This window comes from Euprymna scolopes, chromosome 22 (genome assembly GCF_053919585.1).
Source record: "Euprymna scolopes isolate OS-2025 chromosome 22, ASM5391958v1, whole genome shotgun sequence".
Taxonomy (NCBI): domain Eukaryota; kingdom Metazoa; phylum Mollusca; class Cephalopoda; order Sepiida; family Sepiolidae; genus Euprymna; species Euprymna scolopes.
Genome location: NC_136503.1, coordinates 80,214,217 through 80,358,395, shown reverse-complemented (window position 1 = coordinate 80,358,395; position 144,179 = coordinate 80,214,217). Strand labels below are relative to the sequence as shown.

Genomic DNA, 144,179 nt, shown 5'->3' with positions numbered 1-144,179 from the left:
CATCAAAGATTTCTCTTTGAGAACAATTTATGGTGTTCTCTGGAGTTTTAATGGCAGGTCTCCCCAAGATTTCCTATACTTTCCACTTCTTTCGATACTATTTGCAGATAAATTTGCGTTATCGCAACAGCCGCTTAACATTGATTTTTTGTTGGAAGGAACTATTGGTCTTCACTGGAATTTGGGTTTCAGTAAGCCTCTTTCCATCCTCTTTGACCCTCACTTATTCCGTGTAGCGTTATTTTATGGTGACATATACAAAAAAATATGGGGACAGGGGGCGGAAGGCAAGGGCGCAGGAGGGGGGTTAATTTACAGTTCTACAGTTTCAGTTTTCATGATTCCATATGATGTTCCCTTGTGTTTTACATATGCAGCAGTTTCTATATGTCCGACTTGTGTCTATTATTATTATTATTATTATTATTATTATTATTATTATTATTATTATTATTATTATTATTACCGAGACCTGTGGAAATTCCACAGCGTAATTCCACAGATGTAATGCTGGGCATTCTATGGACGTTCAGCATGAATGGAGACCCCGCGATATCATTGTAGCCCTTTTGTTAAAAGTGTAAGAGTATTTATCTAAATAATCTGGTTAATGTGGTGCCAGACTATATCTGGTTATTACGGTTTATCTCCAGTATCTTCATAGGAGTTTGTGACATATTTCCATTGTATGGACGCCCGACACAAACAGAAACCCTACGATATCATTATATCACTTTTAGACAAAACAGGTACTACTTTTGACTCCAAGCCAGAAGACCAAGAAGGTATATTTTAGTATCAGGTACGGTCCGAAAGAGACATTTTTTACTTAATTTTTTTTTTATCATTTTACATTGCGGTGATCGGGAGATCTTATTTATTAAAAAAAAAAGTGGATAATTGTTAACATACTAGGAATATTAAATTAGTACGCTAATTTAATGTTCATAGTATGTTATCACGTTCTATCCTCCTTTTTAATGAATAGGATCTCCAATCGAATAATTTATAATCTGGAAACACATAAGTACGTTCGTTAAAGATACTACCGTATTAATATATAGACTGGAAATTCCACAGGGGGACGCATTCATATGTAATATATTGATGTTGGCATTCTGTAGATGTTCAGTGTAAATAGAAACGCTCTGATATTATTGTAGCTTTTTGTTAAAACTGCAAAAGTATTTATCTAAGCTAACACGAACCCTGGCAAAGCCCGGTCGTCAAGTATGCTTAAATATATTTTAATTCTCGCAGATTTCGTATATATTATTACAGAGTTAATGTTCTATCGGTTTGTATATATTATAAAGTTGCGATTTCAAAATTACAAAATATATATCCATATGACTTGGGTGCATTAGCTTGAATCGAAACCGAAATAAAAACTTATATATATATATATATATATATATATATATATATATATATATATATATATATATATATATATATACAGGGTGTCCGTAAAGTTACTATACAGTCTTACAAGTTACTATACAGACACCCTGTAATATATTAACTATTAATACAAATATAATACAATAAAACAATAAGACTGTATAGTAACTTTACGGGCGCCCTGTATATATAACTTGAGTGCCATCAGTTATAATCGAAACCGACACCAAAACTTATGAAGAATTCTTGATAAAATTGTTTATAAAAAAAATAGATGACTTCAGCGCCATCAGCTATTATCGAAATCGAAACCAAAACATATGAAGAATTCTTGGTAAAATTATTTATCACAAGAAATGGAGGTATTTAACAATTAAACGACCCGGATGTAAGCGTAACACAGAAAATAACACACACGCTATCGTATTAATATATAGATGATGATGATGATGATGATGATGATGATGATGATGATGATGATGATGATGATCAACAACAACAACAACAACAACAACAACAACAACAACAACACTAATGTTTTCCCACCAACAGAAGGCGGCTGTGGTATTTACTTGAGCAACATTATTGGCATTAGTGTTGTTGTGCGTATAATCAGATATCAGATGTGAATGTTTTTGTTTTGAATTTGACATTAGATGCTAGTTTCACTGTTTCTTGTTTGTTTTCGTTTGTTAGAGATAGTGAAGAAGGGTGAGGAGGTGGAGAGAGGGGGAGGAGAGAGAGAGAGAGAGGAAGTGAGAGCGATCGAGCGTGTGAACGCTGTATGCTTGTTTTACTACCATCAAGTTAGAAACTAATTTCAATAAACTTGGTCTACAAACCATAACAAAAGCAAGTTGTATGTTACCACGCAAAGAATGTGACAACGCATACGCATAGGGTAGACGCCATTTAAACGCATACACAACAAACATAAAAGAGCGAATGAGAAAAAGGTAACGCATCAACCGTGACTTAAAAACCAAACACACTTTTCACTTTAAAGACATAGAAATTATCATATAAGAAAAAAACATATCGTATTCACGCATTATATAATTCCATTAAAAAGAGAGAAGGTTCGTGTAACATATATTTTACCATAACATCTATCCTAATACGCAACAAAACAAGAAAGAGATTTTTTATAGAAATCGCTTCAGACAAGATATGAAGCCACCTGATGTGTGAAACTATAAAAAATGTCTGCAAATCAAAAACTACCCAACAATAAGTGTTAGATGAATACATTCCAACCCGGAAAGCAGCAATTCTTCTCCCTTTGTCAGAAACATCGTTCATAGAACGTGAGGATTAAAGGAAAAAATAAGGGAAACGAAATAAGGGATTTACAACTGAACTTGATTTCACAATTACTGAAAGTTTCCCATTTCCCAGGTACATCCAAGGATGGAGTATTGTTGCCACATCTGGGCAGGAGCTGCTAGAAAGATCTTATCCTGCCTTAACAGAGTTCAAAGTAGACTTCGTAGCCTAGTAAGGGGTGCCCTTTTCTCTTCCCTAGAACTTTTTTCTGACAGAAGAGACGTTTCGAGCCTGTCTCTGCTTTATCGTTATTTTCATGGCAAGTGCTCGTTTGAGCACCAATCTACGCCCCCCCCCTCGCCAAACATCAACGAGAAACACTGATCGAGTTGAAAAACCTATCAATAATTTCCCCCACTTTTTATCTGTGCCTAAACCTAAACGTAGATTTCATGAACAAAGCTGCTTTCTTAGAACTGCACACCTGTGGAACTATCTTCCGTTTTCCTACTTTCCAGCTGATTAAAATATGGTCATCTTCAAGTTCAACGTAAACAAATTCTTAAGTAATCCAATTTACCAAATTTACACGTCTAACCATTACTATGATATTGTCCCATTGACTTCTGTACACTCTTTAACCCTTATCCTCGAGTGGCTTCTGGGCCTTGATAAGTGGTGACTTCTTTGAAAAAAGAAAATTTTCAAACTACCATCACACTAAATATATTTCACCATTTTCTTATATTTATCATTTCTCTGCCTATTTAGCATGCTTTGTTTGCTAATGAGCCAGGAAGCCGGAGTTCAATCGTCAGTCGAATCATATCAAATGTTAAATATTGACCGGACAACGCCGAAGGGATGCTGGTCGATAATTATTATGATTATTCAAACCAAAAGGGTTTTCAGCTAAAACATGTTTTAGAATAATCAAAATATTTAGATATTTATTTACATTTAATAGTTACCAGGAATGTTAACTTTAAAAAGGTATTATAACAGTTTAATCGACAACTTAGAAATAATGACATGTAAAAACATCAGGTGATTATCTTAGTAAAGTATAATAATGACGTCATTTAGATGGGGAGATGGTCTTTTTGAGATACGTGGAAATTAGTTTTTAGAGCTTGTAGGAGATGGACAGAGAGTTGAGGGGCCGATCGGTTGTGATGACTCGAAGCACCTGGAGAAGCGGGTAGTCTAACGCCTATCAAATATAGGAATCTAGGACCAGCGTGGCAACTTTCCAAAAGAGGAGAAAAAACACTGGAATAAAAAGTGACCAAAAGTAAACCCCGAGGCTCCGTCGTTCTTGGGGAGAAATTCCATCGCAGCTTTTCCATCAAAACAAGACCAAAGATGATATAGATACGTTCCCGATTGACCAGATGTTGAAACCCCAAATAAGTATTATTCGTTTGTTTTGTTTTTTGTTTTTGTTTTTTGTTTTGTTTTTTTTTTGTTTTTTTTGTTTTTGTTTTTTTCTTTGGTGTGTGTGTTTTAAAGGTATTTATGTATATTCTTGTCCGTCATGAATCGTATTTAAATGTACATACACATACAACGAACTTTAGATAGACAGTCATAGATACACGTATATACACACGTATATACACACGTATATAGGCTCGCATAAAATCACATCATTAAACGTTTATAGAAACTCGTAAATATATGAACCGTTTACCTTCCTCCATGTTTTACGGACTCCCACAATACAAAGACTCGTAAATGATGTATGTTATCGCCTTGCTAAACAATAAGTATTATAAGGGTAAGTGGAGTTGTTCTGGAAAATGAGCGGTGCTTTCCTTTATATCTCAGTATAGTAGTCAATGAAAAGGGAACCTTCGGGTTGCCTTCAATCATGGCCGACCACTTTACTTACACAATAAATATATTATATATCTACAATATAATACAATAGTCTAAATACTAACATCACACTGATCTCTATTTATATAACATTAATTATGTGTATAGATTTATAGCTATATACTTATTAAGTTGAGGCTTTTCTCGCTCTGACATTGACATTAAAAACCTATTTTCTATTGTTATTTATTATTAAATTGCTTCCCTACGAGAGCAATATGTGACACAAAGTCGTTTTTATGTGGGAGTAAACCAGCCACGCAAAAAGGAGTAATCTAGCAGTATGAAAAAATAAAGATCGCATTGGTATCGAAGGGTTTCCCCTCCATTAACTAAGGACAAAATAAATTAAATGTAACATCAGAACATTTATTTCTGAAATATACAAAAACAGCCCGAAGGCCAGATCTACTTTTCTATATAAAAAATATTAAAACAACCTTCGTAATATACTGTCATGCATATGCGAGTGATTACATGAAGGTTAACTAATTTGCATATTCCTTTGAAAAAACAAGCGTTAATTAATTATCCATTTTTATGGTTTCATATTAGATGAGTCGTTTATTACACTATTAGGCTGAATTCTATGTATGCATAGTTTCCAGATTCTGCAGGATTGCGTGAAATGTAAAATGAAAACGTTCTAACACACTGAAATATTTTCATATATATATCTACACACCCACCCCCACACACACACACACACACACACACACACACACACACCGACAAGGTCACTTATATATATGTGTGTGTGTGTGTGTGTGTGTAGATATATATATGAAAATATTTCAGTGTGTTAGAACGTTTTCATTTTACATTTCATTTTACATAAAGGGCACACACACACACACACACACACACACACACACCGACAAGGTCACTTATATATATGTGTGTGTGTGTGTGTGTGTGTGTGTGTGTGTGTGTGTGTGTGTGTGTGTGTGTGTGTGTGTGTGTGTGTGTGCCAAAAGTTTCTACCAAACTTCTCTCTGAATATTTGGCTTACTTAGTTGAAATTTGATATATAATGTATTTGGACCTGTAGTACACTTCCGATTTGGTTTTTAGCTAGCAAAAATTGAAAACCAAACAGTTGACCTTGGCAGGGTAGATCGAATAAAACATTGTTCCTGCTGTTACGCTTGCGCATTTGCAAAATAAAATATCCATAGTCAACGCTTCTTAATGTTTAACCTTTGTTGATATAGCAGACGTTAACGAGGCTGGGGAGATAAATAACGACTAAGGCTGGAGCGCTAAACTTTCTAGTTTCAATTCTAGAGGATGGTATCCAAGTCATTTTTTAAATTAAATCGTTACTATATAAATCGTTACTATATATTGGATAACAATCAATATAGAATTAATCTGCATGAATTAAAATATATTTATGTGTATTTTACGACCGGTCAATGCCGAGCGGCCTGCTTTTATATATATATATATATATATATATATATATATATATATATATATATATATATATATATATATATATATATATATATATAAAGCTGAACGTCTGTGTGCCTGTTTGATCACACGTGACGTTGCCTTCGGGTCGGGATCAAAGTGTAGTATCTGTTCCGGCAGATGCTGCAGGCTATGACTAGCTATGACTAGCAAAGACCAGATGTGGGGGCAACCCCACATGCCTGACCTTTAACCAGCTCCCAGTTCCCACCTCTCGGGAGCTGGTCCCCTTTTCTCCTTCCCCCTCCCTTCACTCCTCACATTAAAAATCGGCCTTGTGCCTAATTTGCTCGGTGGGGGAGCAAATAAATACCATCTGTTCCGGCAGATACTGCAAGCAAAGACCATATGTGGGGTTACCCCCACATATAAGACCTTGGTCAATGTAGGGGAAACCCTTCATACAAATTGTCACTATCCAGCTCCCCTACTCCCCGGGGAGTTGGTCCCCATTTCCCCTTCACTCCTCACTTGTGCCTAATTTGCTCGGTGGGGGAGCAAATAAATACCGTGTGTGTTTGGTCACGAATAGGCTCCTATATGGTTGACTATTATAGAAAACTGATCACATATAATGATAGAAGATGTACCGAGACACAGGAATGGGTATGTTTGATCTGGCATAATTATGATTCATTAAAATTGTGGGGTCTACGTATACGCCTGGTCCACAAAGTATGGAAATAAAAAATTTAAAAATTTAAAAAATAAAACGTTTTCAAGTGTTTTTGATATAGATGTACATAATAATACTTTGATATGTTTTAACTTAAATAGGGATGGTACAATAAAATTGTGGGGTCTGCGTTTGCGCCTGGCCTCTATAGAATGGAAATAGGCACAAACTTTAATAAAGATTGTTCATATCTATCTGCGTAAGTATAATTTGATAATTATGTTTCAGTTTGAAGAAATATGGTCGGACCTCCATAGAATAGAAATATGTCACAAAGTTTAACAAGTTTTTTAATATAGATCCACAGAATATTTTAACTTATTTCCAAATTCATATTGACCGGTTAATTAGTTTTGGAGTGACTCTTGTACATACAAATATATCGTCATATATATATATATATATATATATATATATATATATATATATATATATATATATATATATAATGTATACTAGCAGCCTACAGAAAATGGACTCTGATTTATGAAAGTATTATAGGTTATGAAAAGGAAGGGTTGTAAAGAGATAGCTTCGAATTCGGGGGTATCAAAACCAAAGCAAAATATCATGAAAGTAAAAACAAAATAGAAAAACCCCATAATTTATTATACCATACCTGTTCACACTGAAACACTTATCACAATATTCTGTGAATCTATATTAAAAAAACCTTGTTAAACTTTGTGACATATTTCCATTCTATGGAGGTGCGGCGCGAACGTACACCACATAATTTTATTATACCATATTTCTTCAAACTGAAACATAATTATCAAAGTATACTTACGCAGATAGATATGAAAAGCCTTTATTAAAGTTTGTGCCTATTTCCATTCTATGGAGGCCAGGCGCGAACGCAAACCCCACAATTTTATTATAACATCCCTATTTAAGTTAAAACATACATATCAAAGTATTATTATGTACATCTATATCAAAAACACTTGTAAAGGTTTTTTTTTTTTTTTTTTTAATTTTTAATTTTTTTATTTCCATGCTTTGTGGACCAGGCGTATACGCAGAATTTTAATGAATCATCATTCTGCCAGATCAAACATACCCATTCCTGCGTCTTGATACATCTTCTATCATTATATGTGATCAGTTTTCTATAATAGTCAACCATATAGGAGCCTATTCGTGACCACACACACACACACACACACAGCTTTATATATATATATATATATATATATATATATTAATGAGGTGATGACTCTAATAGTTTTCCCGATTTCAATACAATTACCGATTCTGTACAAAAGTTTCCAATTCTATTCCGATTCTTTATAAACCTGCAAATATATTTTTTTTTATGGTTATTTTGTTCACAATTAACGTAAACAAAAAACACGTTAAATGCGCAGATATTTTCTCAAACGTAAAAACACACTTGTGGATGTGATTTTAGTTTTACTGCTAGTTTTAGATCAATAACTTTATCATTATTACCAATAGAGGAAGATTTTATTTTAAACAAAACCAAAGGAAAAGAAAAAATAATTAAAGGACTCGTTTTGGCATCGGAAAATAGGCACAATTTTTTCCGATTCCGATACTGATTCCAATACTCCAAAAGTTCCGATTTTTTCCGATTCCCGACTCTGATTCCGATTAATCGTCCCAACACTATGTTTTTAAATCATGGTATCCGCTAGAAGTTTTTTTTTGTGTGTGTGGGGGGGGGGGAGATTGCTGAGCCGATTTGGCTGAAATTTTATATGGACCTTTGTTATGATAAAGTGTAATGAACTAAGTATTATGGTATCTAGTCGATGCACAGTTATGAATTAATATGGATTAGTATTTAACGCAAAAATGGACACAAGTTTAATCATACTCAACAAACAATTTGGCATGAAGCATCACGTCAACGAGCTATAACTTTGTTCGTTCTTAATGGGCTAAAAAAGTCTGGCCTATATATAATCGTATAATTTTCTACATTAATACAAACATTGTTAGCTACATACGTGCATATATGTTTCAGCTGTGATTGCTTTCGAAATCCAACTTCATCAGTCCACTAGGCTGGACTGTTTTCAAATGCGAATGTAAGAGTTCATTTTTCAATTTTTTCTTTTCCTTTTTCTTTTTTTAAGACGAAAAGTATAGCAAAAAAGGAAAATGAGAATACTATGCTCGTCTATCTATCTATTCTTATCTATATCCATGTATGTATGTATGTATGTATGTATGTATGTATGTATGTATGTATCTATCTATGTATGTATGTATGTATGTATGTATGTATGTATGTATGTATCTATCTATCTATCTATCTATCTATCTACCTATCTATTCTTATCTATATCTATGTATCTATTCCTAATCATATGTATTCATTTTTAAATTTCAACGATATTTCTCGTGATTAAAGTTGGCTGCGTGGGTTTGCTCCTCGCTAATAGAGTCAGAGATGGCTTTGTGGCCGGGCGGTAATCGTGACATCATGTACTGATGATTCTCGAAAGGATGAAACACTAGTGTCTGTAAAAATTAGTATAGTAATAATTACCTATCTATCTATCTATCTATCTATATATATATATATATATATATATATATATATATATATATATATATATATATATATATAACTGTAGAAATATATTTTCTTATTATATATCAATCCTTATATAAAAAGCTCAATGTAATTACAGAGTAATATAGAGAATAAATGACAAAAAGTTATATTCCAAAATTCATGATGTTGACCATCTTATGATTTATTCCTTTAATTCAGTTGACTTCTACAATTCTTGACAGTGTCTGTTTTCAAATCAATCACTTAATTATTATATTAATTAGTGTATCTATTATGCCCTTAACTCATCAGAAGAAATACCAACAATCAATCCGACAAAAGAATTGAAATGTGTTTTGACATGGTAAAAATCCGAAAATTGGAAGAGAAGCTACCGTTACCTTTATATTTTCCATTACGCCATATTGAATTTTCACACGTATATATATATGTGTGTGTGTGTGTGTGTGTGTGTGTGTGTGTGTGTGTGTGGATCTATGGACATTGTTAATAAATGAATATACGTAACTGTTTGTGTGAGAAGGGATATAAAAGTAAGAATATAATTTTACAGTTTACAATCGATTTTTTTTTTACACAGTTTACTTTATTCTTGGTCCATTCACACTGCCTAAAAATAATTTAGAAATTATTCTTGGACTGTAGGTGTGCACGCGCGACGACGTTTATGATTTTTATTGTTGCCTTACCAAATTATAATGATGATGCTTATCATCATCATCATCATCATCATCATCATTTTTCTGTTTTCTCTTCTGTTTATTTTCTTTGTTTTCATCATGTCTTTTTTCTCGTTATTCTTCCTCTTATTCTTTATCTAATTCTATGATGTAAGCTTTTTTCTCTTATACGTCATCTCCTTCTTCGGCTTCATTCTCTTTCTTCTTCTTCTTCTTCTTCTTCTTCTTCTTCTTCTTCTTTATCATATTCATAGCAACCAACAAATATTATAAAACAAAATGAACCAATATAGTCCCCCTCTCCTCCGATGTGCATATTATCTTCGAACGATCTCTACACGAAGTCCCTTTAATAAAAAATGTCACCAAGGTACTGCAGTACTGCAGTACTGCACACCTATATGAAGTGCGCACATATAACACGCATGTCGCACTTGCTGCGATCAGTTTAAATGAAGCCACCCATTCACGACCTCCTCCACCTCATTGAATCTGTTCACAATTGGTCACGCTATCAAGTTTGTAAGTTGACTCTGCTAACTACTCACTGTGTGGGTGGACCCAGGGAGAGAGACAAGAATGTTCGCCGTGGTTGTCGGGCCACCACGTCGGTAATGCACGTTCATTTTGTTTTGTTTTGTTGGTTTGTGATGAAGAAGAGGGTCGGTTATCTTTTTGCTGTTTCTGCTAATGGAATTCTATATCGTTTTCTTTTTTAATGTTCCTTTACATTCTGAGTTCAACAACGATGCCAAAAGAAATTTTGCAAAAAGACTCGTGGACCTTGGCCTAGAAGAACAACATGGTGGAGCTATAAATATAAAAAGTCATCAATGGCAAATTGTGAGAGTAAAAGCTGTTTGAAAATAAATTGTTCTCATTTCGCTGTCATTTCGTGACATCCTGTACTGATGATTCTCGAAAGGATGAAACACTAGTATCTGTAAAAATTAGCAAATAATGTCAGCTCTTTTACGAAACTTGTTTCTTATCATTGAGCACTTTCAGTTGTAATAAAGTCGGTCAACTTAGCTAATATGCGTAGATCGTCATTTAATGAGTAGATCACTCTGGCTGACCTTAAAAGCATTTAATAAGAATAAATGTTTAAATTCCATTGTATATCTCGCGGTTGATGGTAGCCTAGCGTTTCGGGTCCTTGCTAATGAAGCCAGACATGACTTCTGTTGCCGGGGTTCGAGTCTCTCGACTGGCGTTAATCGTGACATACTTCACTGATGATTCCCGAAAGGATGAAACACTAGTGTCTTTGTAGGTATTTAATAATTATTATAGCAAATAATAATAATAATAATTATATATATATATATATATATATATATATATATATATATATATATATATATACACGAAAACGGGAGTAGTACTATTGAAATGAGCGACCTTACCTTTTGTGCCCTAGAATTTATTTTTCTACAGTCACCAATGCGCTATTGCCATTTTTGTGTTTTTCTTTTTTTTTTTTTTTTAAGCATTTTAGTTTCATCTCTACAGAACTGTTCATAAGAGTGAAAGAACTTACACACATCTCTCTCTGTATCTATTTGTCTGTCTATCTATCTATCTATCTATCTATCTGTCTGTCTGTCTGTCTATCTATCTATCTATCTATCTCATTAGGCGTTTACTCGTTTTTAATTCTCTTCATTTCCGTGCCAAATGTTTGGTGACAGAAATTGTTACCCCACACTGGTGATTGCGGAAGCATGAAACACTAGTGTTTGCAATTAAAATGAATGATTATCATTTTATTATAATTATCAAGCCTCTTTCAGTTTACTTAAGAGTGGGCACTGCCTGCGGAGTTATAACTCAGGCAATCAACTAGCGTCTATGCAATGTTCACGACTTTCGCTCATACAAACACTGTCATTGTATTCGCCTGAATTCGACGTTTAATAGTTGTTGATTCCCTTCATTCCCCCCCCTACTAATTGATGGTGGCCCTGAGTTAGAGCTCAGCAAAAGGTGGCTTCGTGGCTAGGTTCGAATCTTATGACAGTCCACTGATGCGGACTGTAGGAGAGTTGTACACACGCGCGCGCGCGGACGCTACTACTTTATATAGATAGATAGATAGATAGATAGATAGATAGATAGATAGATAGTACCATTCGACAATGGAAGACAAAAATTAGATTTATAAGACCATGAAATCCAACTTAGATCGCCCTTCCGGGCCCATGACACAGTGGATAGAGACGTTAAGTCTATGGTTCTAGGTGAACATTGTCTGAAAGCAGTTTTTATCCTACCTAAGGATAAGTTGGTTAAAAAGTGGTGAGACAACAACTCTGGAAGGCAGTAATTACCGGGAATACTCAACATTCCTATCCCGTCGCGGTTAATCACCTGAAGGAGGGCAAAAGATGAGTTCGCCGAAACGTTGAGAAATAACAATATGAATATAAGGATAACACTCTGCAAAAAAAAAAAATGAATACACAAATGCGGAACTTTGTTCTGGTGGCCTACTTCCCGGCCAACTACAATATGGTTGTCTTCAAATCCGATGTAAACAAATTCTTGTTGAGTCGTCTCCTTAAACAATCTAGTATCTCTTCTGTGGCTATGCTACCATCCTCCTATTAATCCTCCTTTTTGGGTTGGAGCTAGTGTAGTATCTGAAACCATCTTAGTAATCATTGCCTCCTCCTACGTTCGTTCATCGTGAAACCATATCCCAGGCATTATCTACTTGAGAGGGGAGGCAGTGCAGTATGTGTTTGTTCGTCATGACACTATCGGGGGAGGAGGCCATCTATTTACTAGTTCTAATAAAAAAAAAATGTGTGTAATTGTTGGCGATTTACATTTTTTTTTTCTTTCTGGGAAGCAGAATGGTCAAGATGTGTATCGCCCTGTAGATTATTGGCAGGAATACGCCGATTGCATCGCTATACGTAGGAATGGTACGCAACATTTACGTTGTCCCTTACTTATACACAAGTAACATTTTTCAGCACAGTAAAACAAGAGAGAGGAATGGGTTAGGCGAAAGATAAAGAGAAGGTTACGGAGAAAAACGATAAACGGAGGAGAGGGAAAGAGAGAAAGATACAGAAACCGCTAGAGAGAAAGGGGTATAAAAATTTCAAATTAAGATGTAAAACACATTATTTGATTTCTATTTAATTTTATATTGTCCCGAGCAACGCCGGTATCCCTTTCTAGTCCATTATATAAAAGGCAGCTGTCTATGTGTATGTCTGTATGTCCAGGAAAAAGTAACAAAACAACAATACAAATAGCTATTTAATAATCAGTATTGCCCTGTTGAATAATATTTATAACAAGTTATTTATTTATTTATATATATATATATATATATATATATATATATATATATATATATATATATATATATATATATATATATATACTAGCAGTTCAGCCCAGCTTTACTCGGGCCCTATGTAATGTTCATAACTTGCCCTACATGTGAATACACTTTATGTAAGATTTCAAATATTTAGACCAAAACTTTTCTGACTAATTTCGTAGCGACCAAAGAAGTCAATTTTTTAAACTTCGACCCCAATTTTGACCTCTTTACATTTATTCTTTTGGTCTCAAATGAAAATAAAAAATTTTTTACCCATGTCCAAGTTACCTATATCTAAAATTTCAAGTGTTTAGACCCAAAATTCACGGAGGAATTCGGTAGAATCTGCAAAGGTCAACTCTTTCAACTTTGACCTTTTGGCAGCCAAATTTTCGCCCCAAAACTGATTAAAATGCTTGCTGCATGTCTGAATATCTGTTATGTATAAATTTCAAATGTTTAGACACAAAATTGCTGAGTAGTTTTCTAGACACCGCAAATGTAAAACCTTTTGAACTTTGACTCCTTGGCAGCTCAAATGTTCGATCCAAACAGATTAAAAAGCTTGCCCTATCTCTGAATACCCTTTATGTAAAATTTCAAATGTTTAGACTAGAAATTGGCGGAGTAATTTGGTAGAGACCGCAGAGATAAAAAATTTTAAACTTTGACCCCAATTTTGACCTCTTTACATTTATTTGGGGGAGAGGCTTAAATCCAATTAAAAAGTTTGATCCATGTCCAAGTAACCTACATTTAAAATTTCAAATGTTTAGACTCCAAATTGGTGGAGGAGTTTGGTAGAGTTTTCAAAGGTCAAATCGTTGAAATTTGACCCCTTGACAGCCAAATTTCTGGCCGAAAACCGATTAAAAAATTTTTTCCAAATTTCAATACTCCTTATGTCAAATCTCGAGTCTGTAGACTGAAAATTGACACAGTTATTTGGTAGGGAAATATACACACACAGACACACAGACACATACACACACACAGACACACACACACACAAACAGACATTTTCACTTTTATAGATATATAGATTTATGTGCGGACTATTATCCTCATCTTCATAGTTGTTGTTGCTTTTCCGCGTTTCGGCCAATTCATCCTCTGGACTTCTTCAGGTGATTAACCGCGATGGCATGTGAATGCTGAGTCTCGTAACTGTATCCCCAGTAATTATTGCCTTCCATAACTGTTATTGATAATATAATGTTATAAATTGAATTAAAAAATCCTTAATGCTGCAATATTTTAAGTTATAAATTTCTTATATTTTTTACTAGAATATCTGGTCCTTTTCTTTTCCAGTTTTAACAACTAGTCCTTTACTTTTCCATGTTTAAGCTTAACCATATTACTTTTCATGCTCGCATTTTCCTATTGTAATCAATGATTTTTCCAGGTTTCCAATAAATTCACTTATTCTTTGTTTAATTTTAGTCTTATTTTTTGCCCCCATAAACACATATGTAATAACAATGCACGACACTCGTCTGCTTTCAATGCCGTGCATTGTTATTACAGTCATAAAAAAATGTCGCTCGCTTCCTTACAAATTTCTACGATTTTGAACACATGTAAATTCATTATAACTTTTGTTTTACTGAACGAAAATTAAAATTGTTTTCACAATATAGCTGAGAAGTTAATATATAAACTGTAATATCTGTTTGACATTTGGTCGAAAAATCAGTGAGCGGTGAAACTTTAAAGCAGTTCTAAATGACTAAAATTATCACTTAACCTTAACGGTAGTGTTTGAATGATATTAATGCAATCCTTTATTATAACTATAAGCCTAACCTAAACCCTAACCTGCCCACCTACTTTTGGTTCAACCTGTATATTACACGCCTTCATTTTTAGATGAATCAATGAACACGTTCCGAAGGAGAGGCATGTTTTCTTTCCGATTATAGCTTCCAACTCATTCTGGCTTTGTAACTGGCGCTTCCAGCTTAAGCTTAAGCTTAAGCTTCGTTATGTCCCTTGATTTGGTAGAGCCATTTTTGAAGGACAATAGCGTGTTTGAGCATAGCCACGAAGCATACCAACATTTAATATAAATTGGGATATAAAAGTTGTGTTTTAGCGAAAGAATAAAATAAAATATGTGTGTGTGTGTGTGTGTGTGTGTGTGTGTGTGTGTGTGTGTGTGTGTGTGTGTGTGTGTGTGAATAGCGAAATGGAATAAATGAAACTTTGAGAGAATAGGAGTGCCACCAAAAATGCCATATAAAAACATGAACAGAGTTTTGTAAATGAAAAATTGAGAAAAACAAAATTTTATAACAAAACATTTTTATACAAGAAATAAGAAAAATTACTTTCAGTCATTACGCGAGCACATATTTTATGAACAAAGTTGAGTTAGTCACAAGTCTTAGAAATGTGTAGCTCACTATGCAGTATGTATATGCGTGTGTAAATAATATACGTATGTGAGAATTTGGCAGCGTGGCATTGTGTATGTATGTGCGTTGGTTTACCTTGTTCTGTTAGTGCGTGTGAGTGGGTAATATTTTTTATGTTCGTCTGATCCTTGCAAGTGTGTAGGAACGTGAGATAAATAGGGTTTGTATATAAGTCGTTGCCCGAGGGGGTGAGCAGACTTTTTTGGATTCTTCCAAGTGCGTCGGGTGAAAGAAATTTTTTTTACCAGGTCTTATAGAATTTTGGAAGTTAGCACTGGCTTATTATTTTTGCATAGACGTTTTGGGTTTGGAACAGGTATATATTACAATGTTCACGGAGACAGGGTTGAAGGGTTCTACTTCTAAGTAAGAGTTCTCTGCTATTGCTGTTTTTATTTTATCTACAGAAATGTTTTGTTCTTCAATTCTTGATGAGAACAATGAAAAACCTGTTTTGTTGACTGAGGACTTTAAAGAGGCCGCAATATGGTGGTTGCAGAAAATGCGACCTCGCTGTGTCATGGATAAAAAAAAGGCAGAATATACTATCTTGGCCATTTTTGGAGTACCAGAGATACCAAATATTCTTTATTTTGTTGTATCTTCGTGTGTGTGTGTGTGTGTGGGAGGGAAAGAGAGAGAGTCCATCGCCGGTAAATTCTCAATGCTCTCTGGCCCTAAAGAGTAAAAACAAAGGGAAACAACTCTGTGATGCCTAGAATCGGTCGCTTACAGTCACTCTCACATCGTTTATATCATGGGTGAGCTGTGTCTCGCCAAAGTAGATAGGATTTCCTTTGGCAATTCCCATAGGTAATCGAATGAAGTGGACCCCGTCGCGATCAGTACGAATGTTGAGCATCTAAAAACAATATTTACGGATCCAAAACAAAACCTCCAAACTCTTACATTGTCTCGCGATCAGAGAATGAAGAAGAATAAGACGTCAAGACTCTTTTTCCTGTGAATACGAAAAATCGAAGAAGTTGCAAGCAGAAATAAAAACATTTTCTGAATCGTTAGTACTAGGAACTTGTACTGAAATGCAAGGAAAATATTAAAAACTAGACTTTTAACCTTTAAAAAAAAGGGCAAAAGTTATAACCCGTTGATTTAGAATGGGTGCTTTATGCCAAGTTGATGGTTAAATACGACTAAAGTTGTGCTGATTATTACCTTAAATATTACTCCTTACGAATTACTATTAACTCCTAACTTTGAATGGAACGGATACAATAATACTGAGTTCGCTGCAGCTTATCCTAGTGAAGATCTATACAAAATTTCAGCCAGATCAGCCGAGTAGCTTTTGAGAAAAAGTGAAACGGACAGACAAACAAACAGACTAAGAGAAATGCAATATAGATTTTCAGCAATAATAATTCTTTTGGTCTCAAAAGAAACAAAATTAATCAGGAGAATCCACATTAAGTCAGAGGGAGTTGCAACCTTGGTTGAAGTGAGTGTCCCTAATGATGAAGGTCTGAACAGAGCTGAAAGGGAGACAACAGAGCTGAAAGGGAGACAACAGAGCTGAAAGGGGTGTGAAACAGACAAAATATCAAAGTCTCATGTATGATATGAAAAGAAACTAGAATCTTAGGGAAACATCAATCATACCAGTTATTATGGGTGCCACGGGGTTTATGAAGAAGAACCTGAAGTCCTACCTAACTAATATTCGTAGTGAATCAAGTGCAAAAGAGATCCAAACAATTGCATTTAAGGGGACAGCGAGGATACTAAAAAGAGCTCTCGGTTGGTTTTAATAAAAAGCAGAGCAATATTGGCAGCTGGTTTGGCTGCCCCATACCCAGCTCTACAATCTTCAAAGGAAGAAAATTATTAAAAAAAAGAAAAGAAAGAAAAGATTTTTTGATCATCGACGTTTTAGATGAAATAGTACTATAGTGAAATAGAGAGGGGGTAATAGATAAACAGGGTTAACAAAGAAAAAGAGAGTGATAGAAAGAGAGAGGGCAAGAGATGAGGTCGAACGCTGACGGCCATTTCTACGTACCCCCTCATCACAGAAAAAACGCAGTACAAAATTGTCATGAATCGCTTGAGAGGAAGTAAAGTTCGAGAACGAGATGTACTCTCCAGAACTCGACAGAAGGGCACGGAAGGAACTGGAACCTCAAATTCCAGAGAAAGCCATCTGCCGTTATCAACGAGAATTAAATGGTAAAAAGCTGATGTGAAGGCGCAAAGTCAGTTTTAGTGGTGATAAAAAGGGGCAAAAAGTAATGGAAATCTTGGGAAACTAGCTATCATTAAGATCCCAGGGAACACCACGTGTTTCACTGGTAACTCTTAACGAGTTTACCAATGGATCCCTGGCAGAAAAAGAAGAAGAGGTAAACCAAAGATTAACTAGAAGCAGACAATCAGCAGAAAGATTTGTAGTGAAACGAGAAGAAACTGGAAGGACGCTGTGGATTTGGTTTCAGATCGAAAACGATGGTATACTTTGATTTTCTAATACGTCACAGGGCGGGAGTTCTTAAATCTAAGTCTTAATTTAGCAAGTAATCTATAATATAAATCTCATCTGTCTGTTTAAATGTATGTATGTATGTATATCTCGTAAAAACTTTCGACAGAGGCGACGAATCCTGACAAGATCGGTATCATTTTGAAGCTCGGCGTCTCGGATGACAAATATTGAAAGATTAGCCAAAAACATTAATTCCTTCCCCCTAAATTCGGCCGTTTTGTACAAGGAGGGATCGATTTTTTTCGCCAACATTTTAGCAAGTCATCGTCACCATTGGATTGACTTGGCTTAATTTCAGCGCCTTTGACTTCCGTTCGCATCATGGAGACATCAGCTAAGATGTCAGATTTTCTTTCACTTTCTTTTCCCCCTTCGCGTCACGGGTTCGAGCCTGCCTACCTACTACCACTTTTTTTTAACACCGCTCTTCGTCCTGGCTGCCTACTGTTGTTTTGATTTCCTCCCTACTCTACTACCATTTTTTTAAACCTTTCTCCACATTCACGGGTTCGAGTTTGCATGCCTACTACCGCTTTTTTTTTTTTTTTTTTTTTTTGCTCAACATACACCTCCAAACACCCGGGCAACGCCGGGTACCTATCTAGTAAATAATAAAGCATTGGCTAAGTTTTTATAAAGGTTCTTATTGTATGTGCGGATAATACACTTCATCTTTCCTGTCTTCGATCTATGGAATTTCTATTTTTTTTTCATCCGAGATAATTTTACTGGAGCTGAATATTCCATATATTACAACTGACCTTGCACGAACGCACATTAATAGCACCATTTTTTTAATTATTACTAAGGATCCCCCATTTTTTATACAACACTTTATTAAAATTTTCTATAAAGAATGAGAGGGGGCTCTTAAAACAATGTGGCATGAAGCCAAAAGGGAATGGGGGGGGGGAGTTAGGGGTCATCCACTTTGTCTATTTCCTAAATTAGTTTTTCAATCACCATAATACCTCATTCACTCTGTGGACCTAAGCTATTTAAAATATTCCCACATTAACATTGCCTTCTGGTTGAGACATCGTTTAAAACATACACCCAATAAATCAAAATTCCAAACGTCGATATTTCGATGTGTTCTTAAACTCTATTGTGGTTTTTCTGATGTTTTCTCCGAACCCGCGGGAAAAATATTTTATGTAGGAAAATTGCCGGTGATGGATGAGAAAGGGTGTATTTGCCCCCCCCCCCCACACACACACACCTCTTGAATCTCTACTTGCATTTATGTTTTGCAAAAAACAATGTGCAGATTTCGGCGTGGAAAATTTTCAAGAAGAAGCGTCTAAGCATGCACAATGGTATCGGAATGTTTGCTTTTTCTGCGCATGTCGTCACAACGCATGCGCAAAGTCGAGCTCCTCACCGTTGTTGTTGTTGTTGTTGTTGTTGTTGTTGTTTTCAATGGCCGCCTGCCAGGTTTCAATGATCTTCTCGAATTGCATTTTACTGATGTTATTTTACTTGTTGCTACTGAACGTAAAAGTACTGTGATTCTCGCGGCTTCCAATGTTATGCCTGCTATGCGATTGGATGCCGCCATATCAAGTAATGATTTCTAGTTTTGAGAAGAACAAGCGAGCTTAGCGTTTGGCTTAGGCTTTCAATAATTAAAAACTAATTTACATTGCAATGTACAATGTTTTCTGCTTAAGTGGCTTTTTATTTTGTTCGATTATATTCCATCCATTATCGTATACTCCTTACCCTCTCTCTCTCTCTCTCTCTCTTTCTTTCTTTCTCTCTCTCTCTTTCTCTCTCTCTCTCTATATATATATATATATATATATATATATGTAAGTGAAAATCTATTTGAAAAAGGGAAAAGATACTAGCATACAGTTAATATAAGTTTTATCAACTAACAAAGAATACACGTGCAATAGTTCTCGTAGTGTTTTAATAACGGAATGGCGTCTTCCGGCCAAGGGGAATATCCTATGGTATTTTATTACCGCTAGAGGTTTTTGCAAGAGATAATTAGTATCATCTCTTGCAAAGACCCCTAGCGGGACAGGAGGACAAAGATAATTTAAAACCATAACAATATATATATATATATATATATATATATATATATATATATATATATATATATATATATATATATATATATATATATATATATATATATATATATATATATATATATAGTGCCACGCAAAAGTATTGGCTACATTACATTTTTCTTCATAACTTTAATTAGGGTTCAAGATTTTACCTAAAATTTGATCAGTATATTCCTATTACTATTCTTAATTATATTTGGAGTAGTAATTACAAAATCAAAGTTTAGGAAGTTTATATTTAAGGAAAAATATGAATTAACAAACGCAAAAGTATTGGATATACTTTTAAAAAATTCTTTTTCTGAAATAAATTTAATTGACTTTTGCTTAGAGTGTTGCAATAATGCAAACGAGTTATCACTGACCAATCAGAGAGCTTTATATTAAAATGATTTTATATTTTTCTTGTTTGAGCTCACTCCTTCAAAGTCAACCAGTTCATTTATAAAAATGCCTAAAACTAAAGAGTTGTCAATAGACATTCGTCAAAAAATCATTGATTAGCACAAAGAAGGCAAGAGGTATCGAATAATATCAAGGGAACTTAATCTACCACTTAGTACAGTTGGAAACGTTATTAGAAAGTTTAAAAACCCTGGTGAAGCTGTTACAAATCTTCCAAGATGTGGTCGGCCAAGGAAATTAAACGAAAAAAAATCAAGGTGGGTAAGCAGAAAGGTACAAAAAAAACTTTTCTTACTCGTGGTGAAATTTAAACCGACCTCAGAGAAGCTGGGATTAATGTAAGCAAGGATACAATCAGTAGAGTTCTAAATCGTGCAGGTTTTGTATCAAGGTCCCCAAGAGAAGTTCCATTATTGAAGCTTAAACATGTCAGATCACGTTTGAATTATGTTAAAACATATGGGGAACAACTCCAAGAATTTTGGAACAAGGTAATCTGGTCAGACGAAACGAAAATCGAAATCTTTGGAAGTAACACAGCAACACATGTATGGCGTAAAAATGGCACTGCCTATAACAAAAAGAATATCATTTCTACGGTAAAATTTGGCGGTGGCTCGATTATAGTATGGGGGTGTTTTTCATCCAAAGGTACTGGTGAACTAGAAATCATCAATGGCAGAATGAATGGACGTATGTACAGGGAGATTTTGGAGAAAAACCTCCAGAAATCTGCTGATTTGTTGGGACATAATAGCAATTTCGTGTTTCAGCAGGACAATGATCCCAAGCATACTGCCAAACTAACCAAAGAATGGCTTAGAAATAACGGAATTGACGTTCTTATTTGGCCCAGTCAGTCTCCAGATCTCAACCCAATTGAAAATTTGTGGAAAATATTGAAGATCAATGTTCACAAGAGGAATCCACAAAATATTCAACAACGAGAACAGTTCTGCAAAGAAAAATGGCGCAAAATACCTGCATATCTTTGCAAAAAAACATGTGTGCAACTATAAAAAGCGATTGGAAGCTGTTTAACGTAATAAAGGCTATGCAACCAAATATTAAATCAATGTATCCAATACTTTTGCGTTAGTTGATTTATATTTTTCCTTTAATATAAACTTTCTAAACTTAAATTTTGTAATTACTACCCCAAATATTAGTTAGAATTGTAATAGGAATATATTGACCAAATTTTAGGTAAAATCTTGAACCCTAATTAAAGTTATGAAGAAAAATGTAATGTATCCAATTTTTTTTTTTTTTTTTTTACACGGTGGTCACCACTTATCAAGGCCCGGAAGCCACTCAGGGATAAGGGTTATTGCAAGTACATTAAGTTAGTGTGGAGATTTGATGAAGTGTTTACTTAAGGGGGCGGTTCATTAAGAATTTGTTAACGTTGGACTTGAACACATCCAAGTTGTAGTCAGGTGGGAAGCAGGCAGACGGAACAGAGTTCCACAGGGGTGTAGTTCTAAGAAAGAAGCTTTGTTCATGGAATCTGCGTTTTGATTTAGGCACAGATAAAGAGTGGGGGAAATTTTTTACAGTAGATTCAGCTAGACGGGTGTTTTTCGCGAAAGATTGGCGAGGGGGGACCAGAGATTGGAGTTCAGACGAGCACCTGCCATGGAAATAACGATAAAACAAGGATAGGCTCGCAACGTCTCTTCTGTGGGAGAGAGGTTGCAGGGTAGAGAAAAGGGTATCCCCCACTAAGCCACGAAGTCTATTTTGTACTCTGTCAAGGCAGGATAGGCTGTTTTTAGCAGCTCCTGCCCAGATATGGCAGCAGTATTCCATCTTTGGACGTACTTGGCTTTTATATAGATAGAGAATTGCATCAGTAGTGAGATATCTTCTGGAGCGGTAGAAGGATCCCACCATCTTTCCAGCGACCTTGGCAACAGACTTGATGTACGTGTTCCATTTCAGATCAGGAGTAAAGGTCAAACCCAGAAGCTTGTCAAAACACGGGGCCTCTCCCAGACGAGAGCCATCCATCCCAATTGATGCCAGATGGAGATCAGAGCGTTGATGATGTAAAGATAGGAGTTTGGTTTTAGATGCATTAAAGGTAACCAGCCACGTCTTCCCCCACTGAACCACAATACTTTTGCGTGGCATTGTATGTATATATATATATATATATATATATATATATATATATATATACTCCCAAATACTCTCTCTCATATATATATATATATATATATATATATATATATATATATATATATATATATATATATATATATATGAGAGAGAGATGGGGGAGTATATTTATACTCTATATAAGCTCCAAAATAATTTGTTGGGCTTTGTAGTATCCGATAAATCTGCTCTTAAAGAATCGATATTATTTCTTCTTTTAACTCTCCCATAATGGCAAAATTTTCAAATAATGGAGAAGAAATGGACCATATTCAGATATTTAATCGACTAAAATACGAATAAAATTAGAAGAGGAAAGAAGAAAAAACAAACAAGCGGTAAAATGATATATGATAAATCTATAATTGAGTAAAATAAGTAATGAAACTCAACCTTATCAGAAACTTAATTCATCGGGCACGTCATTTGCTATCCCTCTTATATCGATTCTGAAATTGATAACATTAAAAGGGTTTTTATTATGAATGGATCTCCGCCTCCATTGGTTAACAAAGTTATCAAAAAGAAAATCGAATCCTTTTCTGAACCACCTAAATATGGTCCATCTAGACTTCCGTTATACCTCAGGTTACCTTGGATTGAACCTGAAGGTCAACGTACTGGGAATAAGATTTTATCTCTGGTCGCTTTTTAGTTTTGGTGCTCTATCCCTCCGAATTGCTTTTTCGACAAAGTCCGACTTTTCCTTCCTTTCGCAAGGATGTCTGGCCTATCTCACAGTCGAGTAACATTGTTTACAAATTTCAATGTGGTGTGGCGCTGTTTATATTGAAAAAACTACCTAGTGACTTCAGGTTCGAATCGCCCAACATGTACCTCACCTCGTTTCATCCGGGATAATCAGTCACCAATTGGTGGAATTGGCTATTGGTCAACACCTAGTGGATAAAAGGGACTGTGGTTCTGCATTCTTTCCGGAGTGTTTTTCTGTTTTGCACAGAGGACGCACTAAGTTCCATCTGTCTGTCCTCGAGGCGCTTACCATCAGTTTTAGCCCCCCCCCCCTATTTTGTGCAAGCAGAGAAACCTTCGGTTACAGTTGGAACTATTACGGGGAGGATACATTCCGTTTAAGTTTTTATTTTTTTGTGTGTTTTATTTTTCATTCCTATCCCTTTCGTTAACTAGTATTTCTACAAAATATGTTTTTCCTTTATCCTTGAAAAGTGGTGTAACGAAAAGCGCTTCGGGTTTTATTATATTTCGTGATTCTCTTTCAATCGATTTATTTATTTTATTCAATTATATATCTATTTTATAAAAGGCTATAAACCTGTCTGTCTGTCTGTCTCCATATTTTCAAACTCTATCTCATCTGAAACTAAAAGTTGCAGAGAGGCGCTAGAGGTTTCAAATGATTGGATTTTTTTTTTACGGACCGATTAAAATAGATTTTAAGTGGTCAAAAATAGGTAAAAATAACATTCTTTTTAGTTTTTCGTATGTATGTCACATTGGTACAGTGGTAACGTCACCATATTTGAATGCTACAGTTTCGATTTCGATTCTAGCTAACGGCACCCAAATACTTTTTTTCTTTTTACTTTTGAAATTACAACTCTATAATAATATATACGAAATCTGGCCATATTAAAATTTATTTAAGCGTATTTTACGCCTGAGCAAAGCCGGGAGCCCCCCCCCCCCGTTAGTTTCTAATATATAATTTTGCCATTTGCTTTTTTTTTGCTTTTTTCTCCTCCTGTTATTTTATTCTTATTTTAGTTGCTTAAACATCCGAATATGGTCCATTGCTTCTTCAATATATATATATATATATATATATATATATATATATATATATATATATATATATATAGAGAGAGAGAGAGAGAGAGAGAGAGAGAGAGAGACTTATATGTAATATACTGAGTTTGTGTAATTCAGGAAATTTTCATATACCAATAGGTTTTAAGCCAAAAATGGTTGATTTAAGGATTAAGCTACAAAATTATCACATTTCATAATTGAGCATTAATATACTGTGTGTGCAAAATCAAGACTTCAAGACAATACATACGTACATATATATATATATATATATATATATATATATATATATATATATATATATATATATATATATATATATATATGTATATATATATATATATACAAGTGAAATTGTCTGTCTGTTTGTGTGTGTCTGTGTATGTACATTTCCCTACCAAACTACTCTGTCAATATTCAGTCTACAGACTCTAGATTTGACATAAGCGGTATTGAGATTTGAGAAAATCTTTTTAATTGGTTTTCGGCCAGAAATTTGACTGTCAAAACTTCTAGTAAGAGTTTCAATTTCCCAAGTTTATTTATTTATTAAATTGTTAGATGAAAGTACAGAATAGTTAACAAAGAACCTTCCTCTTCATGTTAAGGGTGGCTTTCTAAATTATAATGTTATTATTTCAGCACGGTCAGTAACTTTTATTTATTTATTTATTATTTATTGCTTTATTGATTTCTACTAGCAGTTGGTTTTATTATTTATTTTTAAATCATTATCGAGACTCGAAAAATACGACCCTAACGTTGCGGTCATTTTTTTCTTATTCTCATATAACGCTCGACACTACTTGTTTTTCGAACTGAATAAACGTTTTAAGTCTATTATAAAACAAACCCAACATTTCGTATTAAAAAACTGTTTTAATTATTTGTAAATGTAAATTTGTAATTCAATCTTGCCAATTTTCAGTATAATAACATGCTTTTTAACAAGTAAAAATCGTTTTGGTGGAAAAAAAAATTAAAAGCAGTGGCCGCCAGCGATTAAATCTTTGAATTAAGTTTCCATTTTCAAAACTTAAAAAATAAATTGAATTTAGGTAAACATGGCAGCCGTAAAATTTTATTTAGACTTTTTTTTTCAGATTATTATGCATAAATATTTATGATAAAATAATTAAATATAATATAATAATATAATTTTTTCGGTGCTTCTACAGAATTTGAACCTAACTAAACCAACTTTTCCAAACTAAAGCTAAGGGGGGATGGGAGCTTAGCCCGCATTTTTCAAACGGTCCTATTTTTCCATTGTCAAAGTGCCATTTTTACCTATTTATTCATTGTTGCCATTTTTACTGTGCCATTTTCCGGTGCCATTTTTACCTGTGCCATTTTTACAGAGCACCATGAAAAACCATGTTTATTATTTTTTAAAATCCAACTTATATTCTAATGCATCTAAAAAACAAAAACACAATTCTCCATTTTTAGGCGATTACATGTAAACAGCTTAAAAAATTTAGTGATAAAAATAAAATAAACATAAAAAAATTGTGAAAGAATTGAAAGGAAATGAGTCGAAATGTGTGAAGTTGAAAAGAGGATAGACAGAAGGACTGCAGAAGTAAATACTGGGAATCCTTCACGACTGTAGCAATTTTGATGAAGAAAACCTCAAATAAAATTTATCCCATTCCTAGATGTAGCATTGACTCTCCAAGCCTAATTTAATTTGTTTTTATTAGTTTTTATGGTAAGCAAAGTGAATATTCTAGAGTTCACTTTCCTATTCAATATCACGGATTTAAAAAAGCTTTTTTCACCTATTTGATAAACGGCCATATGGTGCCTATTAGAGACTTCACATTGTAATATTAAAATATTTAAAATGCTTGGACATTTCTTTCTGGCGCTGTTTGACCTTGGTGTTGTCTGATCACCACATCCTCTAAAATATTTCATGTTTCCTTTTATTTTGTTTGGTTTTTGGCACAAGTGAAAAATATAGATGAAAATTTCAAAAGTTTATCAAAACCTTGGATAGAATATATAAATAGCAAACATTTAGAAGTTTGTAAACTTAAAAAAAAACCTTTTATTTACATTTAAAATATCCCAAAAATATGAGATTCTACTTTTTTAGGCGATTATGCATGAGCACACTAAAACGATATTTCAGGATTTAGAATGGGGATCAGTTGTGCATATAAATATAATTTAAAATGATCCCATTTCCGGTACATTCTAACTTTTTAACCAGTTAGGTAATTTTTACCACTAATTCTATGGCCCGATCAGCAAAACCATAAAATCACATGTAATTGCTTTATTTTTCGTATTACCACCCAAACTTAGGGTTAGTAATAGGAAAGGAGTGTGTCTTTTATGACTTTTACCAATCACATATTTTATACTAAAGTTTAATTTGGAATATTAACATTCCCAAGAGTTAAAACAAATAAAGTTGGTTTCATGTCCTTAAAACATTGTCTGATTAATAAGGTGTGATTATTTTGCATTAAATTTATATACAAAACTTATTGTTTGGTGTTTTATTTTATTTTTGCCACTAAATTTTTCAAGTTGTTTACATGTAGTCGCCTAAAAATTAAGGGTCGTGTTTTTATTTTTAGGTGTATTAGAATATAAGTTAGATCTTTAAAAATAATAAACATGGTTTTTCATATATAAAACTTTATTCATTTTTATTCTTTAGAAAAAATATTTTCCGGTATGCCACACAGAGATTTATCAAAAAAGTTATTTTTGTTTTAGAAGCAAAACATCGACTTCAGCTCCGTTATTGGATTTAAAAAATAATAAACACGGTTTTTCACCTGTACTTTTATGTTTATTAGCTAGATAAAAATGTAAAAATAATTTTTTTTCTGTAGAAATTTGTTTTTATGACGGAATGAAATTTAGTGCACTGGTGTACTTTTCGGCGAACCAAAATGGCGGATTGAAATGTGGAGTGCTGGCATGCAAAAAAAGAATTACCCGACGATTGGTATGCAAAATAAGAAAGCAGTGTAGGAGAGAATAGTTAAAAAAGCTCGTCCCATGGTAAGAATGAATTTCTACATAATAACGTACTATTTAGAAACGCATTCTTGACATTAGGAGGGATTTCTGTTAACTATTCTGTACCTTCCCTCTTGGAAAAAATGTTTATATTTTTTTCTCACAATTATACACATTTGGTCGATTATTAGATTGATTAGTGATACTGTAAAAAAGAAAAACTACTACTACTACTACTAATAATAATAATAATAATAATAATAATAATAATAATAATAACAGCAACAGCATATATATATATATATATATATATATATATATATATATATATATATATATATATATATATATATATATATATATATCCTTAGCTAAATCATTTCCCCAAAATGGGATTCTATATTTTTAAATGATTATGTGGCAGAAAGAAAAAAAAAAAAAAAAAAAAAAAAAACAATTATTTTAAAATTTTGCATAGGTAAACTGTTTCGCACATAAAATTAACATAAAATGATCCTCATTTCCGGGCCCATTCTTGCTTAATCGCTCAAAAATCGAAAATTAAACAAAATACTCGTACAGCATAACATTTTCGATCAATTATTAACATTTATTTATGCGTTTCTTCTAGCGTTTGTTTAATTTTCAATTTTGAGAGATTATCAATGGTTCTTCCATTATTGAGCAGCCATTTTTTTAAATTCTAACTCAAAGAGGAGATACTATGTTTGATTTGAATCAATAACACACTTTAAAAGAAATTTAAGCACAAATAAATTTATTCAGGTATGTAGAAGAGTCTTTCCTTTGGTAACATTTATTTGTTGCATATTTGTTTATCATTTCTTTTCTTTTTCTGTTAATTACAGTAACAAATGTCCTAATGCCATTCTTGTTTTTGGGGGTGCGTGTATAAGTTTAAAAGTAGATATAATTTCCTTTTTAATTAAGAAAATTTTCAGAATGTTTTCTCTTTATGTATCTTATCCAAGATTTTGATAAACTCATTGGAGATTTTCATCTATATTTTTCACTTGTGTCCAAAGAGAACTGCCATAAAACTTTCAGAAGAAGCTGCTGTCAGATACCACCAATGTACAGCTGGTGCCAATGAAATTTAAATACTCCGTTCAGAGCAATTGAAACCTTTAAATAATTAAGTGAATTCCCTTGGATAGGAACATGTAGACATTTAGCAAATAGATGTGAAAAATTTATAAAGGGAGTAAGCAAGTTATATCTCGATATAAATGACCAATAAATAAAATAAATTAAACTCTGTGAATTCATGTTTAATCTGTAAATGAGATTTATAACCACTCCTGTGGCCCTTCTCAGTCTTATGTTGTAAATGAACAACTTCTAATATAAAAAATTGTCAAAAAATTTTTTTAAGAATCGGTTTGGAGTCGGAAATTAGGCTATAATTTTTCCGATTTTGATACCGATTCCGATATTCAAAAAAGTTCCGATTTTTCCAATTCTCAATTCCAATTTCGATTTATTGTCCCAACACTTATTTATATATATATATATATATATATATATATATATATATATATATATATATATATATACACATATATATATATATATATATATATATATGTATATATATATACATATATATATATATATATATATATATATATATATATATATATATATATATATATATATATATATATATTTAAATAAGGGAGTAGTCACCAACAATGTGTATTTTTTAACATTATTTTATTATTCCGTGTCTTGGTTTTTCATTGAGAATTATGTTTGGATCATTGTAATAATGTTTTTAAGTCATTGAAATCGTTTACGCGCGTTTCAGACGGTCTGTGATGCGTCCTCGTCAGAAATTATTTTCAAATGTGTAAAAATGGCGATTTTCGTAGTTAATTTGAAGTTTTTCCAAGGGGTGGAGGCTTGTAAGTGTTTATTATTCATTGGTATGCTGAATTTTTATTGCTTTTTTATACATATATATATATATATATATATATATATATATATATACATGAAACATGCATATACATAAGCATATAAGATGGAATGGATGGAGCATGGTTCAGCACTCTCTGTAAAATTGCAATTCCTCTGTTATAGTTTGACTTAAGAAAACTAGTCTCTCAGCATTTTAATGACATGTCAAAGCGGATATCTCCAAGTTTCCCTCACACAAACATTGAATATAGATGTGTCTGTGAATGCAATGCCTGTTCCTGTCCAAGAGAAGCAAGGACAAGGTGCCAAATGAATTTGAGGTGTTTCACAGTCTGGGGAGGTATTGCTAATCAGTAAAGGATAAGAGGAAAGATGTAAGTGGCTTGCGCCTTAGCTCAACCCTTTAAAGAGAATTTTCTTTAGAAGCTAAGTGTTAACGAACACTTAGCTTCTAAAGAAAATTCTCTTGGACGAACACTTGGACCTTTGACTGTACTTCTGACAAATTCTTATTCGGCTGGTGGCCTGATCAAAACTACATGCCAAAGATTCGGAGTGGGCTCTCTGTCCATAAGAAAGGAGCTTGAAGAATGATGTCACTGCTCCAGGCACTCAACCACTGATTGACTTGTTATGATTAATTTTGACCTCTGTGATCGTTTACTAATGTATGAGCACTCCTCAGCCTAACGTTCACAGGAAACATGAGTTGGAACAATTGCATTGAGAGCATTGCCCGGACCGCTGCGAGGAAGATAGGCTCTCTCTACCATGCTAGAAAGCTACTAACTCCTGAAAGTATCCTGTACCTCTATAAGGTCACCATTCGCCCATGTATGGAGTATTGTTGTCATATTTGGGCTGGTGCCTCTGCTACTAGTCTCTCGCTCCGAGACAAGGTCCAAAAGAGAGTCTCCAACCTGAGAGGTCCTGAACATTCTTTTTCTTGTAACAATGTATAAATGCATGAGGTATATATGCAATATAGAGGTTTGCCAGTTGTGCATGCGTCCTTGTTGAAGTGGTCAGTGGTCAGCAACAGCACTGTCTGTTAGACTGGTGCCTTGTACTTCTGTGATGTGAATCTTCTTTTACACGTTGGGGAAACAATCTCTAGATCATCAAATTGGTCGAATTAGTCGTGTGAGTTATTCAGTGTCAAATCGTATAAGAAGCTCCCAGATCAGCCCTTCAACATGTGAAGGAAAGCATCTCATTGATTGAAAAATACCATTTTAACACCTACATTTTAACACCTACATTTTAACACCTACATTTTAACCGATGTTTTCATGGAACTTTCCAGAGGGTATATATCCTACTTCCAGAAAAAAAAAGGGTTAAATAAAGAGAGAAAGCAAAAACAAAGTAAATAGTAAACGAAAAGCATTTGCACCTGGTTGGTACGTCAGAGCTGTCTGCTCTCACCACTGCTCTACAATTAGATTTTATATATATATATATATATATATATATATATATATATATATATATAAATTTATGTTTTTTTTTGTTTGTTTTTTTACATGGGGGATCACCACTTATTAAGGCGCGGAAGCCACTCGGGGATAAGGGTTATTGTGTGTACAATAATCAATGGGACAATATCGTAGTAATAGTTGGTATTGGAGATTTGATAAAGTGTCTTACTTAAGGGGGCGATTAATCAGAAATTTGTTTATGTTGGACTTGAAGACATCCAAGTTGTAGTCAGGTGGGAAACAGGCAAACGGAAGAGAATTCCACAGGCGTGCACTTATAAGAAAGAAGCTTTGTTCATGGAATCTACGTTTTGATTTGGGCATAGATAAAGCGTGGGGGAAATTACTGACAGTGATTTTAGCTAGACGAGTGTTTATCCTGAAAGATTGGCGAGGGGGGGGGGCAGAGATTGGAGCTCGGACGAGCACTTGTCATGGAAATAATGATAGAACAAAAACAGGCTCGCAACGTCTCTTCTGTGGGAGAGAGGTTGCAGGGAAGAGAAAAGGGCATCCCTCACTAAACCACAAAGTCTATTTTGTACTTTGTCAAGGCAGGATAGGCTGTTTTTAGAAGCTCCAGCCCAGATGTGGCAGCAGTACTCCATCTTTGGACGTATCTGGCTTTTATACACATAGAGAATTGTATCAGTAGTGAGATATCTTCTGGAGAAGAAGATCCCACCATTTTCCCAGTGGCCCGGGCAACAGATGTTCCATTTCAGATCAAGAGTAAAGGTCAAACCCAGGAGCTTGTCAAAACATGAAGCCTCCCCAAGACGAGAGCCATTCATTTTAATTGATGCCAGCTGGGCAACAGAGGGTTGATGATGTAAAGATAGGAGCTTGATTTTAGATGCATTAAAAGTAACCAGCGATCTCTTCCCCCACTGTACCACACGCTCAAGATCAGAGGAGAGAGAATCAGAGAGAGCTTTGTCATTTATGGCCTTTGATGTGTTGCCATAGATGGTCGTGTCATCAGCATAGATGTCAACGAATGATTTAAGTATGTGTTTTGAGAGATCATTGATGTAGATCAGGAAGAGAGTTAGGTGCAGGATGGACCCCTGGGGGACTTCAGCATTAATACTGTGGACCTCTGATTGCTGCCCATCAACCACTACTCTTATGAGCCTATCAGAGAGAAATGATTTAATTATTGAGAAAACATTTCCAGTTATACCATAGCTGGAAATCTTGTGAAGTAGGCCCTTATGGCATACCTTATCGAAGGCCTTTGATATGTCAAGAGCAATTGCCCTAGAAAGGAAGCCTTTGTCAAGAGATTCACTAATCCTATGGGATATAACTGTTAGCACATCAGCTGTAGATCTAACAGAATGGAAACCATATTGCATGTCACTAAGGATGTTATTTATGCTCAGGTGGTTGACTACTTCTTTATTTAATATGGATTCCAGTAACTTACTCATACCACACAAGAGACTTATTGGTCTGTACTGAGAGGGAGATGACTTATCACCTGAGTTCTTAAATACAGGGCATACTGATGAGATTTTCCAGGGTGTTGGAAAGCACTTCTTAAGGCAACGCTTGAACAATTTTGTAAGTATGGGGCAAGTTCTGGTGGACGCTTTTTCAATACTATAATTGGAATGCCGTCTGGGCCAGTTGCTTTACTGGAATCAAGGTTCTTGATTAGTTTGGCGACCTCACGCACAGATATTTGTATGTTGGATAGTGTGTTGTCTGTTGTAGGAGGAAATACGGGGAGTTGATGACCTTCGTCGCAGAGGGTAGAGTTAGCTGCAAAGTTCTTGGTAAATAGTTTGGCCTTGTCTGATGCTGATGAGATGACCTCAGGTCCATTGATGATGGTTGGGATAGAACGCATGCTTCTGTTCAGAATCCTGTTTGCTATTTGCCAAAACTGGTGGGAACCAAGCTGCTTCTCAGCTACTTTGGATTTGACGGTCTGAGCATTTTTATTACACTTTTACAGTGGTTGCTGGCAGTCCTGAAAGCAGCTTTAGTCTTAGTACATCTATTACGTTGGTAGCTATGGAAAAAGTGATTTCTGTGAGCAATGGCAGCAGCACATTCTGGAGAGAACTATGGTTTGCTGTTAGGTTTTTGTTGGAATTTTTTGGATGATATGAATCGGTCTATACCTACAATTAACCATTCGGTCAGGTCTGATACTATAGAGGACACATCCTTTTTAAACATGGAATGCAGAGGTAGATCAGATATGAATGTTCGGGAGCTATCCCAATCAGCTGTAGAGTATCGATATACAGTACAGTGGAAAGATACACCTGAAGACTTATTGTATTTCATTTTTATCTTAACTGATATGACGGAGTGGTCAGAGGAACCCAGGGGAGATAGAACAGAACATGAACATAGCTCAGGGGAAGTTGTGAGAAAAAGGTCTAGAAGGCTTGCATACTGACCGGTAGTATCGGGCACACGGGTGGGTTCATGAACAATCTAAGTGAGGTCATAGGCAATGGCAAAATCATGACAGAACCTTCCCTCATCATCTGTCTTATTTGAGTGGGTCAGCCATCCCACATTATGGGGACATTGAAGTCACCACAAATGTGAATGTTAGCCGAAAGATGAGCAGACAGGATGAGGTCAATTTTCTCAGATATACTCTTAAAGACAGTAACCCCGCTTTTGTGGGGGCGATAGAGGGCAAATATAAATGCGGTGGTGTAAGCAAGTGCAACCCAGAAGCACATATAAGGTCAAATAGGGTCTTCTCTGGATATATTTCTACCACACGGAAAGCCATCTTTAATGTAATGTCTATGGCGATCTTGCAGGTCAGATTTAGATGTTAAGTTAGAGTATCCTTTTATTATGAACTCATCTAGGGAAGTGGTCGGCCCTATGCAAGTTTTGCTTAGAAAGAGTAAGTCAGGTTTCATCTCCTGTAATTGGGTTTCAACCTCTGGAAGGTTGGAACGTAGACCCCTGATGTTGAAGAAGGAGACATGGTAGTAGGGGTCTACATTGGGGATGGGGTTCTAGGTTTATTCATGGGGGGGGGAGATATTTCATGTTGAGTTTTTGGGATTTGTGGAACAGGTCGACAGACTTGGTTAGAGTAGGACAGAGAGGGAAAGTAAGAGAGAGAAAGACAGGAATTTTTTTATTTTTTTGTAGCAGATGATAAGGTAAAGTCGTAACAATTACCCACTAGTATGGCATTGAAAGGTCCCACCAGAAACTACTGCATGGTCCAGAATCCATTCACCCAATGGCAATACAGCAGCCCCGGTACTTTACAGCTGCTGATAGGACAGCCTCCTTAGTGGTTAGTCCAAAGTTCAGGCCCTGACTATCAGGCGGGTAACATCAACCCAGATGAAACGTTTACCTCCAGCACCCTTAGTAGTGACGTGGCCACAAGGAGAGACATAGAAACAGAAAAATTTCCGACATCTCAGGCTACTGTTCACAAAGTATTACCGACCTGGAAAGTAGCTTTTTCTTTCCCCTTTGTCAGAAAAATCACTCATTGGAAATGAGGACTGAGGGACAAAAAAGGAGAAGCAAGAGTTACTGGAGCTGTCAATAACACAGCCACAGTGTATTATCTACTCTCCATTAAAAAAAAAAAAAATTGTAAGGACTTATTAACATCTACTTAGTATAAGTCCGTTACTCCGTTCCCAGTCTAGGAGGATACCTGAAAATAGTCTCCCCGTCCCATAACTATGCGTGGACATCTTTTGGCTCCATCCAACCTGGATAGAGAATGATTCGAGCATTCAAGCTTTAAGTTATAAGATATCGTAATGGAATTTTCAATTTGTGAGGTTGAGGTTTTTTTGTTGTTTTTTTTTTTTTTTGTATTAATTTAGTTTGGAAGAACCCATTTAAAAACTGGTTAAGAGCAATACAATTTGGCTTAGGCACCAAGTTTAGACTGGTCAAGAAACAATGCATACTGCTGAGAAAAAGCATTTTTCAGAGTTTAGTTAATAGTGCAGATATAATTTGGAGAAAAACAACAGAAAAAAAGAGCAAAAAACAAGATAAGTGCAGTTGAAATGTTCAGAAACTTATTTAAATTTTATTTATGTATTTAAATTTTATGATTTGAAAAAGTTAATCTTCAAATATAGAATTTTTTATTGTTTGAAAACAAAGAATACAATTGTGTGTGTGTGTGTGTGTGTGTGTGTGTGTGTGTGTGTGTGTGTGTGTGTGTGTGTGTGTGTGTGTGTGTGGTGCTTTGTAAATGTGAGTATGTGTGAGTTAACATGTCAGCAGGTTCAAAGTCCAGCAGATGGACACCAAGGACACCGGTCTGTGGATTTCGGCTCAACTGGTTTATTGAAGAAAAATCTGGCTTTTTAAGGGTTCGAAAAGACCATTTCGAATACATTCAGAAAGTTCTACGATTGGTCCAAAATATAATTATTTGTGTTTATTCAGGATAGTGTATGTACGCACACCTGCACAACTGAGTTTAGCCATTTTCATTTTGGACGCCAAGGCGACTACAGGTCTATAAGAAGTTGAAAACTAGAGTGGAGTGCCGATCTTATTTCGCTGTGTCTGCCATTTTCTTCAGTTGTGTATTTCAGCAGTCATAGCTTTTACCCCAGAATTGAGAATTTTTTCTCGACAAGCTGTATATAAACATGCATATAATTTGATAAGTGACAATCCCGATCGCATGAAAATTATTCAGCTCTGTCAAACTAAATGGTTGTCAATTACAACTGCAATTGAAGGAATTTGTAGTCAGTGGCTGGCACTTTAGAGCTATTTTGACACAACACGGACAAATGGACGATGCTATGCTATTAGAGTCACTAAAACGTTATTTAATGTAAAATGCTGTTTTTCATATTTTTGACGATCGTTAGTATGAAATTACGAGCATAGTTATCGGTCAAGGGGGAATAACTCTGAGTGGAAGTGAGACAATTATTTCTTGCATCGTATTTGTTCAGTGTGCATTCTCCCATCTTTGGATCATCAGTTTTGTTTAGTAGCGATGGAATATAAAAACTTACCTCACTGGTGACCTTGGAATGCCATGAAATTTTGAGATTTTCAGAGATATACATATTTATATCAGGCGCATGATGAGCATGCCAAAAGTGGAGACAATGCTCAAGGAACTGATGTGCCGAGTATTCGGCAACCTAGTGGTAGGGACATATGTGGTCATCATCATTATCATATGGATCTGAAGATTCTATTGTTGGCATTGGTTTCTCCGGTATTTTTCTAGTCAGAATTATTTGTACAAAAACACGGGATGGACCACATAAAGGCTACCAAAATCCCAAGAGAAAGTGATTTATATATATAAAATTCTGTTTTTTTTTCACTTACTTGTGAATAAAAGTTGTAAATAAAATTGGGCATGAAATCAATATTATGCAATTTTTCTTGAGTTTTTTCTTTGTTTTCTTGGGTTATTTTTACATAGGCATCTCCACTTATCAAGGCCCAGAAGCTACTCGAGAATAAGGGTTAAAGAGTGTACAGTAGTCAATTGGACAATATAGTAACCGTTAGTAATCGAGATTCGGTAAATTTGTTAACTCAAGTGGAACAGCTCATCAAGAACTTGTTTACATTAGACTTGAAGACAACCACATTGTAGTCAGCTGGAAAACAGGAAAACAGAAGACAGTTCCACAGGCGTGCAGTTCTGAGAAGGAAGCTTTGTTCATGGATCTACGTTTAGGTTTAGGCACAGATAAAGAGTGGGGGAAATTATTGATAGTGTTTACAGCTAGACAAGTATTTCTTGTGAAAGTTTGGCAAGGGGGGACCATTGATTGAAGCTCAGTTGAGCACTTGTCATGAAAATAACGATAAAGCAGAGACAAACTCGCAAAATCTCTTCTGTGCGAAAGAAGTTGCAGGGAAGAGAAAAAGACATCTCCTATGAGGCTACGAAGTCTATTTTGAACTCTGTCAAGACAGGATAAGTCCTTTCTAGCAGCTCCTGCTCAGATGTGGCAACAGTACTCTATCCTTGGACGTACCTGGCTCTTATATAGATAGAGAATTGCATCAGCAATGAGATATCTACTGGATCGATAGAAAGATCCCACCATTTTTTCAGCGGCCTTGGCAACAGATTTGATGTACGTGTTCCATTTCAGATCAAGAGTAAAGGTCAAACCCAGAAGCTTGTCAAAACATGAGGCCTCCCCAAGACGAGAGCCATTCATTCGTGAATTTTTTTTTTCTCAGTAATATAATTATTTGAATTACAACAACAAAAAAAAAACAGAATTCTAAAAATAATTATTTTTAAAAAGCTTTAAATGATATTAAATTCAAATATTATGTGGTTTGAAGTTTAAACAGATTTTTTTATAACAGGTTTCCAATAAAAAAAAAATATTCATATAATAGAATATATGACTCTTGAGATAATAAAAATTGCAAAAGAAAAATCGACTAAAAAATGAATCATTTGGATTTGATTCATTAAAATGACAGAGGTGATAATCAAAATTTGCGCCTTTTTTTTTTCCAAAAAAATATAGAGTCCTGTACGGTACGGAGGTCTGTAGCGACATCATCTTTAGACACATCTGTCAATAGAACAGGTTAAACTTAATTTTATCGTATCTATTTGTTTTATAAAAGGTAAGTCTTATATTGTTTTTTTTTTATCCATTTTTTATTGTACATTTTATTTATTCATAAATTCCTGCATAAATCATGTTCCATAGAAATTGACCAAAACTATAGTAAACACACGAAATGATGACGTCATTAATAATTGTGTATAATGATAACGTTCTGCGCAATGGTTTGAATATATCTATAGATTTACCTCTCTTAAAACAATAGGCTAAAATTCGGAATAACCTGCCATTCTATATGAAGAATGAAACTCACCTACCCGAAAGACTATCTTGCAGGCTTTTAATAGTAGCCCTTATTGTAAAAGAAAAGGAGAAAGAAAAAAGAAAAAGTTTTCCGGCTGACTACAATATGGTTGTCTTCAAGTCTAACGTAAATAAGTTCTTGATGAGCCGTTCCATATAAGTTATCAAATTTACCAAAATTTTCATTACTAATGATTACTATATTGTCCAATTTCTACTGTACACTCTTTAACCTTTATCCTTGAGTGGCCTCTTGGCCTTGATAATGTGGTGATGCCTATGTAAAAAAAAAAAAAAAAAAAAAATTCGTCACGTCAGTCAAATTTACATGCATACGGTTAAGGGTACGGTCAAAGGGAGATAATTCTTAGTGCGAGTGCGACAGAGTTATTTGCCCTTCTAGTCTGCTCCATAAGTATTCTTCCATTTTTATCAGTTTACGTCAGTAATACCTGATTATTTAAAGGGATGTAACTCTATTTTACCAAGAGATTCGTTCATTTTTTTCATACGAGAATTTGTGAATTTGAGTATATATATATATATATATATATATATATATATATATATATATATATATATATATATATATATATATATATTATCGTCGCTTTGTCCTTGTTACAATAGAAAACTAGAAAAGAGACGCCAATATATATATATATATATATATATATATATATATATATATAATATATATAAAAAATATATATATATAATAATATATATATATTTTATATATATATATATATATATATATATATATATATATATATATATATATATATATATATATATATATATACTAGAAGGCCATCCAGCATTGCCTGGTCGTAAGATACACTTAAATTTTTAATGTATGCAAATTTCGTATTTATTATTATCGAGCCAATTCTCAATTGATTATTATAGTGGATCCAATATATAGTAGTGAGTTCAAAAGATTGTTAAAAAAATTTGATTTGGGTGCCATATACAACTATTCCAGTATTGAGGACGATTTCCCCAATATAATGACTACAATCTCAGAGAACTATAACTTAAGTTGATGAGTTAAAATGTGTGCTTTTTTTGCAATCTTAAGATGTTGGGGTAGATGAAGTATGTATGCTTCTCTTTTCTAGTCAACAAATCTGGTGGAGATCATCACTTGGTCTTCATTTTCCATCATCAATCGCTATCCAAAGCCTCAGTTCATGTTCAGTTCACTCTCAGGAAAATTGGCCAGTGGTGATAGATTAATAAAACCGATATCTCTAGCACCTTCTATCAAATTTCCTTGGCAAATGTGTTTCTGAAATATTATGACATTTTAACTTGTAGCAGCAGGAGCAACATATACTCACGGTTTTTAGATTTTGAATAGGTCTGCTATAGAAAAGCATTGCTGATTGGTTGTAGCAGTCAACTTCCTTTCTGGCTTGTCCAATCAGACGCCATCTCTCTGGCAAGCTGAACACTTGGCATAGTGCATAAAGGTTCAACCACAGCAACTCTCTCTCTCTCTCTCTCTCTCTCTCTCTCTCTCTCTCTCTCTCACACTCTTTTATTTCTTCCCGGATCATGAACTGACAACAACTCCGAATGGCACAAATCAATTCCCAACAATTCTTTTTGGATACAATACAACTCACCCGGTCCTTTGGGCCTGAGGTTCAACTAAGACAAGAAGACAAAGAATCCATTGAGACTATCACCAAACGATAGCTTCAATCGCACATACATGAACTCACCTTCTCTACAGGACTGTCTAATCTCTTGTCCTCGCCCATACATGAACACACGCTTCTACTAACTTTAACACATATCCATGAACTCTCTTTCAACAGGTCTGTCTAATCTTTCATCAACGTCTCTACACAGAAACTCTTTCGAATACTGGAAACAGCGCTGAGGACCAATCTTCAATTTGTTGGAGAGTCCTTTCCATTTTGTCTTTGGCCAATTTGACATTATCAGCTAACAAATATGCTCAAAGCAGACATCTATCCTTAGGTGGACAGAAGGTTATGTGTTCATATCACATCGGGGTGACCATTTTAGAGATATGCTTGTTTGCATTCCTATAAAATATTATCTGATAATCAAACACGAAGCAAAGAATAAAAAACCAAACCATCTTTAAAAAAAAAACAATGAAAGGTTTATTTCTGCCGTCAAAAGTTTGAAAAAGGAGGCATAGAAAGTTATTTGGGTGTGTAATGTCAGGCAGCAGTCCTTTATGGAGTTCCAGATCGGCCAGCAGTTATCTTCCATAAAAATCCTCAATACCGTAGTGTCCAGATGGCAAACAGTGACAGGAAAGAGAGAAAGGAGAGAAGAGACGTCTGTCTTCGCTGCTTATCAGGTTCTCTTCGCACACTGACCGAGGTTCCCAAAGGTGCTAAAAAAAGTTCTTTAAAGGATAAAAGGAATCACTGCACTCTGTCAGCTGATTGATCAGTGTGTGGCTAAATCACTCAGTGGGGTAAGGAGTGGGGAGTCCTTGATTTGCGAAAGAAAATAGCTCTTTATTTTATTTGTGACTTCTACAGATTCTTGTTGGCTGGACGCCACAGAATCGCTACATTTTGCTTATGTCAGCCTCCCAAGACAGCAAGGGGCCTACTATCATTCATTAGAGCTTACAAGGTTGTAAGCAGTGTCATCCCAAACTGTTTCTACTTTCTTAGGCTTTTAAATGACATCGGCAAAAATTTTGGGGTGAAATTTTGCTGTTAGTTTGAGTCAAGAATGTTTTCTTCAGTGAAGGGGGATGCAAATGCAGTAAGTTCATTTAAATACATTCCATAGAAGGACTTATAAAATAAGCACACGGATACAACACTGTAGTGATGTGACTGGGGTTGGAGTTTGGCAGGCAGTTTTAAAAATTAACTAAATGAATTGTTAGAAAATGATCTTCAGTTTATCATGCGTTTCATTTTACTTCAAACTTCTCAGAAACCAAGGGGCCCCTTTCGGAGGCTAACACTTGATCTTCATATGAAATACAAAGATATTTGAATATTCTGTTAAAGTTCTCATTTACATCTCAAACACTGAGTTAGTTGAGAACATTATTTCCCTCTTTCCAATTGACCATTTAAGTATGTTATATCTTTCTTGTGGTCTCTTTGTCTTACTGGATTCCAGGACAAGAATTCATCTAGTCTGGTGGAGTATCCAGCTTCGTGCTATTACTTGAGGCAGCATCACTTGGAGAAGGTGTTTAGGGATGTGTTTCACACTAGTTTGGGGAGTTTATTTTAGGGTGTTTTGTAAGCGGAGAAGTATTTTTTAATATAATGAGCGATTTAGTAATTGGACTTAATAGTAGAAGCCGGATTCAGAGAAACATTTTCAGTGAAAAGCTTTGCAGGTTTTATAATCAAATTTTAGAAAAACGAGAGACATGTTATACGGTAAACAAAACAAAATAATAAGTTAAGAAGGCATATGTTCACAAAAGAGATATTTTATATTTGTTTAAAATGGAAGGTTACAGCAATAGGAAACACAGAATGTTGATGAATATTTTAGAGTTCTTGTAAAAACAAGGGGGATTCATTAGCTAGAGGTCTGAATCGATTAATTAAGAGTCATTAGTTTCAGGGGCCAAGAAAATCGTATTCAAAACTTCTCCACTCTTTTATATATGATAATTCATTGAAAGTTGTTTGTAAGAGTCAATGTTCATTTGATTTTGTATTAGAAAGATATTTCAGTGAGAAAGATTGGAAATATTTCAATGAATAAAGTTTATACAGATTGACAGACGATAATAAGGCAATGAGTTGTGTGTGTCTGTGTGTTCGTTTTTGTTTGTGTGCGTGTGAGAGTGGAGAGAAATGTTGTATCTAATAAAAGCAAATTAAATGTTTTATCTAATAAAAGCAAAAAAAAAAAAAAAAGAGTGAAAAAAAATTTTAGCAGACGAAATTGCAAGGAACACAAGTAAGAGCAAATTCTTGCAGGTGGAGATTTTGAATGCACTTCCTTCCTAGCTTGTCCAATCAGAAGCCAGCTCTCAGTCACATGACCAAGTTTAAAGGTTAAACTGGCAACACACTCTCTCTCTTTCTCCCTAGATTTTGGACAGACAACAACTCCATGTGGAATGAACCTGCCACCTTAACTTCTCTCTTGGGATTCAACAGAACTCAGCCAGGCTTTGGACCTGGGGTTCGAACTAGACATGAATACAAACAAGCCAACATGGCTACCTCCGCACATGGACTTCAATGCGGTACACACAGATGAACTTTCTTCCTCTTCCTACAGTACTCTCTCTAACATTTTGTGTCGCACATTTCCACTACTACTTTAGACACAAACATATATGAACTCTTCTCTCTTTCAACGGGCCTGTATAATCATCAATGTCTCTACACAGAAACTTTTTCCATGATTAATCCGTTTCCTCATTCTTACTAACGAAGATAACCAATGAAGTTGCTTTTAAATGTTAGAAGGTCTTTTTATTCTACAAACTATATAACAAATAAATATTACCAAATGCAAGATAAGTTACTTTTCTACCTACATGGATAAGTTTTTTTGTCTTTTTTAAAGCGTTTTATTACTTAAAAACAAAAGTATGTTGAAAGACTGAAAAAATGGCGGTTTCCTTGCAGCCATCTCCAACCTCAAAACTCGCTCAAAAATCGAAAATTAAAAAAATACTGGTAGAAACGCATTCAATAAATGTCACTAATTATGTGAAAATATAATATCCTACCAACATTTTGTTTAATTTTCGATTTTTGGGCGATTATCGAGGCTCAGAATATCTGCAAGAAGACTGACATTTTTTTTTTCGTTCTACGTCAACAGACTTCACACTACTTTTGTTTTCGAGTCAAAAAATCGCTTTAAAATAAGTTAACACACATATACACACACAAAATATTCAGGTAGACAAAAAAAGTAACTCATCTTGCATTTAGTAATAATTTATTTGCTGTATATATATTTTTTTTTCAACCCTATTTTATTTTGTTGATTATTGTAAAAATGCCCGCACATTAGTTCTTATTTAGAATTCAATTTAATATAAAAAAAAAATACAGAAAATACAAAAAAAATCCTTATGATGTACATTGTTAAAATTCGTATAGCTGGGGGAACTTCTGGTATATTGCAATGGCTGAAGGGAGTTAAATTTCTTGGTGAAAGTCTCCTTTACACATGCGTGAAGGTGTCTAATTTCATTTCAAAGGCGCCAAAATTAGTTTCCAGTTTGTTATTGTCCATACCTTGTCTTGTCTATATGATAATTGAATTGGAGGATTTGTCCCACTCCTCCTTTCCATAGAAGCATCTTTGGGAACTCATGACTTCGGTGGCAACCTCTTTAAACGGAACCTTTGAATTGCTTCTCAGTTTGGGAAACTTCTATGAACTCTTATTTGAACTTTCTCTTTTGTGGTGATAGGTTAAATCGCGAATCTACTTAATTCTTGACCTGCCTGAATCAAAACGGATTACCTTGGAGGCCAACTACCATCTCTGAAGCACACTTTAAATGCAATGTTCTCTGCAATACTGAATTGAACCAAGAAAAATATTCGAGATAAGCGTTTCTGGCTTCCATGTTTTTAAGATTCTTTTACTGATACAGAAGAATTTTTTCTTCTTCTTTCTTCTTCTTCTTCTTGTTAGAGAATGGATAGAGAGAGAGAGAGAGAGGGGGGGGGAGATGTGTGACTTATAGTGTAGACACGTTGACCGGAAGTCAAGATCAGCTGATTTGATCGTGTGTGAGTCATGTGATCAGGTTAGCTGAATCGAGGAGATTTGGTTGGGACTTGGAAAAGAGCAGACAGCTTTGCCGTTGTCTCCTCCCCTTAGCTGGGGGGGGGGGGGGACGAACGCTGACGTTGTAGAAATAAGACCTAGAAGAAAAACAACACAGGCCAAATCTTCTGCGAACAAACTGGAAGGTGAATAAAAAAAACTATAGAACCAATTTCTTGTCTTGGAGTGAAATAAATTTTCGTCCCTAAAAACAGGTATCAAGTCTCCCTCCCAGACGAGAATTTCCAGATGGACCAACGAAATGGCAGAAGGTATGTTCGAATGACATGTCACACGCATATTCACACTTAACAGCATATGAACATATGTAATAGAAAGACCACTAGACGATCACACACACAACGACATTAACTCTGGTAAGATAATCAAACACTCAATCTTTTATAAATAGACAATACAACAAACTCTCATTTTATAATAGGACAACGTAACATTCTTCTTCTTCTTCTTCTTCTTCTTCTTCTTCAGATATTAGGTCTGTTATTGCAGACATTGATGATCATGGCTTTCCAATCCTCTCTGAATTCAGTCTTTCTGATGAGATCTATAGTCGTGTTTGCAGTGACTGTCAGTGAACTTTGTTTATTGTTTTCCTCTGCTCTTTTATACGGCGATTTTTCCGAACATCAACTTTTTTTCCAAGTCGTCTGTTTGCATTAAATGGCCAAAGAACTTTAACTGGCGTGGACAGTATTGAATAGTGATCTGCTGTACTCTGCCTTATGCGTGACTTCTTTGTTTGTCTTCCTTTCTGTCCGTGAGATTCGTAGAATTCTCTAGGTCCTGAACTGTCATCTAAGCTTCAGCCTCTGTCCCATCGACGAAATGTTGCATCCCTCTGCCTGTTCTACAAGTACTTTAATGGTGAATGCTCTCACGAACTACAAACACTTGTACCCCCTGGACGTGAATACCCCCGACAAACCCGGCAAGCAGCTAAATCCCGCCCCTTCACAGTAGAGATCCCTAAGTGTAAGAAAGCCTTCTACTCTAATAGTTTCTTCCCCAGAACTACTAGATTTTGGAACTCCCTTCCGGGATTCTGCTCTCCAAACTGTACTGACATGCAGAAGTTCAAGTGTAATGTGAACAGACATCTTGCTACTCATCCCCCTTCATAATACCCCTGCAACTTATGTCCCCGATAGTAGCCCCCTACTTCAAAGTGGCACTGTGCCTTGTTTGGGATGAAAATTGAATAAAACTGTCCCACCATTGCTTCCAAACGACTTTCAACCACCTTTGTTACTGTTCAACATTCGTAACTGTAAAGGAGAACTGACCATATGTATGTCTTCAAGATTCTTGTTTTTGGTTTTAGTTTTATGTTTGTTTTGTTAGATGTACTCTATACTATGGAAAGTGGATTTTGCTATCGCTGTTCTTTTAAAAAAAAATTTCATATTGCAGGAAACAATAGCATCTGGCGGGAGTTTTTCTATAATTTTGCCTAAATTATTGCAGAAATTGTAAGGTTTCCGAGTCGACTATTGTCGTAGTCGTCATTCTTTTCCCGGTGCGTGCGTGCGTGCGTGCTCTATATATACTACTAATCAGACGATGGTGTCACTCTTTCGTGTGTCCCGTCTTAATGGTCGTTTCTATTCTCTACATGCCCTCCCCCCACCATGTGACCACACTACTGTCGTTTTGTGGTCATGTGACTGGAGAATTCCGTGTAGTGGTGAGTTGGTCCTTGCATTTGAGGGGAAAGTGGCCTTGGTGCTCGTGTTACCCTCATGCTGCGTCGTGGGACCGGACTCGTCTGCATTGGCTTGTGGTTGATCGGATCTTGGTCCACCTCCATATCTGTTTCTGATGTGTCACAATCAGCTTCTTCCACCTCCATCATCTCATGCATGTTGCACGGTGGTTTGCTGTCCTCCCTTCTTGGTGTTTGGGGAGGTGGTTGATGGGGTTGTTGAGTGGGTGGATACTCCGGCGTATCCATGACCGGTTTGATTTTCCTGAGGAAACGGCGATTGCGTAACGTGATCCTGCCGCTACCATCCAACCGTATCCTGTACTGCTTGTTACCCATTGTCTCGACGACTCTCCCAGTTTTCGCCCATCGTCGTGGATTTGGTCCCTCCTGATTCTGCACCTGCACAGACTCGCCGACTCGGAGCTGTTGGAGGGGGCGGCTGTGTATGTCGTACTGTTCTTTGTTAAGTACGTGCCTTTTCGCCATCGCCCTCTCTCTCAAATCTCTGGTCTCCGTCCAACGCTTGTGGATGCAGTATTTTTTGCGAAGTGCGGGGAGATGGTCCCTTACTGTTCGACCATATAGTATTTCCGCCGGCGACAATCCAAGGTCCTGACTGGGCGTATTCCTATGAGTCATCATCGCCCGTGCTGCCCGATCATGATGTAGGTGTCCGTAGCCATCAACGCAGTCCATCAGCATTCTTTTGGCCGTTTTTACGGCCAGTTCAGCTCGGCCATTACTCTGGGGGTAATGTGCAGATGATATGTGCCTTTTTACGCCCCAGTCTTCTAGGAACGATTTGTATTCTAGTGAATCGAATGGTGGCCCTCCATCGGATGATATTTCCTCCGGCGCACCATACGTGCAAAACCAAACCCTCAGGGCGTTACACACCGCTGCAGCCCTTCCTGATGGTAGTAGTGCGACCTCAATCCAACCGGTATATCGGTCCGCGTATACCATGTAACTTTTCCCGTGCATATGTAGTAAGTCAGTGACTGTCTTTTGAAATGGGAATTCCGGGTTTATGGGTGGCATTAGTGGTTCCCTAGGCTGGGATGGGGCGATCGAATTGCAATTCCGACATTGCGCCCTTGTTTGTCGGATGCTGGCGTCTAAACCAGGCCAAAATAACCGTTGTCTGGCGTTAGCCAACATACCATTCGCCCCTTGATGGGCGGAGTTTAATGCCTCTAACACCTCGGCTCTAAGCCGTTTTGGTATAAAAATTTTGTCCCCTTTTATGGGTACCCCTTCCAGACAATATAGTTGGTCTGCCATCGGCCAGAATTGCCGGATTTCTGGTGGTAGTTCGTGGCGTGACCTTGGGAACCCGTCTTGAATGTATGACGCCAACGTTCGGCACTCCTCATCGGTGGCTGCAGCTGCGACTATCCTATCCCAGGTGATCGCTCGGAACTTGGGGTCATGTGCGTATGCAGCTATGATGGATGCTTGTATACTCCCCTCGATTTGCTGGGAAGTGTCAGTGCCCTTTAGTCTGCTGTGTCTTGACGGCGCCGGGTATCGGGATGTGCAGTCCAGTGCTGCGTTGAGTTTCCCAGGAACATGCCTAATCTGGAACCTGTACATCAACGACCGCTCCTTGAATGAGAACAGGCGGGGATTTTTTATATTCTCAAGGATCTGATCCGAGAAAATTTTAACTAGGGGCTGGTGGTCCACGGTAACCAATAGGTCTGGGGATCCCAGGATGAACATCCTACAAGACTCCAAGCCATAAATCAGCGCTAGAGCCTCCCCCTCTATAGGAGAATAACGAGATTCTGCATCTTTCGTGAAGCGAGACCCGGCCAAAATCATCTTCCAGTGGTCCTTACCACAGTTGGGACCTAATTCCGTTGGGCATTGGCAATGCTTCTGGAACAGAAAATACCCAATGCCAACCTTACTGAAGTCGGTTGAAAGGCAGGTCGCTCTGTTCATATCGAAGGTTTTCACCCCTTCTTCGATTTTCTGAACGATATTCCTCTTCGACTCTTCGAAAAGTCTATTCAATGTGTCATCCCAGTAAAATTTACGGTTCTTTGTCCGCAGCAACTCTCGAAAAGGGGCCATTATATCAGCCTGTGCAAATGTATACGACACCTGGTTAACTAAACCAAACCAGGACCTGATACCAGTAATGCTCGTTGGGGTCGGGAAATTGAGAATAGCCTCCGTCATTTTTTTAGTTGGCTTCACGCCGTCCGAGGTTATCACAAAGCCGGCAAATTCAACTTCATCGTCAGCAAATTGAAATTTGTCAGGGTTAAAGACTATCCCACTTTTACCACAATGGGTAATATAGTCCACAGTATGCCAGAAAGCCAATTCTAAGGTCCTGTCCCATAGGAGTGTGTCGTCTATACACTGGGTCTTTCGAGGCATGTCAACTGTGATGTCATCGAACCGGCGCGTGTACCCGTCCCCGGATGCGTGAAAACCCTGGGGAGCCCTGAGATACCGATAACGACCCCATTCCGTTATGAACATGGTCGCGTCCCGGGCTTTTGGGGAGAGTGGCAGACTATGGTACCCATTCCATGCGTCCAAGACAGTCTTTTTGGTTTGGGCAGGCACCACGGACACCTGATTAAAAGGGGACGGTGTATGATGAGTCTCTCTCATCGTTGCTGCATTCAATTTTTGTAGGTCTACCGTCTTTCTTGGTGACCCGTCTTTCTTTGGAGCGACTACCATCCTCGAACACCAGATCGTAGGTGTGCCTGCTGGTACCGGTTCGATAATACCCAGCGCAACATCTTGATCCAAATCATCCTTTACCCTTTTCTTCCAGTGATGAGGGACTGGAATGGGTGTGTGTATGGCCGATGGTTTCGCCCCCGGGGTAAAAGTTATATCCAGCGGCCTCCCTAACATGACTTGTAACGGTTGATGGGGGCAGGTGTTGAATGCGCTGGACTTAAAGTGTTCACGTAACCGTAACCGGTTCCCTATTATCTCCAGTGGGGGTAAACGGGATCCTCGCTGGCTTGTCCGGGACAGATTCTCTTTTCGGGCATCCACACGGTGCTGTCCCACTTTCTGAAGCCGATAAATCGGCCTTTGATACTCGATGCGGGAAGCTGCGATTGATTACTCCTAGGTCTTTGAGGGCCGATTCTGACAAGTAGAATCCTGACATGTTTTCTGAAACGTAGACCACTTGTCGCGTTTCCTTCTGACCGAGCTTAATCTGAGTCAGGACCACCCCCTTGATATCTAGGGGTTCGTCTGTGATTCCCTGTATTCTGTGGGTGGTAGGTATCAGGATCCTGCTGGTGCACCCTAATATTTTCAATATTTCTGGGCCACTCGAACACGTCTGGGCACCGGTATCTGCAATGGTCTGGATGCGGTGTTTTCGACGGCTTACTCCCTTATCCAAAGCGCACCCGAATTTAGCCTGGGACTCTGGTATCAGGGACACATCGACCATTAATGAGGGTAGTGGCTCAGGGGGACTTCTCCTGAACCCACCACTGCTCCATGCAAGGTGTGGCACTGCTGCTATTCTACCTTTTTGATTGTAACATGCCGGTGCCCCCTCCATTCTGCTGCCGAAAATATTCGATTGACGTGTGGCATCGTTTGTTGACTCCTCCGTCGACCTCTCCTGTTTCCGGCACACTCTTTGTAAGTGGCCTGTGACGCCACAATGAAAACATTTCAGCCCCCTCGCCGGGCAGTTCTTCCGCCCTTTTAACCCACTGGGGTGTGAGGTCCTCCCACACCCTTCACAAGGACTATTCTGAGGGGTTTTGAGCGGCTGCTCCTTCCGAGATGGTTTTTTCTCAGTTGTTAGTAGGCCAAAAGTCGAGTGTCCCTCTGAGCCTCGTTGCAACTGCGGAGCAGACGTCTCTGTAGTTTCTAAACTAACCAGCCTGTGAAGCTTCTGCTCCACAGTGGTTAGAATATTTGCTTCGGCCAGCAATTTACACTGGTACTCCGCATTTGCCAGACCGGCTATGAGTTGGCCAGCTACCATGTCCTCCGAATAGTTTACGGCTTGCCGGCAGTTCTCGTTGGGGCACAGAACCGTGAAATTGCAAAACCGTGCCTGGGACCGAAGCTTTGCCAAGAACTGTGCGGGTCCCTCCCCCGTCTGTTGTCTGATGTTATGAAATTTATGTCTATGCACCTCCGGGTGTAGACCTTTCACCGCAATGAACTGTATATGCCTTAAGAGTTGTTCCTCTGTGACAGAATTGAGGGTTTCAGGCCCAACTAAGTCAAATAAATGTTTATTTACCTCATTTGAGCAGGCTGTCCTTAGTTCACTGCGGATTTCCACGGGGTCGGTAAGGCTGCACATTTGTTTGTATCGGGCCCACAAGTCGATGAAAAGCGCCCAGTCCGCATCGGTGAATCCATGTTCGATACGTGGCCGGTCTGGTTTCTTGGTGTTAGACCGACTCGAGGCACTCCCTCCGCGAAACTCATTGTTTTCTCTTTGCAGATTTATTATTTGTTGAATCAACTGCATGTATTGGCCGTCCTCGTGTTGTCCTGACGCCATTATACTCCAAAAATCGTGCAAAAGAAATTATGTTGAAAAATAAATCCTGTTCATAGCGCCATGTAAGGTTTCCCAGTCGACTATCGTCGTAGTCGTCGTTCTTTTCCCGGCGCGTGCGTGCGTGCTCTATATATACTACTAATCAGACGATGGTGTCACTCTTTTGTATGTCCCGTCTTAATGGTCGTTTCTATTCTCTACAGAAACCAATTAACCTCTTTCTGAAGTGTTCTATATTCTGCTTACAGGATTTGTTCTGTTATCTAATTCATTTTGGTTAAATATTAATTTAGTATCATAATAATGAAAATAAAATAAATTTTTATTGTTTGATAAATGTTGTTTTATGAGTCTTAGAACTCTAATTAAAAAATATACAGACTTTATAGTTTGATCTTTGGATATTTTAAATGTTGAATTTATTCAATAAATAATAAAAACTCTATTTCTATCTTAAGTTGAGCATATTGGGAAATGATATGCAAATTACCATTAGAATATTAAGCGATGCTCTTTGTGTAAACAAATTGAGCGTAGGTATTTAGACAGTGTCAAAACACTGTTAATTCACTGCCTGCATAGCAGCAGCCGAATAGTGCAATGGTTAGAAGCTCCAACTGTCATTTAGGTTTCGATCCTGGCTTGAGGTAGTTGCTTGTCTAGCCGCACTAACGAGCTGTGAAACAGTGAAACAGTACTGTATGTGGATGACTATATATATATATATATATATATATATATATATATATATATATATATATATATATATATATATACTAGCAAAAGTACCCGTTGTTGACTGGGTTCAAAGCTTACAGAAAATGGACTCTGATTTATGAAAGTATGATAGATTATGAAAAGGAAGGGTTGTAATGAGATAGCTTCGAATTTGGGGGTATCAAAATCAAAGCAAAATATGATGAAAGTAAAAATAAAATAGATAAACCCCATAATTTATTATACCATACCTGTTCACACTGAAACACTTATCACAATATTCTGTGGATCTATATTAAAAAACCTTGTTAAACTTTGTGATATATTTCCATTCTATAGAGGTCAGGCGTGAACGAACACCCCATAATTTTATTATACCATATTTCTTCAAACTGAAACATAATTATCAAAGTATACTTACGCAGATAAATATGAAAAGTCTTTATTAAATTTTGTGCCTATTTCCATTCTATGGAGGTCAGGCACGAACGCAGACCCCACAATTTTATTATACCATCCCTATTTAAGTTAAAACATACTTATCAAAGTATTCTCATGTACATCTATATCAAAAACACTTGTAAAAATTTTTTTATTTCCATACTTTGTGGACCAGACGCGAATGCAGACCCCACAATTTTAATGAACCACCGTTCTGCCAGATCAAACATACCCATTCCTGTGTCTCGATACATCTTCTATCATTATATGTAAGCAGTTTTTTAAAATAGTCAACTATATAGGAGCCTATTCGTGATCAGACACACACACATACACATACAGACATTCAGCTTTATATATATATATATATATATATATATATATATATATATATATATAACATATATATATATACATATATATATATATATATATATATATATATATATATATATTGAATCTTTCAAGTCTCAGATGGTTGTTAATGTTATTAAAACTTTGCTCTTCTAAAAAAATAAAACGGTTTTGAATGATTTCATTTAAATGATAATAATATTTGTAACATCCTAAAAAAATAATAATAAATTATAAATATTATAAAATTACGTCATTAACATTGAGATGATTTTGAAATTTGTTGGGTTAAATTGTCAAAAATAGCTTCCTCAAGGAAGGAAATTGAGAGGAAGCTGATTGCAAAGAAACTCAGAATTGAATCAACTATTACGATATTGAACAAGACTAGTTTTGTCTATGCCTGAAAGAGAATCTAATGTTCTTGACATAAAAAGATGGCTATTGAACTGTGAGGATCTGATTGATCAGCTACTAGGTGAATGCAAAGATAACAAGCATGCAGCGATTTGCAAGGAGGATTTGGCATTCATGAGTGGAATCTGGGGAAGTCTGGCTAAGTTCAAGGAAAAGGTTTCTGACCCAAAAATAACAAAATGGGATCATATTAAAAAAAATCCAACAGTAGAGTTGGGGATTGAATGCCCTGTTTTCGAAAATAATCCCTCCTCAGACTTGTTCAGGACATTCCTTAAACGTTTAGAATTTTATACATCCATGATGGCGGACAAAGCAGATAAATTGTTAATACTAAAGTCCAAACTTAGTGGAAGAGTTTTCGAGCTTATTTCAAAGTTTGACATTATGTTAGAGAAGCAAAAATGGGCTCTGAATGTACTCAAGGACAGATTTTTGAATTCTAATGATATAAGGAACATTACTGAACCTTAATCAATTGAAAAATTATGTAGAAAGAATCAAAATTAATTTGACCAAGTTAGACTAATCCTTTAAGAGAGATTTTTAAGGAAGATTCATCTTCCAGACATGTGTTATTTAGAAGGATCCCTGCAGAAATTCAATAGGAATTAACGTCTCAACACAGGGAGAGATATCCTTTGATCATTGCTGAAAAGTGCCTGAAATTACTGAGTTCATTATGGTCACATCTGCCTGAAAGAGCGGGAAAATTGTATGCCAAAAATGTTTGCCATACTTGCCTGTTAAATGTTGTGGTCGAGAAATGAAGCCCTCCAGGGAATTGTTACAAAATAAGAAGGAAATTCATCATATTAAAATAATTTTTTTCTGAGAATAAAAATAATTTCTGCAAATTGTGTAATAAAATTGAACACAAAGCAAAGGATTGTTTTATGTTCAAATCTTACTATTTGCAGCTTGACTGAGCAGCACAGTTTGATTTATGTAAAAACAGTTTCTGTTCTCACAAGGAGGTGAATTGTCTGGGAATAAAGGAATTCCCTTTGCCATGCGTTTCTTGTGAGGGTAGGTCATATTTTTCGGTGACGTGCCAAAAATCTATTCAATCCTTTGTGGGTAAGACTTCCATTCCATCTGCTCACGATGAGTGCATTTGTCCCGTGCTGCATGTGACAGTTAAAGGTAAAAGGGGGGTCACTCGTTCATTTAAAATGTCTTAAGGCAGTGGAAGCCAAAGTGTGTCTTTTTCCCAGTGCCATATACAAAAAATTGTGTATTATCGAGAGGGTATTCCCGTTTATAGGCACCAAGAATATTGGTCTTCATCAACTTCAAGTGTCTTTAAAACTAACTTTAAAACTAACTTTAAAACTAACTTTAAAACTAACTTTAAAACTAGGCTCACAGAAACCCTTTTCATTTAATGCATTATTTTCTAATGGTTTAAACTTGAAATTTAAAATTTTTTGCTTTAACAAGATTGTGGAAGGAGAGCGGGATTCTGTCTAACTACAGTCTATGATAACTTAAACCATTTACTATAGTATTATAGGTTTGGATCTTATCCAGTGCCTCAGCACCTTAAAGTTTTTTTGTTTAATTAAATGTTTGAATAGATCTGCTGGTATCATTCGCTTTGGGAAAATAAGTTGTTTTTAAGAAAAGGTTTAGAGAAGGTTAATAAACGTCATGACCCCACTTCTTTTACTCATTCAATCTGTAATTTACCTAAATGCCCAAGCTACCTTATTGAAGGAGTATTGAAGCCAGTCCCTTTGTTGCTTCAGTTGGGAAGGATTACCTTGGAGGTCAACGGTATCAGTTCTGAAGCATGCTTTTAATGCAATGTGTTTTCTGCAATGCTGAATTGAATCAAGAAAAATATCCATGGAAAGTTTGCAAGTTTCGTGTGTTCAAGAATCTTTTACTTATGTAGAAGAAATTTCTACAATCTACCCGTCACAGAATGAAGATGTTATATTCCAAAAAATTACGTAAATTGATCAAGGAGTTTTATTTTTAACTAAGAAACCCACAATTTATGAGTAAGCAAAAAGAAACTATTTCTCAAAAATATTACTCTTAATATTTCTTTTACGGTGATAAATTTTTATCAGGTACTCTCACCACTTCAGGCCAACCTGAATATGCATTTACTAATATTAATAATAGTCCTATCCCATTGACATAGGCATGATCCATGTGTACTCTGCTACACGGTTCTGCTTCTCAGAGCTACACATGTATTTTCTTTTGCTTTAAATTCCTGAGTTCTGTGCATTTTTTGCATATTTTTACGTAGTCTTCTACATCTCTTGAGTACCCCGGCCACCATGCTTCCAATCTTAATCTTCTTTGCATAGCTGCCACTCCACAATGTATGCCATCGTGTACACTTTTTATAACCTATCTCTTCCATGTTTCTGGGGTAACTACCAAGTCTCCATTACATATTACCCCATTTTCTATAGTCAATTTATGTCTTATTTCTTTGAATGGTCTTTCAGCCATTGATCAATTTCCCCAACGATTCTCTTTTGTCCTCAACACTATTCTGTTTAATACTGAGTCATTTGTAGTTTCAGTAACCATTTTATCTACGGATATTACATTGGTTTCCACAAAGTGCAGAAATATGTCTTCAAATTCCTCATCGTTTTTGTCTTTATCCTCTCTTTAAAACCTCAATCTAGATAAGGCATCAATGTGCAGTATCATTCCCTTTAACATACTCAATGTCAAAGTTGAACACCTTCAGTCTAATCGCCCAATGTAATATTCTGGACGTTGTAACTTTCGGTAGTTTTTTTTTTGGGTTGAAAATAAATTCCAGTGGTCTGTGATCACTTTTCAACAAGAATTTTTCTTCATCAAGAACCGTTTTGCTTTATCCGTTGTCCACACTATGACTAGTGCCTCCCTTTCTATATTCGAATAATTGTGTTCAGTCATTGTTAATCTCCTTGATAAGTACATTACAGGATGACCATCTTGTGACAAAATACTGGATACGGAATCTTACTAGCATCAGTAGTTAGGGTAAAAAATTTGTTTATAGCAGCTCCTGCCTAGATATGGCAGCAATACTCCATCCTTGGACGTACTTGGCTTTTATATAGATAGAGGATAGCATCAGCAGTGAGATATCTACTGGAGCGGTAGAAGGATCCCACCATTTTTCCAGCGACCTTGGCAAAAGATTTGATGTACGTGCTCCATTTCAGATCAGGAGTAAAGGTCAATCCCATAAGCTTGTCAAAACATAGAGCCTCCCCAAGATGAGAGCCATCCATTTAAATTGGTGCCAGATGGGGATCAGAGCGTTGATGATGTAAAGATCGAAGCTTGGTTTTAGATGCATTAAAAGTAACCAGCCACCTCTTCCCCCATTGTACCATGCGCTCAAGATCAGAGGAGAGAGAATCAGAGAGAACTTTGTCATTTATGGCCTTTGATGTGTTGCCATAGATGGTCGGGTCATTAGCATAGATGTCAATGAATGATTATGGTGTGTGTTTTGGGAGATCATTGATGTAGATCAGGAAGAGAGTTAGGCCCAGGATGGACCCTTGAGGGACACCAGCATTAAACTGTGGGTTTCTGATTTCTGCCCATCAACTACTACTCTTATGAGCCTATCAGAGAGAAATGATTTAATAATTGAGAATTTCCAGTTATACCGTAGCTGGAAAATCTTGTGAAGTAAGCCCTTATGCCATACCTTGTCGAAGGTCTTTGATATATCAAGAGCAATTGCCCTAAAAAGGAAGCCTTTGTTGAAAGATTCACTAATTCTCTGAGATATAACTCTTAGCACATCTGCTGTAGATTTAGCAGAAAGGAAACCATATTGCATGTCACTAAGAAGGTTATTTCTGCTGAGGTGGTTGACTACTTCTCTATTTAATATGGATTCAAGCAACTTACACACAGGAGATTTATTGGTCTGTACTGAGAGGAAGATGACCTGTCACCTGAATTCTTAAATACAGGGCATACTGATGAGGTTTTCCAGGGTGTTGGGAAGCACTTCTCCTTAAGACAACACTTAAACAGTTTTGTAAGTATGGGGGCAGGTTCTGGTTGAAGCTTTTTCAATACTATAACTGGAATGCCGTCAAGGCCAGTTGCTTTACTGGAATCAAGGTTCTTGATTAGCTTAGTGACATCATGCACAGATATTTGTATGTTACCTAGCGTTTTGTCTGTTATAGGAGGAAATACGGGGAGTTGATGGCCTTCGTCGCATAGGGTAGAATTAGCTGCAAAGTTCTTGGCAAATAGTTTGACTTTGTCTGATGCTGATGAGATGACCTCAGGTCCATTGATAATGGTTGGGATAGAGCGCACACTTCTGTTCAGGATCCTGTTTGCTATTTGCCAAAACTGGTAGTAACCAAGCCGCTGCTCAGCTACTTTTAATTTAATGGACTGAGCATATAGCTCTCTTGCATTTTTTATTACTCTTTTACAGTGGTTGCTGGCAGTCCTGAAAGCAGCTTTAGTCTCAGTACATCTATTATGTTGGTAGCTATGGAAAAAGTGATTTCTGTGCGTGATGGCAGCAGCACATTCTGGAGAGAACCATGACTTGCTGTTAAGTCTTTGTTGGAATTTTTTGGATGGTATGAATCGGTCTATACCTACAATTAACCATTCGGTTAGGTCTGATACGATAGATGACACGTCCTTTTTAAACATGGAATGCAGAGGTAGATCAGATATAAATGTATGGAAGCTATCCCTGTCAGCCGTAGGGTATTGATATACAGTATGGTGGAGAGGTATGTCTGAAGACTTATTACATTTCATTTTTATCTTAACTAATACAACCGAGTGGTCGGAAGATCCCAGAGGAGATAGAACAGAACATGAAGATAGCTCAGGGGAAGTTGCGAGAAAAAGGTCTAGAAGGCTTGCATACTGATCGGTAGTATCGGGCACACGGGTGGGTTCGTGAACAATCTGAGTGAGTTCATAGGCAATGGAGAAATCATGACAGAACCTCCTCTCGTCATCGGTCTTGTTTGAGTGGGTCAGCCATTCCACATTATGGCCATTGAAGTCACCACAGATGTGAATGTTAGCTGAAGGATGAGCAGACAGGATGTGGTCAATTTTCTCAGGTATACTCTTAAAGACAGTAACTTTGCTGTTGTGGGGGTGATAGAAGGCAAATTTAATGCGGTGGTGTAAGCAAGTGCGATCCGTTATTTTTATTTTGGTTGTAGGTATGTATTAATTCCTGCTGTTGCATAAATTCTAGACACATATTCAAGGGCATGTTTGTAAGTTGTAACTGTTCCATTAGCTTATATTTATGTGCTGAATTATGCATACCTTCAATCAATCTTAGTTGGATTAATTCTTCTTCTGTTGTCTATTTTTCTGTTCCTATTTTTTCAAATTTATGGTATTTACTCGCACTTCTTAACCGGTGTAAATATTTTACTATCGATTCATCCATTTCCTGCTTCATTGCCATAAACTTGGTCCTTTCTGCAATCACCAGTCTTTTCTTCGACCTCATATTTCCCTCAATAATCTGATTTATTTCTTTGAAAGTCATTTCTTCTAGTTCTTGAGGGTAAACCATTGTAGCAACCTTCATAATTGCTTCATAACCAGTGCTAGCCATGAACAAGTCGGTGATTTCATTTTTCCCTCCTTTGTTTTGTTGTCTTTCAACTTTTTGCATCTCACATTAGCAGCATTAGAAGCATCAAATCCGCATATCTATGTATTCTGGGTCTTCCAGGACCAGAGAATATCCTATTGCCGACGCCATTGATATGTTGTGTATAATGCTAAGTAAGCGTTCAACAACCAACCTGATCTAGTTGGTGTCAGTTTATAAATATGAGCTATCTGCTGATATGCAAATTATACTTAATGCATATTATATGCATCATAAATGAGATTATTTTTACAAACTAAAACATTTCCAGATGATTGCTTAAAGTAGAAAATTATCCAAGTGAAACATGTTTTTAAGGCTGCCCAACATTTTTATTTATTTTTATCTATTTGTATTAGCATTTATTTATCATTTGTTTATTAGGTACTTGTTAGGATAGAGTTGAAAGATCCATTTTTTTTTTTTAATATGTCGTTTTAAGCAAGAACAATATTACATACTTAATTGTCATATAATATATCCCAAAAATTACGAAAATTCATTGAGTAGAACAACTTTAAGAAATTCTACAATTATAAGCAAGAAAAAAAGTACATAGCAAGCATACCCGGTGAACCAAGTGCAAGTGAAATACAAACGATTGCACTGAAAGGGACGGCTAGAATCCTGAAAAGATCTCTTGGTTGGACTCACTAAAATAGGGGTAAATGTCAGACATCTTGTTGGATGTACCATCCCCTAGAAGAAAAAGTTTAAGAAAATTGGCTGATTTGGCCACCCATTGTCTTTGTTTAGACCAGTCAAATTGGTCAATGTTTTAACTGACAGGGATGAGCTTGGCAGGCTTTTCAACGCCTTTTCTCTTTACTGGAGTTCCAGACATGCAGTTGAACAAGAAGGACCATTGAACTCAACTCTCTATGGATAGGAAGCATTTGAACGCCTCTAACTTTTTGTCTCCTTGAGACTTTATTTTAAAGCCCAAATGATTAGGCTAAGTTATTATTATATATGTTTCCCAGAGACTTTTTTAAGGTCAAAATTATCGACCTGCCATTAATGACTTTTCCTTCAACTTAACATTAATTATGAACTTCTGTAATGTCGACTCAAGTCGAGAATTGAATCTTTTCATCAGAAGGCATCATATCAACCTCTTCAACAGCTGTAATTAATCCGATCTTCAAACAGTGCTGTATCCAAATACCAGTTTCTGATGAAAATAAAAGAACTATTACCTTTCAAGGTTGTTACCAGCTCTATTCAGAGGCAAATTAGGCATTTCCTTTTTTGCGACAAAGAACGAATAAAATTTGTGTCGAATTTTAGAGGTATGCTTTGTTGTAATTGTTATGTTCATTTTTTTGCCATTGTCTTAGAGCAAAAACTCTTACACAACTGCTATTGTGCTTTTATAACCGTAAAAATGGATGTGTTATTTATTATTTATTTATTATTATTTCTAAGTGTTTATTATTAATCGTTTTCTTTACGTTACTTTTACGTTTGCTTTTACGGGTCTGTGTGTTTATCAATGTTCTTCTTTTTTTTTTTTTCATTTTTCTTAAACTTTTTCTTCTAGGGGATGGGACATCCAACAAGATGTCTGACATTTACCCCTATTTTAGTGAGTCCAACCAAGAGATCTTTTCAGGATTCTAGCCGTCCCTTTCAGTGCAATCGTTTGTATTTCACTTGCACTTGGTTCACCGGGTATGCTTGCTATGTACTTTTTAAATTTCTTACATATACGTGTGTGTGTGTGTGTGTTCTTACGTATAAACGTGTGTTCTTACGTGCAGTTCACTGTTATATGTGTGTGTGGGTGTATGTGGGTGTGTGTTTGCTATTCTTCTACAGTTTCCCTCTTGCCTTGGGAAGTTTCCGAGATTTGTATGTGCAACAATATAATGCGAACATACCTGATTTGTCTTGGCCAGCGGATGATATCTTCTTGGTCGCTGGACTTCCATCTTGCTGGGGAGTGGGGGACAGATTCATCAATGAACAACAAGATGGAATTTGAAGCTTCAATCTTTTTTATTCAAGGCAAGCCTAACATCTCGGACCCCTGGTTTTCGGGAGAGACCCAAAATCTCCCGTCTACATTCCTCTGCTGCTAAGACCAACTCCACCCATGTGGTCGTCAACCGGAAGGCCTACGACCACAATTCCTGTGTCACCCCTTAATTTCTGGTACATTCTATCTAGGTCATTCAAGGTGACTTGGGTTTGATGCCTGTCAAACCTAACCTTCTGACCCTGCTAACTCGCTGATGGGAAATCAAAATATGCTTGTATAACTTTCTGTTTCTAAAACTACCTAGATAGCAATTAAACTGGGATTCCCAATACTACACTATACTAGTAAAAGAAAAAAAGTCTAACACTATAGACAACAAACATTGCACGCCACATTATAAGTTATGCCCCCTCTATGTGTGAACTCTTTATTGTCTACTTTATAACATCTTAGAAAAATGCAATTTTACTCAATTTTTCGTAAAAAATTGCGGTCAATGTCAAGATTCTTTTCAACTCCAATTAACCTTTACAATTGCAACTTTTAGCAGTTTTTGGGATGCTGAAAGCGAATATAACATTTAAAAGAGAAATAATTTTCATGATATGACGAAAATACTTTTTCAAAAAAGGGGATCATTTTTCTATATAAATTTAACGTAAAATGAGCACCCACTTTCTGACCACTTAGTGATAATTTATTTTTTTTTTGGGGGGGGGGCTGTCCGGAAGCTTTTGTGGTAAATTTTTACTTACTTTCTACCTTTAACAACCATCTTTAGAATTACGACTTAACAGGTTTTCGGGTATGCTGAAAACGAATACTGCATTAAAATTTGCTTCAAACAAGTAGTTTTCTGGATGTAATTCAGTGGTGGCCATTTCTGTACACACATGCATCAAAAATATACGCATACAAAAATGACCACCACTGATAACATTAGGAATTACATTGCTAAATATCCGGGAAACTACTTGTTTACAGCAAATTTAAATGCAGTATTTATGGTATTTTTTACGACTTGCCCCAGCGCAGAATAAACACCACCCCATGTTAAGAACGGCTTTCGAGGTTGTGAGTGTTTATTCCGAAAGCCGTTCTTAACATGGGTAGGTTGGGAGTGTTTATATTATGCTGGCGCACGTTGTAAACATTTACCGCATTTATTTTCAACATGCCCGAAAACATATAAAAGTCGTAATTTTTAAGAAAGTAAGTAAAAATTTACCAAAAAAACTTTCAGAAAAAAATATCACTAGGTGGTCCAAAAGTAGGTGCTAATTTTACGCTAAATTTGTATCCCATTTTTTAGATAAGTAATTTTTTCATGGCATGAAACTATTTCTCTGCTCCACATTTAAATGTTATATTCGCTTTCAGCAACCCCGAAAACTTGTATAAGTCGTCATCGTAAAAGATTTGGGGGGGAGTTAGAAGGAATCTTAACATCGACCTTAGAGCAAAAAACTAGGTCATGACCTAACTTTCTGCTCCATTAATTTTCGTAATTTTTGGACATATTACTATTTTCGACATAGCAATTAAATGCGTAATATTGTTTTTGCTTAAAAGGACATATTAAAAAAACGATCTTTCGACTCTATGCACCAGCAGTTTTTTTTTTGTTGTATTTATTCGTAATAGTATTTATTTATTATTTGTTTATCGTTTCAGAATCTGTCGAAAACCACAAACTAGTCACGCGGGACGAGAGAGAGAGAGAGAGAGAGAGAGAGATGGGGGGGGGGGGAAGAAACAAAACTTTTACTTTGGTCGATAAAACACGCCGGCGGCTGATAGAAAAAGGAGGACGCATCTTTCGAAGAAAAAAAAAAAAAAATGCACAGTAACTGGCGAAATAAAAAGGTATACTACCGAATTGCTTTTTTTAAAAAAAATTAATTTATTCACAAACTTTTTTAAAAATATGATTTTATTTTATTTTTTTATTTTTTTGTTTTTAATTTCTTTTCTCCACAGACATTACCCGTGTTTTTTTTTGTTTTTTTTTTTGTTAACTGTTTAATTTCAATCAATGCATAAAATTGGAGATGTTTTTTTTTTGTCTCGCTTTTTACACGATCACTGAATGTAGAAATATTTGTGTTCACACTTTTTGTTTTCATCTCTATTGCTTATTTGGTGCTTCTTCAAATTGGCACTTATGGCAGCAATTGAAAGAAAATGCAGAAAAGTCTGTACGATTTGCGTACTCGTTACAGAACGAAGATGTCATATTCCAAAAATTACGTAAATCGATCAAGTAGTTTTATTTAAAACTAAGAAAATCAAAATTTACGATTTTAGCGATTTTACTACTAAACTGCATTGAACATAAGGCTGAGTTTTTGGCTTCGACACTTCGATTTTAGGGTACTAGTAGTACACTTATTGATCAGTGCTGACTGCTGAAATGTTATTATTTAGAAAGTCGTTCTTAACATGGGGAGGGTGTTTTGTACCTATTCTCTACTTAAACCTTACAATTTAATAAAAAATAGACATCATAAAACTTTAATTAAACTTGAAAATAATACTATTAAAAAAAAAAAAAAAAAGCGCGGATCAATAAGTGCACTAGCACCGATTTTGTTTGTACCCTCCCCTTTTTTCCGACGAAAACAATACAACTCGTTTAGTCGTAAAATAAATCTATTTGATCAGATTACGTGATTTTTAATTTTTTTTTTTTTTTTTTTTTTTGTACACAAATGGAATAACTGCAATTTATGTCATTTCTTGTTCGTGTTCTTCGGTGGTTTTAACTTATCTGTGTTATTATTATTATGATCACTAGCGGGACTTGTGGAAATTCCGCAGCGGCATCTTTCAGATGTAATTACTGCTGCTGGGCATTCTTTAGCTGTTTAGCGTAAATAATGGAGACCCCGCGATATTATTGTACCTATTTACTATGCCTCCCCACGGGACAGAGTTAGACACCAGGGTCGTTTTTTTAACGTGGAGAAAATAAAAATTGTCTCAGTCGTGAAGGATTTCTCCTCCACCAAAAGAGAACAAGAAATGGAAGTGCAGCAATAGCATCTGAAGAACAGATACTACACTTTGATCTGGACCAAAAGCCCCGCGATATTATTGTAGCCCTTTTGTTAAAACTGTAAAAGTATTTATCTAAATAATCTGGTTAATGTAGTGTCAGAATATATCTAGTTATTACGGTTTATCTCCAATATCCTTATAGGAGTCTGTGACATATTTCCATTGTATGGACACCGCCCGGTGCGAACAGAAACCCCACAATATAATTATATCATCTTTAAATAGAACAGATACTACCCTTGGATCTTGGCCAGAAGACCAAGAAAGTATATTTTAGTTTCAAGCATGGCCCAAAAACATAATTTTTTTTTTTTTTACATAGCGTTTCGGTGATCGGGAGATCCTATTTATTAAAAAGGAGGATAGAAGGTAATAACATACTATGAAAATCAAATTACCGTATCTACATACTAATTTATAATCTGGAAACCGTGACACACGTACGTACCGTAAAGGTACTACTGTATTAATATTTAGATAATTATTATCATTATTTTATGAATCCCTTAAAAACTTTGCAAAAAAGACTAAGTGAAATGGTTCTTATTTAGAATGAAACCTAATCTATATAAATAAAACAGTAGATGTATAAATATGTGTGCGTGTGTGTCAATATTTAACCGATCAACTCTTAAACTACTGGTCACATAATACTGAAATTAACAGGAAATGGTAATCATACACCAAGGATGGTTTATAACGAGCAAAATCTTTGTTTGGATGGATAACGCGTACAGACATATCTCGGCAAGTTGAAATATACAAAAAGTTCATTTTAGCTTGCCATCATATTTCTATTAATTTTGCACATGCGCAAATTCAATCACAGCTTGAACTGGTTTAAACTAGTTTTAGATAAAATACATTAAAGAAAACATTGAAGATTTTATAGTCGTCCTACGCAAAACATTCACAACAAGCACTCGTCTAGTTACAACTACTACAAATACTACTCTTTATCCGTGCCTAAATGTAAACGCAAATTCCATGAACAAAGTTCTTTTTCCTAGAACTTCCCGCCGTTGGAACTATTCTGCAGGACTGCTTTCTAGCTGACTACAACATGGTCGTTTTCAAGTCAAATGTAAACAAGTTCTTGTTGAGCCGTCCCTTTAAATAATAAAATTCTACCCAATTTCCACCACAACAAATCATTACGCTGTTGGCACACTAATCACTTTACACTCATTAATCCTTATCCTCGAATGGCCTTCAAGTCTTCATAAATAGTGCTTCCCTTGTAAAAAAAAAAAAAAAAAAAAAAAAAAAAACATATGTACTTTTAAAAAGTAGATGAAAACCTTCAGATAAATCCCCCACCGCTATCATTCTCCTAAAAAAAAAAAAAAAATGATTGAGATTCTACTATTTTTATGATTTTTATGCAATTACATGTGAACAACCTGAAAAACTTTTGGGAAAATAAAAAATAAAACAATTGTTTTAGAATTTAGAATGGGAGATCAATTTTGCATATAAATTTAACATAAGATGATTAATGAATCAAACTGCTTAGCTGATTCATGGTGACTTTATGTACGAGTAGGCATCAGCTCAAATCATTGGCAGGGCTTGGCACGTTTTGTCGATTCTTTATCAGTGAGAGAGAGAATGTTCCCAATGTTTGGTGTTTATTTTTACTTACAGAAGCAAAATGTTGTGGAGTAAGCTGATCTACCCATTTAAGGAATAATGGACTTACCCAGAGATAATAAATATAGTTAATAGTGTTGGGACCATTTCCATATTTTTCCAGATTCTGATACAATTATTGAGTTTGTACTAAACTTCTGATTTCGATTCTTTGTAAATCTTTTACTTTTTAATCATAAAGTTGCTATTTTTTGTCGATTACCAAAAAAAACAAAACAAAAAAACAAAACAAAACATGTTAGATGTGCAGATATTTTCTCAAACGTAAAAATACAATTATGGAGGGGGTGATCTATAGATTTTACTTTTAATGGTAGTTTAAAATCAATAAATATTTATGAATGAAATGAAAGATTTTGCTTTAAACAAAATCCAATAAAAAAAGCAATTAAAAGAATTGTTTTTGGCATCAGAAAATAAGCAAAAATTTTCCGATTCTGATACCTCCAAAAGTTCTGATTTTTCTGGTTCCTGATTCCGATTAATCTTCCCAATACTAATAGTTAAACGTCAGGATTCATTTGGTGTCAGGTTGAGATCGCAGACACATAGCAGTTGAGGCTCAACCTTAACACTTGATCTGATAGAAACTGGGTCATTTTGGTGGTCTTTTATCTCGTAGCATTAGTTCTGGATAGTGCTAGGAGGGTCACCCTCCAAGGCCTTACCTCCTGTCTTTCAGGTGGAGTAAGTTTATTGCTTACTGCCTGAGTTGCCCCAATTGGGGAATGTTGTCTTGGAAAATTTTTAAAGGCCAAAGTGCTCTTCCTTTTGGAGTGCTGGCTTGACTTCCCCCACCTTCCTAACCTTATGTCACATCTTCCTGCAGAGGGAAGGAAGTGAATACTGTGATTCGTAGCAGAATCATGACATATGTTTCTGTAATGTAACATTTGCTAATACACTTTTATTGTTAACTATACCGCTGTGTTTGTCTTCATTATTAATGGCCTGCAATGCTACAATACTAGTGACGAGGAATTCAAAACTTACACTGTCACAACACAAAATGTAACACAAGATCAGCAAATACTGGTTGGCACAATCTCTATGCATTCTGTGAACATATGTCTGTGTGCATTCATGGCACAGGCCATGATCATCCACCTGTTGTACTGGTCCAAAATCATTGTAAGATTCCGACACTGGTTGTTTGCTGTGTCAAGCATGTAATCTCAATCAGTGCTGCAACAAAAAAATTCTCCCTCCAGATAAAATCGAAAATCTTGTTTAAAACAAGTAACAAAGTTTTATTCATTTTGAGATTACAGTGATGCTCATTTTCTTTTCTTTCTTTCTTTTTTTTTTTTTTACAAGGGAGTCACCACTTATCAAGGCCCGGAGGCCATTCGAGGATAAGGGTTGATGAATGTATTGTGGTAGCGTAGTAATCGTTAATGGTGTAGGTAAATTAGAATTGGATTATTTAAGGGAACGGTTCAACAAGAACTTGTTTACATTGGACTGGAAAGCTACAATATTTTAGTCAGCCGGGAAGCAGGCCAGCAGAACAGTGTTCCACAGGCAGACAGTTCTAGGAAAGAAGCTTTGTTCATGGAGTCTGCATTTAAAGTTAGGCACAGATAGAGAATGGGGGGAACTAGATAGTAGTTGTAGCTAGTTGAGTGTCTTTTGTGAAAGTTTGGAAAGGAAGAATCATAGATTGGAGTTCAGTGGTGCACTTTCCATGAAAATAATGATAGGGCAGAGACAATGTTTCTTCTATGGTAAAATATTGCAGACAAGAGAAAAGGGTGTGATCCAATTATTTTTCCAGCAATCTTAGCAACAAATTTGATGTATGTATTCTATTTCAGATCAGGAATGAAGGTCAGTCCTAGAAGCTTATCAAGACACTGCTTCTCCAAGATGAGAGCTATCCATTTCATTTGGCGGTCAGAGCGATGATGATGAAAAAAAGCGAAGCTTGGTTTTATCTGCATTAAAGTTAACCAGCCACCTTTTTCCCCATTGCACTACATGCTCATGATCAGAAGAGAGAGAATTAGAAAAATCTTGGTCATTGCTGGCCTTTAAGTAGTTGATATAGATTTTAGTGCCGTCTGCATAAATGTCTACAAATGATTTGAGAATGTGTTTTGGGAGCTTATTTATGATGATCAGGAGGAAAGTTAGGTCGAGGATGGAACTCTGAGAAATGCCAGCGTTGATACTATGAGCTTCTGATTTCTGCTCATCAACAACTATTATGAGCTTATCAGAGAGAAAGGATTCAATACTTAAGAGAACATCTCCAGCTATTCCATAGCTTGCTGTCTTGTGAAGTAGACCTTTATGCCAAATCTTACCAAAAGCCTTTAATATAACAAGAGCTACGGCTTTAGAAATCAAGCCCTCATGGAGAGATTCACGAATCCTGTGTGATATTACAGTTAGCACATCAGCTATAGAGCTAACAGAACGGAAACGATATTGCATTTCACTTAGGTTATTTTTGCTGAGGTGGTTGACCACTTCTCTATTTATCACAGATTCCAGCAACTTACTCATGATACACAGGAACAACAGACTTGCAAATAAGAAATCTTAGTCTGACCAAATCAAAATGCAAAAGTCCAGTAACTTAGAACCAAAGTCACATCTTGTTTGGAGAAGCACATATACCCAACTACCTGTGAGACACTCAGAAATCAAACCTTCCTCCCTCACCCATCTGCTAAAACATATGTTGATATCACCAGAACCACACTAGAAAAATAACTCCGGGGGCTCAATGTCTGTCTTATTTGTGAGCATTTTAAAGCTGAAATAGAAAATTGTCACCTAAGTTTAAATAGAAAATTGTCACCTAAGCTGAAATAGAAAATTGTCACCTAAGCTGGAATAGAAAATTGTCACCTAAGCTGAAATAGAAAATTGTCACCTTAGCTGTAATAGAAAATTGTCACCTTAGCTGTAATAGAAAATTGTCACCTTAGCTGTAATAGAAAATTGTCACCTAAGCTGAAATAGAAAATTGTCACCTAAGCTGAAATAGAAAATTGTCACCTAACATCGTAGATCATGATGTTAGAATCATCAGATCACATTACAACATTTAAAAAATAAATGTTAAAATTTCAATGATATTTCTCGAGGTTGAGATTGGCTGTGGGGTTTGTTCCTTGCTAATGAAGTCAGAGATGCTTCATGGCTGGGTTCGAATCTCATGACCAGTAGTAATCGTGTCACTCTGCACTGATGGTCCCCGAAAGGATGAAACACTAGTGCCTGTAGGTATTAAAAAAATTATCATTGTAATAATTACAGATACAGGATGTCCCAGAAGTTACACTCCATACATTCATCTCCATGAAGTGGCCACCTTGATCACCAGATCTATCCTCCTTAACTTTTTTTTCTTTGGGAATATCCCAGATCTATTGTGTACTAAAATCGTCCATTTGTTCATCTAATGAACAAGAAAATAGTATTATTTGTATTTTTATGAAAACCTAGATGATGTGGGAGTTTTGGAATACCATATGTATATATATATATATATATATATATATATATATAAAAGAAATGTGATTGATAATTTAAAATTTAAAAATCAAATTATAATTAAATTAAAAATCCGTTTCATAAGAAGGAACAACAACAATAAATTATCTGTACGATCGTTTCGGAAAACAATGCTTTTTATTGTGGTATACATCAAGTTATGTACAATAATTACATATAGTTTTTTAATAAGCAAGGTCTCCTCGTCAGCAAAATTTGAAGGGTTTTTATTGAATTTAAAAGACACCATAAATAAACCTAGCATTAAAAGTAAGGCAGATGAATCTTTTAATTTTTCGCTTTTTGAAATCAGGAACTATGGTTAAAATATTCATTTAGATGTTTGCTATAGCTTTTTATCTTATTGAATTTATATATATATAAAATGTTTTTATTTTACAACCTCATAAAAACAAAAACATATTCAGCTCTTTCTTATTTGCTCTTTTCTCTATCACTCTTTCTATTATTTTTTACCTTTTTCTATTTTCTATCCTTCCCTTTTTTCCCCTTCTTTTCTTTCTTTGTTAATGATCCCCATTATCAATTTTGGTTTCGATTTCAATTCTAGCTGATGGCACTCAAATCATATATATTTTTTTTTTTTACTTTGGAAATCATGACTATATATTGAGTACAATATAATATGAAATAATCGATTATAATAATAAATATGAAATCTGTATAAATTAAAATATCATATTCAAGCATATTTTATGACCGGGCAATGCCAGACACCCCTGCTAGTATAATATTAAACATAGGCCACCGGTTTAATATTTTCTTTTATTTTAGAAATTAATTTTTCCCTGGGCAGTGGCAGGTATACCTTCCAATGAATCACACATATCAGTGAAGGCTACGTCCTTGACAATCAGGCCAATAGTAACCTTACATCTGTTTGGCTGAGGTATGGTTCTTTTCAGTTCTAACAGTTCTACCTTCCAGGCTTTACTGTCTCACATTGAGAAGAGATTAGCTTCAAGTTTGAAGCGCTCCTAATGATGAATGCTGATGGGCTGCTCAAGCAATTTTTTGTAGGCTAGAGCACATTTCTGCTTGCACATCCCAAACCTGACCTCATCTTTCATCTCACCATCTGCAGAAGAGGTAAAATAACATGATAGACAGTTGGAATACTTAGTTAATTATTCAGTGTAGCTTTTTTGATACGCTTGCTTGAACTTGATTGCTGTATATCAAATTTTTTGATACTGAGAAATAAAATTTTGTAAATGCTTCATTGACTATGAACAAGCCTGACAAGGGTGGAGGTGAAAGAGAGCAAAATGCAATCCTGGTATTTTAGATAAAAAATTGTTTTTTTATAAATATAGAGCACAAGCTCTATATTTAGTCTCGACTAACATCATTGCACAAGAAACAGATTCAGATCTGACTCTGACTCTATCAGATCAGACTGTTCAAAGCCTGTCTCTGCTCTATCATTATTTTCATTGCAAGTGCTCGTCTGAGCTCTAATCTATGCCCCCCACCCACAAAATTTCACAATAAGTACTTGTCTAACTATAATCACTATCAACGATTTCCCTAACTCTGTACCTAAATCTAAATGCATATTTCATGAGCAAAACTTCTTTCCTAGAACTGCTTGCTTGTGGAACACTGTTCCACTGGCTTGCTTCTCAGTCGATTACAACTTGGTAGCCTTAAAGTCCAATGTAAACAAGTTCTTGTTGCGCCATCCCCTTAAATAATCCAAATTCTATCCAATCTACACCATTACCGATTACTACCACTACTACCTTACATTCATTAACCCTTATTCTCGAGTGGCCTTCGTGTCTTGATAACTGGTGACTCCTTTGAAAAAAAAAAAAAAACTAGCTTTCTGATCTAAAATGCACCAAACATTAAAATTATTTTCTTCTTTTCCTTTGTAAAACTGAATTATGTTCTGCAAAGTCAAAAACAACAATTTCCCTATATAAAAAAAAAATAGCAGACTAATAAACACAATGGATAATATTTGGAAATATAAAGAACTTGAAGCATGAAAACGTTTTTCCAAACAATTACTGGATTTGGCATTAAATAGCACGTAAAGCTTAAAAATAGTACCTGATACCTCCTTTCTAAACACTCAGTATTATAAGGGGGGGGGGACTAAATGGCAGTGGAGTAATTCTGGGAAAGGACTGGCGCCCTCCCCTACACTTTGGTGTATCACCTCATGAAAATGAAGCCTTCGGGTCGTCCTGAATTATAGTCGGTCACTTAGCTTTTAACTTATCTTTTATAGGGTGTTGTTATTATTATAACTGTAAGTGAAAACAACAATTATTATTATGCTGTAAGCGAAAACAACAAAACCAGATTTGACTGCTCCAATTTTTTACAATGACACAAATCAAATCGTTTTCTGGTTGCAACAATCAACTTAGCTGAACTAATTTTTACAGCTATTCCTATTGCATGCACATGTGCAGTCAGATGTTACATAATCAGCTTGTTTTTGATAAAGGAACAGACATAGCACTGTGTTATCTCTGTCTCTACTGTTATATAAAAGAATCTTTGTGTGTGTGTGTGTGTGTGCCTGTTCTCCATGGATTTGAAAACGGCTGGGCTGATTCTTATGAAATTTCACACAAAGGTACTTTACATGCCTGGCAGTGTTCTTAGATAGGTTTTGTATTTTAATCAAAGTTAACATCTTACTAAACCTAACATCACAAATGCATTTGAGAAGTTTTATTATTACACAAGCCGAAAGGCCTGACATATAATATCAGCAGTAGGTTCTTTGATATGACAAGGATGCATTTTAAATGAATGTTTCTGTTTAGAGCACAATTGAACCATGATACTTGACTTTTGCATTTTAAACTTTAATTCAAGCCATTATATATTAAAATAATTTTATAAAATCAACAGTAGGTTCTCTACAGTGCAATATAGACTACAATGTATTGTGGAAAGGCATGTGAAGCTTCTTCCCCAACCAGAGGAAGCAATCAATCAATTTGATTGAAAAATGGAAGATTACACCGATTTTGATGACAGTGTGAAATGTTGATTGATCATCATTCAATCCCGGGCAACGTCGAGTCTCCCTGCTAGTAACAAATATAAGTATTCCTCGGATCTGCTAACTAGAGTTGTGAAGTTCAGTAGTCTCTTGAGTTTGTGGAAATCTGTTGCTTTAAGAAGTTGAAGCCAGAGTCGAACCATTTAAATTTTCAGGAATGAAAGTTCCCTAATAAGAATAAAAGTAAAGATTTCTGGCAGCAAAGTTTGTTTCTGATCATTTAATTCAGTTGGAATATGGATCTGTGGCACAAGGGATACAGTGTTATGTAAAGTGTTAGAGATAATTACTAGTGAGAGCAGGAGTCGGATCTTTTAAAAGTTTAGGGATTTGAATGGGAGTCAGTTGAGTGTTAGAGCTTTTTTTTTTTTTTTTTTTTTTTTATTACATTTTCACCCCAAACAAGGCAAATTGCCACTTTGGTGTAGGGGGCTACTATCAGGGGCAACAACTACTGGGGTACTATGTAGGGATTTGGGCAGCAAGGCGTCGGTTCACGTTACACTTGAACTTCTGCACGTCAGTACTGTTGGGGAAGCAGGGACCTGGAATGGAATTCCAGAGTCTTGCGGTTCTGGGGAAGAAACTATTGGAGTAAAAAGATCTTTTACATCTAGGGATCTCTACAGTGTGGGGGTGGGATTTAGTAGCCTGTCGGGTTTGTCGAGGGTGCTCGCGTCGTGGGGGCACAAGTGATTGCAGTTCGTCAGAGCATTCACCACTAAAATACTTGTAGAAAAGGCAGAGGGATGCAACATTTCGTCGATGGGACACAGGCTGAAGCTTAGATGCCAGTTCAGGGCCTATCAGGTTTGCAACTCTCTTTTGAACCTTGTCAAGGAGCGAGAGACTAGTAGCAGATGCACCAGCCCAGATGTGGCAGCAATACTCCATACATGGGCGAATGGTGGCCTTATAGAGGTACAGGATACTTTCGGGTGTTAGTAGTTTTCTAGCACGGTAGAGAGAGCCTACCTTTCTTGCAGCGGCCCTGGCAATGCCTTCAATGTAATTGTTCCAACTCATGTTTCCTGTGAACGTTAGGCCAAGGAGTTTGAAAGATGGACTCTCAGATAAAGAGTCTTTGGCCATTGCTATGGGTGGTAGAGAGGGTTTCTTGTAATTATTGAATGAAACTAGTTTAGTCTTGGCAGCATTGAACGCGACCAACCACTTTTGTCCCCATTCCACTACAGATTGGAGGTCTTCCTCTAGTGTTTCTGCCATTTCTTTAGAAATGTGTTAATTCGTCTTCCTGTCGTGTCTGCCATAGAGTGTAGTGTCATCAGCATATATACCCATCTCAGAGGCAATGTTGTCGAGGAGGTCATTTATGAATATCAGGAACAATAGAGGTCCAAGGATAGAACCCTGGGGCACTCCCGCATTTATATCATATTGTTTAGATGTGCGACCGTCGAGGACTACCTGGATTTTTCTCTTATCTAAGAAGGATTTAATTATGTTAAGTATTCTACCAGTGATACCGTATGATCTGATTTTACTGAGGAGACCCTCATGCCATACCCTGTCAAAAGCCTTAGATATGTCTAGAGCTACCGCTCTGCCTTCCCCCGCTTTGTCCAGTGAATGGTATATACGTTCAGAGATCACAGTGAGGATGTCTGCTGTGGAACGGGCTTGTCTAAATCCATATTGTTTGTCAGTCAGTAGTTTAGCATCTGTAAGATGATGGACTAGAGCATGGTTAATTATGGTCTCAAATATTTTGGCAAAAAGTGTGAGGAGGCTAATGGGGCGATAATTTGATGGGTCTGTCCTTTCGCCAGAATTCTTGAATACTGGTACAACAGAAGCAGTTTTCCAACAGCCCGGAAAGCAAGCTTCATTAAGGCATTTGTTGTAGAGTTTGGAGAGAACTGGAGCTACTTCGGCTGAGCACTTTTTTAATAGCACAGCTGGGATAAGATCGGGTCCACATGCTTTTGAGGTGTCAAGGTTTTTTATGATAGCATGCACCTGAGCAGGGGTGGTTTTCAGATCGTCTAGTGTGGCGTCTGTCCGCATAGGAAAGTCAGACTGGAAGGGTCCAGTGTGGAGTTTGAGGCAAACCGACTGGCAAGCATGTTAGCCTTGTCGGTTGCTGAGGAGACAACCTCGTGATTGTTGGTTAGTGGGGGAATTTTTGATTGCCCATTATTTACTACACTGTTGTAGATTTTCCAGAAGTCTCGAGTTCCTAGTTTTTGTGCTTCGATGCGCTTTTTAGTGGTTTCCGTAAATTCTCTCTTAGCTGTCGCTATTTCTTTCTTAACGTTATTTCTAGCTTCTATATACTTCAGTCTGTTTGAACTGGACTTATGTCGGTTAAACCTATGGTATGCATGCTGCTTTTGAGTAATGGCAGTTGCACAAGTCGACGTAAACCATTGGGGAGAGTGGGGCTTACTATAAAATTTCCGCATGGGAACATGCGCTTCGATTGCTGTTTTGAACCAGTCAGTGGTCTCGTTTGCACATTGTTCAGCAGGGAGAGAGAAAATATTTTTCCATGGAGCATCTCTAATTAGTTCCCTGATGGCTTCCCAGTCAGCCTTATTATAATATCTCGTTGTTTTGAGCACTGGCTCTTCAGTTTTGGGTCTAGAGTTTAGGGCGATTTCAACCATTATCACTGCATGATCAGCGTTCCTGAGTGGGCTGTGGGCCTTCGTTATGCAGTCATCGGGAACTGTGGTCAAAAACAGATCTAGAAGTGATGCGTGTTGTTCTTCCTGGTCAGGGAAACGGGTTGGAAACGTAACAATTTGTGATAGGGAGTGAGATATAGCGAAGCTATGGGTTGTGCTGCCCGCTGCATCTGTGTGAGTAGAGAATCCAAGCCAGTTTTTGTGGTGGACATTAAAGTCACCAAACACATGTATTTGTGCGCTAGTGTCGAGGGACAGTGCCGTGTCTATGCTGTCAGATACTTTGTTTATTATGGAGCAGTCCTGAGTCGAGGGAGAGCGGTAGAGAAAATAATAGTAGCTAATATTGTGTTGCACGTTTAGTCTAAAGCACATAAAGGCTTGATCATCTGTTTCTAGGTTTGTTTCTCTAGTCAAGGGAAGGGTATTACGAATGTAAACTCCAAGTCCGTGCATATGTCTGTCAGAGTCCTTACGGCAGAGTGGGAGATATCCAGGCATGTTAAAGTGGTTAGAGGGAATGGAGGAGTGTAGGTTAGTCTCACTTAGTGCTAAGATATCCGGGGTATTTGTTAAGAGAAATGCTTCAACATCAGCTAAGTTAGTTCTAAGCCCACGGATATTTGTGAATGAGAGCCTCAAGGGAGGAGGCAAGTTGAATTTGTTTGTCCCTAATCCTGGTTTAAGCTTATTTTTAGATTGTACTGTCGTCATATTTTTTTTTTTTTAAGAGTTTCGGTAAGGGGGAGCTAAACAAGAGGTTATGCGGAGCTTCAGACATGCATCACAAGTAGACCATCAGCTGACCTTTCTCCAATTAGGATTGTGGCCTCAGGAAAGCCCACCGGGGATGAGTGCAGGGTCCCTTTCCATGCGCGTCATGGCACTGCAAACAACCCGATATTATTCAACTGTTGATGGAGCAGCCGCTCTAAGCGCTACCAAAGAGTTAGGGCTCCTGTACTACCAGTCGGGAACAGCAGCCAGGAACTGTCAATCCGGTACCCTCAACCTTTTAGAAGAAGGTCAACCCAATCTAATCGCTCAGGCATATCTTATACTCAAGCACTCCCAAATGTTCAGTTTTAGGGGTGGGGCGTGCTGGGAATGGGGAAGAACGGCGTTCATTGCCCTAGCCAGGAAACAAGATCTACCGCTGGGTGTTTCTGCCGAATCACTGAGATAGTGTCTCTACGCTTGACTAATAGGCAAAGAAGGAGTATGGAAGCCGGACGATAGACAGAGCCTATCTACTCCTTAAGCAATTTAGGTATGCAAACCGGTGAATTTGTTTGAGTCACCAGCTCTAGGAAGGTTGTCATCCAAGACTGAAGAGGCCTCTCTCCCCTTTGGTTTAGTTTCAGAGTTTTCCTTCTCCTAGACGGATGATCTGGGAAGACCTACTGGGTCCGTCAGCCCTGAGAGGGTTTTCTCCGCGCCTAGGTTCTAATCCAGGTATTTCTGCGACCCCGCGTTGTTAGTGTTACTGGGTTAGTTTGTGGGGGATTATATCTCTACTGATTAGTTACACTCCTCAAAGTGATTTAGGGACATGCTATTTACTTGTTAATGGATAAAGGGGGTGGGTGAAGTTCATGCAGTGTAAGCGTCTATGATTGTAAGAGGGCTTGTTAGGGAGGAGATAATGTGATTTTAGTCTTACCCTTTTTTTATTTTATTTATGTTAGCTTAGGTCTAGTATAGTGTTACAGTATGAGTAGGTATTAAGAATTGAGCTACGAGTTGTGCCCGAGCTATTTTAGATGATAGGAGGGTTAAGATGTAAGTGCAATGTAGCATGGATAAGACAGCGTAATTAGGTGAATAGATATACGGGCAGGTTTTCAGTAGGTGCGAATAGAGTTGAAGTTGTAGGTATTTTCTAGTAAGAGTCATGGGGCATTTTGCATAACAAGGAGTGTCGTTTCAATAACGTAATTAATTGTTGCAAAACTCGAGGAGACAGTTGTGTAGTGCATATCGCTTTGTTTCTGAGTACCTTGGCTGTTAAGTACCTGCCTTTGTGCGCATAGGCTGTTAAGTCCCTTACTGGATAGGAATGAGCTGTAATGCATGCCTTAGAGGTAGAAATGTATAGATGTTTAGTGATGGCTATTAAAACAGTTTGCATGTGAGGATTAGGGGCTGGAAGTTAGCGATTCCACTACAGATGCGGAGCAATGTGGGAGTTTAGTGGCGGATAGGTTGGAAGGAGTAGATTGTTAGCGTTCAAGAGAAGAGGGGTTATTTATTTACAGATGGATTTCCATTAGGATTTTTGAGTTACAGGTAAGGTTTAGTTTGAAGAAGGGAGGAATTTTTTTTTTTTTTTTTTTTTTTTTTATGCATGCAGGTAAGACAAACGCAATCGTCTTGGAGGTAAAATGTATAAGATTTCGTAGCTAGCTATTAGGTTTTTCCCTCCCAGTTATAGGGACAGCTAGTTCGTTGGGGTTTGGAATTGTAGTCATTAAGGTCAGGCGCAGAGTGTTGCATCTACTCAGAAAATTAGCCCTAGTATCACAGCTGGGATTATGTATATTGCAGTTACAAATATAGTGCCAGTTAAATTATGAGCCACGTGCAGTGGTTTGGTATGGTATGGGTATCATGGAGGACACTTTAATACAAGCAAGCGTACGGTGATTGCATATATTAAGTATACTACTTAAATAAAGTTTTTCTGTCTTCTATAGTAGAAAGAAAGGTGGTCCTAGCTCTTCTATATTCTTGCATAGGCTATTCGTTATCGAGTAGAGTTCTTCTGACCATAAAAACGGCTCGCATGGGACTAAAGTGTTAGAGACCATTTTTACGCATATGTAATTAAAATGCATTAAATAAATACATTTAAAGAGAAGGTATACACAGTTGGTAAAAGCTAAAAGAGAAATAAATAAACAAAATGAATAAATATATATCTCTCACTTCACAGTCATCATCTGAAGATATAAATCTTCCACTTTATAGTAAAGAGCAATGTGTACTTATTTTATATTTATATTTTCATTTCAAGTTAGCTATGTGTTTATATAGTTCTATGTATATGATTCACTCCTAAACTAATCAACAAATCTTTAGCAAAACTTTGCCCTTCATCAATCTTGTCAGTATTCATTTTTCATGACATGTTAAGATCAAAAATAAAAATGACGGATCAGTTTTTTTTTTGTTTTTTTAAAACTTTTATTCATTGTCAAACAAAACTTAGCACTGCCATGTAAGTGGCTATTGTGATTAGGACTAGATTTATATGGTACATTCTAAGTGGAGAATTGTCCAAAGAAAACAAAGTTCACACAAATAGCCTGTTAGCCGACTATGTGGCTGTTTCTTCAGAAAATCCCACTGAAAATAAGTGCAAGGTCCCTTTTGATGTGTGATATAGCACTACACTCATCCCCATATTATACAACTGTTGATAGAACAGCTGCTCTCAGTGTTAGTCTATGCTGGCACCTGGGTCATGCCACATTTACATATATCTATATACATATATATATATGGTTTTTCTTCATCTTATTCTGGCTGTGTTGGTTCTTGCATTGACAATCAAAGAGGGCACAAACATAGTTCACAGTTGACAAGCAACACAGATATAAACATTGTATAAACACAATTTGTTACTCAATGCTGTTTGTGTGTTAGTCGTTGAGGCCCCATCACTAGTGTCTATATCTGAGCTAGGATCTTAACTAAGAAAATCACTGTCATTCAATCTGTGTGACAACCTTCTTTGTTCCATGTCAAGATTCTTCTACTACGGCCAAATTTCGTGTCGATCTCTCTAAGAGCGCTCTTGCCGTTTTCCTCACCTAACTCTAAGAACAACGAATTTCCTTCCAGATATATCTACTTTCAATGAGAAATCCGAGATGTTTATGATTTTGTCAGTTAAGCTCAGCTGACTACCAGAACTAGTCACATTCATCTGTTCGACAGCTCCCTCTTACCAAAAATTTGATACTTTTTCCACTTCTATCGCTATCCGAGTACCCCAAAAAGTTAAAAACTAACCATCATGGTGTCGCTGGTCTTTGTAGTAAAAAGGGTCAGCTGATCTTTTCTATTGTCATTCACTTTTCCAGCAAATCTTTTCTGGTGCTCCTGGATGTTCAAAAGTGAGCAGTCTATACATGGTGTCCCAATAAAATGTATATACTCTTTAAATTATCTCAACTTGCTACATGAATACACTATACCACGTTCCCAAGAGATGTTTAGAAATAAAGAATAGCACTTCCAGCAGGATGGAGCACTTTCCCAACTATCATCATGATGTAAGAGCATATCTTGATAGTCATTGGCGAAACAGATAGTTAAGACAAAGAGGAAGTATCGAGTACTGTCCACACTCATTGGAATATGGTTTATTGGGACACCCGGACTTTTCTCTTTTTTGGAGGGGGGGGGCGATGTGGGAGGCATGTTAAACACAGGATTAACATCACAAACTAGCTACAATGAACGAGTTGAAAGCAACCATTGAAAGAAGATGTGTCAATGTACCAATTGAACTGATTAGGAACGTTTTCGATCCAATCAGTTAGCATTGTCTGCTGTTCATGGACCACAATGGCCAATAATTTGAACACTTTCGATAATTACCTGGTTTCTATATTTGTCCCCAGTATTTTGATGTATGAAACTTTTTTTTCTTATAATAAATGTTGGTTTTATGGTTATTTAAAGTGTGTATATATCTTATTGGGACACCCTTTAGTATCACATTAATGTTTCTAAAGAGTTAGGGTTCTTGTACTACCAGTCGACTAGACAAGCTGTCAAAACTGTGCCCTCAACCTGTCAGAACAAGAGCAGTTCAGATTAGTTATACAAAACTAAGTGACAAGCAAGTGCCCCCAAGTTGCCCATTTAAAGTCACGTTGCTTGTCCTAGTCAAGAAACAAATCTCAAACACTGGGTGTCTTTGGAGTGTTCCTGTAATGGTACTTTTGCACCTGGCTAATAGACAAAAAGGGAGTGTGAGCTGTACAATAAGCAGAGTTTGGTGATTAATTTAAAGCAGTGTACAGTTAAGTAATGTTGTCATGTTTTTTTCTCTTGATTTCAATTATATAATATGAATCCTTCTTAATATCATAGTATGAATGTCTGCTCTAAGATATCAAATGTTCTAAACTAATGAGATCCAGCAACTTCTTCCCTTTGATTCCTGAAAAAACTCTGTTCAGCTGACTACAATATTGTCTTCAAGTCCAATGTAAACAAGTTCTTATTGAAGCATCCTCTTAAATAATCTAATTATACCAAATTTCCACTACTAACAATTACTATGCTATTGTTGCATTGACTACCGTACACACATTAACTCTTGTCCTTGAGTGGCCTCTGGGGCTTGATATGTGGTTACCCCTTTGTGCTGGCTGATAAAGTTTTTTTTCGTTTTTTTTTTTTTTACAGACAACCCTGGCAACCCATTTTTTTTTGTTGTTATTGTTATTTTTGTTAACTTCACAGTGTGGTGATGTTTTACGTTTTTTTTTTTTCGTTTTTTTTCTTTCACTCAAGAGCAGGCTTTTACACCAAAGCTAGTGAGTATAGTCAAAGAGTCAATTAGATGGAAAGCACATGGCGTAGGATGTTTGCTGTGTGTCAAGTAGTACTGACTTCTGGAGTACAGTAATGTTGTACTTGATTCCCTAGGAGTTCAACTGTTACTCAAGATCATCTGGAATTGAGTCAAGTGCACCTATTATTATCATTATTATTATTATTGTTGTTGTTGTTATTATTATTATAGGATGTTATTATAAAGTGTTATGATTATTGTAGGGTGTAATGGGCTGAAAGACTAGCGTTCAATCTTGGATCAAGTCATACCAAAAGCTTAAAAATAGTATCTGATACCTCCTTTCTAAACACTCAGTATTATAAGGGGGGATTAAGGGAAAGTGGAGTAATTCTGGGAAAGGACTGGCGCCCTCCCCTACACTTTCGTGTATCACCTAATGAAAATGAAGCCTTCGGGTCATCCTGAACTTTAGTCGGTCACTTAGCTTTTAACTTATCTTTTATAGGGTGTTGTTATTATTATAGGGTGTTATTAATACATGAGCTTGTATCTATTTTCTTTTACACTTGTGGGTTCTCACTTGCAAGGTTATTAGTATGTAGTTCAGTAAGAACACAATACAATGTTCTTGTTCACGGAATGATTCATACATTTGACAAGAAGAATGCTCTTCATGTAGGTGGCTGTTTGCATTCCTGTTCAAATCTGTTTCCTACAAAATGTAAACAGTTCCGTTCAAGATCCTGATGGAAATTTGCTTTCTCTGATTTTCTTTTCTCTTAAGATTTTTTTGTTTATTTCACTTTAATAAACTTTTTATTATCAACATGCTCGGTCAGGATTTGGTTTGATTTCTTGCTCCACTTTTCAAACATTGAATAGTGGTAGCAAACCGTAGTACCTTTTGGGCAACAGACCATGGCCGAGTTTTTAAACCCTTTATTTTTATTTTATTTTTATGTTTTTGTTGCTACATATGTTGGAGATAAGGGGCTAGGACCTTTTTCATCAAGGCCTGATGGCTGACTCTGATTGGCTTGTCATGGCTGGAGTGCCATTTCCAGAAATAGGAAATTTTACAATAAAATCTCTTTTTCGGAAGTATTCATCTGAAATCTGCAAACAACTAGTAGTTGCTGGAGACCATATCTAGACAATAAGGTGGATGCAAATCATGTAGTTTTGTCAATGTTGTCATCTACTTGTGACATGGTACATTGTCTGGTACTTTTTCTTCATTTGTGGACGTGTTTTGCAGATTTTTTTTCCCCTTCCTACGCATCAATAATACTATATAATATTCGTTAGTGATAGTTCTATATAGAAACAAAGGCAATTCTGTGTGATATTACAATCAGTGCAGCAGACGAAATCCATATTGCTTCTCAATGAGTAGATTGTTTTTTTGTTTGCTGAGGTGGTTGGCAACTTCTTGATTTTATCATAGATTAAAACAAATTACTCCTAACATATAAGAGACTGATTGGTCTATACTGAAATGCAGAAGTCTGATCTCTAGTATTTTTAAATAGTGGGTAGACTAATGAAGTTTTCTAAGGCAGGGGGAATTCTCCCTTTAGCAACAATTGAATAGCTTTGTAAGGTTAGGAGCTAGTTCGGGTTGCAGCTTTTTAAGCATTATAATTGGAATGTTAAGACCAATTGCTGTGCTTGCATTTAGGTACTTGATAATACTTGTAAGAATAGGAGCAAGTTCTACTTGCAACTGTTAATCTCTGAGTTGTTTATAGATGAGAGAAAGTCTGTTTAGAGTGATCTCCTTTTTATCATTGTTAATCTGAGTTAAAACAGTTGAGTTCTCCCCTTGTCTGAGAGAAAAGATAGTGTTTGGAGTGACCTGCTCTTGGTTGTTGTTGTGAAAGTGGGTTTTGAGGAAAGAGTCCATAACAGCAACTTAAGTATTATGATTGGAATGTTGTCAGGATAAGTTGAAAGATCTGAGGCTGTCCCAATCAGCCATCGAGTATCGATACACTGATATGGAAAGGGGCATCAGGGGCTTTGAGACAACTGAGTGATCACTATTCAGGACAAGTTGTCAGGAAAAAATCAAGACGACTTGCAAAATGTCTTTCAACATCAAATATGCTAGTAGGTTTGTCAACAATCTGTGTTAGATCATAAGCAATTGAACGCTGTGAACACTAAAGTCACTACAGACATTAATGTTGGCAGAAGGGTGAACTGACAGGATATAATCAATTATTCTAGAAATACTTACAAAATAACAACTCCATCATTGTAAGAAGGATAGAGGGTCAAAATGAATGTGGTGCTGTAAATGTTACATGGAAAACACATAGATAGCAATTTAGGGTCTTCTTTGGGGATGTCAATACCACATGCAAAGCCATTCCTAATGTGGGCACAAATTCCATGTTTATGACAATCTTAGGAAGGCTGTCCAGGTGTGGTAGCTACTATAATGCTCAACTAGTTGTCCGTATTTTGCAGATGGTATTAAGTCCTGAGGATCTGTGACAGCTTCCTCTCTTTTTTCAAAGTTGGATTCTTTTACATTACAGTAACAACCAGATTATATTGAAAATTGTGACAAAGCTCCGTTCCTCATCATTCTTAAAATCATGAATGCTGGAAGAACGGCAACTAGACAAGATATCATAAATCTTCTTAGAGATACTCTCAAAGATAGTTACTCCATTATTATGGGGACAGTAGATGACAAAGATGAACATAGTGATTCCAGTTCTACATAGGAATTCATATAGATCAATTTAAGGCCTTTGGAAATATTTATATGGCACAATCACATTGACACACCGGTTCTCGCCAGATCACCGAAGTTAAGCAATGTTGAGCCTGGCCAGTACCAGATCGGTAACTATTTGGGAAGGCAAGGCACTGTATGTACCATGAGATAAAATACCAGGTTGGGAAACTGGCATGGGCTATATTCCTTACAAAAGTAGATAGGCTTCTCTTAAGCCATGGTAGGCAACCCATCTAGTGATGGTGTCGATAAAAAATAGCCTTGATAGCCCTAGCAAAGCATCAAGTATTCAACTACGGACAAGATTTGAATTACACTACAAACTTGTGTCGTGAGTTCAATCTCGGCTGCAGCCACATGTTACATGTTTTGTTTTTTTTTACGTTGGAAATGTTCCTAACACCTAGAAAGTCATCCTTAATGTAGGCACAAATATCATATTCATGGTGATCATGAAGGTTGGATTTTGATGTCCTGTTGGAGTAACTTATAATCATCAAACCATTAGTAGAAGCTGATGGGCTAATGCCAGTTTCACATAGAAAGAATAGGTGTAGTTTAGTCTTCTGTAAGCAGACTTCAACTCTGGAATATTGGAATGCAGACGCTAATTTTAGGGTCTGATAGTATGAACTCAATTTTAAAAGTTGAGAAACTGGGTTTAAACTTATCTTTTGTTTTTGGAATTTTCCTAAGAATCCAAATCATGCGATGGATTTTGATAAAAATTTGAACACGTATTCTAGACATAAGGATTAGTATCATTATATGTTGATTTTTATATTTTTAAGAGGACAGAATTGTTGTAAACTGTTCTGTTCAGGAGAATTAGTTTTACTTGTGGGATAAGTAGTCTTATAGTTTCATATAAATGTTAATGTTTTCTTCATTTTTTTAGGCTTGGGAGTCCTTTGCATTGCCTTTGTCTTCCCCATCGGATGAAGCATGTAAAATGTTTGATGCAACCGTAACTCAGGTAAAACTTTCTTATCATCCAGAAATTCTTGTTGGTGCAAAAGTTTTGCTGGTTTGTAGAAGAGACACTTTAAACCATTATGATTTATTTTACGCATATTGTTATTACTTAAACATATTGCCAAGATTAACTTCTGACACTTTTTTTTTTTTTTTGATTATTAAAGTATCATTCATATTTTACTACGATATTCTCCCCCTCCTCATGTTGATCCGAAAACGACCTTCTTCAGTTAACATGATAATGCTTATCCCCACACAGAACTACTGACTAAAGATCTCTTAGGAGAATTTGATTGGGAAGTCTTGCTCTATTCTGCACATTCTCCTGGCCTAGCTCTCTCCGATTATCATTTATGAGGTATATAAATATATATTTAACACCACATGAGGAGGTTGAACATGAGTTTGATTCATATTTCACATCAAACATTTCACATGAAGAATTTTACAAATGAATCATTTGTAAAATAAATAAATAAAATAAATTGTTTCCATGTGTTGACAAGCTTATAGCTTGTCAACACATGGAAACAATTTATAGAAAGGAAAGGTTATTGTTATGAATAAAAATTTTCCAAAACACAATTTTTCATTTTCAAGATGAAATTTTCAATCAACAAAATATAGGTTTCCGTATTCAACTAATTAAGTCATTTTGCTGGTGAAATATTTATGTATCAAAATTGTTTTCAATGCATTAATATTGGTTGATAATTTCCAATTGTGCAAAATAATAAACAAAAAGGAGCAAAAGACACAAATTATAACATGGTTGTTGATCGTAAATTCTATGTATCAGCACTAATTGTGGATCATAATTCCTGTGGTGTCCTCGTCACAAGCAAAAATTATCACAAATTTTTTTTTGCAATATCATTAACATTATTACTATTATTTACATTGAATTATTATTTCGTTTTTGTTATTTTATTTATAACTAGCGGTGTTACCCGGCGTTGCCCGGGTGTGTGTGCTTTTGGGTAAATCAAAACAAAAGAATAATAAAAACTCGTTGCCCGGGTGTTTGTGCCCAGGGACGGGGGGGTTAAAAAAATGTTTTAGTAGTTAAGTAGGAAGGATTGAACCCGAAGCCTTGAGGCGAAGTTGGAAAATAATGTGTGAAAAAAAACGTGCAACGTTAATCACTCGGCCAGCAAGAAATAGTAACAGAAACATGTTTGAATTCATTTAAGTATTAAGAATTGGCAGGTGCCCGCAGTTAATGACTTAATGAGGTCAAGTTAACTTTCACTGCGGGGCAGTCCCCCCCCCCCAAGATGTTGGGGGGAAACCAGTTCCCCATAAAAAAGGGGATTGTAAAAATTGAATGTCTGATATAAGGAGAAACTCTGCATTGATCAAAGCTGATTGCTTTTGGATGTTCCCGGCGATTGTGCCGGGAACAATGCCACTAGCTTCGAATTAGTTTCGCTTTTATACGAAAAAGCCAAGTCCACACGTGGCAATCCAAAAATGTGGAATATTTAGCTTTTCAAAATCGGGCAAATTAAATAGACAGGCGACCCTCGTTAACTCGTAGATATTACGATTTAGACGTGATATAAAAATTTTTAAGAAGGAGCGAGCCAACCGATCGCTTCCCAGAAAAAAGCATTTTGCAGACAAAAACGCACACACACACACACACACACACACACACACACACACACACACACACACACACACACACACACACATACACAAACACACATTTTCGCTTTTATATATATAGATGATAGTATATTATAACAAATTTATGATACTATGTAATATTTTAGGCTCTCACCCTTTTATTCTTCTTTGTGGATTATTATTATTATTATTATTATTATTATTATTATTATTATTATTTTTATTATTATATTTTATTATGGCAATATATTATAATAATCTATAACGATATATTATTATATATCTCATACTTTAATTTTCTCTTTCTTATATTTATATTATTTTTATTACTAATATTATTAATATGATTACTATTATATTTTTTGTTCTTTTTATTCATATTCTTATTAATATTATTTTATTATTATGATTATTTTATTATGACATTATTATTGACCCTTCATGTTAACCCAGATATCTCCACCCTTCAATCATATGCCCATCCTCTTGCTAACCCTAATCTTCAACCCATGTATATTTTCTAAGTACAAGCCCGTTTTAATTCAGCCTTACCATGGTGGCACCCACTTCTTCTCCTTATTCCCTTCCTTTACTCCTCTCATTTTCGATAATATCATAACAATGAAATAAAATAATTATCTCATCACTACATAGTTGTACTTATCTCAAATTGCAACATAAAAACCGTTTAGATCCAAACGGAGTTGTCTTCCTTGATTAATGAAAGATTGCTCACACACACAATGTTAATGAGGTTATCAAAAAGAACAAAATAAAATAAACTCCTCAAATCCAATGCATATTTATTTGAACAAAATTAACTAACCCTGGACCTATGCTTAACCTCTCCAAAGATTCTCCTCAATATAGTCTTTTGCTGTTTTCCAAAAATCATAATCTCCCCAACCAACTCTGCTGATCCTTTGCTGGTAACCACACCCAGATATATCAAACTGAAAAATTGAAATCCCCAACATTAATAAGATAACCTGCATGACCCGACAAGTTCTCTTTCTCTATGAGGAGAGCATTTTAAAAACTACCACATGCATGATAATCTCACAGTTAACCTGTTAATATTTGCTCTGTCGGAAATTAACACCTAAACTTTCCTTTCAAATGTAGAAACTCTAGAGAAATCTTTAGATGCTGGAAGAATTTCTGTTCTAATTCTCTTGGACTGCTTGCTTTTGGAATTCCCTCCTTGCTTGTTCGACCGTACCAACATGTAGAAATCTAAATGTAATGCAAACAAACATCTTCTTCAGGTTACCTCTATAAATCTGGCCACTATCACAGTAGCCACCTTATACTTTAGTGGCAGTATTCTTTGTTTGGAGTGAATGAAAATAAAAAAACAAGTGGTTCAGGAAGGCAAAAGAAAACATGGGAGAAAGTGATAAACTTTGGACTGTTTTAAGAAATTGACTTTGAAACCAACATATCTCTGACCAAGTCTTTATTTATCCCTCTTTCTTTCATGTCCATTGTTAACTACTTCTGTCTGGTGCTACCAGATCAGACTGTCTGAAGATACTGGCCTTCTACCCTAAAATGCCCAAAACATTAATGTTATTGTTTTTTTTCCATAATACTGATTGATGTTATTAATTTTCTTTCCTTTCCCTTTGCAAGACTCAATCATGTTCTGGAAAATCAAAAACAAAGGCAACATTTTTCTTCTGTGAAACAACCAAACCAAACCAAACACCATGAATAAATATCTGAAGATATAAAGAACTTGAAGCATAAAATTTTTTTTCCAAAATTACTGGAGTCGGCATTAAATAACACGAAAAGGATTGATAGGCTATAAGACAAAACAACCAAACTAAACTCAACTAGTTTAAAAAATGATATCTTTTTTTTGTTTAATGTGTTTATGTTAACATGAATTTCTTGTTTGCGAACAGTATGTTGGTTGGTACGATGACGATTCTGTTGGTGGAATTGAAGGCTCGCTTTCGAAAATGATGTCTGCAGATCAAAATTTTGGTAAGTATTCAACTATTCAATATTCGTCTTTGTTAAGATTAAAACAAAATAGAAGAAAATAGAAGTTTTCCTTATTTATCAGGTCAGTGCAAAAGATTTTGCTGATTTCAAATTTCATATTAAATATATAACCTGTGCTTTTTTTTTTTGTTGTTTTTTTTTTTAAATCTTTATTTATAGCAATAAGTTGATTCCAAGTCAGGAGAATATGTAGGATGGAGCAAGATTTTCCAATCAAATTTCATCTTTGGTCAGTAGTGCTGTGGCAGGACAAACATTATCATGATGGAAGATTACTTCTTTTTCTTTTTGACCAAATAAGTTTGTTTTGGGATCAACATGGGTGAGAATATTGTAGAAAAATATGAATAATGCTTTAATAATTTGAAAGAAAAATTATAAATTAATCATGGTGATATGTTTAAGTAATAATATGCATAAGATAAATTACAATCGTTTAAAATGTCCCTTCTACAAATCGGCAAAAACTTTTGCACTGACTTAATATGACAAGTTATTTATTACCCGTGTTAAGAAGGTTATGTTTTTGATCAGGTTTGTAGGTTTGTTTACAGTCTAGCATCCACATTGCTGGACCAAACTTGGTCAAAATAAGATAACACTTGGCCTCTCCTTACCATGGTTAATATACATAAAATAAATTACAATGGTTTAAAATATCCCTTCTACAAACCGGCAAAAACATTTGCACCAACCTGATAGTTTATTTATGTCTATAAATTTTGAACACGGTAACAATTCAATAACTATTATTTTATGCTAGCAATAATATATATGCTTCCTGTTTGCCAGTATATATTAATGTTGAGTTTGTTAATTAAGTGTTGAGTTTGTTAATGATCAACTAACTATGATAATTTATTGTTGATATACACTAAACCCTCACCACATTCCAAAAAGTATAAAAAGTGGTGCCTAAGAGATTGGTCTAATGACAATAAAACAAATACTGCACTACCTCTCTTTAGGAAAGTAGAAATTGGACCTTGGCTTTACTTTCAGCATCCTTGTAACTCACTTCTCTTATTGTCTTTTATCTTTTACATTCTAAGAGTGAGGTTTCTGACGAAGGGGAATATGAGCTCATCAGGATATCACTGAATGTATAAAATAAAAGCAGGTTTAAGCGCTAGTGCACTGTATGAACCAGAAGTCGGTAATTGTGCATATTATGAACTGGATTTCTCGTAAATGTCCGCTCGGGCTTGACTGGCACCTGACGTCACCGCTGGAATATGCCAAGTGCCGTTAAAAACGCTTGGATACCTGTTCAAATTATTTTCTTTTTTATAGTATTTTCAAGTTAAATTCAATTTTTATGGTATTTTTGTTTATCAAGTTGTTAAGGGGAAAGTACAAAATAGTTACAAAACATCCTCCCCATGTTAAGAATGGCTTTCTAAATAATAGTATTGTTTCAGCATGGTAACAGATGCACAAGTACATGCCATTGTTTGCCCAGCCATCCCAGACATTTACGACAAATTCAGTTCATAATATGCAACGGTAATGATATCTGGTTCGTACAATGCACCAGTACCGAAATTTACATTAATAAAACTGAGTCAATAAAACTATAATTTTAAATGGTAGAATTTTTGGTGGATGTTCACTGAATAATTTTTTGAATTCTTCAAAATAATATTGTCCATGCTCCAGATTTTCATGCTTTTTTTATTGATTATTTTTAGCAGAGGGTTTTAACATAATGCTCCCTATCTTGGGTTGAGCATATTGGGAAGTGATATGCAAAATACCATTAATGTATTAAACGATGCTCTTTGTCCAAACACCTAAGCTCAATTTGTTTACACAATGTTAAAAAATATTGTTAATTCACTACCCGGCACAGCAGCAGCAGCCAAATAGCGTAATGGTTAGAAGCACCGACTGTTGTTTGGGCGGTCAAGTTTCGATCCTGGCTTGGGGTAGTTGCTTGTCTAGCCGCACTGATGAGCTGTAATACAGCGAAACAGTACTGTATATGGATGACTATATATATATATATATATATATATATATATATATATATATATATATATATATATATACTAGCATACTATTGATGAAGATGTTCTTGAATCGGCCTCTAAATAACCAGAAATACCAGAGTTGTTTTTACCGAGCTTTCAAAAAATTCTAGCAGCTATTGAATAAATAATGTCTGGAAAAGCAATAGAAAAAAATGCAATACCACCGGAAATCTTCAAGTACGGTGGTACAAAGCTTGTGAAGAAATTGCTAGAATTATTCATTGAAATTTGGAAGCAGAGAATGGCCTCACAAAATTTTTAAGATGCTCTTATCCATCATTTGTACAAAAATAAAGGAAATAAGAAGGCAAGCTTGATTTTCAACCGGTCATAAAGCATGTAATTAACGATATATATCCTGAGCCACAGTGTGGCTTTTGTACAGTTCACAGCACCATAGACATGATTTTCTCCTTCAGACAGGTCGCAGAAGAGAAAGTCTGTGAAAAGAATCAGAGGATGAATATGGTGTTTGTGAACCTCACTAAGGCATTTGGGAGTGATATACAAAATGCCATTAGCATATTAAGTGATGCTCTTTGTCCAAATATCTAAGCTCAGTTTGTCTACACAGTGTTTCCTGTGGAAAGTGTAGCTAAAGCTTAGTATACTCAAAAATATGTTGCAAGCGATAGTGTCATTCCACAATGGAATGAAGGCAAATGTTGTTTCAAAAAGTGAGACATCTGATTCCTTGTGTTCCACATGCAAGAGGAAAGAATTCCAAAAATGTTGATGAACAGTCAACTTGATAGTGGCCACTGGACAGTAGGCCGACCATTATTTAGGTACAAGGATGCATTCACATTAAAAAGAAGTCTCAGCTGCTGAAATAAACCCCGCTACCCTCGAAGACTCCGTGATTGATCATAATGAATGTAGGTTTACATGCTTCAATGAAAAATTATGAAAAATGCAGCATCAAACATTACCAAACGTTATCAAACTGTATAAAACTAGGGAAAAAAATAATATATCATCTCCCGTTCTAGCCATATACTCCAATAATCCACACTTTTGCACAATTTCTGGACTTATTTGTAGATCATTAGTCCAGGTTGGTCCTCCAACCACGATGTGACTTCAGAAATCAAGGCTGCATCATATGGGAAACGCTTTCCTTTCAAAAACAACTTCATGGCTGGGAAGAGGTGAAAGTCAGAGGGTGCAAGGTCAAGAGAGTAGGGAGGATGGAGGAGGATTTCATAACCACACGCCCGTGCTTCTGATCTGGCGACATGCGAGTTGTGGACCGGAGCGTTGTCCTGCAGATCTTGCACCGCCTTTTGATTTTGAAAGCTTCCCTTAATTTCCTCAAAAGTGAAGCATAATAGGCTCCTGTAATTGTGGTACCCTTTGCCAGGAAATCTGTCATCACTACTCCGTCCTGGTCCCAGAAGACTATGAGCATGACCTTGCCAGCAGAGGGCTGCACTCTTGCCTTCTTTGGAGGTTGTGAGTCTAAGTGCTTTCACTGCATTGACTGGGCTTTGGTCTCTGGATCATAGTGATGGACCCAGGTTTCATCCTGTGTACTCAGTCTTTTGAAAAACTTTGACTCATCATGTTGGCACATCTCCAAATTCATCCTCGAGCACTCGACGCGTTCTCGCTTCTGGAATGGTGTGAGCAACCTTGGAATCCATCTGGCAGACACCTTATGCATATGCAAATCGTCATGAATGATAGTTTTCACAGACCCTGTACTAATCTTGACATCTTGGGCTATTTGGTGAATAGTAATGCGCCGATCTTCCAAAATGGCAGCCTCAACTTGACGGACAGATGCTTCATCAATGGCAGAAGGGGAGCGACCAGGTCTGGGAGCTGTTTCTAAAGACTTCCAGCCATGTTTGAATTCACGATGCTAGCGTTTTACAAGGTCATATGATGAAGCATTATCACCATAAGTTTCTTTCATTTCATCAAAAGTCTCCTGTGGTGTGCGTCCTTTCAAATACAAAAACCAGATCACTGCTCGTCATTAAACAGTCTCCATTTCACACCTGACTCAGTTCAAACACCTGTAAAACAGAAACCACAATTAGTTTAGAGCTGTAATTTGCTACATAACCCGTAGAGATATAAATCATTGCACATGCAAAATTTCAGCGAGATCAGACAACTGGAAGTGGGTCAGGGGCGTTACTTGTTGTATGCCCCTCGTACCTTTGTTGGCATTGCAGATAAAGTCCAACAGAAAGGCTAACCAATATATTCACAGCCAGCACAGCTGCAGGAGTTGCTGGAAAGGTGTTGCAGTGCTTCACCATCTGCCTATTGGGACTCAAAACCGGATTTTTTGTCAGGTTTACTCCTATATACTTTAAGGAGAGTAGAAAGTGGATCTTGGGTTTATTTTAGAAACTCAGTATAAATGAGAAAAAATACATCCCTACTTTGTAATCGTAGTCTGACATGGAAATTTATGTTGCATCAATTTGTCTATATTTTCTATATTAAAATATTTTATGCAATCAAATTTTTTTTGTGTTTGTATGCAAAAGTTATGGGCCATGTTCTCAAGAATGGTCTGGAGTTACTTGGAACTGGACGCAATCTAAAGCTGGATCCTGAGTTAAAAGCTGACCTTGATTTGATGATTACACTAGCTGAAAAATCGCCGGTCTGTGACTGGGAACGGAAGCATGTACAGGCAATGCACCAATGGTCAAAAGGGTAAGTTACGCGAACAACTTTTGAAGTGTTTTGATTTGGGAGGTGGAGAGTATATAGTACTGTTTTAAAATGGCTGCAACTTATTAAAAAAAAATATTAAAACAAAACAACCATTTATAAACAGAAATGTCATGTACAGTTTTTAATTAGTGTTGTGACAATTAATTGGAATAAGAAAAATTGGAACATTTTAAGAATCTGTATTAGAATCGAAAAAATTTCAATGTAATTTCTGATTCTAAAAACGATTCTTAAGTTGTTTTTTTTTGGGGGGGGAGTTTACACTTAATTTTCCATTGCTGGTGATAAAATTATGAATATTAATTTTTTTTTTTTTTTAATTTTTTTTTTTTTTACAAAGGAGTCACTTTTTATCAAGGCCCAGAGGCCACTTGAGCAAAAGGGTCAATGAGTGTATGGTAGTCAATGGGAAAATATTGTAGTAATCGTTAGTAATGGAAATTTGGTAAATAGGATTACTTAAGGAGACAATTCATCAAGAACTTGTTTACGTTGAACTTTAAGACAACCATATTGTAGTCAGTTGGAAAGCAAGCCAACAGAACAGAGTTCCACAGGCATGCAGTTTTAAGAAAGAAGCTTTGTTCATGGAATCCACGTTTAGGTTTTGGCACGGATAAAGAGTGGAGGAAATTATTGGTAGTGGTTTTTGCTGTTTTGTAACTATCAGTCAAACTAAAATCTATAGATCGTAAGATTATCAAAATATGATGTGAATTTATTTTAATTGTGTAAGATAAAAAAATAAAAAAAAGATGAAACTTTGTATAATTGCACAAAGTAACCTTTAAAAGAATGCAATTGATTTACAAAGTTCCGAAAAATGTTTAAAAAATTATAAAAAACGTTAATTAAAATTACAAAATAATGACAAACGTTGTTGATAATTGAATCGAATGTAAAATATAAAAAACTAGCCTGGGTGCCCGGCATTGCCTGGGTGTTTGGAGGTGTGTGTTGAGCAAAGAAAAAAAAGTGGTAGTAGGCAGGCAGGCTCGAACCCGTACTGCAAAGGAGGAAAAGAATGTGAAAACAAAACGTGACGCCTTTGCTGTTGTGTCCATCGCCAAACCAGAAATGGCAAAGGTTTAAATTAAGGCTAGTCAATCGAAAAAAGGGGATGACTTTTGAAAATATCGGCAAAAAAAGCGACTCCTCCCTGTAGAAAAGTGCCCAATTGAGGGTGAAGAATTAATGTTTTTAGCCAATTTTTCGATATTTGTCGTCCGAAAGGTCAAGCTTAAAAACGATACTGATTTCGTGGAAATCTGTCGCCTCTGTCAAAAGGTTTTAGGCATACATACATACATACATTTAAATAGATAGGTGAGATTTTTATTATAGACTAGCCTGGGTGCCTAGCGTTGCCAGAGTATTTGGAGATGTGTGTTGAGCCAACAAAAAAAAGTTGTAGTAGGCAGGCAGGCAGGCTCGAACCCGTGACCGGAAGGCGGAAAAAAAATTGGACGTGTGTGTAAGGGTGTTTGTTGAGCAAAAAAAAAAAGAAGAAAAATTGCGCAAAAATAAAAATAGGAGTAGTAAGCAGGCTCAAACTCATAACGCGTCAGAGGAAAAAGAAGTGAAAAAAAAAACTGTCTTACTGATGTGCCTACCATGGTTGTGACATCATGGGTGGTCGAAATAACGCCTTTTAAGTGATGTTGTGAACGTGAGGGCTGAATGACTTGCAAAAACGTCAGCGAAAAAAGCGACCCTCTCATAGAAAAGTACCCAGTTGAGGGTGAAGAAATTATATTATACTAGCGGGAGTACCCGGCGTTGTCCGGGTGTGTAGAGGTGTGCGTGTTGGGGGGGGGATCAAAACAAAAGAATAAGCGAAGAACCCTGTTTAAATATTATATATATATATATATATAATATTTAAACATTGTTTTTATATATATATATAAAAAACAATGTTAAAACTTCTTTAAAAAAAATCGTTGCCTGGGTGTTTGTGTTGGGGGGGAGGACTTAAAAAAAACAGTTTTGGTGAGTAGTTAGGATCGAACCCGAAGCCTTGAGGCGAAGGTGGAAAAGAAAGTGTGCAAAAAACCTGACACGTTACCCACTCGGCCAACAAAGAGCAACTGAAAAACATTTGAATTTATTTATTTAAGTATTAAAAACAGAATTGACACGTGCCTGCAATAAAAGTTAACTCTGCTGCTTCTATTTGACCTCATTAATGAGGTCAAATAGAAGCAGCAGAGTTAACTTTTACTGCAGGGCAGTTTTTGGGTTAGTTTACCCAACTTTGGCTGGTTGTTTTCCAAGATGTTGGGGGGGGGGGACCAGCTCCCATAAAAAGGGGATTATCCAGATTGAATAGCAATTGTCTGATATAAGGAGTTGTACCTAACATTGATCAAAGCTGATTGCTACTGGACGTTTGCCCGGTGCGATTGCCGGGAACAATTGTTAGCTTTGAATTAGTTTCGGTTTTATACAAAAAAGCAGAATGAACACAAGACGGGCTGAAATAGCAAGAATTTTGTAAAAAATGACGTAAATAAATCTAGACGCGACCCGCATTCCCAAATCTTGGATATTATTATCTAGGGGGTATATAAACACTTCTAAGCGATAGTAACCACTCCCCTCCCCCGGGACCGTCGGCGAAAAAAGCCTTTTCGAGACATACAAAAATGTGCGCGCCGCATTTGCCTTTTATATATATAGATTATATATATATATATATATATATATATATATATGTATATATATATATATATATATATATAGATGACTAGAGTTATAAGCCATGTTTAGTTTCAGAGCAGTTTCCAATGGTTAGTTGTTCTACACAAGTCCTGGAGGTGACTGGTTCTCAGTAGACAGTTCTCGAGTGGGAATCCACAGAGCAAAAGATTCTTCCCGTGTTGACACGAAAAAAATATATGCGAAATTGCCACAGAAAAGATTTAATATTTATGGACCAATTCTGGTTTCTGATTGGTTGGTAGCAGAACGTGAATTAATTTGATTTGTCAGTTTCTAACAGCATCATTTATAAATAGAATCTCCCGACTGTGTAGGATCATACCCCATTAGAGTTCAAAAATATCACAACAGTTTTTGGCCAATTTTTCGATATTTGTCATCTGAAGGGTCAAGCTTCAAAATGATACCGATCTCGTGAAAATTCATCGCCTCTGTCGAAAATTTTTGTGAGACATACAAACATATACATACATATATTCATACGTACATTTAAACAGACAAATGTGATTTATATTATAGATGTTTAATTCTTTTATATAGTGGGATTTTGTTCTATATCTCCGCATTAGATAACCTGATCAAAAAGTGAGGAAAAAAAAACATTGAACGTTTTCAAAAGCTAGATATAAAGTTGAATTAGGTCAAAATGAATTATTTTTTCTTTTACAAGTGTGTCACAACTTTTGTTTCTCCATGTTTCGACCAACTCATCCTCTGGCCTTCTTCAGATGATTAACCATGACAATAGGAATGCCGAATCTTGTAACATCTCCCCAGTAATTACTGCCTTCCATAGTTGTTGTCTTACTATGTTTTGGTCAACTAATCCTCTGGCCTGCTTGGGTTGGATTGAAACTGCTATCTATATGGTCTTATAGATCCAATTTTGTGTTCTTATCTGGTATATCATTGTCGGGTCTGGAACTTGTTGGGTCCAAAAATAAACAAATAAAATAAATAAATAATACCATTATTAATATCCCCCTTCATTTTTCTAACGATGTGCTTTTTTTTTTTTTTTTTTAACCAGCTGGGAGACTCAAAGTTGCCCGGGAATAAATTGTTTCACCCTCCCATATTTTATTGTCATCGAAATCAGTAAAATCGTCCATGTTTCAATTCTCCTCACAGTTACTTGGTCCACAATACATTGTAGTTTACATTGCACTGTAGAGAACTTACTATTTTATAAAATTATTTCTATATAATGAATTAAAGTTTAAAGTGCAAATATCAAGTATTATGGGTCAGTTATGCTCTAAACAGAAACATTCATTTTGAACATGCCCCTGTCATATCCAAGAGCCTACTATTGATTTTATATGCCGGACCTTTCTGCTTGTGCAATAATAAAACTTCACAAATGCACTTGTGATGTTAGGCTGTATAAGGTGTTAACTTTGGTCAAAATCACCTGTTCCTTCTTTCATCAGATATTTTTGATTATCAATACTTATCGAGGATATTCTGGTACCAAAATCTATCTAAAAACAATGCCAGGCATATAAAATATATTTGTGTGACATTTAAAAGAAAATGGGCCTAGCAATTTAGGAGTCCATATGGAACGAAATCACAAACACATTCACAAGCAAAGTTTCTTTTCTATAATAGTACCTATTTACAATACCTCCCTACGGGACAGAGTTAGACACCAGGGTCGTTTTTTAACGTGGAGAAAAGGTACAAAAATAAAAAATTTTCTCAGTCATGAAGGACTGATCCTCCACCGAAAGAGAACAAGAAATGGAAGTGCAGCATTGATCTTGACCAAAAGGCCAACACGTCACATTTACGCTCATCAAATAAATACCATCTGAAGAACAAATGGTATTTATTTGCTCCTCCACCGAGCAAATTAGGCACAAGGCCGATTTTTAATGTGAGGAGTGAGGGGAAATGGGGACCAACTCCCCGGGGAATAGGGGAGCTGGTTAGTGACAATTGGTATGAAGGGTTGCCCCTACATTGACCAAGGTCTTATATGTGGGGGGAAACCCCACATATGGTCTTTGCTTGCAGTTGATTTATTTGCTTCCCCACTGAGCAAATTAGGCAGAAGGCTGTTTTTTTAATGTGGAGATAGGGGGAGGGGGGAGGGAAAGGGGGGGACCAGCTCCCGAGAGGTGGGAAATGGGAGCTGGATTAGAAACTGTTGGTATGAAGGGTTGCCCCTTCAGTGACCAAGGTCAGATATGTGGGGTTACCCCCACATATGGTCTTTGCTAGTCATAGCTAGTCTTTGCTTGCAGCATCTGTCGGAATAGATACTACACTTTGATCTTGACCTATGATGATTTTTGTATGTGTGTTCATGAGAAGACTCATATTGACAAAAGTCTTATCACTGCCATACCCAAGTGATCTCCATGCCTGAGATATCCAATGATATTACTCAAATGAGAATTTAATCTTTTCCTTATTTTAACTGAAGTCACCATTTAAGCGAATTCACACGAAAAATAAAAGCAAAACTACAAATGTCCGAATAGAGGAGAATGAAGGAGATAATAAAGGAGTGAAGAACTATTACAATATTACACAATTATTGAAATATTCTTATGTTTGATTATATTTTGCATTTTTGTTTCAGCAATATGAAAAAGGCTTCACTTGTGTGGGAAGACATATTAACTGAAAAGCCAACAGATGTTCTTGCACTGAAATTTGCGCATGACACCTATTTTTATTTGGGATGCTTGCCAGATATGCGAGACTCTGTAGCCCGTGTACTGCCTCAGTGGAAGAAAAGCATGCCTTTGTACAGGTAACTATTTTTCAATAAATAAATACCTGGTCAGAGATCAGTTAATTTGAATGTCAATTTCTAAAAACCGTCCAACACATGCCAACATGTAAAACAGACCCGGAACTGGATATGATGCTGAGTCACACCGATTGTATTAAATCTAGACAGTATAGGATTATCAGGTTAACTCAAATCATAGGGAATGCAGCTAGTGTACTAAATGTTTTGGTATTGATTCTAGCTGATGGCACCCAAGTCATTTTTTTCTTTTTTTTTTTCTTTTAAAATCCGTACTATATATTAGGTACAATATAATATTCAACAGAAAATTAGCTCTGCATAAATTAAAACATATTTAAGTGTATTTTAGTTTGTTAGATAATGTTTATAATAGGACCGTGCAAAGGTCTTTCTCTCTTGTAGTGACCTATATTCTATTATAATTTTAATATTTTTAATACTTTTTAATATAAAATTTAAAATATATTAATTGTATATAAGAAATTTTTCAGTAGACGTTATATAACAAACTTTTCAGAAAAAATCTTTTGTACAGTATGCTTGTGAATTTTACCTTATTGCGTTTTATGTATTACTAGCGGGGTTGGGTACCCGGCATTGCCCGGGTGTTTGGAGGTGTGTGTGGTTTTGGGTAAATCAATTTGGGGGGGGAGGGGGTTTAAAATAAAAAAAAAGTTTTGGTAGGTGAGTATGAGGATCAAACCCGAACCCTTGAGGCAAAGTTAGAAATTAAAGTGTAAAAAAAAATTGTGCGATGTTAATCATTGGGCCACCGCGACATACTAATGGAAACACATTTGAATTTATTTATTTAAATATTAAAAACAGAATTGACACGTGGCCGCAATAAAAGTTAACTCTACTGCTTCTATTTGACCTCATTAATGAGGGCAAATAGAGGGAGCAAACTTTTGCTGCGAAGCAGCTTTTGGGTTTGTTTACCCAACTTTGACTGGTTTTTTCCCCAAGATGGGGGGGGACCAGCTCCCGATTGTCCAGATTGAATAGCAATTGTCTGATATATGGAGTTTGGCTCGACATTGATCAAAGCTGATTGCTTCTGGACGTTTCCCGGCGCGATGCCGAGAACAGTGTTAGCTTTGAATTTGTTTCGCTTTTTATATATATATATGAGAAGCTAAAATAGCAATAATTTTGTAAGTCGCTGTAAGTAAATCTAGACGCTACGCACTTTCCCAAATCATAGATATTATTATCTAGGGGGTATATAAACAGTTATAAGCGATCCTACCCCCCCCCCCCCGTGAGCGTCAGCGAAAAAAGCCTTTGCGAGACATACACGAAATGGTCACACACATTTTACCTTTTATATCTATAGATTCCATATGGAAGTGACACTCAATATGGTTTCCGTTCTGCTAGATCTACAGCAGATGTGCTTAGAGTTATATCTCATAGGATTAGCAAATCTCTTGACGGAGGCAACCTTTCTAGGGCAATTGCTCTTGACATATCTAAGGCCTTTGATAGGGTATGGCATAAAGGTTTACTTCATAAGATCTCTAGCTATGGTATAGCTGGAAATGTCTTCTCAATTATTAAATCATTTTTTTCTGATAGGTTCATAAGAATAGTAGTTGAGGGGCAAAAATCAGAAGCTCACAGTATTAATGCCGGTGTCCCTCAGGGGCCATCCTGGGCCCAACTCTTTTCCTGATCTACATTAATGATCTTCCAAATCACATCCTTACATCATTTGTAGACATTTATGCTGACGACACTACCATTTATGGTAGCACATCTAAGACAGTAAACAACCAAGTTCTCTCCAATTCTCTCTTCTCTGATCTTGAGCACGTAGTACAATGGGGAAATGAGTGGCTGGTTACTTTTAATGCATCTAAAACCAAGCTTCTCTCTTTACATCATCAACATTCTGATCCACATCTGGCATCAATTGAAATGAATGGCTCTCGTCTTCAGGAGGCCTCAAGTTTTGACAAGCTTCTTGGCTTGACCTGATCTTAAATGGAACACGTCCATCAAATCTGTTGCCAAGGCCGCTGGAAAAATGGTGGGATCTTTCTATCGATCTGGTAGATATCTCACTGCTGATGCTATTCTCTATCTATATAAGAGCCAGGTACGTCCAAGGATGGAATACTGTTGCCACATCTGGGCAGGAGCTGCTAGAAAGGACTTGGCCTGCTTTGATAGAGTTCAAAATAGACTTCGTAGCCTCGTAGGAGATGTCCTTTTCTCTTCCTTGCAACCTCTATCTCACAGAAGAGATGTTGCGAGTTTGTCTCTGATGTATCGTTATTTTCATGGAAAGTGTTCAACTGAGCTTCAGTCTATGGTCCCCCCTCGCCAAACTTTCACAAGAAACACTCGTCTAGCTGTAAACACTATCAATAATTCCCCCCACTCTTTATCTGTGCCTAAACCTAAACGTAGATTCCATGAACAAAGCTTCTTTCTTAGAACTGCACGCCTGTGGAATTGTCTTCCGTTTTCCTGCTTTCCGGCTGACTACAATATGGTTGTCTTCAAGTCTAACGTAAATAAGTTCTTGATGAGCCGTTCCATATAAGTTATCAAATTTACCAAATTTTCATTACTAATGATTACTATATTGTCCAATTTCTACTGTACACTCTTTAACCCTTATCCTTGAGTGGCCTCTTGGCCTTGATAATGTGGTGATGCCTATGTAAAAAAAAAAAAAAAAAATATAAGAGCCAGGTACGTCCAAGGATGGAATGCTGTTGCCACATCTGGGCAGGAGCTGCTAGAAAGGACTTGTCCTGCCTTGATAGAGTTCAAAATAGACTTCGTAGCCTTGTAGGAGATGTCCTTTTCTCTTCCCTGCAACCTCTATCTCACAGAAGAGATGTTGCGAGTTTGTCTCTGATGTATCATTATTTTCATGGAAAGTGTTCAACTGAGCTTCAGTCTATGGTCCCCCTCGCCAAACTTTCACAAGAAACACTCGTCTAGCTGTAAACACTATCAATAATTCCCCCCCCCACTCTTTATCTGAGCCTAAACCTAAACGTAGATTCCATGAACAAAGCTTCTTTCTTAGAACTGCACACCTGTGGAATTGTCTTCCGTTTTCCTGCTTTCCGGCTGACTACAATATGGTTGTGTTCAAGTCTAATGTAAACAAGTTCTTGATGAGCCGTTCCATATAAGTTATCAAATTTACCAAATTTTCATTACTAATGATTACTATATTGTCCAATTTCTACTGTACACTCTTTAACTCTTATCCTTGAGTGGCCTCTTGGCCTTGATAATGTGGTGATGCCTATGTAAAAAAAAGAAAATTTAAACATTAAAAACGCTTCAATTGGTTCTGGGTTATACCTTTCTTCATTGCCTTAGATCTTACAATTGTGCCTCTTTGTTATTCATTGAACCTAACTGCACCATTTTTAACTTTTTTAATCTTGGCTTATTTTAGGCTTTTCATTCAAGCTTTTTAGTTTTTCAATCTATGTGCTAAATAGCAAAGTTCATGACTTCATATTAATATTATTTTGCTAAAAACATTTCTTCTGATGAAATGAGCCATTTATTGAAAATCTATGGATTAAAGAAAAAACTTTAAATTTGTATATTCCTTGTTGAATAATAAATTTGTCATAAATTTTTCAATTTACTGAATTTGATTCCAAATTTTCATTTATAAGATTGCTCTAGTATTTCCCTTAGATCTGTTTATTAATATAAACATTATTTACATTTAGGATTTAGTTACATGGAAGTCTCCTTAATAAAATAATGTATTACAAGAATATTATAACAGCATCAACAATATTATTATTAGTAATAGTAGTAGTGTACACAATACATATAATATAATACAAAATATTATGCTTCACCAGTGTTTACATTCATTATTTATATATAAAATCATTGAATTACCTCAGTTGTTTAATTTTTTACATATAAATTATTATAAGTTTTGATGACATAAAGAAAAAATACCGACTGTTGACGTTTTATTTATAGAATGAAGAATTCTTTCTGAATTCATTATGGGTGGCAATAATTGTCCGACTTGCTATATGTTTTTTAATATAAGTCTTTCTGATGCTGTTTTTTTTTTTCTTAATTATTTCAATTATATAATTAGGGACTTAGATTTTTGCAAATTGAAAAGAAAAATTTCTGAAGAGATGTTTTTTTTGGGGGTGGGGGGTATTATTTGGACTGCTGTTCTCATCTTGATTATTCTAACAACGTTTTAGCATTTTTCAAACGGATCTTATGAAACTTGAGAATCTGTGCAGAATTTTAATGGAACTCCTTATTTAGGATCATTAAATAAAGGGTTCCGTTCAAAATATGCCTGAAGATTGACAATTACATCAACATGAGAATAACATCGAAAATCAGAACAAAATAATACAAATTATCAATCCTTATCTAAGAAACAACTTTTCTTAAGCATCCAGACAAAACCTTTAATATATTTTCTTCTCGATTTCATTTTTAATTATTATTATTAACTTTTTATTATTAACTTTAATTATTATTATTAACTTTTTATTACAGTTATCTATATGGAATGTTGGCATTTGGACAAGAAGAAACCAATTTATTTACCGAAGCTGAAAAATCTGCTTTAAAGGTAAATACATACTGATTATTTATGTTTCTATCCTCTTTCTCCTCCTTCTTCTAGCTATCCTAAAAATTGGATCATTTTTTTTGTTAAATTTAATGTGCTCAGTAGTGAGAGTGTGGGAGGAAATTGTATAGGAAGACTCCCTTCTCCCAGTTATGAAATTGGTGGGTGGTCGTGGCCCCAGGTTGGGAAAGTTCATCTGGATTTAAGTTTTTTCTTTTTTTTGTGTCATTAGCCACTTACATCTCTGAAATATTCAAATCTTTTGCCAGCTATGTCAGTATTAAATATGGCGTCTATCTTGGGTATCTAATTAAACGTTAAATGCTTTAATAATTAATCTAAGTTTTATTGGTTTTTGTCTTTAATTTTCTGATATTTTTGGACATGGATTTTGGACTTTCCTTTTGATTAGTCACACTTATGGAACACAAAGTATATATAATCCTACATTATTGTTGTCCATATTTTGATGGAACTGTCTGTCATGGTCTGGATTAAAAATAAAAATGAATAAAGACATGATTACTGAGATCTTACTTTTTATTCTTATATATATATATATATATATATATATATATATATATATATATATATACTGTGCATAAATATATCCTCCATTCAGTCATAAGAAACAATGGATATCCCCTGTTAGGGTGGTTGTGAAGCAAGAATTGCATAATCTCAAACCACACCTTTCCTGAATTGGCAGTATTTGATTCCACTGGCAACGAAAAGTTTGTCTCATTTCTTTTGGGAACAATTTATAACTTAATATGTAATCGATCTTATGGCCTTGAGAAGATGCATAAACATTAAAACATTGGTTAACATGTGTAGACTGTTCTAATGTTTTTATATATATATAAATAAATAATGTGTTTTAAACGAGGTGGTGCTTGGTCAACACTGCTGGGGAGCCATGATTTAGTATACTGTTTATTTTTTAAATCCCCAAAACAGTATTTCATGGTAAACAAATGATGATCCCTTTAAGAACATTGGTACTATTGTTTGTTCATGTAAATGAAACTATTCAGCAATACGAGACTAACTGACAAAATAATGTTTCAACAGAAGGACAAAAATATTTTAAAATATTTTTTTTTTATAGTTTTAAATGTTTTAAAGAAACTTCCAAGTCATATACAAGCAAAAGTACCCGACGTTGACTGGGTTCAAAAACAGCCTACAGAAAATGGACTCTAATTTATTAAAGTATGATAGGTTATGAAAAGGAAGGGTTGTAAAGAGATAGCTTTGAATTTGGGGGTATCAAAACCAAAGCAAAATATGATGAAAGTAAAAATAAAATAGTAAACCCCATAATTTATTATACCATACCTGTTCACACTGAAACACTTATCACAATATTCTGTGAATCTATATTAAAAAACCTTGTTAAACTTTGTGACATATTTCCATTCTATGGAGGTCAGGTGCGAACGAACACCCCATGATTTTACTATACCATATTTCTTCAAGCTGAAACATAATTATCAAAGTATACTTACGCAGATAGATATGAAAAATCTTTATTAAAGTTTGTGCCTATTTCCATTCTATGGAGGCCAGGTGTGAATGCAGACCCCACAATTTTATTATACCATCCCTATTTAAGTTAAAACATACTTATCAAAGTATTATTATGTACATCTATATCAAAAATACTTGTAAACGTTTTTTTTTAAATTTTTAAATTTTTTATTTCCATACTTTGTGGACCAGGTGCGAACGCAGACCCCACAATTTTAATGAACCACCGTTCTGCCAGATCAAACATACCCATTCCTGTGTCTCGATATTTAAAAAAATTTTATTGCATTTTCACCCAAACAAGGCACAGTGCCACTTTGGTGTATAGGCTACTACCTGGAACATAATTGCAAGGATACTATGTAGGGAGTTGAGCAGCAAGATATCTGTTTACATTACACTTGAACTTCTGTATGTCACTACAGTCAGGGGAGCAGGAACCCAGAAGGGGATTCCAAAGTCCAGCAATTATGGGGAAGAAACTATTAGAGTTGTATATATGTAGTCTTGGAAGTGTCTTTAAAACTATATATATATATATATATATATACACGGCATAATCATGTTGACACATTGGCTCTCTTCAGATCATGAAATTAAGTAACATTGAGCCGAGTCAGTACTAAAAAGGTTGATCATTTAGGAATTCCAGGTGCTGTATATGCTCTCCGATTATGTTGGCATTTTTTCCAGTCAATCTTGAGCATCTCCTTGCTACTGGACCCAAGCAATGCCACTGGCACTACTTGGGTCAAGAAAGGTGTGGTTGGGGAGTGTACAACCCTTGTCTCACAATTACATGCGCAACTACCCTTACAGGGGTGTCCATTGTCTCTTGAAACTGAACAGGGGTATGGATCGAGATATATATATAATGAAATTCGGGGAATCTTTCTTAATTGGTGTCTAATGACTATGGATGAAATTTAAAACAAATCTGAAATGTTTTAATTTCTAAATGGGAAGTTGTGTCTATATTATGCTCCATAAAACATGTTAAGATATTCCAAAGAAACTAAAATTTGTGAAATATTTATTAATTGATGTCTAATACCTGTTAAGACTTCACAAAAGGCTTCCATCTTCTCTTCGCTTTCTTAGCATAAAACTAAATATAGCCAATGTTATCTACCCTTACACTTTGCAACTATGCCCCAAAATCCATAATAATTGATTGATTTAGGCGTGAGTCCTATACATAAAAAATAAACACATATATAAACATATACACATGCAAATAAACACAAACATAAGAATATATAAATGTATACACATAACAAACTTTATATTTCAACTGATATTTTATGAAACCACTTGACTCTTATTTTCTATGCCTTCATTTATTTTCTTGTTTCTTTACTTTTATTTTTCTTTGACCTTATCTATGACATTTTAATACTCGATTCAGTTTATATGTAAAGCAATATTATGGTTCGCTGAGGGAACAACATGGCTAAATAACATGATTTTAAATGCATATTTTAATGAATGCATAAATTATTAATTTTTATTTCAATATGTATTATGAATAATCTCATGAATAAACCTTAAAAGAAGGCAATAAAGAAACTAATTATCCATTTTGTTTAGTTTAGTTTTATCGTTATTTCCATGGCAGATGCTCGTCTGAACTCCAATCTCTGGTCCCCCCTCGCCAATCTTTCACGAAAAACACCCGTCTAGCTGAATCCACTGTGAAAAATTTCCACTACTCTATATCTGTGCCTAAATCAAAACGTGGATTCCATGAACAAAGCTTCTTTCTTAGAACTGCACGCCTGTGGAACTCTGTTCGTCTGCCTGCTTCCCACCGGACTACAACTTGGATGGCTTCAAGTCCAATGTTAACAAATTCCTAATGAACCGCCCCCTTAAGTAAACACTTCATCAAATATCCACACTAACGTAATGTACTTGCAATAACCCTTATCCCTGAGTGGCTTCCGGGCCTTGATAAGTGGTGATCACTGTAAATAAAAACAAAAAAACGGCAGTTGATGACAGTTTGTGGCTCAGACTAGATTGGGAGATCTATAGGAGGCTAAGATGAGCTGATGTCAATTGATGACAAAGAGGCTTCGACAGATAACTAAGATGTGGGCATTAGTGTTTAGAGGATCTGTGATGGTATCCCGCATATGCCCAAACTACAACTTATATCACCAGAATGTGTTGGAATCTTTTGTTTCTCTTGAGTTTGTTTATTTTTTTCATATTTGTGAACCAGTGTTTGCCCATGTGTAAGAGACGGCAACATGGCCAGAATAAGAATGGAAGATGAAAGAGAAAAGAAGCATGGCACACAGTGTTAGGTCGGCGATTGTCGAGTGGGAGCACATTTTCACAGAAGAACCTGGGCCTCTATTTTGTTATTTGCATCAGTTCAATAACTTTTAACTTTTTTTTTTATTATAAAATAAATATTCAATTTTTAAATCTTAAATTAAGAAAAAAATAAATTAAAAAATATATATATACTAATATTAATATTAGCTTTAAATGAAATGAATTTATTGAACTGGAGTGAATAATCAGTTGTAGTAATAGTTTCATGTTTTTCTTTGTGTTTTTGTTTAACTTTTAAATATTTTTACTAGTATAAACAAAGTTTGAATGTAAAACATGATGAATCTGGTTCTTTAAAAGGAAGAAATTAACGTATAAGAAACATTTTTATTATAGAATTCAACTATAAAAACTTGTTTTAATTGAAAGCATGAAAAATGGAAAGATTATATCCAAACGATTTGGGGATTTTGAATGATGAATTGCAAAACGTTTGCTAGAAGTAACTTGATGATTCTAAAATTGATGTTTATCATGTTTTCTATTCAAATTCTTCAAAAGTTTTTCAAATGTATATAAAATCCTGTAAAGTTCTACAATTGAAAACTCTTGCTTTACCAATGATAGAATATTGCGTAATCAGATCACGTCTGGGTCACCAGCTTATAGGAATCTTGGTATAAGTTAGTCCTCGCGCAAAAGAGCAGGACACAAAATGTTTTAAATAATAATAGAATAACAATAACAAAGACTTTCGCTGGCGAGGACTACTATTGACCGTAACCAATTATATAGTCCTTTTGAAATTTTCATCTCTAATTTTCTCGTTATGTTCTGAATATTTGTTAATGAAACCTATATAAAAAATGTTCCTTATTGAATTTTAAAGATTTTCTATTCTGAAAGAAGTTTAAAAAAATTTAATCTAAAAAAGTTATTTTAAAGTTTTTGCTAAATAAATTCAGATTTTCTCATTATTTAGACCTGTATTACAAAGAGGGAGTTGCAAAAAATGAGTTGTGGTGTGAGGAGAAATACAAACTGAAACAGAATATTCAGACCTGTAATAATACAAAGGGGTGGGTGCAAAAATGAGTTGTGGTGTGAGGAGAAATACAAACTGAAATAGTACAGGCCAATAAGTCTCCTGTGTGTTATGAGTAAGTTGCTGGAATCTGTGTTAAATAGAGAAGTAATCAACCATCTTAGCAAAAATAACCTTAGTGACACACAATATGGTTTCCGTTCTGCTAGATCTACAGCAGATATGCTTACAGTTATATCTCATAGGATAAGTGAATCTCTCGATAGAGGCTACCTTTCTAAGGCAATTGCTCTTGACATATAAAAGGCCTTTGATAGAGTATGGCATAAAGGTTTACTTCACAAGATCTCCAGCTACGGTATAGCTGGAAATGTTTTCTCAATTATTAAATCATTTCTCTCTGATAGGTTCATAAGAGTAGTGGTTGATGGGCAGAAATCAGAAGCTCTTAGTATTAATGCTGGAGTCCCTCAGGGGTCCATCCTGGGCCCAACTCTCTTCCTGATCTATATTAATGATCTTCCAAATCACACATCATTCATAGACATCTATGCTGATGACACTACTATCTATGGTAGCACATCTAAGACTGTAAACAACCAAGTTTTCTCTGATTCTCTCTCCTCTGATCTTGAGCAAGTGGTACAATGGCTTGTTACTTTTAATGCATCTAAAACCAAGCTTCTATATTTACATCATCAACGTTCTGATCCCCATCTGACATCAATTGAAATGAATGGCTCTCGTCTTGGGGAGGCCTCATGTTTTGACAAGCTTCTGGGCTTTAACTTTACTCCTGATCTTAAATGGAACACATACATCAAATCCGTTGCCAAGGCCGCTGGAAAAATGGTGAGATCCTTCTATTGATCCAGTAGATATCTCACTGCTGATGCAATTCTCTATATATATATAAAAGCCAGGTACGTCCAAGGATGGAGTACTGTTGCCACATCTGGGCAGGAGCTGCTAGAAAGAACTTATCCTGCCTTGATAGAGTTCAAAATAGACTTCGTAGCCTTGTGGGGGATGTCCTTTTCTCTTCCTTGCAACCTCTTTCTCACAGAAAAGATGTTGCAAATTTGTCTCTGCTTTATCGTTATTTTCATGGCAGGTGCTCGGCTGAGCTCCATTCTATGGTCCCTCCTTGCCAAACTTTCGCAAGAAACACCCGTCTAGCAGAAAACACTATCACTAGTTTTCCCCACTCTTTATCTGTGCCTAAACCTAAGCGTAGATTCCATGAGCAAAGCTTCTTTCTTAGAACTGCACGCCTATGGAATTGCCTTCCGTTTTTCTGCTTTCCAGCTGACTACAATATGGTTGTCTTCAAGTCTAATGTAAACAAGTTTTTGATGAGCCGTTCCATATAAGTTAACAAATTTACCGAATCTCGATTACTAACGGTTACTATATTGTCCAATTTCTACTGTACACTCTTTAACCCTTATCGACGAGTGGCCTCTTGGCCTTGATAAGTGGTGATGCCTATGTATAAAAAAAAAGAAAAAAAGTTGCGCATGAGCCACCGTGCGTGCTTGTAGCTTCTTTGTGGTTGATCTGATGTTATCTTTTACGATCCTAACCTGAAGACAAGAACGAGAACAAAAGCTGATTATCAGAAAATGAGGAGATACCTCTTGACCTTAATCGTGAAAGTCAGCAGGAAGGGAGTTCCATAAGACTGCAGTTCTTGGAAAGCTTTCTGTCAGTCAACCTCCTAACCCTTTCCCTCCCTATTGGACTCATGAAGGACTTTCTTTTTTTTTTTTTTTTTTTTTTTTTTTTTTAGCTAGCCAGTTTGAAATCTAGAGGATAGGATACTGGTTGTTGGATTTCGTTCAGGCTTGGTTTGTCTTGAACTGATTCGGCTTGTCATTCCCTTTTTATTCTCATGTGTTTTACACTTCACCAATTTCAGGTCAGCATCCAAATTGTTTGCAAACAAAATATGGTTTGTTACTGCTACACAAGTTCAACACGTTTTGTTTTCTACTCTTTTGACCTAAATTTTTTTTTTTTTTTTTTTTTTTTTTAGTCTAAATATGATTATATATACGATAATGAAAAGACAAAACGTTATTAATGTTTCAGGCTTTATCACTAAACAAACGAGATGCTTGGGCCACACATGCTTTTTCTCATGTGAATGAAATGTTAGGCCGACAAAAACAAGGAAGTGACTTTCTGGAAAAAACAGAAACCGACTGGGCTGTAAGTACATCCATTTTTTTTTTTTTACCTTTTCTTTTTATTTTTTATTTTTTTTAAATTTATCAATAATCGTTATATGCACATTTTTGTTTTCATATTAACACTTACTAAAGTACCTTTCTGTATAAATAAATGGGAAAAGCAAGGTGACATTGGTTAAGTGGTTAACAGCATGGATGAACAACTGATTTATACGAAATGAATGGGAAAAGAGTCTTAACTATCATGTTAAAATCTTTAAAACATGAAATACCCTTGACACAAAAGATATGTCTGACCACGCACATCCTAATTGGTTGCATTCTCAATCATTCTGCACTCACGCTGTGCTTTTTATCCACAGAACTTTGATGTTAAAAAAAACCTAATCAGAAACTTGTGTAAATGATTAGTTCAGGTAAAATTATGCTTGATCTTAGTATAGGGCTTTCTTTTCCATTGCATTTCTGAATACAAAGATGAAGACACACAAATAAAATATACTCGCTAACATTTTCCAGAAATAGATAAGGACATTTCTGCTTCCAACTCTACTTTTCATTTTTTTAAATTTCTAAAATAAAACTTTGTCTTTGCTGTTTTCCGCACGGACAAAGACACTACACTGTTACTATAAAACCCATCATATTATCACTAAGTTTCTAATAAAATTTGACTCAAATGATGTTTGATATTGAAGGTTTTTTTTTTTTTAATTGTATGTATGGAAAGATTATGTTCTGCCTTTTTTTTTTTCACAGGAATCACCACTTATCAATGCCCAGAGCAACTCGAGGATAAGGGTTAATGGGTATACATTAGTCAATGTGATTATAGTGTAGTAAACATAAGTAGTGGGAATTTTGTAAGTTGGATTACTTCGGGGGACGGTTCATCAAGAACTTGTTTACGTTGGACTTGAAGACAATCAGATTGTAGTCAGCTGGAAAGCAGGCAGACGGAACAGAGTTCCACAGTCGTGCACTTCTAAGAAAGAAGCTTTGTTCATGGAATCTACATTTAGTTTTAGGCACAGATAAAGAGTGTGGGAAATTATTGATAGTGTTTTTCATGAAAGTTTGGCAAGGGGGGAACATAGATTGAAACTCAGCTGAGCACTTGCCATGTGAGGTAATCATTGTAAATTCCATAGAGAAACTGTAAGTCTCTTGTATTTGTATCCACAAAATGACTGTTCTAATGATCTTAAAAAGAAAGACTAATTTTCTCAAATCAGTCCAACGAAAGATGTTCTTGCTAGTTTGTATTATTTCGATTATTCAGACTATTATTCTCATCCTGAGTGTTATTCTTACAATGTTTTGGCCAATGTAAACTCCAACTTTCTTTAGGTGTATCTTGTCAGACTCTGGGAATCTTTCTGTCAAACTCCGAAATCTGCACGTAATTTCAAATAGAACCCTTTATGTAATCTACGGGAGGTAGCATGCTTTCCTTCCATCAGTTATGACTAGGGCTATGACAACAGCATATTTTTTCCTTGTCTTGATTCTCAGGTATTTATCCATTGATGTCATATGTTTATGTGTAGTGATGTGGTTCCCTGTTGATTAATTGTCTGTATCGGATATATACACGAGAGTCAAAACAATGAAAAGATCATGCTGTTGTCATAGCCCTAGTTATGATCAGGTACAAGTTTTATGTAATTTGCAATTGTACACTTATTACCGTCCACAATAAGAATTGAACCAGAAGAGTGTAACTTACAACTAAATTTTACTCAGTACTTTAACCGTTATGTCATAGAATCTTGCAGATAATTCCAGTATGAATTTTGGGAGGATTAAATATATTTATGTTTTGAAATGTATAATATTACTATAGATAAATATTTATTACGACACAATATATATGTTTTCTCTTCTTAATTATGACTTTATCTATTATGTATGGTACTGTGCATATAACACCATATTAATTTCTTTGTTTGTACTGCCACTTCTCTCCCCTAATATAATATAATATAATAGAATATAGTCAGAAAAAGTTGAAGTGTTGGAAAACTTTCTAAATTAGTGTCTTTTACATATGGTTAAAATTTAATTAAAATTACATATATGAATATCAAGTTTTTAGGGGTTCCGTCCTTATGTGTCACTTAAAGGTGAGGGCATGTAAATATTAGGTACATAAAGGTGAGGACATACAGATATTTAGTACATAGAGGTGAGGGCATGCAGATATTCAGTACATAGAGGTGAGGGCATACAGATATTTAGTACATAGAGGTGAGGGCATGCAGATATTTAGTACATAGAGGTGAGGGCATGCAGATATTTAGTACATAGAGGTGAGGGCATGCAGATATTTAGTACATAGAGGTAAGGGCATACAGATATTTAGTACATAGAGGTGAGGGCATGCAGATATTCAGTACATAGAGGTGAGGGCATGCAGATATTCAGTACATAGAGGTGAGGGCATGCAGATATTCAGTACATAGAGGTGAGGGCATGCAGATATTTAGTACATAGAGGTGAGGGCATGAAGATATTCAGTACATAGAGGTGAGGGCATGCAGATATTCAGTACATAGAGGTGAAGGCATACAGATATTCAGTACATAGAGGTGAGGGCATACAGATATTCAGTACATAGAGGTGAGGGCATATAGATATTCAGTACATAGAGGTGAGGGCATATAGATATTTAGTACATAGAGGTGAGGGCATGCAGATATTCAGTACATAGAGGTGAGGGCATGCAGATATTTAGTACATAGAGGTGAGGGCATGCAGATATTCAGTACATAGAGGTGAGGGCATGCAGATATTCAGTACATAGAGGTGAGGGCATGCAGATATTCAGTACATAGAGGTGAGGGCATGCAGATATTCAGTACATAGAGGTGAAGGCATACAGATATTCAGTACATAGAGGTGAAGGCATACAGATATTCAGTACATAGAGGTGAAGGCATACAGATATTCAGTACATAGAGGTGAAGGCATACAGATATTCAGTACATAGAGGTGAGGGCATGCAGATATTCAGTACATAGAGGTGAAGGCATACAGATATTCAGTACATAGAGGTGAGGGCATGCAGATATTCAGTACATAGAGGTGAAGGCATACAGATATTCAGTACATAGAGGTGAAGGCATACAGATATTCAGTACATAGAGGTGAAGGCATACAGATATTCAGTACATAGAGGTGAAGGCATACAGATATTCAGTACATAGAGGTGAGGGCATGCAGATATTCAGTACATAGAGGTGAAGGCATACAGATATTCAGTACATAGAGGTGAGGGCATACAGATATTCAGTACATAGAGGTGAAGGCATACAGATATTCAGTACATAGAGGTGAAGGCATACAGATATTCAGTACATAGAGGTGAGGGCATGCAGATATTTAGTACATAGAGGTGAGGGCATGCAGATATTTAGTACATAGAGGTGAGGGCATGCAGATATTCAGTACATAGAGGTGAGCACATGCAGATATTTAGTACATAGAGGTGAGGGCATGCAGATATTTAGTACATAGAGGTGAGGGCATGCAGATATTTAGTACATAGAGGTGAGGGCATGCAGATATTTAGTACATAGAGGTGAGGGCATGCAGATATTTAATACATAGAGGTGAGGGCATGCAGATATTCAGTACATAGAGGTGAAGGCATACAGATATTCAGTACATAGAGGTGAGGGCATGCAGATATTCAGTACATAGAGGTGAAGGCATACAGATATTCAGTACATAGAGGTGAGGGCATACAGATATTCAGTACATAGAGGTGAGGGCATATAGATATTCAGTACATAGAGGTGAGGGCATACAGATATTCAGTACATAGAGGTGAAGGCATGCAGATATTCAGTACATAGAGGTGAGGGCATGCAGATATTTAGTACATAGAGGTGAGGGCATGCAGATATTTAGTACATAGAGGTGAGGGCATGCAGATATTTAATACATAGAGGTGAGGGCATGCAGATATTCAGTACATAGAGGTGAGGGCATGCAGATATTCAGTACATAGAGGTGAGGGCATGCAGATATTTAGTACATAGAGGTGAGGGCATATAGATATTCAGTACATAGAGGTGAGGGCATATAGATATTCTGTACATAGAGGTGAGGGCATACAGATATTCTGTACATAGAGGTGAGGGCATACAGATATTCAGTACATAGAGGTGAGGGCATACAGATATTCAGTACATAGAGGTGAGGGCATACAGATATTCAGTACATAGAGGTGAGGGCATACAGATATTCAGTACATAGAAGTGAGGGCATACAGATATTCTGTACATAGAGGTGAGGGCATACAGATATTCAGTACATAGAGGTGAGGGCATACGGATATTCAGTACATAGAGGTGAGGGCATACAGATATTCAGTACATAGAGGTGAGGGCATACAGATATTCAGTACATAGAGGTGAGGGCATACAGATATTCTGTACATAGAGGTGAGGGCATACAGATATTCAGTACATAGAGGTGAGGGCATACAGATATTCAGTACATAGAGGTGAGGGCATACAGATATTCAGTACATAGCGGTGAGGGCATACAGATATTCAGTACATAGAGGTGAGGGCATACAGATATTCAGTACATAGAGGTGAGGGCATACAGATATTCAGTACATAGAGGTGAGGGCATACAGATATTCAGTACATAGAGGTGAGGGCATACAGATATTCTGTACATAGAGGTGAGGGCATACAGATATTCAGTACATAGAGGTGAGGGCATACAGATATTCAGTACATAGAGGTGAGGGCATACAGATATTCAGTACATAGAGGTGAGGGCATACAGATATTCAGTACATAGAGGTGAGGGCATACAGATATTCAGTACATAGAGGTGAGGGCATACAGATATTCAGTACATAGAGGTGAGGGCATACAGATATTCAGTACATAGAGGTGAGGGCATACAGATATTCAGTACATAGAGGTGAGGGCATACAGATATTCAGTACATAGAGGTGAGGGCATACAGATATTCTGTACATAGAGGTGAGGGCATACAGATATTCAGTACATAGAGGTGAGGGCATACAGATATTCAGTACATAGAGGTGAGGGCATACAGATATTCAGTACATAGAGGTGAGGGCATACAGATATTCAGTACATAGAGGTGAGGGCATACAGATATTCAGTACATAGAGGTGAGGGCATACAGATATTCAGTACATAGAGGTGAGGGCATACAGATATTCAGTACATAGAGGTGAAGGCATACAGATATTCTGTACATAGAGGTGAGGGCATACAGATATTCAGTACATAGAGGTGAGGGCATACAGATATTCAGTACATAGAGGTGAGGGCATACAGATATTCAGTACATAGAGGTGAGGGCATACAGATATTCAGTACATAGAGGTGAGGGCATACAGATATTCAGTACATAGAGGTGAGGGCATACAGATATTCAGTACATAGAGGTGAGGGCATGCAGATATTCAGTACATAGAGGTGAGGGCATGCAGATATTCAGTACATAGAGGTGAGGGCATTCAGATATTCAGTACATAGAGGTGAGGGCATACAGATATTCAGTACATAGAGGTGAGGGCATATAGATATTCAGTACATAGAGGTGAGGGCATATAGATATTCTGTACATAGAGGTGAGGGCATATAGATATTCTGTACATAGAGGTGAGGGCATACAGATATTCTGTACATAGAGGTGAGGGCATACAGATATTCAGTACATAGAGGTGAGGGCATACAGATATTCAGTACATAGAGGTGAGAGCATACAGATATTCGTTACATAGAGGTGAGAGCATACAGATATTCGTTACATAGAGGTGAGGGCATACAGATATTCTGTACATAGAGGTGAGGGCATACAGATATTCTGTACATAGAGGCGAGGGCATATAGATATTCTGTACATAGAGGCGAGGGTATACAGATATTCAGTACATAGAGGTGAGGGCATATAGATATTCAACACCTGGAGAGTAATGTTGATATTTCGGTCTACTTTCATTGTATTTTCCAGAAAATTTCATATGCATGATTTAAATTTCATTAAAACAGCATATTTGAAGTTTAAAGTGGAGTATGCGTTTATAGCCAATTAGGAGTAACTCATAGATTCTGGATCACTTCTATTGTTTTTTCCTAGTAAATTTTACTTAATACACTTTTAGTTTTTATGTAGATTATTTAATTCTCTTTTTATAGGGAGCAAACAAACATCACATACACACAGACATTGAGTTTTATATATATATATATTGGGAGGTCACCCAGCATGCAGATTTTGTATTTATTATCATAGAGCTCATTCTCTATTTATTATTACATTGTACGCAATATATAGCAATGATTTCAAAAGTAAAATAAGATATGACTTGAGTGTTATCAGCTAGAATTGAAATCAAAACACTTAACCTTAGTCATTACCAGTTAAGCTATCGTCAGATAGATAAGAAATAGTTAAAAATAAACTAGCTTTATCATATAAATGTATATATGCATGTTTTTACAGGATTTTATATATATATAAAATAACAGTCCATAAAAATTCAGTCCTTTGACTTGTAGGGGACTAGGATATATAAATACCCCAATCCCGTTACAAAAGAATAATGAAACGAATGGGAATTGAAGGAAACAAAGACTCAATTAATGGATAAGATAAACGTCGTTTATTTGCTGTTGAAAGAAATGAACGTTTTAGTTATAACATGTCCGCGGGTATGTAACCAATGTCCGTTGCAGAACTGGTGTTGTAGCAAGAAAAGGAAATGTGTTTTCATCTCAAGTTTGGGTCACTATTGTTTGTTCGTGCGTGGGAATTGAAGTGAGTGTTGTAGTGGAAATGAGAATCCAGCGTGTAGGCAAGGAAGAGGATATTAGAGTTGTCATCAGTTAGTAGTCAGCTACGCGAAGGTGTTCTTAGTGACCAGTAGTAGATGGAGAGAGAAAGAGGGAGAATGTATACATACAGTCATTAGCTTGTGCTCCATACATAGTAGGAAGTGGGCGTGAGGTGCGCGTGCGTGCGCGCGCGCCGAAACGGCGGCGGCTTGTTCGCCCAACCTCTCTAGTTGAGAGTTGGTCCTAAAAAGAGCATTAGAAACAACTTGTCTCCATGTTTTATACTCGCTTCTGGAGTGTCTTTTGCGCATGTGTATTTCCTTAGAAAGCGGAAGTGACGTCGTCCATGTGTGTGTTCGTGTTCGCGTGTGTGAGTACATGTGTATACGTAAGCGTGTGTGTATATATACGTGAATGTGAGTGTATGTACGCGAACGTGAATATGTGTACATGTGTGGACGTGGGCGCGTATGTTTGTGTGCGCGTATGTATATGACAGCTTGAAATATGAATGTGTGTTTTGTGTGAGACTTGAAAAAGGCTCGTACAGTCTTGCCTGCGACCTTGAGTCTCAGAGGAGATGAAGTTTGAAAAAAAATGCAGACAGACAGATATAGTATGTTTTATAAATTATGACTTGAGGTCAGCAGTCTCTAATTACAAAATTTTTTAAAAAGAAAATAATCATAATAAAGTAAATCATTAAAAAAAAATTCCTATTTTTTTTTAAATAAATTATTTAAACTTTGATTTTATTATCATTTTTTTTTTTTTCACTTCAAATGTTTGGAATTACCTCAGTCTGTAATTATGTTTCTGAAAAAGTGAAAAATACATTCATGAAGTACCAAAACATGAAAATAGTTGATATATTTGACTGCTATAGTTTTGCATAATAGCAAAAAAAAAAAAAAAAAAAAAAAAAAAAAAATGGCTGACGGTTGTCATGCATTTAGTAACATTTTAAAATTCAAAATATTAAGTTGATGCGAAAATGTTTGCTGATTTAAAATTTCATTTATAAAATGAAAAACTGTGTTTTTGAAAATCTTTATTCATAACAATAATGACCTTTGCTTTTTATAACTTGATTCCATCTGTCAATGAGCTTATAAATTCCTCGTTTGTAAAATTCTTTAGCTTTCCATGTGAAATATAAATCTAACTCATGTTCAATCTCATTTTGTGCTATTAACCTAAGTCCATCTAAATGGTTTTGTAATCCTTAAAATAAGTGATAATCCGAAGTACCTAAGTCTGGAGAATATGTAGGATGGAGCAAAATTTCCCAACAAAATTCTCCTAGGAGATCTTTGGTCAGTAGTGCTGTGTGAGGATGAGCATTATCATAATGGAAGATGGGTCCCTTTCTGTTGATTAAAGAAGATCGTTTTTGGGTCAATATGGGTGAAAATATTGCAGAAAAATATGCTTTAATAATCTGAAAGAAAAAATTATAAATTAATCATGCCGATTTAAAAATTCATCTTGAAAATTAACAACTGTTTTGAAAAATCTTTATTCATAAAAGTAATGACCTTTGCTCTCTATAACTTGATTTTATCTTCAACGAAATTATCACTGGTACGATCATAAAATTCTTTATATTTTCATGTGAAATATCAATCTAGCTCACGCTCAATCTCTTGAGGTTATCTAAATGGGTTTGTAATCATCGAAATAAGTAATAGTCAGTCGTGCTATGTGAGGACGGACATTATCATGATATTAGAGGCTTTCATTTCTGTTGACTGAAGGATATTTTCGAGTCAATATGAAATGAAAATATTGCAGAAAAATATGAATGATGCTTTAATAATCTGAAAGAAAAAATTATAAATTAATCATGTTTAAGTAATAACAATATGTAAAAAATAAATTAGAATGGTTTAAAATGCCTCTGCTACAAACCAGCAAAAACTTTTGCACTGACCTGATATCAAATGATCAATTATCATTTTTTTTTTTGCCCGAACTTGCTCCATAAGTTATTTGTTACCCGTGTTAAGAAGGTTGTTTTTGATCAGGTTTGTAGGCGTGTCACTATGTTTGTTTGCTTGTGTACAGTCTAGCATCTACATTGCTGGACCAAAGTTGGTTGAATTAAGATAACACTTTGGCCTATTCTCATATTAATAAAAATATTGCTTATGGTCTAACTTGGGACAAATTTAATTTTGATATATCTATGTTAAATGGTAAGGTTATGGAAAGGTGAAAGTCACACTTTTAGTAATAACTTTAGTTCTGTCCACCATAGAGACTTACTACTTGACCCATATTATAGCCAGTGATTTCCTATATCTTATGACATATACCTTTGACTGAAAAGTTTGGTCAAGTTTGAAATTTGGATGGAGTTTCAACTTTCAATTTTCTCAAATTTTCTGATGCTTTTCAATTACAGTAACAACATTACAAAATTTCCATCTGACCAGATTAATTTTTTTTTGTAGTTATTACCTTTTTCATGGAATAATTTTGGAAATACTTCATAGAATAAGGAAAAACAAGAATTTGACCCAATATATGACATCAACATCCGAATCAACAATGCCTGGCATGCATTCTGTTACCTCCAACCCCAGTCTGTGGTCTTGTCTCAAGATCACAATATGCATGAAAGTTCAGATTTATCAGATGTTTGTTTAGACAATCCTGCTTTACAGCTGTGAGATCTAGCCAATGAGAACTGCAGATTTCAAAAGGTTGGTAGTTTTTTTACCTATACTGCCTCCGCCAATTTTGTGGATTCATTAACATCATTTTGTCTCCAATACCCAAATCAGGATACTATGCAGAATCATCCCCTTTAACCAAGCCTTTTAAGGAGGAGACTTTGTTGGTTTGGCCATGTTGTGTGCCACAGCTCTGGAGAGTTTATCCATGAAGCTACAAACTACTCCAAAATTAGTGAAGATGCCCATGAAGCCAACTGAAGATGTGATTACATACCATCAAAGCTGATGTCGAACCTTGCTCTGGTCCACAGGTTTATGGTGTTCATCATGGGTCCTGGGCTACTCATCACTATATTGGATGCTCTGGACACTATGTTCTATAGCTGGTTCAACTGGTCCTGAGTAAATGTCAAGTCAAGTCATCCTTAAGACTGATTTATTTTCTTGCTATAGAAATATACCAAAATTAGGACTTGTAATAGAAATACACCAAAATTCTAAGAGATTTTGATTTTTGGAACCTATCTGAAAAATTGGATAATATAAAAAAAAGATTCTCTTCTTTTCATGCTGGTATGATTGCAAAGTTGCCTTAACAAATCTCCGAATCTGCCGGTGGATGTATATATTTTTAAAGCTTATTTACATATAGATACAGTTGTGTTAAGTTCTACATTCATGTGATAAAATGCCAATTAACTCTATTATATATGTTTTTGTAATCAATTTTATATTTTTTTTTTGTAGTCCTGTGGTATGTTAGCCTGTCATAATTATTGGCATTGGGCAGTTTATCACATTGAAAGAGTAAGTACTATTTTTCCATTATTAGTCTCATATTAATTTACAATATATATATATTTACAATATATTCTATTGAAAATGCCTTTTAGTTAAAAAGTTTTTTTTTTTTTTGTATTTTCAAATTTATGTTAATCAGCGATACATGTTTTATTTACTAATTTTTATCTTTGAAAATCCATGGATTCAACATTTTTTTTATCATTCATTTTTAATGAATTATTAAATATTGTAATTTAGTAAATTTTTATTTTCATCATCAATTTTTCTTGTTATTTCTCTCTCTCTCTTTCTCTCTCTCTCTATAATGTGTATATATATATATATATATATATATATGTATATGTGAAAGTGTCTCTGTGTGTGTCTGTCTGTCTGTGTACATTTCTCTGCGCAATAACTGTGTCAATTTTCAGTCTACAGACTCGAAATTTTATATATAGGGTATTGAGATTTGATAATCCGTTTTCGGCCAGAAATTTGGCTGTTAAGGGGTCAAAGTTCAACGATTTGACCTTTGAGAACTCTACCAAACTCCTCCAACAATTTTGGGTCTAAACACTTGAGCCCCAAACAATAAATGTTAAGGGGTCATAGTAGGGGTCAAAGTTTAAAAAAACATAATAGAATAAAGGGTATTAAGAGATAGGGCAAGCTTTTTAATCAGTTGGGTTGCTACCAATATATAAATGTATGTATGCTTGTATGTCTGCCTGCCTAAAACTTTTGACAAGAGGCGACGGATTTTCACAAGATCAGTATCGTTTTGAAGCTCGCCCCTTCAGACGACAAATACCGAAAAATTGGTTAAAAACATTAATTTCTTCACCCTCAACTGGGTACTTTTCTACAGGGAGGGGTAGCTTTTTTTTGCCGATATTTTCGAAAGTCATCCTCTCCTTTCGATTGTCTAGCCTTAATTTAAACTTCCGGTTTGACAATGGTCGTAACAGCAAAGACGTCACGTTTTTTTCATATTCTTCTCCTCCTTTGCAGTAGAGTTTCAAGCCTACCTTCCTACTACCACTTTTTTTTTTTTTTTTGCTCAAAACACACCTCCAAATACCCAGGCAACGCCGGGCTAAAATGCTAGTATATATATATATATATATATATATATATATATATATATAGATGGAAACTAATAGAGAAGGTGTTAATGATAGAAGGTGGAATGGTACAAGAATCAACATACGAAATAAAAAGAGGAACACAACTGCATTAGGTGATTGGGTCAGGGAACTTCATAGAAACTAAAAAGATTTTGAATTGAAATGGTCAATAGTAGATAAGGGTAGTAAGTTTAGACCTGGGATATCAAAAAGTTGCAACCTGTGTTTACTGGAAGCCTTCTACATAGTGAATTCTAAAGAAGAAATATTAAATAAAAGGCTGGATGCTATACAGGGATGTCTTTGCAGGAATAAATTTTTGCTGTTACATCTTAAATGTAGCTGAAAGAAAAAAAAAACATTCTAGGAAAAATAAAGGTTCTTGAGTGCAAAGCCAAAGCTAATATAGAGTTAAATGAATGATGTAAATCAGATGTAATGAATGATTCAAATCTACCAAGCAAATCTGGAATCTTATATTCTACACTAGAAACACATTTTTAGAGATAAAAACAACGGATTATTAGATAAGAAATTTAGATCTATAAAAAAGGATTAACAAAGATTAGCAATATTGTTTCAAAACTGGGAACACAATTTTAGTCATATTGATGGTGAAATAGTTGATACCTTTTCTAGATCAATAAAATAGCATAACAAAAATTATCAATATGAAGTCAACAAAAAATATATTAGTAATTAAAGAATGAGGATTAATTGATACTGTTTTTAGATCAGTAAAACTTGAAAAATCCTAGCCTTTTAAATAATACTCTTGTTATAAAATGATTAAATAAAAAAAAACAAAGTGAAACCCCACTTTTATTGGAGTAAAACATACACGGAGCTAAATATTAGATTTATTATTTGAATACTTATTAATGGGATATGTATTATTATTAGATAAGTATTTAAGAACTTAATTCCTGAATTGTTATTTTGTATTAAAGCCACGCATAACCTCAGAAAATTATGGTTGGCAAACGTAGGTTAAATCTATGATAATAAAATTAGTATCATGGTTAGGATATGCATTACAAACTTATATTTTGAATAGGTTAGCCTAGTTTTAATTGGATTTGTTTAATCTCTATATAAATAAAATGAACTCATTTTTTCCCGTCTGATTTTGACCTTAATAGGATTAAAAATCAAGATATTTCATGCAAATATAATATGCACAAACGGCAGAACAATATCTGAGGTATGTTATAGGCTTATTATTTCTCAAATTCCTCGATAATCTTAGATTTCTATACTTTTTCTGTTGAGAAGTCACGGCCAAAATCGGTTAAGATCAATGGAAGTGGTAAAATATTTTCTCTCTAATAAATTCCTCCTCCCCCTGCCACCACTTAACACCGTTTGGGGATCGTTCACAAGGAACAGTTGAGAAGAGAACACCGGTTTGGCTTCGTAGTTCTTTCATGTGAAGTTATTTAAAATCACTAAACTAAGCTGCAGTGCTCTGTGGCGTAGTGGTTAGCGTGCTGGACAATTCACATTATATTTTCACGTTCGCGCCGACCTACCGTAGTCGGTTTTTTTTTTTTTTTTTTTTCCTAAACAACTGGAATGGACTTTTCTTGATGGCCGAACTGTTAACGTTGCAGATGTTTTTTTGTTTTTTTTTTTCACACTTTATTTTCCTACTTTTACTCATGACTCCGGGTTTGATCCTTCCTACTTACCTACCATAACATTTTTTAAAACTCCCCCCCCCCCATCCCGGAAACAAACACTCGGGCAACGCCGGGTACCCCCGCTAGTTAATAAATAAATCATAAACGCATATTAGGAATTTACCAAACCTAGAAACATCGAACGGCTTGAATTACTTCCCTTTCATCGTTATGGATAGATTTTAGGATTTTGGTAACTTATAATTCAACTAAACTTTTAAAATTTCGAACTTATAAAGTTATCTCCCTTTCTACATCTAAAATATCCGATAATCGTAAATCTTAATAGGAAAGAACGAAAGAAAATAAAAATAAAAAAGATTGAGATCCTTAATTTTAAATGAAGAATGAGAATGAACTAAGTATAAAGTAATATTAAACTTTCTTTCCTTATTGAATAAATTTTAAACAAAAACTTTTCTTAAATCACATAAATAGGTTAGCCGATATTTTTGTAAATAAACAAAGCAAATTCCAGATACGAAACTAACATAGAATCGTAACAATTTAACTTAGGTGATTAGTCCAGATTAAAAAAATAATTTAAATTAAATAAGGAAACAAAGAAATTTAATTTAAGAAATCAATGAATAGTATTAATAAAACATATTAAATGGACATAGGTAATTAGTGAAAACATTGTATGATATTTTGTTTCAATTTTTTTTATTTTTATAAGAGAAATGGTTTCCATAATGTTTTATTGTTAAAATGTTTTTTTTGATTCAATAAGTCTGAAGAAAGGCGGATCTTGTGAAAATTTTCAAGTGACATAATGTTTGGATTTGTCCGAATAGTCTTGAAACAATTGTAACTAACAATGAAATACAGTATTTGTTGCTATCTTTTCTTTGAAGTTTTTGTTTTTGTTAAAGCAATATATATATATATATATATATATATCTAAATCTAACTGCGTCATTTATGGTACTATCACCTCCTTAAAAGGGGCTAGGTCATCGTGCCACACATTTGCTTCATTGCAAATTAGTAAAATATCAATATTTCACTGAATATACCTCACAAAAAAATGAAAATTGTATCATCAAATGCCTGTTTCAAGGTTAGTTATTTCCCAAAATTTTATTCAAATCCATGTGATATTCACAAAGTTATGACATTTTATTTATTATCAAATAATTTATACTTTCCATCGCTTTATTGCAGGTCTTTTAAAATGCCAAAACAAAAAGGGGCGATTAATGGTTATCAAAAAAGAAAGGAGGTGAAGGTATCATGTTTTGGGCGGGAATTATTGGGGATAAGTTGGTTTGACCATTCCGAGTTCTAGAGGGTGTAAAACTTACCAGCAATGCATACACCACCTTTTTGGATAAACATTTTTCACCATGGCTAGATGAGCTACCATTGTCGCTTTCAGATGACTTTTATGCATGACAATGCACCATCCCATTCTGCTAGGGTGATTACAGCCTTCCTTGTTTCTTTGGAGAAACCCCCATGAGCTGGCCACCGTGTTCTCTGGATCTTAAACCCATTGAATATCTCTGGTCAATATTGAAAAGAGGTGTTTATGAGGGAGGAGAGCAATTTATTTGAAAGAATACCCTGTGGAGGAAAGTAGTTGACATCGCCAGAACCATAACTCCTTTTCAGATCAAACAATTGACTTATTCGATGGACAAAAGGTTGCTTAAAGTTATTTCAAAAAATGGTGTATATGGCAATAAATAATTCATATATTTGAGATTTAGCACCTATGATGTGCGTTTGTTTTATTATTCTTTAAGAGAAAATTATAATAAAAAATAGTTTTCATGATTAGACATTGTATTTTTGCCTTAATACAACATTTTAAGAGACCTGCAATAAAGCGATGAACAGTGGAAATTCCTTGATAAAGAATAAAATGTCATAACTTTGTGATTATCGCATGAATTTGAATAAAATTTTGGGAAATAACTAATCTTAAAGCAGTCGTTTGATTATACAGTTTTTTTTTTTTGTGACATATATTTAGTGAAATATTGATATTTTACTAATCTGCAATAAAGCGATTGACATAGTTTATATATGTAGGTTTTGCATATACTTTCAAGAGATTAGATAGGTCTACAAAACTTAATACACTTGGTTATTATCTGTTCGGGTACTCCCTTATACTAGAAGGATGATTAAAGTTGATCAGATTCTTTCTTCAAGTTCACCAGGATCAGGAAAGGACCTTAACACGCATCAACACTTATGCCGAACACAAACCGCGCTGGAACAACGGTGTTATGTAGAAATCCATTCTTTACTGTTTTGTGTCTTCATCGTTAATAAACTAATGCACCGCAAAAATTGGATCCAACTTGAAAAAAAAATGTAGGATATAACGGGCAAACTTACCAGAGTATAGCTGCTCAGGGGCTGGGGTTGCTCTTCTAATTTCCAATGCTTTCTAGCTATGCTAACAGATGGCAGTTCTTTTATTTATTTATTTTTTTTATGGTGGCTTCAAATAACCAAAAGTTTTAGACCAATCAGAAAAAGGTTAATTATTCTTTTTTTTTTTATTTTAAGTTTATTATCATTTATATATAGATGCATTTTAGTTTATATTTAATAAAAATATCAGAAATACGACACCACATATATATAGAGAGAAAGAGATAAAGTTAATGTGAAAAAATAAGTTTATACCGAAGATAAGACAAACCCATCGAGACAGAAAAAGTTCTACTCTATAAAGTTATATGAAAAGAAAAGACTATAAGGATCAAAGTTACCTAAGAACTTTATTACATTATCCTATCAAAAAGATTAAAATTGGTTAAAGTAAGGGGAAAATGCAGTGGGGAGAGGATCTCTTTAGGCATTTCAAAGCTAAATGCTTCTCATCAGCAAATGAGAGAAAATCAGCATAATACAAAAGTACTGGCAAAATAGCAACACCGATTTTTAGATACCCCCACCCCACTCACCTCACCCCACCGTTTTTTTTCCCCCTTACTTTAACCATTTTTAACCTTATTGACATAATAATGTAATGAAGTTCTTAGGTAACTTTAATGCTTATTTCCTCATCTTTTCATATTTAAGATACATAATTTGTTTTCCTTTATCTTTCCTCCTATAGGGCAATTATGAAGATGCTATCGGCATATATGAAAATGCTGTAAGTAGTATTTCAATCTATTTCTTCATTAGCCGTACAGTTTTCTGTACTTTTTTTTTCAGTTTTTAAAGCTGGATAAGAAACTGCTTTTGCAATTTCTAGATAATTTTTGGGTTCCATAGAAACTTATCCCAGCAATCTCTCAACATATACAACAGATGTTGATTATGCTGATGACAGATGGAGTAACTTCAGAGAACTTCTGCCATTGCTAACCAGCACAGTATTACTGCTATTAACCAAATGAAGAGTCTATTAGACAGTGTGATGACGCGTGGAAGTGAAACCTGGCCAGTGAGGATTATGTTTTGCATTGGAAGAAATGACATGAGAATGATGTAATGCCAATTTTAAAGATGGGTTTAAATCTGATAATCCCAGAGAAAGATTAAATTTGGACAGTGTAGGAAAATGCATGCAGAACAGAAGACTTTGTTGGTTTGTTCACATAAAAAAAAGATGCATGAAAGTGAAGTATTTATGCAGAACCTGATCCAACTTCACATTGCCATCTTCCAGTAAGTTACAGTAATTGTGCGGAAGATGTCAACATGATTGGCCAATCACCTGTCAACAGTAACAAGTTTTAATAAAATTGTGAAAGTCAGTGCAATTTTCTTTTTTTTTTTTTAATGTAAAATAAAAACAGCATGATGTGTGCTGTAAAAAAAGAACCCTCACTAAAGGTTTAGAAAAAACAAATATCGACAGAAGACCTTTTAAAGTTAAAAAAAAAAAAAAAAGTTGGTGTGTATGTAACGTAGTCATTAATATGAAGAAACCCAACACGTAGACTCCATCACAAGGAACATAAGAAAAAAAAAAGGAAAGAAATTCAACTTGATGTTTCAGGTTTTAACAAAAGACTTTTATTCCTCTTTCTCTGGCCACGTATAACTTCTCGTCTCAGCTGTGACGTCACCTACAACTCTCTAACGTGATCTTTGGCCTGTGTACATGTCATTCTTTTTATAATCTTTTTCCTTCTTCCTTGCCATGACATCATTTTGCACACAGCCTGATCATTTGCATACAGCTGTTATACGCACGTCCGCACTCCATTATATGTATACCTAATTCCGTGTACACACCAAAACATTTCTAAAGACCAGAATGCCTTTCAGCTGAAATGTTGTATAAATATTAACGTTAGATTAGAATGAGAAAAGAAACTGATTTCAGACAAAAATTATTTCTTCTCCAACTAAAATCGATTAAATAAATTCTGTAATAAAATGTCTTTGTCCATTCATTCTTTTTGCGGACTGTTACCATAGTAACATAGTTGTTGTTGTTTTACCATATTTTGGCCAACTCATCCTTTGGCCTTCTTCAGGTGATTAACCGCGACTGAATAGGAATGTCAAGTCTTGTAACTGCATCCCCAGTAATTACTGCCTTTCATAGTTGTAGTCTCACCACGATTTGGCTAATTCTCTGACCTGCTTCGGTAGGGTTGAAACCACTATCTTCAGACAGTGCTCATCTGAAACCGTAGAGACTCAATGCCTCTATCCGCTGCGCCACAGGCTCCGAAGTTGGTCAAAACATGGTGATACAACAACTATGGGGACAAGTTACAAGACTCGGCATTCCTATCCTAGAGGAAGACCTCCAGTCTGTAGTGGAATGGGGTCAAAAATGGATGGTAACGTTCAATGCTGCCAAGACTAAGCTCATTTCCTTCTAATAATTACAAGAAACCTTCTCAACCACCAATAGCTATGGCTAGAGATGCGTTACCTGAAAATACTTTGTTCAAACTCCTCGGCCTAAAGTTCACATGGAACATGAGTTGGAACAGATACATTGAAGACATTGCCAAGGCTGCTGTGAAGAAGATGGGCTCTCTCTCTCTATTGTGCTAGAAAGTTACTTACACCTGAAAGTATCCTATACCTCTACAAGGTCACCATTCGCCCATGCGTGGAGTATTGTTGTCACATTTGGGCTGGTGCATCTGCTACTAGTCTCTCGCTCCTGGACAGGGTTCAAAAGAGAGTTGCCAACCTGATAGGTCCTGAACTGTCATATAAGCTTCAACCTCTGTCTCATCGACAAAATATTGGATCTTTCTGCCTGTTTTACAAGTATTTTAATGGTGGATGCTCCAACAAACTACAAGCCCTTGTGCCCCCTTGATGTAAATACTCCTGTCAAACCCGCCAAGCAGCAAAGTCCCACCCCTATACAGTAGAAATCTCTAGATGTAAGAAAGCCTTCTACTCTAATAGTTTCTTTCCCAGAACTGCTAAACTTTGGAATTCCCTTCCAGGTTCCTGCTTCCTCAACTGTACTGACAAGTGTAATGTGAACAGACATCTTGCTGCTCAACCCCCTGCAGAGTATCTCTGCAACTTATGTTCCTGATAGTAGCTCCCTACATCAAAGTGGCGCTGTATCTTGTTTGGAGTGAAAATGTAATAAAAAGATTTTTTTAAATACGGTTATGGTTTATCACCTGAAGAAGTTATGAAGATGAAACTAATTGTCTGCGAAAAGAATGAATGAACAAATTATGAAGCCTCATCTCAAAGGATACAAATAAATAAATAAAAATAAAATGTCTTGTAATTAAATTTTCTAAACCAAATTATTTGTCAGATTTACCCACGGTTTACAAAATCTGGTGCCATGTTGGATATCGTAGATGCTGTGTCATTACTCTATCGACTTGAGTTCGAAGGTCAGTTGATTTCCATACTCTTTCTATAATTCTGATTTTTATCATCAATTACCTATCTCTATATCTACCTTTTCCAATTTTTAGGTATTTTCCATTTAGTCAAATATACAGTAACTATATAAGTAAAGTAATCCTTGTTTGTTTTTTTGTTTTTTTAATCTACTCTAACTCAGTAAAGATTCAGATACAGCTCCTCCTCCTCCTTCTTCTTCTTCAACTTCTACTACTTCTTCTTCTTCTTTCTATCAGGGATCAGTTGCAGTGACAAGTGGAAAGAAGCCTTTGAAATATGCCAGCCTCATAAAGATGACCATATTCTCAGCTTCAATGACGCCCATATTATGATGACTTGCATGGGAAGCAACAATCAAGAAGAGGCACAAATATTTTTGCAATCTTTACAAAATTTTATCAAGTGAGTTTTTTTTTTTTCTCTAGTTTTTAAGTTAACAAAATATTTATTTTCGTTTTGTAAATGAAAAAATAAATTTGTAGCCAGAATTTTTTACTGAAAAATAAAAATGAGATTGTATTGTTTTTTAGTCAATCACTAATATATATATATATATCTATATATATATATATATATATATATATATATATATATATAGATATATGTTTCATTAAACAACAGGGATATTCCCTGTTTGTGTCTCTTATTATCCATCTTTTCCCTTTGGCAGGCCAGTCTTTGAAAGTCCTGTTTGAGTGTAAAAAGAAATTTGTCATAGTCGCAAACATTTTCAACTCTCACGATACATCTTCAGGTGCGTGATGAATTAAAAATTGCGTTTAGTGAATTTATATATATATATTTAACATTTATTTAGTGAATTTATATATACATTTAACAAAGCTAACTTATCAAGATAGTAAAAGCTCTACATGATTAAAAGGAGCAATTCAAATATTAAAGTAAAAGATGACAAATAAAAGTTACATAGAACTTTGAAAGTGATTGTTTCATTTTGAATTGATTCATTTTGGAGTTGACTGCTTCATTTTGGAGTTAGTTAATTTTTTTTTACATGAAAATAAGTCAATTTTGAAGTTGAAAAGGTATAATCTCTCTCTCTATCCCTCTCTCTCTTTGCTCTATTGTTTGTTCCATTAAGAGTACTGAACAAAACTTCCATCTTTGGATCTGCCTTATAAGACATTCATTTGCAGTCTTTCTATTTCTCCCCCACTGTTTTCTCTCTGCACTTGATCTTGAGTCTAACCTCCTGGAGAAAGAGTATAAAATAATTATCTGTCATAAACTGTAATTGGTTTTTATGCCATTCATATTTTGCAGCAATGGAGAAGGCGATAATCGGAATATCAGCGAAAATGTTGGTAAAGCAATATGTGAAGCGATTTTTGCTTACAAGAATGGAGACTTCGAGCTTGCTGTTGATCTTTTAATGTCTATCCGTTATCAAATCGTTACAATTGGAGGAAGCAATGCACAGGTAAGTTTTATGGTTATTGTCCAGAATTCCCTCTTTTATTAAAAAAAATGATAAATTCAAAAAAATCTGTATGATGTATGTACCTGTGATGGAACAAAAATGTCATATTTCAAACATCAGGTAAATTGATCAAGTAGTTTTATTTTTAACTTAAGATAATCAAATTTTATGAGTAAGCAAAAAGGGACTGTCTTGCATCACCATCTTGAAGAAATAAGGACAAGTAACTCCACAATAATTTAAACTTGTAAGATCAGCCTTGTAATGCATATTAATTGCTTAAAATAGTTTAAAAATGATTTTCTTTTATAAAATAAAATTACTTGATTAAATTATGTGATTTTTGGAAAATGATCTGTTTGTTCCATCACGATTACGTATATCATAAAGATTTTTCTATATTTTTATATTAGGAGAATTCTGGACAAGTACCAGTCTTATTTTTCTTGGTTAATTTGGTACAAGGACGGTGTACTGACAGCATCGAGAGCTTTCAAAATCCTTACTTAGTTTTATTGAATTTTATCTCTGTTTTTTTTGGTTTTAATTTAATTTTTATAATGTTAACCTTTCATTTTGATATTTACATTTTCACTCTTTGTGATTATATTGGGTTGGTGCAAAAATAATGTAGTTTTTTGATGTTCAACTTCATGTCAAAAAACGATATTATTTTGGCACCAATCTAATAGTTGTAATGCAATGAAGACTCAAGCAAAAAGACCTTTTTCCAACACTTGAATAAAAATATCTCCTCTTATGTATCTTGCCATTTGCTTTTTTTTTTATTTGAATACTTTTTTTTTTTTATTAACATGCATTCCTGGCCACTTGTTGCAATAGTTCTTTGTAAAATTCAGTTGAATAAAAGAACAATTGCAGCAAGTGGCCAGGAATGCATGTTAATAATAAAAAAAAGAAAGTATTCAAATAAGAAAATAAAGAAAAAGCAAATGGCAAGATCACCTGAAAGGAGATATGCAAATAAAGAGAAAGTCACTTTAATAAGAAAGTTATAAGAAAATTATAACACTTTCCCCCACTGAAACAGAGAGGCTATTATTAGAAAGTTTATAAATCCAACTGCTGGACTGATTTACAAGTCCTGCTAGACTAGCAGAAAGGCAACTCATCACCAGAAGAGTTAGAAGTCTCAGACTTTGAGGAAATATGAATCTTGGGGCTTACACCACGTGAAAATGGCAGATTTTCGGGGTCCACGTCCCCAGCAAAATCCTGAGGTCGATCTAGGTCCAGGTTCTTAGCAGAATCCTGAGGTCGATCTGGGCATGGATTTTCATCAGGATCCTGATATTGTGGAAAAACGGGCCAAATGTGTCAATGCTACCGAATCGTTTCGACCATCACGATGTCGAATTCTCACGTGTGTAGGGTTGGCTTCGAGGAGTTCCAATACCTCAATAATAAGGTCATACTTGCTCCTGCCACCAAATTGTTTTAATAACTTTTCCAGATTCACTGATACATTACCGTGAACATGTGGTACTCGTATTATTATCAGAGCTGACTGTGTCTATATAAGGGCGGTAAGTAGTTTACCTTTAAATTTTACCATTTTAGTAACAGGGCTATTAAACAGACGAAGTAGAACATGAAGGTGTCAGTCTTGTAAAACAGCAAACTTTGGCAAAATAACCGAGTTTGCCACAATTTTGGCATATTTTATCGTGAGCAGGACAATGGTGATGATCATCATTAAGGTGATGTTTCCTTCCACAATTATAGCATCTGCCGTTACTGAGAAGGGCAGTAGACATTACAGAATCAAACTCCATACGAGAATCAGCGGAGTCAGGGAGAACGTTTTTAGTCATAGTAACAGTGACAGCATTGGTAGAATCATTTTGAGTTGGAATAGCAGCAGTAGCAGGTCCAGTTTGAAAGACGTATTACTCCGCACAAAAATGGGCTTGTTCTAATGCTCTAGCACATTGAATAGCCTTCTTGAGATCCAACAGATATTCTTATGTTAAGTAACACCATTTACTTCCGAGGAGTTTCTAAGCCAGAAGTCATTTGGATCAATAAATACATAATTTTGCGAATTGTTTTCATTTATTTGAGAAAATAAATTAAAAAAAAAATCTCTTTGCATCATGTACTGGTTTCTTAAAAATATTCATATTTTCACTAACCGATGCTTCTGCCATAGTTAAATATTAATTTAGTACAAGCACATATTTAAAGGCAAAGACAATGGCAAAAGCAAAGAAGGATGACAAACACAGATGTTTAGTTAAATCCTGTATCCTGTTTTATTTTTACCAAAACAAAAAATGGTAAAATGAACGGAAAATGGAATCCGGATCAACTGGAGCGAGGTTGTGATGTTTGGGTCCTTGACGTAGGAACAGGTAGCTGGATGTCACTGGGCATTGATACAGATAGCTGGACGTCAGTTGACTCTGAAACAGGTAGCCGATAGTTAGTGGGCACTGAAGCAGATAGCTAGACGTCAGAGGGCACTGGAGCTGGTGGCCGGATGTCAGTGGGCACTGGAGCTGATGGTCGGACATCAATAGGCACTGGAGCTGGTGGCCGGACATCAGTCAGTGGGCACTGGAGCTGGTGGCTGGACATCAGTGGGCATTGGAGCTGGTAGCTGGACGTCAGTAGGCACTGGAGCTGGTGGCTGGAAGCGCTGAAGCTGCAGATGGAAGCCGCTAGCTTTATGGAGAGCCATTTGTGCTGCAGGCTCCACATCCAATGATGGTGTCACTAAAAAACGAATGACTATAATTAATTTCTCACCATATTACTTACAGTGTCTTCGGTATTTATTAAATGTATTTATGTTAATCTAGGTTCAAAATAACAGTCCTTTGTTTTTTAGTTTGTGAAAGATGAAGTTTTTGTGTTTTCTCTTTGTTGTTTGAAAACGGTTGTTGCTATTTTTAGTACATGTGGTTGCATTTCTGGGAGTGTCAAGTTTCAGCCAACAGTGTGTTTTTGTTTACAAATATATGAGTGGTTAGCTGTTGGCCAACCACAACATAGCATCATCTGAAAACCCTCTGGATCAACACATAAGAATATCTGAAAAATTGGTTATTTTCATTGAAATATATTTATTTACAGAACATGTTTTTACATAAATATAATAATTTAAAATAAATTAAATATGTTTCTTTACAAAAATAAAATTAATACTAAAAGTATTTTTATAAATATAATAAACTAGCAGGGGTGCCCGGCGTTGCTCGGGTGTTTGGAGGTGTATGCTGTGCAAAAAAAGCAAAAAAACAAAAAAAATGGTTAATTTTTTAAAACTTTGACCCCTATTATGACCCCTTAAAATTTATAGTTTCGGGCTCAAATCACTTTATTAAGTTAGATCCAGGTTCAAGGAACCTATATCTAAAATTTCAAGTGTCTAGACCCAAAATTGTCGGAGGAGTTTGGTAGAGTTCTTAAAGGTCAAATCGTTGAAATTTGACCCCTTAACAGCCAAATTTCTGGCTGACACCCGTCACATCGATTTTCCCAAATCTCAGTACCCGGTATTTCAAATTTCGAGTCTATAGACTAAAAATTGACAGAGTTATTGCGTAGGGAAATGTACACAGACAGACAGACAGACAGACACGTTCACTTTTATAGATATATAGATTAAAATAAATTAAATGGAAAAGAAAACGTGTATTTGTAAAAAAAATAATTAAGCTTCATAATAAACATGGATTTAGGAGATGATATTGCTGAAATAAAAAGTCTTTTTGTCTTAAGTAAAGGCTACACCATTTAGTGTGGGCCATTTTCAAAGCCAACACGTGTTTGTCTTGGTAAATATGTGCTTGTAGCATTAATTTTACTTCTTTTAGGAAATAAAAAAATTACTATATTTTCTACACAACTCTTAATCTTGAATGGCCTTTAGGCCTTGATAAATGATGATTCCTTAACATAAAAAATATTCATTTTGCTATAATTTAAGGCAATAATATAAGACAATGAAATATAAATTTTAAAACATTGAATCAATTTTTCAATATTCATTTATTTTCTTTTTAATAATTCAAAAATTAATTTTTCTTGAATTATTTATTTAATAAGAAATGAATTCTCTATTAAAAAACTATTAGCTACTATTATTTTCTCTACCGCTCTCCCTCGACTCAGGACTGCTCCATAATAAACAAAGTATCTGACAGCATAGACACGGCACTGACCCTCGACACTAGCGCACAAATACATGTGTTTGGTGACTTTAATGTCCACCACAAAAACTGGCTTGGATTCTCTACTCACACAGATGCAGCGGGCAGCACAACCCATAGCTTCGCTATATCTCACTCCCTATCACAAATTGTTACGTTTCCAACCCGTTTCCCTGACCAGGAAGAACAACACGCATCACTTCTAGATCTGTTTTTGACCACAGTTCCCGATGACTGCATAACGAAGGCCCACAGCCCACTCGGGAACGCTGATCATGCAGTGATAATGGTTGAAATCGCCCTAAACTCTAGACCCAAAACTGAAGAGCTAGTGCTCAAAACAACGAGATATTATAATAAGGCTGACTGGGAAGCCATCAGGGAACTAATTAGAGATGCTCCATGGAAAAATATTTTCTCTCTCCCTGCTGAACAATGTGCAAACGAGACCACTGAAAAACTGCAATCGAAGCGCATGTTCCCATGCGGAAATTTTATAGTAAGCCCCATTCTCCCCAATGGTTTACGTCGACTTGTGCAACTGCCATTGCTCAAAAGCAGCATGCATACCATAGGTTTAACCGACATAAGTCCAGTTCAAACAGACTGAAGTATATAGAAGCTAGAAATAACGTTAAGAAAGAAATAGCGACAGCTAAGAGAGAATTTACGGAAACCACTAAAAAGCGCATCGAAACACAAAAACTAGGAACTCGAGACTTCTGGAAAATCTACAACAGTGTAGTAAATAATGGGCAATCAACAATTCCCCCACTAACCAACAATCACGAGGTTGTCTCCTCAGCAACCGACAAGGCTAACATGCTTGCCAGTCGGTTTGCCTCAAACTCCACACTGGACCCTTCCAACCACCCCCTACCTGACTTTCCTATGCGGACAGACGCCACACTAGACGATCTGAAAACCACCCCTGCTCAGGTGCATGCTATCATAAAAAACCTTGATACCTCAAAAGCATGTGGACCCGATCTTATCCCAGCTGTGCTATTAAAAAAGTGCTCAGCCGAAGTAGCTTCAGTTCTCTCCAAACTCTACAACAAATGCCTTAATGAAGCTTGCTTTCCGGTCTGTTGGAAAACTGCTTCTGTTGTACCAGTATTCAAGAATTCTGGCGAAAGGACAGACCCATCAAATTATCGCCCCATTAGCCTCCTCCCACTTTTTGCTAAAATATTTGAGACCATAATTAACCATGCTCTAGTCCATCATCTTACAGATGCTAAACTACTGACTGACAAACAATATGGATTTAGACAAGCCCGTTCCACAGCAGACATCCTAACTGTGATCTCTGAATGTATATACCATTCACTGGACAACGCGGGGGAGGGCAGAGCGGTAGTTCTAGATATATCTAAGGCTTTTGACAGGGTATGGCATGAGGGTCTCCTCAGTAAAATCAGATCATACGGTATCACTGGTGAATACTTAACATAATTAAATCCTTCTTAGATAAGAGAAAAATCCAGGTTGTCCTCGACGGTCGTACATCTAAACAATATGATATAAATGCGGGGGTGCCCCAGGGTTCTATCCTTGGACCTCTATTGTTCCTGATATTCATAAATTACCTCCCCGACAACATTGCCTCTGAGATGGGTATATATGCTGATGACACTACACTCTATGGCAGGCACGACAGGAAGACGAATGAACACATTTCTAAAGAAATGGCAGAAACACTAGAGGAAGACCTCCAATCTGTAGTGGAATGGGGACAAAAGTGGTTGGTTGCGTTCAATGCTGCCAAGACTAAACTAGTTTCATTCAATAATTACAAGAAACCCTCTCTACCACCCATAGCAATGGCCAACGACTCTTTATCTGAGAGTCCATCTTTCAAACTCCTTGGCCTAACGTTCACAGGAAACATGAGTTGGAACAATTACATTGAAGGCATTGCCAGGGCCGCTGCAAGAAAGGTGGGCTCTCTCTACCGTGCTAGAAAACTACTAACACCCGAAAGTATCCTGTACCTCTATAAGGCCACCATTCGCCCATGTATGGAGTATTGCTGCCACATCTGGGCTGGTGCATCTGCTACTAGTCTCTCGCTCCTTGACAAGGTTCAAAAGAGAGTCGCAAACCTGATAGGCCCTGAACTGGCATCTAAGCTTCAGCCTCTGTCCCATCGACGAAATGTTGCATCCCTCTGCCTTTTCTACAAGTATTTTAGTGGTGAATGCTCTGATGAACTGCAATCACTTGTACCCCCATGACGTGTGCACCCTTGACAAACCCGACAGGCTGCTAAATCCCACCCCCACACTGTAGAGATCCCTAGATGTAAAAGATCTTTTTACTCCAATAGTTTCTTCCCCAGAACCGCTAGACTCTGGAATTCCATTCCAGGTCCCTGCTTCCCCAACAGTACTGACGTGCAGAAGTTCAAGTGTAACGTGAACCGACACCTTGCTGCCCAAATCCCTACATAGTACCCCAGTAGTTGTTGCCCCTGATAGTAGCCCCCTACACCAAAGTGGCAATTTGCCTTGTTTGGGGTGAAAATGTAATAAAAAAAAAAAAAATTAAAAAAAATATTTTCCTGTAAAATATTTTAGTATACGTGAAATATTAAATACCTTCATTTTTTGTTCGTTTTCAGAGAGATGTGTTTAATCTTCTGTTGATAAATGCTGCCCTCAAATCCCCGCTGCAAAAATATCAACAATTGGCAAGGTATGTTTGTTTTGTTAGTGAACAGTATCTTTTCCTCCCCATATGGCTCCCTTTTTAATTTTATTTTCATTTATTTTTATTTAAAAATATGGTTGAATCATTCTACTACTCCAGAAAGTATCATACTTAATTCTCTACTATGCAAGAACCAAACACACACTAAGATGGAGTACTGCTGCCATATCTGCAGAGAAGCTACTAAAAGTATCCTTTTCTGCCTTTACCAGAGTCGAAACCAGCTTTGAAATTTAGTGGCCGAGAACCTTTTCACCTCCCTACTCCTCTTTCTCACATTACAAGTCTATCTCTGCTCTAGTGTTACTTTTATGGAAAGTGCACGACTGAGGTTTAATGTATGCCCCCCTCCCCCCCAAAAAAACATTCACAACAAATACTCTTCTGGTTATAACAATCATTAACAATTTTCCTTACTCTTTCTCTATCTGTACCTAAGACTAAATGAAAATTCCATGAGCAAAGTTTCGGTTCTTATGTATTTTTAGTACCGTGCTGAAATAATAACATTATTTTCAAAGCCATTCTTAACATAGGGAGGGGAGGGTGTTTTGTAACTATTCTGTGCTTCCACCTAACAATTTAATAAAAAAGATATCGTGAAACTTGAATTCAACCTTAAAAAAAAAAAAAAAAAAAGTAAAAATAGCACAGTACCAAAAATGCATAAGCACTAAAGTTTCTTTCTTAGAACTGTCCGTCTGTGGAACACAATTTTTATTTTGCTTTACTTTATTTATATATTTTTTATTTTTTGCTGGGAAAACGGTTGGATCATTCTACTGCTCCAGAAAGTATCTCATTCAATCCTCTACTATACAAGAACCAAATACGTCCTAATATGGAGTACTGTTGCCACATCTGGGAAGGAACTGCTTAGAGCACCCTTTTCTGTTTCGACAGGGTACAGAATCATGGGCCTGCTGTCCTGCTGACTCTGACATGGTCGTTTTCAAGTCTAATGTAAATAAGTTCTTGTTTAACCGTCTTCTTAAATAATTAAACCCTACTCGAGTTCCACCATTTCTGATCACGTTGTTTCACCATCTACCTAAGACTCATTAACCCTTATCAGGTCTTGATAAGCAGTGGAAAAAACAATGAAAAGTACTTTACTCCATCATATCTACATAAACAAGTAAAATTGATAAATTCAATTTCTATTATAAGATGGCAAAATTGAATACAACAATGTAGAGAAGAAAATATTGAATACAACAATGTAGAGAAGAAAATAAAAGATTAGCAATAATGATGAAAAAACAAGCGTTGTTGTTGTATTGTTCAATTTGCATTGTTCAAAGTTTTTTTTTTTTTATAGAAATCACTCCAGACAAGGTGTAAAGCAACTTAATGTAAGGAGCTAACAAGAACGTAAAATGATTATCGCCCTTAGTCTTGAAAAGACCAACGTTAAAAGTAGGACAAAAACAGTGTTGGCCTATCATATTTGTGTTAGTATGGTTATAGATATGTGTGAGCTGATTAAGGCTCATAAGTGAGTCATTGAAGATTCCTTTCTGCCTCTTTGCCTCGCCTCGCCAAAAGCATGTGGAAAGGCTTGTTGAGCATATGTTCTTCAATGTAGCAGCTTGAAAATTTTGGAGAAATCTGAATTTGTTGCTCTTCATCAATTTGACATGGATGTGTTACTTTTCGGGTTTAAAACGATTTTCATTGTTTGGAAATATTTTGAGTTAACATGTTTCTGTGAAAACTAACTTGCTTTTGGGAATGAAGAGAAGATTGGATATTAGCAAAGTGAAGAAAGAAATAGGGTAGCTATTCGAGCCATTTGCTTTGCAGCATCGTCTGAATCACATCTCAATAACAGAACCATAATTTATTTTTTCTAGTTTAAATCTAATCATTATCACAAAAGTGTGTCAAAAATGATTCCTCTTTCTTCCAAAATCAATTATTAGCATACATTCTATGAAATAAATAGCCTGGGTGCCTCAAGGTGTGTGTTGAGAAAAAAAAAAAAAGTTGTAGTAGGCAGTTAGGCTTGAACTTGTTCTGTGAAGCAGGAAAAGAATAAAAAAAAAAAAAAAAAAAAAAAGGTCATCTTTGACATCGTCAAACCAGAAGCTTATTCAATCAAAAAAAGGTGATGACTTTTGAAAATATTGTTGAAAAAAGCGCCCCCTACCATGCCCAATTAAGGGTGAAGGAATTAATGTTTTTAGCTAATTTTTCAATATTTGTCGTCCGAAGGGTCGAGCTTCAAAATGATACCAATCTTATGAAAATTTGTCGCCTCTGTTGAAAGTTTTAGGCAGACATGCATACATACATTTAAACGGACGGGTGAGATTTATATTATAGACTAACGGGGGGGTGGGTACCCGGCGTTGCCCGGATGTTTGGAAGTGTGTGTGTTTTTAGGTAAATGAAAAGAAAAATCGTTGGCCGGGTGTTTGTTTTAAAAAAAAACAAAAAAACGAAGCCTTGATGCGGAGTTGGAAAATAATAAAGTGTGAAAAAAAAGTGCAATGTTTAACGGCAGGTACCCATTTTTGACGAGTTAATGACGACAACTTTGAGTGCGGGACAGTGTTTTATTTACCGCGAGTCTGTTTGCTTCTTTTTTTATACGAAGAAGCTTAATGCACATGTGGCGATCGAAAAATCTTGAATATTTATCTTTTGAAAGTCGGGCAAATTAAATAGACAGGCAACCCCGGTTGTTAACTTCTCGGAAAGAAGCCTTTCTTGAACATACACAAAAAATGAACATACATACACACATGTTATATATATAGACTAGCGGGGTGGGGGTAACAGGCGTTGCCCGGGTGTTTGGAAGTGTGTGTGTTTTTGGGTAAATGAAAAGAAAAATCGTTGGCCGGATGGCCCGGATGTTTGTTTTAAAAAAAACCCCGAAGCCTTGACGCACAGTTGGAAAATAATAAAGTGTGAAAAAAAAACGTACGACGTTTAATAGCAGGTGCCCGTTTTTGACGAGTTAATGACGTCAACTTTGAGTGCGGACAGTGTTTTATTTATCGCGAGTCTGTTCGCTACTTTTTTTATTCAAAAAAGCTTAATGCACATGCGGCGATCAAAAATTGTTGAATATTTATCTTTTGAAAATCGGGCAAATTAAATAGACAGGCGACCCTGGTTGTTAACTCATAGATATTATCATTTAGGCGCGATATAAAAATTTTTAACAAGTTGTGAAGCGACCGATCGTTTCTCGGAAAAAAACCTTTCTTGGACATACATGAAAACGCACACATGCACAAACATTTTCACTTGTATATTTATAGATGATTTTTTTCTTTTTTTTCCAGAGGCCTGTTGTATGCAAGGAAATGTTTCAAAGAGAACGCCCCAATGACTGACCGCTTGATGGCTCGTGCTTTGGGCAATCATGTTGACTAAAATTCAATCAAAAGCCTCATTTCTTTTTTAGTGGAAAAACATATCATTTATCTAGTGCTAACTGTACCTAGCTGGCATTGCCTGGAACCTTTTTGCTCTTATTTTGGTGCTTCTACAGAATTGGGACGAGATTTTGTAGTCAATAGAGTTTTCAGATAAAAAAAACAATAATTTCAACTGATTTTTTGTCAATTCTAATAAGTTACAATGGTAGCTTCCAAATTATGCAGTTGAAATTACCTGAATATTACTGAATTATTAAAACAAAACTTTAATCGTGTTAGTAGGTGAAAAATTGCCGCCATCTTGTTTTAATCAAAACGGAAAATGACCTCCCTTTTGAACTCTCCTGTCTTATGATTGTTTTCATCAAATTCTATTTTTATTTTCTTTAATAATTTTCTACTTTATATCCAAAAATTACAAAAATCGGTAATCATCTTAAAAATACGAGGAATACGTAGATTTGGTTTTATGTGAAATTCAGTATTACGATTTCTGAAATCTCGTCCCAATTCTGTAGAAGTGTCTTCATTTTTATTATCTTTTTATTATTGTAAACCGGATTTTGAATGTTAAATTTAATAATTACAGTATTGTTTGCTCAGGAAATCATTAATTGAATCAAATTGTTATGAAACTAATTTTATTTTTGTATTTTAAGGTAATATTTTAATCTGTTTATAAAAATGATCAAAAAAAACTTCCAAAATTTTTAGAGATACAAGATGCACTATTATGTACCAATAACTAGCAGGTAGATCCAACGTTGTCCGGGATTAAATGAGAATCAACAAATGGTCTACCATACCATACTTTTACTGTCATCAAAATCGATGAAATCGACTATGTTTTAATCAAATCGACTATTTTTTAATCAAATCAATTGATTGCCTGCTCTAGTAAGCCTGCTCTATAAAAAAAAAAAAAAAAAAAAAAAAATTATTTCAAATGTGCCCCTGCCTTATAAAAGAATCTGCAGTTGATTTTACAGGCTGGGATTTTCTGCTTGTACAGTAATAAAACTTCTCAAATGCATTTGTGTTGTTAGGTTGTATAAATGTGTTAACTTTATTCAAAATCAAACTTTTTTTATTTAATCAGATTTTTTGATTATCGATTTTTGATACTTATCGGAAGCATTCCGATACAAGACCTGCAAAGGAACACTCCAGAGACCAAAAGTATCTTTGTGTGAAATTTCCCAAAAAAAACGACCTAGCCGTTTCTGAGTTCATAAGGAATGAACTCGCATACACACACACACACACAGAGTGCTTTTTATATAATACACAAAAATGTAGTATGGAAGGGAACCCCCCCCCCAAAAAAAAAAAAACAATGAATTAGCAAAAAGTTGGATAATGTCCAAGTAAGAAAAATGAAAAGGTGAAACTTTTTTGGCCTGTTGAAGGTTGGCTGGCAGTTATCTTCAGTTGAAGATCGTCAACACTGGAGTGTTCAGTGGACAAGGACCTGAGAGTAAGATGTCTTTCTTTGATGCTTCCTGGTTTCTCTTTGCTAACCGTTCATGATTCCCAAAGGGGCTAAAGAAGTTCCTTAGGGGACAGATAGAATCGGTGCACTCTGCAAGCTGATTTGTCAGTGTATGACCAAATCGCTTAGCAGGAACATTGAAATAAGTCTTTATTTTTTTTTTTTTTTTATGACTGCAACGTGCAACATTTTTGCCGATGTGACCTACCTTTTCTTCTGCATCTTTCTGAACTCATAAATTTATATATAATCTCAAACTGAACTTTTTATTCAACCTGCTGGAGTAGATTGCTCTTGTTCCTTTAGCCATGATTGGGTAGAAGTGTTAAGTTTTACTCAAATCTGAGTAACATGCTCTATATGGACAATTCTAATATGGATTTTGGAAGCTTTTAGCCTAATTTTGTTTAAGATGTCTATAGTATGATATATATTAATGGTGTTTGCATTTATTATTTATAATTATTGGTTCGCATATTGTATTTTGTTTTATACGATTTGGACTTGGAAGGCCATCTACGTATTTCAAACTCTGGAATAGACCAAGGAGAAACCTTAAAGATTGGGAAATTCAAAGAATTAGTGGATATGCTCGTCTATAATGACCTCTTAAATAAGGAAAGTATGCACACTATAAGAGAAAGATATTCTACTTATGAGATTGCCACAAAGCAAAAAATGATTTTTTTTTATTCAATAGTTCAAGTCTCTTTCAAATTTTGAAGGATCACAAAGTAACTTTTTTTTGCTTTTTTTTTTTTTTCAAATTTCTATTAACAAAAAATTCAAAATGACTAATTTGCTTATGGAGAAGGGGGGGAACAAAGATGTGTGAACCTGACCTTATGCGCTCACTACACTGGCTGTGATTGCCCCACCTATTGTGTCATTCCAAACTTGTTGTCCGATCCAGTCAAGCCTGCAACCCAAAGAAATTCTTCCTCCAAAACAAAAATGACAAGGCGTGTTTATAAACACACTAGTTCTTATAAAAACATTGCCAGATGGAAGGTATAGTCACATGCTATTTAAAATAAGATGTTACGATTTTTCTGAAAGTTTACCATATTTTGGATTTTTGGAATCATAAATTCAAACAAATAAAATCTCATAGCTTAATGGTAAACAGTTCAAAGGTTAAATGAAAACTTCTGTTTTAAAACGCAACTGATCTTGGTTATAATAATAATTAAAAATAAGTTAAATGTAAATTAAATAAATCATTTTATATAATATTTCTAAATAGAATACTTAAAATAATTCTATTACTAATTTCCATTAAAAATTTAAAGCTAATTGTTAAAATAGACTTTTTTTTAATGTAATATGCAAATGAGATAATGGCTTGAATGTTGATTCCTTTTGAAAAAAGAGTATATATAGAAATTATACAGAAAGAAAAGTATATAAAAGTCCATTTTCAGTATTAAAATGTATTTGTACAACAGTAACTCTTTTGTATATATTAACCAACTTGTGAACAAACTAACACAGGGATACAACTTTATTATAATAAATGATAATATTTATTGTAGAGGGGGGATATTATGAGTTGTACACACCTTCTCAAAGTTGAATAGCAGACTTGCAGAATAAGAGTTTTGTTTGACCATACCAAAGCATACAAGTCTTTCAGCCAAGAGTCCCTAAGGGCCCCAACCTGCAAAAGAGACTCACTGGCTGAGCTATAGCCCTTAGAAGCACTCAACTCCAACCCCTGCTCCTCCTCCAGAAGAAAGACCCTGACCGCCTCTCTTTTTCATCTCCTGGAATCTTTTGAACCCTGACTGATTCTGGCCCTTTTTATGGTTTCTAATTTGCCACCCAAAGATTGGTCACTCAAGACAACCACCAGAAATAACATGGGGGCTTCACAAAGACTAATCCCAGCATGATGTTCACCATTCAATTGGATACATATTTTTTTAAACAAAGAAAATATCTCTTGGCTGGTCAGACTATGGTCAAAGATATTTTCAGTTTTCTCTACCCACCCCCTCTTTCCTTTACCAAGCACAATTGGAAAGGGAAAATTGTAGTGAGTGCAAAAATTACTTACTTCAGAAATACCCACATTTACTTGTCTTGTAGAGTTCAATTGCTTAATAATAGAAAATTTAAATTGATAATATGCGGTTGATTTTCATCTTCAATAGTCACATGAATTAATGTAAATTCTCGCTGTTAATACTAACAGCGAGAATTTACATTAATTCATTTCACTATTGAAGTCACATGAAGTTGTATTCACACGAATCTTCCGCATCTTTAGTTCTTACAAAAAATGTGTCTACACACCCACAATGACATCAAATTAGATTATTTTGGGTTGCACAAAATCAAACGGGTAAAAAAATGGGGCAGTTGTCTCGAGGAAGGTGAGCCACACGTATGTATGACGTTGAGACAAGATGTACTATTTACTCGAGTCAACACAACGAAGGCAAAAGGGGGACGAATGAGAAAAAAAAAACTACATTTATTCGTTGCTGAAGAAGAGCACAGCATCTATCACGGCAGTGTTTGCCATTTGTATGCATCAACAAAAAAAACATGCACAACAACGCATGTTTACAAATATGTACTCTGTGGAATTGCAAGTGTGTTCTTACTGAATCATGTATCACTTGGGGAGTAAGAATATGTAAATGTGTTCTTACCAAACACGACACAAATCATTATTTTCAGTAAGTTTGTAGACTTTTTTTCCTATGCCCACTTTTATTGATGGTACATGCATGGAACTTTATTCCCTTTCAAATTAATCTCTTCCGGCTGCAATGCATTTTTTTGTACCATCCAAACAACTTCTAAGAGGCCACATGGAAGTCCTATTACATAGCGGTGGTACATATCGGAGACATATAACAGGCGATGAGACATTTATATATACAACGACTGTGATAAAAATTTGGGGGGACTTGATTTTATTAATAGGGGAAGGGATATAGATGTGAGAGAGATGTGAAATGGGCAGTTGTTTTTACACGCTGATGCGATTCATTATTGATGATGGGTACAGGCTGTTAACACTTTGGAAGGGTGTTTCATACAAGTTCATTTTACAAAGACGAATCGCAAAAACGCATCACCTTTTCAGTGGATGACAAACGAAGACAAAATGCTTACTTAGTACATGATGATGTTTATACTTCCAGCTGATGATGATGATGATGATGCTGATGATGATGATGAGGGATTTGATGCCTTTAGATTTCTACATCGTCTTGTCTCCCTTTCTGGTTTGCTTCCAAAAAGGCTTCAGCCAACTCAACTCTCCTCTCTTCCAAGTCTCCTAGCTGTAACTCCCAGCTCCCATTTTTTTAAAATTCACCAGCTGCGACAATCAGGCTTTAGTAGGGTGTATTCAAATTCTTGCTGTAGCTGTTCATTTGAACATGAAATCATAATTGGTCAGCTACCTCATAAGATGTATAGCAATAACATACTGAATTTTCAAGATTTTTCAACAATTTTAAATGCCTGTACAAAAGAGTCTGGAAACTTTTCGAAGGCACCTCGTACTTACCACTTGACTTTCCTTTTCATATTGTTAAGAGTTCTCTTCTGGATGCATCCTTTCACCTACCACTGAGATGAGGTAGCAATTCAATCCAATAAAAATGCTTATTCATTGATACTTCAATACTTGTAAAAAAGAGCAACAGAATATTCATTTTTTTTATTCAATAAAAATGTTTATTAAATGTGAAGGCTGTTATCATTTTCTTTTTTTTCATTGTTTATCCTGTGCAACTGGATCCTCCACTATACACCCTGGTGCTACCAGATCAGGCTGTCTGAAGG

General features: G+C 35.7%; 1 protein-coding gene across 1 annotated transcript; it reads left to right on the top strand.

Annotated features, from left to right (window-relative positions):
- The first annotated feature begins 61,167 nt into the window (after nucleotides 1–61,167).
- LOC145243497 (tetratricopeptide repeat protein 38-like) lies at nucleotides 61,168–140,191 on the top strand. Its single transcript, XM_080106454.1, has 14 exons — nucleotides 61,168–61,359; nucleotides 82,603–82,680; nucleotides 86,228–86,309; nucleotides 90,871–91,042; nucleotides 96,381–96,554; nucleotides 101,085–101,160; nucleotides 108,119–108,238; nucleotides 118,484–118,543; nucleotides 124,414–124,452; nucleotides 127,057–127,138; nucleotides 127,388–127,553; nucleotides 128,436–128,592; nucleotides 135,397–135,470; nucleotides 138,785–140,191. Exons 1-14 carry the CDS (start codon nucleotides 61,333–61,335, stop codon nucleotides 138,873–138,875), a joined length of 1,398 nt encoding a protein of 465 aa, XP_079962580.1. The 5' UTR covers nucleotides 61,168–61,332; the 3' UTR covers nucleotides 138,876–140,191.
- Nucleotides 140,192–144,179: the final 3,988 nt, after the last annotated feature.

Excerpts from the sequence above, each read along its gene's own strand:
- LOC145243497 (XM_080106454.1), top strand. The coding sequence starts at position 61,333 with ATGCACAGTAACTGGCGAAATAAAAAG. Across the intron at positions 127,554-128,435 it reads TCTTTACAAAATTTTATCAA|CAATGGAGAAGGCGATAATC; the intron begins GTGAGTTTTTTT and ends CATATTTTGCAG. Across the intron at positions 135,471-138,784 it reads AAATATCAACAATTGGCAAG|AGGCCTGTTGTATGCAAGGA; the intron begins GTATGTTTGTTT and ends TTTTTTTTCCAG.